The 144,179-nt window shown below is 38.6% G+C and overlaps 1 protein-coding gene and 1 pseudogene across 4 annotated transcripts; one reads left to right on the forward strand and one right to left on the reverse strand.

Moving 5' to 3' along the window:
* Window positions 1–2,191: 2,191 nt before the first annotated feature.
* On the forward strand, window positions 2,192–5,591 carry LOC141647374 (uncharacterized). 4 transcript variants are annotated; one of them, XM_074455519.1, is made up of 8 exons: window positions 2,192–2,461; window positions 2,789–2,851; window positions 3,859–3,930; window positions 4,390–4,524; window positions 4,616–4,736; window positions 4,845–5,018; window positions 5,103–5,183; window positions 5,258–5,591. In XM_074455519.1, the coding sequence occupies exons 4-8, from the start codon at window positions 4,421–4,423 to the stop codon at window positions 5,261–5,263; spliced, it is 486 nt and encodes a 161-aa protein (XP_074311620.1). In that variant the 5' UTR covers window positions 2,192–2,461; window positions 2,789–2,851; window positions 3,859–3,930; window positions 4,390–4,420; the 3' UTR covers window positions 5,264–5,591. The 4 variants fall into 4 exon arrangements, 3 of the variants coding, with proteins under 3 accessions (XP_074311620.1, XP_074311622.1, XP_074311621.1); XM_074455521.1 differs by lacking the exon at window positions 4,390–4,524; XM_074455520.1 differs by lacking the exon at window positions 3,859–3,930.
* Window positions 5,592–19,489: 13,898 nt separating this feature from the next.
* On the reverse strand, window positions 19,490–80,878 carry LOC141648819 (putative glucan 1,3-alpha-glucosidase; annotated as a pseudogene).
* Window positions 80,879–144,179: the final 63,301 nt, after the last annotated feature.

Genomic DNA, 144,179 nt, shown 5'->3' on the forward strand with positions numbered 1-144,179 from the left:
TTGTATATATCGATTTGCGATAATCTGTTTATATTAATTATCTTAGTGTATTATTTACATTTCATCCCAAAGCAACATAATACTAATGAGTAGAATATCTTTTTTACTTATAATTTTCAATGTGAGAATGGATGTTTTATCTATTTACCCACCTTATTTAAATTATTATCATTTAATTAAACGTTACAATAGTTAAGAGAAAATGAGTGAAGAATATTTTAAGTCTTAAATATCATCATTATTTTCAAATTAAAAAAAAAGGTATATAAACTACGTTTAATACTACTTATTATTTTTTAATTAATACGGAGTATCATCATTTTAATAAAGTTGACTAACAAAAATATCAAAGTTGACGTTGAACAAAAATGATATCATTTGGTTACAAAAGTAATTAATGAGAATGAGAATAACAAAATAATAGGTTATAATAAAAAACAATACTAAAGAATGACGTAAAATCGTAAATAACTAAATATCAAGCTACTACAAAAAATAGTAAAAAAAATTTACGCCAAAAAATTAATGAAAAGTTAGAGCTTAACTCTTACACTTTCACAATAGGTTATCTCCTATTAAATAAACCACCCCCCATCCTTTCAATTTCTCTATCATAATATTACAATAGTTAGAACCCTGCACAAATGCTTTGTGTGTCTTTCCATTTTTTATAACTTTTAACTCTTTCATTAATTTGCCATAAATTCAAATTCATCATCCTCTTTAAAAGCTCAATCTTGTACTTTTATAAAATATGAGTATATTAGTATGAGATATCGTGGAGGGTCTCATGTGTCAACTTTATTTTTGTTATCGATTCATAGAAACGACTCATTTTCTAGCTCAGTAAAACATACCTAAAATATGAACGACTAAAATAATTATAAAGATAGACCACGAATGAAAAATGGAAAAACCATCAAAAAATTAAAGAAGAAAATGCATGAACGATCCTTAAACCGAATCCGTGAATTTCACGGGTCACAAAACTAGTTAAATATAGAAAAGGAATAAAGGAGTTGATCTATTGTTTGGCTGCTTGATTGTTTCGTGCGTTCAATTTACAATTTTTAATTTTTTTTTATCAAGATTGTGCCCTTCTCATTATTGGACCCTTGTCACAAAACCCAACAAACAAGGCTATAGGTCGGCTTTGAGGAAGATCTACATTTAAAATATGCTATGTTAAAGACCAAAATATTTTGTTTCTACTCCCTGTACTCGCATTAATTTTGTGGTGTTTTTATAATGTTGTACATGTTCTATTTTGGATATTTGCCTTCTCAATGATTAGAGGGTACACGAACCCGAACCCGACACGACATAACCTATTTGCCAAGTCTAGCTTACGGATCCATATATTACTATATTCTAATCTAGCCTAAATATTGTTTAGTATGTATTTATTCAGTTATTATCAAATGTAATACACACTTTGTCAAAGTGTATAAATTTGATAGGACAAATTTATTTGTTGGTTATATGCATTATAATTGTTCATCCGAAGTTGATATACTATGTATGTGTGAAGTGTGACTCTATTTTGCTAAACTAACATAGTGGTGTGCCCCGAATTAGGTATTCTCAATTTCAATTTGAAATTTCCCGAGTATAAAAAGAAACTATGTCGAGAACATAAATTATCGGTTTAAAGATACCATTCTATCTATAAGTTACTAATTTGCTAACTCTTTTAGCATAAGAGTACGCGAATGTTAAGCTTACAAAGTTCTTAATAATTGTCTCTTTGGTCATTTTGCGATGGTATTAATTAGTTGATGTGTTTTTGATTTAGTGTTGCTAATCTCATAGTTTTTTATAACTGCCGAGATACAAACTCCGACTAGATATAAAAAGTGAGGTCTAGAATTCACTCTTTACGCCATTATGTTGATGTTTTATAGCAATGACTCTTTCTCTTCATTTGCATTTTTTTGGAGAAGGTAATTTAGTAAACGTATTAAAGTTGTATGTGTTCCGTATAAACTAAAATAATCAAATTACGATCCACCCACACCAGATAAATTTCTCATCTATAAATAATATAAAAAGGTTAGTTGAGTGGTGAATTAAAAAGTATACGTGGCACACCTGGATGACATTTGAACAACAAAAACACACAATTTGGAGGATTACAGGTAATAAGCGGCAAAAAAGGATTAAAAAACAAAACAGACAACTCTTCACATTCATTGTTTATGGTTCATTTACCTCTCCTAATCAAAAAAATTCATCCAACTCTTAAAATTCCTTATTAATTGTTCATTAATCTCCCCTGATCAAAAAAATTCTTCTGCTCCAAATTCAATTGCCCAAATCAATATTTATGCCTAATCAATACTATATCAGTTACTATATCACATATTGATTCACTTAATTTATCAATTTATTGTTTTCATATTTAACTCGGGCTTTCAAACCTGCGTTTGTATTTGGTTTTGGGTTGCTATTGACGTTGCTGGTATGTATATGTCATAAATTTACATATAGTTGTCCTTTTTTATTCAGGTTTAAATCATTGTTAATTTATCTTTCGGTTGCGGTAAATTAGCTTATTGTGTTGTTTAATCATGTATAACTATGACTTTAGAACTCTGTTTTAAAATTACTGTTAGTTGTTTATACTTGTTGTTCAGTGATTTTGCCAAGCGTTATTTTGTTTTAGTGTAATCTCCTATTGATCATAATTTGGTGCATTCTTTAGCAGATTACGGTGCTAGCTAACAAATTCTTCAATTGGTTTATGTCTATTCCAATTTACGATTTAATCCTAATCCGGATTTTGCAGGTTTGGGCTTGATTGATTCAATTGTATGCTTTGCGGTCTACAAATTGTTCCCGTATAATCATGGTAAGTGTCCGAACAAAATGACGATCTACAAACTGAGTTATATAATGAAAACTTCATTTTTGCTTTTTACTCATTTTTGCTTTTTGGTGTAAATGTGTAATGTTTTAGAGATCGGAAAAAGTGAGATATAAAATGGTAGCTTCTATTTAGCGTTTTGTGGAGTGTATAACGGACCGAAAAAACTGAGGTATTGTTGAAAGCTCGAACTTTGAGTTTCGTGGAGCTTATTAGGGATCGTAAGAATTGAGGTATATGATGAAAACTTTGGATGTTGAGTTTTGTGGAGTGTATTAGGGATCAGAAGTACAAAGACATACTCCCTCCAATTTCATTTATTGTTCCCCTTTCTTTTTGGCATAAGAAATAAGGGAATCAATTTGGACCACACAATATACATGACCCCACATTAAAATGATTTTGGACCACACAAAGTTTTCCAAAAAAGGAAAGAGGGAACAATAAGGAAAATGGATGGAAAAGGAAAGAGGAACAATAAATGAAATTGGAGGGAGTACATTGGAAGCTTGAATTTAGCATTTTATGGACAGTATTAGGGATTAGACAATGTAAGATGTATAATTAAAGCTAGAATGTAAAGTTTTGTGCTGTATATTAGCGAACAGAACACCTGGATATATGTCAAAGACCGAGTTTAACTTTTTATGGAGTGTATTAAGGACCATAACTAAGAACTGAGATTTATGTTAAAAGTTCAAATTTACCATCTTTGGGAATGTGTGACAGACAAGAAGAACTGAGTCATATGGAGTATATTAAAAGGTCGAGTTTTGTGTGTTGTGGAGTTCATCAGGTTTCAGAGGAAGGAGGTTTCAGAGGAAGGACTGAGACATATATTGAATGCTCTTAGATTCGGTGGTGTATGTCGCCATTATGGAGTTTGACATGTGGTTTTTGTATTCCAATTTATCGAATGCTTTGAGCTTCGATGGTGTATGTCACCAATTTATACTCAACCCGTCTAACATACTTTTTTCTCAAAAAATCAGCTATCAATATCTACAAATTTCTGACGAAATTCGACTTCTGTCCTGATATTGAGTTAGGAGGTTAACTAGCAAGTATGCTTTTCTTCATTTGTTTTGATTCATCCCATATTTTTGCTTATTTTAATATCCATTTGATTTCGTTTTTTTGCATAATTAAACACTTTGGGTTGATTTACCCGACGTCCGTGGTCGTCTTACAATACATTCTTTTTTGCTGCTTTTTGAGTTCTTTGGGTTTATTTTCTTTCTGAGCAGATTACAAATTTTGTTCTTAAGCTTGAGAAATTATGTTCATGTCAGTTTCTATTTGGGGTTTTGATGGTCTATTTTACCACTTGGGTTGGTTTCCCAAAAAAATTGAAGGCCATTTGTTTGGTTGTGAGAAATTTGAAAGATAATTGTGCACATAATTTCTCATAATCCACAGGTGTTTTTTTAGGACCGCGTCTATGTGAGTAATGTTTAGTAAACACTTGCAACATATATATTAATTAAACCACTCCTACACAGAGAATTGTTCATTTGTTTAAGGGACCATAACAGAAATCCAATCTGATGTTGAATGGAGGTACATGTCTTGCACGACATGCAAAATCGGGCTTCGAGACGACAAAACTTGTACACAATGCAACAAGTTTATAAGTTTATAGAATACCCAATGCAAACGTATGTAAAAAACAGCCTTCTAGGATATATAAATAAAAATTAATCTTATCAAAGCATTGCAAACCAGCCCTGACCATCAACCCAAAAACAGGTACAGGCTAATGACAACATTATCCGACGGAGTGAGCTCAGCCAAATTAGTGCTCTTCGACAAGGAAGCAGATAAGGTCATTGGCAAGTCAATAAACAAACTGCTTTACCTATACGAAAAGGTTGGTCACTTCCAACAAACAATTTTAACAGCCAAACAACCCTTTCAATACCAAATAACACAACCTTAAAAATGGAAACTAACTACCGAAGTATCAATGCCTTTACAGGAAGATGAAAAAGGAAGAGTGTTAAACATTTTACAAGAATGTATTGGAAAACAATACACATTCAAGGTCAAAGTCGGGATGAGCAAATTTGTGAACGAGCGAGAACTTACAGAGACAATGGCAACAAATTTGGAAATCAAAGCACCAAACAACGCCAATCATATAAAAGAAAAGGTAACCTACCCTACCATGTTGCACTACAAAATATATGCACCTCATAAATGATTAAAAGCCGGTACAATTACAAAAAAACAACAGGTACGTGATTCCAATACACATTACGGGAGGCCGCAAACAACCACAACACAAGACAACAGAGAAAAGAAAACAGACGTAAATGTAGGTATATTTCATTCACCAACATATGATAAAGCAAGAAGCATGGTTTAAACGGTAAATAATAAAACTCGCAGGGCTGAAGAACCAAAACAAGAGTTCGACATGGCGGGGGTGCAACATAAACAAAAAGCGGCCAAAAGCATCTGAGATAACAACTTCACAAAACAATGACAACAACTGAAGATCCGATGGATAATATAATGAGTAGAAACAAAACGACATTAATTAGAAATAAGGATTAGGATAATGTATTACTCCCATGTGAATTCCCAAATTCTTCACAAGCATACCCCTTAACAGTAGTTTGCTTCCAATTTAAAAGTTTCCACGATTCATTGCTGAATCCCCTACATAGATTACTCCAATAGTTTGCTTTCAATTTAAAAGTTGTCATTATTCATTGTCAAATCCCCTACATAGATTACTGAGTAATTTACTATTTCGCATTTAGTATAGAAAAGGGTTCCCTCTTCAAAGTTACAACAAAGCGGTGTACACACACAACATTGCTAATGCTACTTGTGTCTAAAAAGATGTCCAAAAAGCAAAAAAAAAAAAAAAAACAGTAACCAACACCGCCCCGTGAGTTTCACGGGCATTAGAACTAGTTCAAACAATTCTATAGCACTATCAAACATACAGTGAAACATTAACAGCCCGTGAAATTCACGGGTAAAAGAACTATTTATGGCAATATATGTACTGATTAATAGAAACAAAAATTTCTTGCGAGGCTCTTTTCTCCGCAAGGGCCAATGCGATCGCAAATCCGGACTTATGGTATATTTGGTAGTAGAGGACTAAAGGTGGGTCGGTTTAATTTGGGTCAAGTGATACATTTCAAGCTTGGTCGGGTCAGGTCATTTTGTGGTTCAGGACAATTTTGGATGGCAAGTTGTTGGGTCATTTTGAATTTGGGTCATCTCACATCATTTCAGATTGGTCAATTACGCATCGAGTGGTTTTGGATCGGATCACATCAAATCGGGTCAATATTGGGTCAATCAAGGTTTGGGGTCAGGTCAATTCAGGTCTTGTCATATTCGGGTGGACAATTTCGAATTTCGGATCAACAATATCGAGTCGCTTTCACTTGGGTCTGGCCAGCTTTGCCAGGTCTACTTGGTAGGCATGAGAAACGAGTCATTCATATTTGATATGGCTAGGTTGAGTTGAGTTAGTTTTTTATTTATTGTACCGTTGTAGGTAAAAGTACCGAGGGGCGAGGCCATTAACAATAACTAGTTTTAAACCCGTGTAAAATTGTACGGGTATATATTTGGGCCGGTATTAATGTTTTTGGATGTATATTTATTTCTGCATTTCTATTGTACTTATCTAGTTGATCTAAATCAACGATCTACATAATTAATGTTTAAATTTGTTACAAACACGTCTTGACATGCACTGGTTTATGAGGAAATAACGTAATCTACTCTTGTAAATAAAAATTGCATACATAAAAAACTTTACATCCGGATAAAAGAAATATAATCAAGTTTAACATATGCAAGTTATTCTAAAAACTGAAAAATTTCATGATACACTACATTAGTAGTGCATAATGACTTGTAAATTAAATTAAATTTTTTTTTTAGATTAAAAAAAAAAAATTGAAATTTGTTTTAAATGCTAGTTGAAGACTAAATTAACTCGGTTGCCTATCATTGTCGTCTACCATTTTCGGTGTGCGCGGCTGATAGTTAAGTTGCCGAGTTTTATATTCCATGTACTCCGTCATGATTGATTTTTTAAACAAACATATTTTTGTACCATGTAGTTTTAAAAAATTATGTTGCGATGTTGTTGCTGCATGGTACAATAATATTAACCAAAATTCATGAATATTTTATACTCCAAGTAAATACTCCGTCAAGATTTATTTTTTAAACAAAAATTATTGTAGCATGTAGTTTTAAAAAATTATGTATGTAATTCATTTGCGTTTTATGTTCTATCCCGTATATAAATGTAATTCCTTCTCGTAATTGTGGACAGCGGGGGCCCACGGGAGCGCTTGGGAGGAAGAGAACAAGCGTTTGCATTTTGTTGGAGTCGCCACCAATTTTTATGGGAATTTGGAACCGTTCGAATACCTCGTGCCATGTCAAGACACAAAGTAGAGACATGAACACCAAGCAATCGTTACCCTTAGCATTCTATGTCTAGAATGACTCTCGTGGATGCCAATGAACACGGATGTTCACAGAGATCTGGAGTAAGGGGTGAGGGTACGTATTAGGAAGCTCTTTTGATCGAACACCTAATCCCGCCCGCCTCGATAGCGGCCTCTACTAATGATTAGGGACATCATATATACTCGATATATCGTCGATTATATGCATGCAATGCAACATCCAAGTTTTGATCCTAGCATATGAAGATTAGACTAAGTCGGTTAACACGAAATTTAGCATACAATTGGGTCAAAGTAGGATTTAGTGTTCAATTACATGTGAAGGCATGCAAATAAATCATACAAATGCGATAAATAATACAATAATAGAAAATTACAATAATTACATTGGATTAATTGATTTATGTCGAAAATACCTTTAAAACGGATAGTTTGAGAAAAAGAATAAAAGAAAGAATTAACGAATGAATCAGTAGGTGATAATACGATTAATAGTCAATTATACGTAAGCTAATTAAACTAGGTCAAGCAACAACGGAAGTTCAGAGACAGAACTCATCCTGGAACAGGCGCAACAGGACTGCGCCCTCTGGAAGAGGCGCAGCAGGCGCCGCGTCTGTTCCAAGGGTGAGTTCTGGCTGTGAAGCCGGAACTGCAAATTGTTAATATTAATTGGTGATTTTAAGGATTGATTAATATATTTAACTCGGATGAAAGTGATTATCAGGTTATTTACATGTGATTGATAGTCATAAAAGCAACAAAACATGGATGAGACGGATGCAAACGGATTATTTACATGGAAGAATGATTGATTAGTGACATGAGTGAATTAAATAGACTAAACATGATGAATTAATGACAAATTGATGACGAATATGATGAATAACAGGTGGAAAATATATCAAGGATCGAATTCCAGAAACCCGATATGAACAAATCGAATTCCTACAACCCGGATTGAATTTAACGACGAATTAAACATGTTAATGATGATGATTAATACATGTGAGATGATAAGCTATTATGTCAAAGAATTAACAGGAAACAAACGAAACAAATAAACACGAACGAATTACAGAGGACGAAGGAAGAAGAAAGGAAGCAGGAACTGCGACAGCCTCACGAAGAGGCGCAGCAGGCACTGCGCTCCTTCGAAGAGGCGCAGTAGTTGCTGCGTCCTTTCTCGACGGTTTGTCTTCTGGTAATCCGTAAAAAACAGATTTTAAAGTACGGTTTTAGAAATCAGTTTTAAGAGGTATTTTCGATATAAACCTTACATTAATGATGATACAAAAGTAAAGAACAATAAATAAAATAGAGATTTACACCCTTAGACTTACATGTTTGACGAAACGAGAAGGACTAAGTTATCGATTAGCGATGCTCGACTCGAACTATAATGCAAATATGAAAGTGCCCTCGTAATAGGAAAACGATTAGATTAATTAAGTTGATTGATTGTGAAGTTGGTCAAATTGGTCGGTCATGCAAACGAGGCTGGTACTCAGAAGGATCCGAGCTTACGTGGTCGAATGTTCAAGCACGTAGACGCCAAAAAGTAAGAACAAAGGTCTAGAATGCAAAGGGAGAAGAGAAGGGCGGACACTCGCGTGAGAAATATGAGGAGCGAAGTCTCCTATTTATACTAATCACGTGAAGGAATTAGGGTTTCGGAGAGTCTTTGGAAGTGAATCTCGGAAAGATATGAAAAAGATACGAAAATTACGCAGGAAAAGACCTGGGAAGAGGCGCAGCAGCCACTGCGTCTCTTGGAAGAGGCGCAGCACCTGCTGCGTCTGTTCCCAAGTGGTTTCCTCTTGAGGAAGAAAGATTTCCGTGTTTAAGTTATGGTAGGACGGAATATTTTGGTTTTCCTTAATATTTTGTATGAATATTACGGGAAATTGTTTACCAAAGGATAAAGATTGTGAAATATTTATAAAATATGGAATATAAATATCCGGAACATTCTAGAACATTCTGACTCGGGATTTAACGGTTATCAGAAAATGAAGACGGTTTTAGGCCCGGACTCCAAATGTACTCTAATTACTGTCAAAACGACCGTATCGGCACGTAGATGACAACTAAGAGGTAGACATTAATGTTTGAGCAATCGTTTGACGATAAACTTACGAACTGTCACAAATCGTTCCGCGTACCAAACATGTGGCCCAATCATCACCGGGTGGTTTGCGAGAGGTGCAGAAATGAGGTATCTACAGTAATTATGTAATTTTATTATTATTTAATTTGTTTTAAAAATTATGTAATTCAATTTTATTTACTCCCATTTGTAGTTCATTCTGCGTATACGTTATTAATTTTATTTATACAGAATGTATAAAATTATTCATAATATTAATTCATAGAATTTTTTCATAGAATTTGTTGCAAGACAGTATTTATCGCATGTTTGAAAAGACGGAAATCTGAAGAAATAAATACATTGCACACTAACAGGTCCCACCATAACATGAATTTCCAAAAAAAAAAGGTTGCATTAGCGACGTGGCGCGCTGAGGCTTGAGTATTGTCTTTTGTATTAATATAGATAAGATTGCTACACCAAATGCTGAAAATATTAAGAGAATTTATTTTCTTGCCACCATAAATGGCCATTAATTCATTACTTATTGACTCTTTATTTTCCTTAAAACACTCAACAATTCACGTTTCTCGGATTATTGTATTCAATATTCATTAATTAATGCTTATATCTTCCCAATTTACTAAATTCATAGTTTCACCTCTAATTAATGGCCATTAAACACTCTTTAAGAGCAAGTCCAATGGTAAGCTAGTTGCAACTAGCTTACCATTGTCATATCACTTTTTAAGCTAGTTTAATTTTAGGCTACAAATTTATTTCAATGGTTTAGCTTACATTTTAACTAACTTGACCCAAATTTTAATAAATCAATTAATTTCTATTGGTTGTATTTTAGTGGTAGGACCAATTAAGCTACTAGCTTAATGAAGCTAGTTGCTTGGTTTAAGCTATCCTACATGGAGTTGTCCAATGGTCTAGCCACTAGCTTGCATTTTTTTAAAATTGCAAGCAAGTCCCTAAGGCAAACCATTGGACTTGCTCTAATAAACCTCACTGACAATGAAAACTCTTCCAATCCCTTTTTCATGGTGTACAAAACTACTATTTTCATATCTTTAATATTAATGATTAATCTCTTTCTCTTTCAAAATTCGTGCGTCCTATATTCGATGACAATGTCACCAACTCAGCTAATGGTGACCGAAACACCGTTCAATGTTTCAGTATGTCTAATGCTAGAATTATCTCAGTGAAGTTAGATTATTGGTGAGCCGAAGTCGTATGCTCCCAAAGATAGTATTTATAACACTTAAAACCTCTAACTAAATGAGAGTATATGGTAATAAGGATCGATCCACAGAGAAGGCGATGTAATTTATGTGAATTATAGTATAGAAAATAAGTAACCAAAATGGGGGGAGTTTAAATGGTTGAGTACTAAACTAGAGATAAAGAGCAAGTGCAATGGGATTTTTGTCTTGGGTTTTGTCAACAAGAACTTTTAGAATAAAGTTCTTCCCATTACATGAGTCATTGGGTTTGTTAAAATAAGAACTTGTTCTTATTTAAGAACCAAGTTCTTGATATATATTACAGGTAAATAAAATAATGAGAACAAAACAATTAATTATAAATCCTAATTAAAAACAAGGAAACAAGTTTTTTTTCATTGGAGTATAAAGTTCTTAAACTTAGGAATTGGTGAATAATGACTTGGTAATGGAAGAACTTTATATATAGTTCCTCCATTGCACTTGCTCTAAATAAACAATTGAATGAAGAATAATAAATACTAGTTTTAAGATCCAATTTCCCTTCTAAATTAAACCTGCTACTCGTATTTGGCAAGTCAATAGGTCCAAAAATTCATTTAAACTCGACCCACGGACTTTGGGTCAAAACCTACAATGAGAGATTAGATCTCCCACTGAATTGGTTGACAACATGTATAGAAAATATTTATCGATGTGTCATTATTCGTTCATTACACCCATTATGACATGTGATCACTTCTATGGCTCTAACTCATGCATTCACGTCATATTTAGCTCATCATCATCAATTTTACCATTACAAATTCTCGTTTATTGTTAAAGTTGTCGAAGTCTTACCCACTTTCATAAATGGGATAAAAAAAATATTTAAAAAATAACAAAAGTTTGTAGCATCTATATAAAATAGTCTTGTATCCTTTTAAGTTATGTGTAAAAAGAGTACCTTCGTCTTAAAAGAAGAGTCAAGTATTCATAATGACAAAAGCTAAACGAAATAGTAAATTATGAAGTTAATTCTATATATTTTTTTGATGCAAAAGTTAATTATATATATATATATATATATATATATATTTTTGGCAGCAGTAAAGAAAGTTTAACAAAAAGAAACAAAACAACTAGTTGATCATGACACTTTTAGAAAGGTCATGAGCCACCACATTAGAACTTCTAGGAATATAAGAAAAACGTAAACAATGAAAAAATGGAAACATAAGCCGCATATCATCAAGGAGCCCCTTTGTAAGATGATGTTCCATCTCCACTCCCGCTAACTGATGAATTACTTGCAGACAATCGGTCATGATTTCCAGGTGAAGGTAGCCCATTCCGTGGCCATCCATAGGACCTCCCGAATACCCAAGGCTTCAGCTTGAAGTGCGAACTCCGCTCGTACCTTAACCCCCCTTGAACACACCGTCTCACCCAAATGACCATAAACCACCCAACTAACAACCGCATTCCTTGGAGTCTTCCAACCTGCATCTACCATAACCTTCATAGTAGCGCACAAAGTATGTCCCCCTCCCACCACGTAAAGAGGTTGGCCATCCCTAAAACCTTGAGAAACCAGGCTACTCCCATCATTCTGTACCATTTGTCGGGTCCCCACATCTTCATCCAAAGCCAGCAGAGCCATATCCACATTGTAAGACCACAATGAGATAAACCAATGGGGATTAAAGGGCTCACCTTTAAACAAAATTCCATTATGAACAGCCCACAAACACCACAACGTAGCCATGAACTTAACGATGTTCTCCGTCGCATTCTCCATTTTTTCCAACAAAGTCACCCAATTGATAATCCAGTCACCAATCCCAATAGATGAGCAACCAAAAGTACGAATACCCAGGTCACCACATGCCCAGACACGCTGTGCAATGCTGCAGTCACGGAAAAGATGCTCCCTAGTTTCAATACTTCCATCGGACAGGTTACAAAGCTTGCAATGTGAATCCGCAGGAATACTTCTTCTAGCAAACCCACACCCCAAGGACAATGAATTGGTCAAAATTCTCCACATAATAACCCTCCAAGTCGCTGGTCCCGGTAGCTTCCAAATTTTCCTCCTACAGAAAGCAATACCCTTAGAACTTATCCTAGATTTATCCTTCATAGTCCCATGAAGGTTCATGAAGGAACTGAAAGCCAACCCATAACCACTCTTAACTGAATATTTGCCACAAGAAGTATACTTCCAGTAGATGCTATCGTAGATTGTGGAATCGCAGTGTGGGATAGCTAAGATATTATCAGCTGCATCCTTCTCAAATAAGTACCGAATAAGGCCCGCATTCCACCTTCCATCATCCAATCGTAGATCACGTACTTTCAGATCCATGTAGCTCGCATTAGCCGGCGACATTGCCGCATTACTTGGGTCAGGCACCTCCCCCTTCACCCACTTTGTCGTCCAAACATTAAGATCAGAATCCACCCCTGGTTTCCACGCAACATGTTGAGAAAGAAGCACAAACCCATAGCGAAGACTCCGCTCACCCCACGACATATTACTCTTCCGCGAACAAACCAACTCATGCATCAACCCGCCTTCCCCAAACATCTTAGCCCGAAAAATATTACAGAAAGCAGTTTTATCATCCGACACAATGCGCCAAGCATGCTTGGCTAGCATGGCTTGGTTTAAACATTCAATATTACGCAGCCCAAGACCACCCGCACTCTTTGGCAAGCTTAAGAAATTCCTACTACACCAATGGACATTCTTACCTACCCTACATCCAGCCCACCAAAAATGTGACAATAAAGAGTTAATCTTAAGAGTCACACTTACCGGTATTTTAAACACCGATAGATAGAAATTTGAAATATTTGAAAGGACGGACGTAATCAAGGTAAGTCTTCCAGCTGGAGATAGAAAAATCCCATCCAAGAGGAGATACACTTGGTCACCATATCAATGAGACCTTTAAACAACTCGCGCTTCGACCCCGCAAAATCCGTGGGCAGGCTCAAGTACTTTCCAAAGCCCTTATTATTTCTAATATTTAGAACTTGCAAACAAACCTTTGCCTGGGACAAAGTAGTACCTGGACTAAAAACAATTCCTGATTTTGAGTCATTAATCCTTTGTCCCGAAGCCTTACAGTAAGCCTCCAGAATGACCTTCAACCCATGCACAGACTGTCCACTAGATTGAAGAAAGAAAACCGCATCATCCGCAAAGAACAGATGCGTTAGAGGCGGTACCTTATGACACAGTCTAATCCCTTGTAGTAAGCGTTGCTCATGCGCTTGAATAATCTTCCCGGAAAGGACTTCCATACATAAAATAAACAAGTATGGAGACAACGGATCCCCCTGACGAAGCCCACACTTCGGCTTGAAAGACGGAAGAGGAGACCCATTAAATAAAACTTCATACGACACCGAGGTCACACAGCTCATAATAAGTCGAATAATGCTTTCTGGGAACCCAAACTTACATAGGGTGGCCTCAAGAAAACGCCAACGGACCCTATCATAAGCTTTACTCATATCCGCCTTGAAAGCAAACTTACCATGTCTACCCCGTTTATGGGAGTTGATGTTATGGATGAGTTCATGAGCCAAGAGAATATTATCGCTGATAAGCCTTCCTGGAACAAAGGCATTTTGAAACTCTCCAACCAAAGACCCCATAATCTTAGCAAGCCGGTTCGCAATACATTTAGAGACAATTCTCATGAAAACATTACAGAGGCTAATAGGCCTATAGTCTTGAACCGCTTCCGGGTTTCCACATTTCGGCACTAGTGCAATAAAAGTCCGATTACTTTCCGTTAGGACCCGCCCAGAGTTTAAAATGGACAAAATAGTGGGTAATATCTATCCCGTTTTAACTTTCAACCATATCTCCGTCCTAAGGTGACCCTTAAAATAATTTTATAGATCTTTCCATATATTTTCGGGTAGGCAAACTGAAGAAGCAAACAAACGCCAAAGAACAGTTTAGTTATCCACTCTCTCTCCCCGGCGTTCGTCAGTTTGTGGTGTATCATATCTAGTATCATCCATTTTTCTCATTGAAATTAGGTGATTTATTACATGACGAGGCTGCTAGTTCGAATGATCGGCTATCAACAATCATTGAATATGCATAAAGGAATCATTCAAGATTGTTGTTTTGCCCTACCTACATGATTCTGACATCGATCGGAGCCTCGTTAAACACCAGCACCTGACTACCGTCGTGCTGTTTTTGATAGTTGGTCAGGTGCATCGGAGTGGTCTATCTCGTGCGATGCCGTGAGCCATTGAACAGTGTTTGAAAGTTGCGGCTGACAATGACCGACGTGAGAGGAGTCGTTGAAAACGTACCGTTTGTGGTTGATGTTGGATGGTGTTAAGGGTGGTGGCTGTGAATGATGAATCTGGGTCTGTGCTTAGAGACTAGTGTGTTAGACAGTGGGATTGGGTGATGGTGATGGAATGGTATTTACCCTATTTCAGTACATAAGTTTATTGATATACATAAGATTGTTACCAATATTACAAATATATGTATCTTAAATTCTGAATTGAGGAGAATTTGACATGTCATCAACTCTTAATTGTTACACTACCATGTAAGTAGCTACTTAGGAGATTAATTGTCTCGGGGTAAGAATTTCCACAAACTGATTATCAAATTGATCATAGACAAACAATTTCCAATTGACTCTTGAGCAAAACTATCGTGGGAACAATTTCCCAATTCCTTTGTAATATTATTTAACTCGAAACGCGATAATCAAACAACCTAATACACGCGATTAAGTTTAATTCAATAATAACATGAACGAATAAGGAACGATAGAAATGACGACCAATAAAACACGCGATTATTAGTTCGAATCACAAGTTAATTCTCTCTTTAACCAAGATATGATGAAACACACGCAATACAAAGGCTAATGATCGTCACTTTATCTAGCAAGGTTGAACAATTACGGATTCATTCACTAGAATAACAATATATTGATAATTGTGGAGATTAATTAGCTACTTTAATCTAACATTCAACAATCGTAAAATTAGAACAAAGAATTAACAATACTCAAGATAAAAGGAAGATGAATAATAGTCTCACAATTTGAATAAATCAGATGCTTCAAATCTTAATTCGAGATGAAAAGATTAGTTGCTCATGTCTTTCTTGCTAAGAAAATACCCAGGGTTCTTCGTCCAAAAATAATACGTAGTCCTCAAATAAATGAGTCTAACCAAGTACTTAACCTAAACATAATTATTCCTAATTAATAATGATGATGATGATGATGATGATGATGATGATGATGATGATGATGATGATGATGATGATGATGATGATGATGATAACAATAATAATAATAATAATAGCTGAGAGTTGGAAACTAAGGAAATAAAACACAAGTAGAGCTGAGACACGGGCGACCCACACCTGAACCCGCGATCTGCGCATGAACCCGTGACCCGCGCGAAATCCTGTAAAAAGGCGTGCTTGCTTTTCCTTTTCCGTCTTTCTTTGCTTGACAATGAGATCTTCTCCTTACTTTATTTCTTCACAAGTTGGGCCTTAGGGCACAAGGCCATATGATCCAAGCCAAAGTTGTTGGCTTCATTCCCGCATCCTAACCCAAAGTCGATAAAAACACAAACCCAAAACACACTACTCACTAATTCACCCAATAAATCCCTAAATAAGATCATCATTGACAAAAGGGAATTTCATGTAATTATACTCCAAACAACGCACTTATACCATGAATACTAACATAACTCATGGCTCTTAAACCCGTCCTAAATACGGCATATCAATTACAATATACTATGGAATGGTATCACATTCAAAGTTTTAGTTTAATCTTAAAAAAAATGGACAAAAACCTCCTCTATTAAATACTACTCCCTTCATTCCAGTGATATGTTTACACTACTTTTTTTTTTCCCCTCACAAAATAAAGGAAGTGTAAATATATCATTGGAACAAAGGGAATAGTAAGTATTGTAAGCTAGTTGATTGGTTTTTGTTTTGATGGACTTCTTGAAGTAGTGCATTAAAGTGGCGGAATGCAAACTAATTTAAGGGGTTTTATAAATTTCCTTTTATCATAAAACCGGATCACATGATCTTAAAATCGTATTAATATCTTTCCTCTAAAAAAATTCAAACGAATAAGATCGTAAGATTCTACAACCATGGTAGAATCGTAAAATCTGGGATCGCCTAACCGATCAAGTGTTTTTGGATCTTAAATTTTAGGAGTGTTAACGAGCCGAGTCGAGCTCGAGTTTGGGCTTGCTCGGCTTGTGCTCAAGAAACAAAACTCGAGCTCTAGCCAATCTCAAGCTTACTCGAGCCTATATAAAATTGCTTATTTTTTTTTATTTTTTTCTTCCGATATTTTTAATAACAAAACTCGAAGGTTATTTCTCTTTTTTTTTCTCATTTCCTTAGTCTTTGTAACCGGGACGGAGGGAGTAACTATTATATTTGTCATTGTATAAAGTATAAACATGTTAACTTTACAGTGTCATTATAAAACATATATTTATCCTTTTATCATAAAACTGGATCACATGATCTTAAAATCGTATTAATATCTTTCCTCTAAAAAATTTTAAACGAATAAGATCGTAAGATTCTACAACCATGGTAGAATCGTAAGATCTGGGATCGCCTAATCGATCAAGCATTTTTGGATCGTAAATTCATAGGATTAAATCGGAATTTTGATAACAATGATTATGCCCATAAACATATGACATCAACAAATCTTGTTTGTAATGGTTACATCAAGGTTGTGGTTATAATGTCTCACAACCCTCTTTTCGTTTTAACATTATTTAAATGAGATGTGAGATATCACAAGCTTATGACTGTAACAAGTAAGAATTTGTGATATATGACATTGAGCCAAACTCTCTGAACTCTCAACTATGTTTGTTTGAAACAAGTCAAGTTTTTTTTGGTGCTGATCAGGAGTATCCCCTACCGACAGCTGGAACAATCTCCTTCGGAGTACCGTAGGCAATTTAATGGATTAACCATTCGGTTTTTTCATTCGCAAGAGTCAAGAATTGAACTTCTGACCACTGGTTTAAGAGATGAGAGTCCTTACAACTCACACCAGCCAACTTTGGTACAAGTCTTTTCTTGATATCTAGGCGTTTGATTTTTGTCTTATCTATAAAAGTGATAGTTATTTGACCCGTCTTTAAGCTTAAGACAGATAGTGTCCGTCGTAAATGAGAGTTTGTGATTTGTGAAATAGGTGGGAGTTGCATAACTCAAACACGTAGTGGGCGAGGAACAAAATATTTCTAAGAGATGGAACTCGTTATACAAGAGGGTAAACTAAAAAAATAATCAGAAAACCATCTTGCTTAAGTGTAACACCCCCATACTCCAAGTGCCTTACCAGGACCACTTAAGGCATGGAAGTGCTACCATCTCGGTTACCCGAGGCAATGATAATCATAAGACAATAAAGAAACGTACTTTAAAAGTAAATGTAGTTTAAATGATTACATGATCAAAACCAAAACTGATAAACTGAAATGCAACATCCTCAGACGGTCTACTACTAAAACTATCAAAGCTTTAAAACATCGTCTGACACAGCGGAAGACTTCTAATTTCCACGTGATGACTCATCCTAGCTACCCCATGCGCGTCATATAATACCTGCTCAATAACTGCTCACCACCCCCGAATGGATCACCACAGTTTTTAAAACATTAAACGAGGTCAATACTGATTACATAAAAACAAATGCCACGAAGAAACAACGTCACAAACAGCTCAAGCAGTTCACACAAATCCCCAGTCTCCATCTCCAAACTCCACACAACTGAATACACACTAAAGTGTGTAGCCCTGCCAGAGTACCCATCGCAACAAGTACTCCACGCCGCCAGTGGGGGACCGCAGCCGTACCCACCAAATCCCCGCTCATCTCCATCGAGCGATAAACCCAAATTCCTTAATGTGCACACCCCTTCTGTGGGTTCCACAGAAGGCGAATAATGGGCGTGAAGCCACTCCCGCAAGTGACTCCACTCAGCCAGGGACGTGCCCCGAAGAACACAGACAGTTACACAATCAATCAACAATATACAGCCAACAACCGTCAAAATCAACCAACAATATAATTAACCAATAATCACAACAACAATCACCACACATTATGTAGCCAATACTGAGTAGGGAAACCCTACCTGGAATGCAACACAAACATCAGATGATCTAGCAGCTGTCTCAAAACCTTTCATCTACGAACCCTTCTCCTATACACATAATCATACAATCACTACCACATCAACATAAACATAGAAAACCCCCAATCCCAAAATTAGGGTTTAAACACCCTTAACCAAATGCTATAAAAAAGGTATGTAGGACTTACCCTTGACGTAAGGATCACAATGATACAAAGAACGATGAAATTCGACCTCTCAAGCTCCGAGATTTGTCAGTAACACGGATGAATGCGAAGAACGTAACTTGAATCTCTTTTCAATGTGATTAGGTTTTTAAAATTGTATTGTAAAGATGACGGAAAGATTTATATATATTAATCCGTGTTATTAACAAAACCCGACAAAACATCACCCGTAAACCGGGCTACTCGATCGAGTAACTGACCTACTCGATTGAGTGCCAGCTACTTTATCGAGTACCTAAGGCTACTCGATAGAGTACCCTACAGGCCAGAAACTATTTTAAAATGCAAAACACCCTTACTCGACAGAGTAAGGCCTACTCGATAGAGTACCCAGAGACTCATAAAACCGTAGTATTACATTAAGCTTGCGACCTCTTACGCGAGGCATGGTTTGACCACAATACATGAAGGTCAAGCCCCACTGGAGCTCACAAGATTTGTATTGTCTAATCGTCTGATATCCGAACATTAGGTTTACGAATTGTCAAAACTGGTGCTGTTTGAGGACGGTGAACCAGGAGAAGGCCCATTTCAATTCCTGCTTCACGGCTAGCGGGCTCAATGACAGCGCTTTTGGGTCGAGATGACAGGCCAATAATTATAATTCTTTCGATCACATAATCGGATGAAAAGAGCCTTTCATTATTGCCCAAGGGAGCCAAGTTCAAGGAAGTAAGCTTGCCAATGGAGAAGATGAATCGGCGATGAATGTAGGCATCATGCTGAAATTCGAAGGTCTTGCCATCGTCTACATATAGCTCTGTAATACCCACCCTTTTAGAGACCCGTTGACCAGCTTTGACCGACCTTGGGAGCAGTAATAGTTCTTAGAAGTGCGTACCAAAGTTATCCTGTGTTTTGAGTTGTGGGAGTACTCGATAGAGTAAAGGCTACTCGATCGAGTAGCTTGGATACTCGATCAAGTAGGGGCCACTCGATCGAGTAGGTGGGCCACTCGATCGAGTAGCGTCTTTTCAGCGAGGGTTTATAATCGTGTTTTGTTAAAACCGCAAATCATTTCCACCTCATTTCTTCAGATCTCTAGGTCGCCTCTTTCCCTTCCCTTCACCATATACCTTCCATGGGAGCCTTTGAAGGTCCTTGGGCCTTAGGAGTGCATAGCTTGAGTCGGGTAGCGGTCTTTTGCGAGGTTTCCTCATGTAGGTATGTCGTCATCATCATCTGTATCCTTGTCTTTACAGTTAAGGTTAGTTTGGTAGTGATAGATGATTGTGTTTTGTATATAGGTGTTGCTTGGTTGCTGGATATTGCGTGTGTGGGCATGGAATCATTGCAGTCGCTTAAAGGTAGGTTCGCCTACTCAGTTTCTGTGGATGGTCTAGTGTGTCGGTTGTTGCGTCGTGGTTGTTGTGTTGTTGTTGTGTTTGTGTGGCAGAGTATAAGCAGTAGTTGGTTGGTGTGTATAGTTTGTTGGTTGTTGTTGTATTGCAGCTGTCTGTGATTGATTGTCTCTGGTTCTCGAGGTGCGTCCTCGGTTGAGTGGAGTCACTTGCGGGAGTGGCTTCACGCCCTAGTTTCGTCCTCCGTGGAACTCGCCACGGGAGGGGATGTGCACATTAATGGGACAGGGTTATCGCTCGGTATGATGAGCGGGGCTTAGGTGGGAACGGCTGCGGTCCCCCACTGGCAGGGCTGGTCCAGTGGACAGTCGGTGACGAAGATTGATTGGAGTGGGTATGATTGTATATGACTGGTTGTGTTTTGTTTTGTGTTGACGGTTGATGTGGGTTAATGTTGTGTCTTCTTCTCAGTACTGACCTTGTGTGGTTGTTTTGTTTGTTTATGTGTCTGCCATGATCCCTTATGGTGAGCAATCAGTCTTAGCAGGTGTTGATGTGGTTGATAGCGGGAGTCCTGGCGGGATGAGTCGTCATGAGTTCTGATAGAGACTGTGCGTAGCTGACGAGTTGTATCTTTATTTTGTTAGTTGGTTGTAACACTTGTAAATTTAACTATAACCGTTCTTTTATCGACTTTTGATGATTACTTATCTCGGACAACCGGGATGGTAACGCCCTTATATGCTAAGAAAGGTCTAGTTAAGGCTCCTCGGTATATGGGGGTGTTACAAAGTGGTATCAGAGCGACGATTTTGGAACCTGTAACCAATGAGCCTAATGAACGTAGCTTGTCTAATAAAATGAACCTGGTGTATGTGTAATGGGAGCCCCAGCTGATGCTAGATTTTGGGTGAGTATGCGCCCTCATTTCAAAATCTTGGCCCCATTGTGCTTAAGCCACTCACCGGGTATGGGAATGTGGAGTCCGTAAATATGTGCTTACTGTGTATGATGGTTATGTTGGAATTGTTTGTGGTTGAGTCTTTGTTGAAATTGATATTGGTACAGTAGTTACGTTAGAATCGTGTATGGTGAATTGGTGATGAAGTGGAGGAGCGTATGTGATGATAATGAGGAACGTATAAGGTTTTATATGATAGACGTGCGTGAAAAGTGTAGAAGTGTATGCTGTAGTAGGAAATGTGGTCATTTTGGTGTGTGTTTTAGGTTGTTAGTGATGGTGATCCTATACGAGTTTATAAGTCTTACCGTACCTATAATGATGATAGCTAAAGGAGTGTTGAGATATAGTATGAGAAACATCAAGATAGTAGTGGATATATGCAATGTTTAATGATTGAAAGTTTCTGCCGTGTGGTGATTAATTTGTGTATGTTGAAACTTGAACATGATAGTAATGCACTTGGATGACGTATGGAAAAATTTATCGTTAATTATGTGTTTTGATTAACGTAAATATAAGTTGCTAGTAATGTGGTAAGACGAGTTTAGACATGATACAATGACATAATTGCGTATACGGATGACTCGGTAGCAGGTAAACCATGTTGTGTGAAGTTTGTTGTAACGTAATGAGATATGAATCCTATTTGATGAGACAGTATGATATATTTGAGTAGTAATGATAATATATGAGTAAGTACGATAACCAGTGACGATTTCCGAACTTGGTTTGGAATCGACACGTAATGTTGTTTTGCAGGAATCTTCAGTTAATTTTGTAACTCTGACTGTGTACTCAACCTTACTTGACCAAGTGCGAGTGTTTACTAGACCGAGTAGACCTCACTCAATCTAGTTAGGAAGCTATGACGTCGAGATGTAGGAATTTTCTGCGGATACTCGACGAAATAGCACCTACTCGATCGAGTAGAGGGCACTCGATCGAGTACCCTAGGCACTCGATCGAGTAGGCTACAGTACAGTGGCTTTTATGGGTTTCATAAAACCCTTGTTTTTCCTCATTCTTCTTATTCTTTCCTCTTCTTTTGAAACCCTAACCTCTCAAATCTCTCAAAAACTCTTATAATTTGTGTTTATGGTGATTAATTCGGGTAGTTTTCTTTGCTTTGATTCATTCTTTCACTTCTTATTTGATAAAGGTATGAATTTCTCTCCTAATTTCATGTTTTCATCACTTAGAATCTATTGGAATGATAGAATAATCTGAAATTTCGATTCATATGGACGAAAAATTGCTTGTAATATGATCCACATGTTTCCCTTTCATGATTATTGATGTTTATTGTGCTAAAAATAGAATAGAAATTGCAAATTTGGGGACGAATTTTCTAGGGTTTGTGAAACCGAATTGGTTTTTGGGTGATTTCTACATGTTGGATGATGAAATTGAGTAGTATATGTTGCATATGTCATGTTGAAAGTTGAATTTTGTGATTTTCACCTTAAAATTTGCCTTAAAACTCCGTCTTAAAAGTGCCCCAAATTGAAATTCGTTTTCTATAATTGAGGTTTTGTGTTGAATATGAATGAATGTGTAAGAGCTAAACCTTTGAGATGGTTGTAGTGATGATTAATTCTTGTCAAATATGCCAAATTGTTACAGCTGTAGAGACCGTCTGACTGTCTAATTGAGAAGTTGCTCATAATGTTGAATGTCGATGATGGAGTGTACTAAGTTTCCTTTCTATGAACATATATGAATGTTTCACATGTTATCAAGTATATATATGGAGTAGCGTTTGAGCCATGTCATGACAGTTGAAGTAGTCGAGTAAATCATATTTTCATCCATGCTAAAATTTTCACAGCTATAGAGATCGTCTGAATTGCTATGAACTGTATTTATATATATATAATCTGGGAATTGGTTGGTGAAATTGTGTGCATAGATGATGATTCAACGTTCAATGTGCGTAAATTACATGCTTTAAGTGCCTATGCAAGTATGTGTAAATTGTATGCTGAAACAGATGCCGAGACTAAACCTGGGGACCCGTCAAAGCAAGAGGGGGAGGACTTCTCAGCCCGAAATTGGGGAGGGTTGCGGACCGGTCGTACTATCTGTACCCGAGTATCCTTCGGTAGTCTTTGTGGACTTCAAACAGAGAGAGAGATTTGTAACGTTACAGAAACGCAAGATGAGACCCACCCGTTGTGTGGACACCACACTTCTTGATGACCTGGGGATTGAGACGGATGTCCGTCATATCTTTGAGACCTTGGGGTTCACGGGGTTGTATCGTTTGATAAAGCATACCTATCCTTTTCTGACTTTGGAATTCATGAGCTCGTTTAAATACGAGCCAGCTGCCCAGTTTGTTGAGTTCCGTCTTATGAACACGAGTTTTGTGTTGACCATTGACCTCTTTGCTTCTCACCTTGGTTTGGCTGAGCCTCCCAAGGATTCCATCAGCGAGATTCCATCTGAGTACGGGGTTTGCCGCCTTATGCCTTGTTTGTCTGGAAAGTCAGCTCCCACCTCCAGTAACTTGTTGATTAACGATGTTCAACATGTCACTTTGAGGATCTTCTTTCGTTCTATATCGAATCTTCTTTATGAGAGGCCAGATATGATTAAGCTGAACAATCACGAGTTGTTGTTTTTGATGTCTTATCTTAACCCGGAGCGGACCGAGAGGGTGGTCTTCAATGCTCCTGCCATGGTCTGTGCTAGCCTTGCTTTGATGGCTACTTCTACCACTCGGTACTTGAGTTGTGGTGCTCTTGCCACCCGGTCAGCTGAAAAGCTAGCCTCCTTTGAGGCTTCTTCTGAGTACGTTCCCCTATCCACACCGGTGCCTACCATGGACAGAGACTACTACCTCGACCTGAAATAGTTGAGAACCTTGGAGGATGGTAGCCTAGGATGGAGGGTGTAGGGTATGAGCTGGATGAGGATACCGGCTCCTGAGCACCTTCCACCGACTGAGCCCTTGGATGCGGTTGATTCTGATGAGGAGGATGAGGATGCACCTCGACTGTTACAGACATACCTCATTGACGACACGATCCTTTGGGTGATGCCTGAGCCGAAGAAGGGGGAGAACGTGAGAGCGGCGGAGGATAGGCCTAGGTTGGGGAGAAGAACTTGTCGTGTGAGGGAGAGGACAGCTGAGACCAGACCACAACCAGCAGCACCACAACAGCACCCTTTTCCTTGTTACCCCTACCTCGATACCCCGGAGACGCGTTCGAGCTACTTGGCAGAGAGAGTGTCATCTACTTTGACACTCCGGAACATGCATGAGATGGCGTATGCTCAGGGTATTGGGACCGAGGGACCACATCTAGTGTGGTGGAGCGAAGTTGGGGACTATAGTGGGGTTTTCCGCTCCTATGGAGTGGACATGGTGGCATGGGGGACACCTCAGTCCTTTGCCTTTGGTGGTCTGACCCCATGGTATGAGAGTCCAGGCGCTGGAGCAGGGGTTGATGCGGGTCTTGGGTCATCAGGAGCAGGCACCTCGGGAAGGGATGATGGTGGAGATGAGATGATGAATGAGCAGCAGCAGGAGTGATACTCCTTTTTCTTCTCTTTGTTTATGGTTTGGTTATGTGGGATGATAGTGGTCGTTGTTAGTTAGTACTTTTTACTTTGGTTTGTATGGATGGCCATAAGGCCGAATTTGCTTGGTTTAAACTTGGTTGCAGGATTTTGAGGGGTGGGGTTATCATCCCGACTCATGTTTATGAGACATCTTACTCACACACACACACACACACACACACACACACACACACACACACACACACACACACACACACACACACACACACACACACACACACACACACACACACACATATATATATATATGTTTTGTGTTTTTACGGGAAGACTTCGAGGGCTTTGACCTGTGGCTACTCGACAGAGTGCCCCTCACTCGGTCGAGTAGCTGCAGATGTGATGAAGAGGGAGTATTCTGATCTCGGGCTACTCGATCGAGTAGCCAAGACACTCGATCGAGTAGCGGGCACTCGATCGAGTACCCTACATACTCGAACGAGTACCCTACATACTCGATCGAGTAGTACTATTACAGGAACTTTTCGTTATTTAAAATTGTTTTAACGGTCATATCATTACAAGTTTTGAGGTTTAATATGGTTGTTTATGATTAGTAACCTGTTTGAACCGTTAATTTCATATGTTGGGAGTCGTGTTTGTGTTTTGGATGCTTATTCGTAACGAACAGTACAAGTAGTAGTTGGTTCTTATTGCATTCATTTTACATCCGTAATGTCTACTAATTATATTTCACTGGAGTTGTGTCTTTCCATATACATATACAAATGATATATACATGCATCCGTGACTATGGCTAGTTATTCGAATATAGTTGTATATGCTTTTATTAATTCATGGTGGTATGAGTAATGAGTAATGTCAATAACGAATCATATGGGTTAGGTACATGTCAAGAGGTAAGTTTTAAGTTATACGTGTAGTAATTCGGTGGTGAAATTCGGGGACGAAGTTCCTTTTTAGAGGGGAAGAGTAATGTCGCAAAATAAAAAGGCCGATATTGCAATCTTTCGTTGTTCGTTTATGATGTTTTCTATTATTGCAGTTACATTTCTTGTATGAAACTATAACTGTATCACGTGTTCGTTGAGTAATTGTATGTTGAAGTTAAAGTTGAATAGTGTGTTATGAAGAGACGGTCATAGAAAGATAGTTATGATGTCATGCGTTGAGAATAGAATCGTATCGTGGGATAACATAGTTGTATTAATGTGACATGTTTCGTGTTAATGGTTGTTATATATTAGTGAAAGTGTTATCTCATAGTGCGTGGCTAAGAGTTGTGAGCAACAGTGTAGTCGTTGGTTGTGTTGGTCCATGTTGTGAGGTTGGTATTTCAAGTGGTAGCTTGTAGAAGTCGATCTATATGGAGTGTTAGACAGTTGATGATGATGACATGGGGGATAGTATTTTCGGGGAGTAGTGACCTATGTAGGAAGAGTAGTGGTGTCGTTTTGTTTCCGTATCTTGTGCTTTGGGATAGGCGAGTTGAACTTCGGGGACAAAGTTCTTTTTAAGGGGGGAAGACTGTAATACCCGCCCTTTTAGAGACCCGTTGACCAGCTTTGACCGACCTTGGGAGCAGTAATAGTCCTTAGAAGTGCGTACCAAAGTTATCCTGTGTTTTGAGTTGTGGGGGTACTCGATAGAGTAGAGGCTACTCGATTGAGTAGCTTAGGGCCACTCGATCGAGTAGGTGGGCCACTTGATCGAGTAGCATCTTTTCAGCGAGGGTTTATAATCGTGTTTTTATAAAACAACAAATCATTTCCGCCTCATTTTTTCAGATCTCTAGGTCGCCTCTTTCCCTTCTCTTCACCATATACCTTCCATGGGAGCCTTTGAAGGTCCTTGGGCCTTAGGAGTGCATAGCTTGAGTCAGGTAGCGGTCCTTTACGAGGTTTCCTCATGTAGGTATGTCGTCATCATCATCCGTATCCTTGTCTTTGCAGTTAGGGTTAGTTTGGTAGTGATAGATGATTGTGTTGTGTATATAGGTGTTGCTTGGTTGCTGGATATTGCGTGTGTGGGCATGGAATCGTTGCAGTCGCTTAAAGGTAGGTTCGCCTACTCAGTTTCTGTGGATGGTCTAGTGTGTCTGTTGTTGCGTCGTGGTTGTTGTGTTTGTGTGGCAGAGTATAAGCGGTAGTTGGTTGGTGTGTACACTTTGTTGGTTGTTGTTGTATTGCAGCTATCTGTGATTGATTGTCTCTGGTTCTCGAGGTGCGTCCTCGGCTGAGTGGAGTCACTTGCGGGAGTGGCTTCACACCCTAGTTTCGCCCTCCGTGGAACCCGCTACAGGAGGGGATGTGCACATTAATGAGACAGGGTTATCGCTCGGTATGATGAGCGGGGCTTAGGTGGGAACGGCTGCGGTCCCCCACTGGCAGGGCTGGTCCAGTGGACAGTCGGTGACGGATATTAATTGGAGTGGGTATGATTGTGTGTGACTGGTTTTGTTTTGTTTTGTGTTGACGGTTGATATGGGTTAATGTTGCGTCTTATTCTCAGTACTGACCTTGTGTGGTTGTTTTGTTTGTTTATGTGTCTGCTGTGATCTCTTATGGTGAGCAGTCAGTCTTAGCAGGTGTTGATGTGGTTGATAGCGGGAGTCCTGGCGAGAATGAGTCGTCATGAGTTCTGATAGAGACAGTGCGTAGCTGACGAGTTGTATCTTTATTTTGTTAGTTGGTTGTAACACTTGCAAATTTAACTATAACCATTCTTTTATCGACTTTTGATGATTACTTACCTCGGACAACCGGGATGGTAATGCCCTTATATGCTAAGGAAGGTCTAGTTAAGGCTCCTCGGTATATGGGGGTGTTACAAGCTCACCTTCGGCTTTTTGGGAACTGTTTAAAGCTATCACCTGAAACCAACAAGGGAAATATACACATCACAACACTCAAATAGATAAATTGGCTACCAATTTTCTTCATTGGAAGTGTCCTATAGAAATAGTTAGTCCCATTGATCCAAATCTAGTGACATATCATCAAATATTCAAATCCTCTGGTTGAAATGCACATGTAGACAAGCTCAGCATGTAAAGCCATTGCGCGGAAGGAACTCTAGACTAAACAGTCCCAAGCCCCACCCAAAAAAAGGAAAGAAAAATATACATACCAGGGTGTATGGATCATTAACTTTGGCGGAAGCGATCTTTACTGGGTATGATGGTACTAGCCCTTTGGAATGCAGGAACACTTTCATCGGAGACACCCAATTTATGAGTGATCCCTCCCTTGTATGTGCTTCCACTCCTCATATCATACCAGGACTGTTCTCCCAGGAGATATACTGATACATGCTTAATTTTCTGGATAAAGCATATACATGTTCCACTATTATGATTTTAACGAGAAAAACAGGCACATGGAATTGACGTTAACTGGAGAATATGTAAGATCTCTAAAATATGGAATTTTGGTAACAAACCTCAGAGTACACTCCTTGCACTAATATACCGTTTCCAACCATGAATGACTCGTCATTATTGAAAGTAGCTTCATCATTTGGAAACTCCATCCACAAAGGACACATCATTGTAACACCAGTTGTATTTGCCTCTCTAAATAATGTGTAGAATTAAGGAAGTAGCATGTACCGATTGTGAATGGCTTCTCTCATGAGTTCCGTGTTGCGTTCTCTGCGATTGAAAGAGAATTTATGAGTCAAGCATGTAAATCAGTTTCGAAAGTGTCTATCATTAGCCCTTTCTTCTCTTTTGTACACTTGCTTTCAAGAGTGACTTGTGACTTATGAGAGGTGTTAAGGGAGGTAAGAAATATATCCATGCACAATGTATTGACTCAAACATGTACCATAAATACTAAGATAAAATGCACAAGAATCAGAGTTACAATTCTTCATATGATCTCCCGTACAAGTGTCGGCTTTTGACACTCATAACGTGTTAATCAGTTAATGTACTTCAACTCCATATACTTATAAATGAACCCCTAGACATGAAACTAAAATAACTGGGCAGGTTTAACAGTAGAATAATTACCCAAACAACCATGGTTCCCTTCTTTTTGTGTCATGATGGGCATGCCCACTGAAGAAGGGATAGTAGGCACCCAATTGATACCAACGCACCAGTAACTCAGGTTCAGGGTTATCGAAGAATCCACCAACAGCAACACCTATACAAAAAGACAACCCTGAGCGAGCAAACACTTTTAAAATCTTTTTTTTTTTTTTTTTGTGGTGAAAAGAACAAATATACCTGAAAAGGTAATTCCAGTGAGTCCCATGGTCAAGACCATGGGTACTGAAACCCTTAGCTGTTCCCATTCTGCAGTATTATCACCAGTCCAAATAGCTCCATATCTTTGACTTCTAGCAAAGAACGCCCTTGATAAGACGAAGGGTCTATCCTTCCCTTCACCTCGTTTTACAAGTCCATAAGATGTGCCCATGTGAAAATAATAACCATAAGCATTATGAAGTTCCAGGTGTTCAACACCTCCAACGTGCAATTCATCTCTAGGCATTGTGACCTGGTGAAAGCAATAAGATCAGACCATGATAAAATAAAATACACTGACAATATATATCCCGCTTTGGTGCATTAAAGGTATATCAAGATAAAGACATATTTGTTCTTGAAAAGAAGTCAAATGATGACAATGCTAGTAGCATACACCCTGAAACACCACACAAAATTTCGTCAAATAGGAACAATACCAACTGGAGGCACTAGTAATTTGATAAAAACAATACGAAGTAAGTTTTTTTCTAATAATGAACTTAGAAGCCCAACTGAAATACAAAACAACTACCCTTCCCAGGCCAAGAGTCATATGGCTTAACGATGATCACTGCTACACCTTTGAGACTTGAGAGAGTGAGACACAGTTCCACATAGAGTAATAAGGAGCAAAGCATTAGCACAAAGTCTTATGTAAGATCGTCTTGCAAGACCTCTTTAACACATGTAAATTACCAGTAACCCTTACCGCCAATGACCTTTGGAATAGTGACTTTTTTCTATTATTAGTGACCATTTTATCATTGAGAGTGATAGTTTTAGTTAGGGACCCTTTTTGTAGCATATAAGAAGAGGAAAAAAAACAAGCAACGAAGTTTGAACAAAGGATAAGATGGGAAGGATAATGACACAATGCCATCAACACCAACAGCCATAAAAATCCAGAGTTCCAGACCCATTCAAGAAGCAAAAGTTAGAAAAAAAAAACAATTGTAATAATCATGAATTTATAAGCTCAATATCACAGATATGACCTTGAATAACAGTATCCATGCATAAGACGTAAATAGTATTCAGTGAATATACCATATATAAACATAAGTGCTAAGCCAGTAGAAATAGAGAAGAGACAACAAATGACAGAAGAATACCTCCGGTCCATTAAATACAGAAGGTTCATTCATATCGTTCCATATGTATAGTGAGGGTGTGGACCCAACATAATTCTTGTAGGAGAATTTTTCAGCCCACCATTCCCTGACTTCCGGGCTCAACATATCCAGGTACGAGGAGGAGCCAGGCTGAGGAGTCTATTGATCGAATACGAAAGAGGGGGGGGGGGGTGAATTGAGTATTAAAAACGATGCCCAATTTTTCGAAATATATGATGTAAAATTAATTATTTGATTTTATTGATTAAAATCAACTAATTAATTTACTAATAAGCGCAAAAACGAAATAACGAAAAAGAGAGAAAGAGAGACACACATGATTTTTGAAGTGGTTCAGTTTTGCAAGTCGAAATATACGTCCACTATTCTCGATTAACAATTTTTAGTACCTTTCTACGGATTACAAAAATTATCAATCCACTCGTATAATCAACTATATGATTATAACTCAGATTGAGTATCGCTAAATAATCTAGATTGCTCTTACGTTAATAAGAAAAGCACAACGATAAATATTAATCTCACGTTATGCGAGTGAGTATAATATCTTTGTGTACTTAGTATCCTATAACGATTTCTCTTTGAGTGATTGACAAAATTGATGCGCAACTTTTGTATAAGCAATTTGTAAAATAAGAATTAAAGCTCAAATAATTTTTGCTTAAAAATATTTTTCTCTTGAAAGTGTAGATGTGTGTCACTGTTAAATGATGAATGAAGAGAAGTATTTATAGTTGTAGGGAATTAGGGTTTTAGAATATTCTGGAAGGTGTGAAACCCTAAATGACTTGACGAACAAGTAGGAGGCAAGGGTGTGGAGATTTCGGCCTCTAGGGTTTCGTTCGGTCTATTCGGCCTCCATAGCCCACAACAAATTGAGATAGAATTTTAGTTGAAACCCTAGGTTGCATGACGACATAAATATCGTGTTACAAACCAATAGTACATCAAACTTAAATTCTAATTAAATAATTCCAATTTTATAAATCCTCTCTTATTCTTATAAAACATTAAAAATATATTTTCCAAAAATTAACGCATCATTTTTGTCTAGCAGTGAAGTTATGGCTATGAGGTCATAACTTCACTAACCTTTAAATCAAACAAAGTAAAACCATTACCGGATGACGACCTATACTATCTAATCTTCAGTAGATCTTCAGTAAACGAATCCTCTCTTCACAAGTCTCTCATCTTGAGTCTCGTGGTTGTTATTTGATCTTGATCTTTCTTGAATACAACGATCAAGTGTCTTTGAAGTTGTACCTCCTTGGTCAAAACTTCAAGCTTGCGTCACTGTAATTGTTCCTTTCTATATTAAGACTTCAGCACACAATTACACGCATATGTTTATAATATTAAGTCCACATACAAATCATTACTGTCATTATCAAAACAAATAATTAGGACTAAAGGTCCAACAAATTCCCCCTTTTTGATGATGACGAGTCTCCTATGATTTATGTCTAAGTCTAGTTCCCCCTCAACATAATACTTCCCAATTTATAGAACAGTTGAGCGCAGAAACTAATAATCTTTTCAAAGTTATAACTATAGAACGCCTTGAGAGAATTAACTTGAGACGGTCGCAAATCATAAAAACAATTCCCTCTCTTGGCATCATTGAAAAGATGAGAACAAACATAAAACAACTAGAATAATATATTATGAGACAAGAATTAATCATGAAAAACATATTATATTAAACGCAATCTAGTTCTTAATTGGCATAATAATATTATAAACATGCAATCACACAAGGAGTAAAATGCGGAATTGAAAAAGCTAATATCCATAAGAATGGATTTTTATTGTGAGCAAAGGAATTAAAAAGATAAGGCTAGGTTGGATGGGTATGGCGAGATGATCACGGGTAGTGGGGGCTCGGTGGTCGTGACCTAGGACGGGTCCAAAATTCCAAATCCTCGAGTCGCGCGTGACAATGGTCTAGGAGTGCAGCTTGAGCGGTCAATCGAGTATCGAAGTTACCAATCCTCAAAGTCATAGCTTTAACTGCTTCATATATCGTATGCATCTCAGACCTCATCTCCTTTCCAGATTGTAATAGCTCATCACCAAACTTAACCAAACTATCCAAACCTTCCCTCATATGAGTAGACTCGGAGTGTGTTCGCACGGATGTCTTTAGAGCGGTGTCGACTTGCGTGTCCAATCGTGACAACATGGTGTATACACGCGCCGGGCTAATACTACTCGGTCCACTAGTATCAACTCTCCTTTCCTTTTTAATAAGATCAAACAACTCACATAATTTCTTGTCTTGCTCATTAATCCTTCCAAGAATAGAAGTAAAATTTGATTCCATCTGAGAATCCAACATCTCAAAACTCACATTGCTTTTTCCTCCTTTTTCTCCTTTTTCTCCTTTTGTTTCAAAACATAATTCCGGGCCATTAATAACAAGCTTCATATAAGATAAATAAAGATCGTTCATCTCATTACTTGTTATAACTCCATAACTATGCATCCCAATAACTCCTTTCTTCTCTAAAATTCGAGAGATCCAATTTTCATAAGGCAAACTTAAAGTAGAAGCTAAATCGTCCATCTTAGCTGTTACACTAGCTTGTATAATTTTATGAAACACAAGCATAGGTAGACTAACCTTTTCTCCTTCAAGCCAAGCCTTCATAATAATCATCTCATGAACCCCAAATTTATCTCTCCCTTCTTTGCGAGGAACAATAGTAGTCCAAAGAAAGTTCAAAAAGAACCTCAAAGATGGCGACAATTTAGTTGTTAAAATAGTTTCAGACGAAGTCGCATCTTGTTTGAAATACCGTTTCACTACTAACCTCTCATCAGGCGACATACTTCCCCATTCTACGCTTGGATTAATTTCGATTCCCTCTCTAGGAACTCGAGCCAAGTCGCAAAAATCACCAATTGAGACACGTATAGACGTCTCATTAACCACAGCAAGTAAATTTCCTTCCTTAAATTGAACAATAGCACAAAATTGATATACCTCAATAGGAAAGACTGGACCACTTACAACAACAATATTCTCCCAACCTTGATCTTTGAGAAAATTCCTGAAGAACCCAAGTGCTTTATATTGCTTTAACCAATCAACCGAATATACTCGTCCTGCGTGAATGCGGTATTGAGCAACTTGATTGATATTCCTTCGTTCTACTTGAGTTAATCGAAGATTATTCAGTCCATTGTTAGTGTAATCATCCATATGCTGTGCGTAAAGAACACGTGAAGAACCATCTTGAAGTATATAGCTCTCAATTTTCGAGCTTACCTCAGTTTTCGAAACCAATTTTTCCTTACCCTTAACCAATTTTCCCCTCTTCTTGTGGGTGTCGGGTAGGTCGGCGGTGGACCGCGGTGACCGTGGGGTCTCGGGCGGCGTGACGGAGCGGGAGGTTCTCGGGGGTGATCGGGTTACCTTCTTTCCAACAACAACGAGTTTCCGAGATTGAAAACGGGTTGTAGGATGATTTGCCATTATTAATCTTGAAGGTTTTGAAAAAGTATTAGGGAAGAAGATGATTAAATTGATGAGAATTATGGAGAGGTTAAAAAGGTTTAAATAGTATTAAGGAGTTTGTGTTTTGGTAACCATAGAATTCTTAAGGAAAGAAAATAATACCAATTTCCTTTTTTTTTTTTTTTCGTGCTTTTTTTTTTCGGCACTTTCCTTTTTTTTTTCGGCACTTTTTTTTTTTTTATTATTATTTTTGGTATTATCTCCTATTTCTTATATAATAAGAATAAGAAAAGAATCCTATTTGATGTGAGATAAGGAAAGAATATTTTGTGTTGGTGTTTAGGCAGGATTTGTGTAGGAATATAATAAGATAAAAATATCTTTATTATATTTATTTTGTCGAATTTTTGTAAGAATATGTGATTATACAGAATATTAAATATTACCATACACATAAGCAAGATATAACACGTAAAATAAACATTATTTAACATAATTGATATACGGACACAATCGTACAATCTCATCTTCCTAGCCAGTCATTCAGGTTCCCAGACATAATTATGACGGATTTAATTATCGCTAATTAAACCAATCTCTAGTCTCAATAACTCAAAGCGTTTTCTAGCTAACGGCTTAGTCAAGATATCAGCCCATTGCCTTTCGGTACTACAAAATTCAAGTGAAATGTTGCCCTTCTCTACGTGATCTCGTAGAAAATGGTGTCTAATATCTATATGTTTGGTCCTCGAGTGCTGAGCAGGGTTCTTAGAAATTACTATAGTACTCGTATTGTCACACATAATAGGCATACGACCTGCATTTATACCATAATCACATAGTTGTTGCTTTCACCAAAGTAATTGAGAACATACCGATCCAATGAGATACATACATACTCGGCCCGATGAGACATTGCAACTGAATTTTGTTTCTTTGATCCCCATGTGATGATACAAGGTCCAACAAACGTTGCATACCCAGAAGTGCTTTTCCTTTCTAAAGAGCATCCTGCATAATATGCATCTGAATACCCTATTAGATCAAAATTACACTCAAGTGGATACCATAAGTACAAATTTGATGTACCAATTAAATATCTCAAGATACGTTTAACTGCAATCATATGTGACTCTTTAGGACACGATTGATATCGCGCACAGACACATACACTATACATTATATCAGGACGAATTGCAGTTAAATATAAAAGTGAATCAATCATACCTCGATATGTAGTCTCATCGACACACTTACTATGTTCATCTATAGTTATCTTCTTTTCAGGTACCATAGGTGTATCGTAAGATTTTGCATTTTCCATACCGAATTTTCGAATCAGTTCCTTGATATATTTCTGTTGGTGAATCTTTATACCATCTTTTGTTTGTTGAATTTGTAAACCTAGAAAGTACTTCAATTCTCCCATCATGCTCATTTCAAACTCAGAAGTCATTAGATCTGAAAAATACTTGCACAATTTTTCATTAGTAGAACCGAATATTATATCGTCTACATAAATTTGCACAACAAGTAAATTAGAACCCTCGGATTTTAGGAACAAGGTTTTATCGACAGATCCTCTTATAAAATTATTTTGTAATAAAAACTTGGATAATCTGTCATACCATGCCCTTGGAGCTTGTTTCAAACCATATAAAGCTTTGTCTAATTTGTAAACGTGGTTTTGAAACTTGTTATCTAAAAATCCGGGAGGTTGTTCTACATAAACTTCTTCTTCCAAATAGCCATTACACTACTACAAATACAGGCAACTACAACGGCCCTTTAACAACGCTTATTCACGAAAATCATCAAAAGACGTTGTAGAATGGATGGCGCGAATTTTACCAAACTTAATTACAACGGTTCTGTGTTGTTAACCGTTATTGGTTTTAACAACGGGTCATACTTTCAAAACCGTTGTTAATATAAAAACTAATAACAACGGTTGAATCTGTAATACATTTTAACCGTTGTTAATAATTTGGCGCAAAATTAGTGAAAAGTAATTACAACGGTTTGTTTAGAACCCGTTGTTATTAGGTTGTAACAACGGTTGTATACTGAGTAACCGTTGTTATTAATGTAATGCAAATCTTAAGAACAACAGATTGCTTTATTCTGCTATACGCTATAAAACACAAACACAAGCTAATACTGCTACTATATCATCCTCCATTCCTCCCTGATCGTCTCTCTGTCTTCATCTCTGTCACTGTTGTCACCGTCTTCTCTCCCTCATCGTGTTTATCAATCAGGTATATATGTTTCTTAGGAACGTTTATAGATATAGGATTTTTTGGGTTATTATCTAACTTGTTGATAATTTAGCTTAATTGCTTTCCTGAATTTCGTTTATTTGTTTGCCTATTATTAGATTTTCTGAATTAGTTGCCTATATATTACGAATGTAGAAAAATGACTCGAACTTGGATGATTGATGCAAATATGAGTGACCGCAACTATAAGGATGGTTTAGCTGAATTTTATGAAGTCGTTTCGAACAATTTGAAAGGTTCTTCTAGTATTGCATGTCCTTGTGAAAGATGTGGTAATATTAGCTATATGGCTTTTCCGGACGTTAAAATACACCTAGAAAAGTGGAGATTTAGTCGATCCTATACACGTTAGATTTTTCATGGGGAACCATTAGAGGACGAGAATAGCTCTGATGAAGATGATGTTGAGGTACACGAAAAGCTAACTGATGATCCTGAGTTTGCCGAGTTTTTTGAGTTGGAAGAGTTGGAAGCAGAGAAGTTGAATGTTCGGTCTATAGATAATGAAGAGAATGATGATGAGTCGAATGCTTTTGAAGATGTAGGTGATGACACTATTAATTGGGATGACCTTAAAAACATGTATGAGAAGTTGTGTGAGTCTGAAGCACCTCTGTATCCTGGTTGTAAGTTCACAAAAATGTCGGCTGTGGTGAAGTTGTATAATATCAAGGGGGCAAATGGGGTGAGTGACACGTGTTTCACTAGTTTTTTAGCCTTGATAAAGGAGTTGCTTCCCATAATCTATCTGTTAAGACATATGAGGCGAAAAAACTAATAAGAGGAGTGGGTATGAAATATGAGAAAATACATGCATGTCCAAATGATTGCATATTGTATCGGAAATTATATCAAAACTTAACCAATTGCCCTAAATGTTTGGAGTGGCGTTATAAGGATAAGGAAGGGATCCCGGCTAAGGTGTTGTGGTATTTTCCATTGATACCAAGAGTCATAAGGATTTATGCGAATCCTGATGATTCAAAAATGTTAACTTGGCATGAAAGAGGAAGAATAAATGATGGAAAGCTAAGACACCCGGCAAACGGTATGCAATGGAAATCGTTCAACGCTAAGTATCCCGAGTTCGACAATAAACCTAGAAACTTACGTCTAGCGCTGTCCACTGATGGAATGAACCCACACGGAAACATGAGTAGCCAACATAGTACTTGGCCAGTAGTGTTGGCTATTTATAACTTACCTCCATATGTGTGCATGAAAAGAAAGTATTTGATGTTGTCGTTGTTAATTTCCGGCCCTAAACAACCTGGAAATGATATAGATGTCTATTTAGAACCTCTTCTAGATGATTTGCAAATGTTGTGGGATAGTGGGATAGAAGTATTTGATGCATATAAGAACGAAACTTTCAATTTGAGAGCGATGTTATTGTGTACAATATCTGACTATCCGGTTTATGGCGACCTTTCTGGGCACACAGTTCATGGGAAAGAGGCTTGCCCATTGTGTGGGGAGGATATCGAGTCTGAATGTTTGAAGTCTTCTCGTAAGTATGTGTATATGGTAAATAGGAGGTTCTTGTATCATGACCATTGTTATCGCAAGATGCAGAAAGCATTCAATGGAAGACAAGAACTTCGTCTACCTCCTAGAATTTTGAGTGGCCATGAAGTTTATCATAAAGTAAAGCATATTGAGATAGATTATGGGAAGAAGAGCGGCTCTAAATTGTCTACTCGTGGGTATACAAAAAGATCCATATTTTTGATAAACTTCCATATTGGCCTGACCTGGAGGTCAGGCATTGCCTCGATTTCATGCACATTGAGAAAAATGTCTATGATAATATTATCAATACCCTTCTGAATGTTCCCGGTAAAACAAAGGATAACGCCGCAGCTAGGGAAGATATGAAAATGATGGGTATTAGGCTAGAGTTGGCACCACAGAAGAGAGGTAATCGTACATTTTTACCGCCCAGCAGACTTATACCCTTTCACGGAATGAGAAAAAGAGTTTCGTGCATGCTTGAATGGAATTAAAGTGCCACATGGTTATTCGTCGAACATCAAAAGCCTAGTGTCGATGCAAGACCTAAAACTCACCGGGTTAAAGTCACATGATTGTCACACTTTGATGCAACAATTACTACCTGTGGCTATTCGTTCCATTTTACCTGAAAAGGTACGATATGCTATAACTAGATTCTGTCTCTTCTTCCAGTCCATATGCGAGAAAGTCATCGATCTCGATGACGCGGATTCATTGCAGGACCTCGTTGTAACCCTCTTTGTCAGTTGGAAATGTATTTTCCACCCTCTTTCTTCACTATCATGATTCATCTGACCATTCACTTGGTTAGGGAGATTTTGTACCTTGGGCCCGTGTACTTGAGATACCAGTATCCTTTCGAAAGATTGATGAAAGTCTACAAGGACTATACATCTAATCGGTATCGTCCGGAAGGTTGTATTGCTGAACGCGCTATTTTAGACGAAGCTCTTTCATATTGTTACGCTCATCTCTCCCCTGAGGAGTTGATTGGCGTTCCTAAGAATCGTCATAGTGACTGGATGACTGGAAAAGGTATTAGGGGTCGGGTTGAAAAAATTGTGACACGTGAAATGTTGTATTTAGCACATACGTATGTGCTAAACAACGAAGATGAGGTGCAACCTTATATTCAACAACACAAAGATGAGCTCAAATACGATCACCCAAACAAGACCGAGAAGTGGATTGCAAACGAGCATACGAAGACGTTTGCAGAGTGGTTTAGGAATATTGTCTTAGAGTGTACGAATCAAACTGGTGATGACATCTCTCCTAGGTTACTACGTCTTGGTTTAGGTCCAAATGCCAGGGTCACCTTTTACAACAGTTTTGCCATTAATGGATATACTTTTTACACCCGCGAGCAAGATGAGTTGAGCACAATGCAAAATAGTGGTGTGAGTTCTGAATTTGAGGCAATGCACTTTGCTACTTCAAAAGATAAAAAGCCTATTTGGGGAAAATGCCTTTATTATGGTGTTATTCAAGAAATATTGGTACTAGATTACATTGATTTCACAATGCCTTTGTTTCGATGTAACTGGGTTGATAACAACCTCCATTGTGTCCGAAAGGATAAGATGGGATTTACGTTGGTCAATCTGGGTAAGGTTGGCAATAATAAGGATGATCCTTTCATAATGGCATCCCAAGCTAAACAAGTGTTCCATGTCACCGATCCTATGGATAAGAAGTGGTCTGTTGTACTGTCTATAAGGAGTAGAAGGAGTAGTCCATCCGATAATGATGATGATGATCAGGATGTCGTTTTTGAGGGAATGGATCACTCTACCACTGTATCTTATTTCGACGATGTTGACACTGATCATGAGGACACTGAAAGCATCTATATGCGTGATGACCATGGCGAAGGTATTTGGGTTAACAAAGAAACTATGACATCCAAGAAACGTCCCCGATCCTGAGATGGTTCATCAGGACACAGTGATATGGACGACCAACATTTTGAGTCATTTTCAGACCAGTAATTTGATGGTTTAATTTATTTGTGAGTTGTGGGGAGCTAATGGGATGCCTGAATTTGTAGCAAGTTTGAGAGTGTGTTGTATGTCTTTAGATTTTGGTAGCTTTAAAAAGCCAATAGAACCAATAATGGTCATTGTTAAATAAAGATTCCCAAATTTGCATGGCATGGTAAATCCTGTAGATATGCAGTATGCATGCATACTGGTGTTGTCTTATTTTATTGATCTTATTATTAGATGTAGATGCTGGTGTTGAAATTGCTGAATAATGTTGCAGTATATGGTGCTTCTGATGTTACAGTATGTATTGTTATAGGTTTGAACTGTAATAGAATTACAGTAATTTTTTTTAAAAAAAAGGTTCAACAATAACAACGATTATATTTAAATTACCCGTTGTTATTACTTTCAACAACGGTTATATTTATATCACCCGTTGTTATTACTATCAACAACGGTAATAGTTACATCACCCATTGTTATTACTTTCAACAACGGGTGTAGTACCCCTACCCGTTGTCATTGATTTTTTAGACATATTTCCTTTTGGCGCAAATTTGGTGAAAATATATTACAAGGGTATATTTTAACCGTTGTAATAAAGTTTTGACAACGGTTGACTTTTATTGACCGGTTGTTATTAACATATAACAACGGTTTTGTTTTGAGGACCCGTTGTTAATAGTTTATCTTAATAAAAAACTAATTTACAAACACATACAACATACCACACAAACACACACAACACCAGTTTAACCGTTGGTATCCTGAGTTTATTATTCTCTCTTCCTCGCTTTCTATATTCTCGTTGCCGGCCGTCGCCCGTTTCCAACACCCAGATTCCGTTGCCTTCCCTTATCATCCTGCTCGTTCTCTTTATCATCATCATCATGAGGTATGTTCACTTTAATTTTGTGTTTCGTCATTAGGGTTTTAAGACGACCATCTTTTTTCTTTTTCATGCATCTGTTTGTTTTCGTCTTCTTTGTTATCTTTATCATCCCGCATCATCTACTTCACTCCTCTTATTAGGGTTTAGGATTTTAGAAGCTCAATCTGTTGTTTTAAATTTTCATTCCTCTTTAGGCTTTTAGATAATACTCTGCATGACGTTGTTAAGTTGTTCATTTAGTATTTCATTCATATTTGGGTTTTAGGATTATCATGGGTGAAAAACGGAAAAGAAGTCAAAAGAATAGTAAGCGTGGGGATGATAATAAGCCTGGTGAGAGGGGTGCTACGAAGTGCCCGCAAGCCCTTGCAACTATAGCCGCTAAAGAGCCGCTTGAAATAACATGGAGCTCGAAGGGTTTCCCTACTGGTCCAAATGCGGGTTTTTTATCCAGTTGGATTGGATGTTGCACAAGACAGTTTGTGCCAATCCATTTAGATGACATTAGAAATTTTAATCCAAAATTGAGGAAGTTATACTTGACTCGTGTAAAGGAAGCCTTTGATATTGCCGATGGATGCCATGATAAGTATTTAATGCATAAAGCAGGGAATGCCCTAAGGCAGTGGAAGTGTGACGTTGCTAGGGATTGGTTGTATGTGGACAAGGCAATCGGGGAGATGCGTAAGAACCCACCGGGAGACAATAAGTGTCCCACCATCAGTCAGGAACAATGGGATCTTTTCAAAGAGATGAGAACTAGTGAGAAGTTTCAGGTTAAATATCCTCGCCTTTTAACGATTTACCTATCATTTTTTTAATTAATGAGTTCTTTATATAATCTTTTTATTATCTCATCTACTTGCGCTTTTATATAATTATTTGAAGGCCGTTAGCAGAAGAAATTGTGCTAACATTTCATGCAAGAAGGGGAAATGGTATGGTTCTCGAGGCGGTTACAGAAAGATAGAAGATAACCTCGTAAGTAGCATGCATTCCCCTGTGAGACTTGATTTTTTTAATCACACTTGGACTTGATACACATTTACATGTATAACTGTTACCATGTTAATGTGTAGGTGGCAAAGGGAGTGACCAACTTGGATCGGCATGTAACTTATAAAGAAGGGCACACGCCTAAAGGATCCCGGTCGCGTGACAAATATGATGAGGAAGTGTTGGCCAACATAGTAAGCATTATTTTATTAAGACGAGTTCATAACTAACTTTATTATTTTAGTCACAAATATAATTTGAAGTTTATTTAATATATTATAGGACAACGTATTGAAGGAGGTAGAAGAAGGGAAATTCACTTCCAATGGTCGTGATGACGTTCTTGCTAGAGCGATCGGCCGACCCGAACATCCAGGTTGATTAAGGGGCGTCCCGTTATAGGTTGGAGTAACGAAATATTATGGGACAACTGCCCCGATAAAGAAGAAAAGGAAGACTAAGCCTGAGAAGGCTGACATGGTACCATTTATTCTATTATTTTCATTTAAGTTCAATTCACATGTTATTGTTGGGATAAAAATTGCTGAAACATTACATTCTTGGCACGCAGCTTCAGTTAATGGCATCCGTATTACTAAAGTTGAATGCTAGAGGCAAACTTTCCAGAGAAGAAGTGAAGATGATGGAGGATGTCATTTATAAAGGAGGTAAGTACAACAGATTGGTCAAGAGGCCGAGAACACTACTACCTTGGCAATACATGAGAAGGAAGTATCAGTCAACGAGATTCAGAAAGATCCGGTACCTAATGCTTCTGAAGTTGTAACAACTAAAGCCGATCAGGTACCTAATACTTCCTTTTTTTTTTTTGGGTAAGATCAGGGGGTGTGTTCCCTGCTAGCTCTAATGCTATAACTTCTGACATCGTGCCATTGGTTAATTTTATTAGGTAAATAATGGGTCTGAAAAGGAGATGCAACTTGAGAAGACGGCTGATGGAAAACAGCATACATCCTTTTCAAGTCAGTTCACTGTTTTCAGTAAGGTATGCATGAAGTGTTTAATTAGTTAAATTTATATGAATTATATTAAATTTTGGGATATAATAATGTATGTGTATTCTTCAGGCCGTAAACAAGAGGCCAGTTATTCTTGCTGACCCTAAATTCGATAAACCATATGCGCGTGTTGGCCGGGCTCTCGTAAAAATGCCCACCAAATCAGCAGCGGAAACTGTAGTGGTTGTTCATGGCGAAAAACTTTTGCCGAATCATAGAAAAGTGGAGATAACTGAAGTCTTTCCAGGCCATGAAAACTTTCAACTGCCTGTCCCAGTTCGTGACGACATTACCATTCTGGGAGAAGCGGTTGGAAGTTTCATCCAATGGCCTGAATCTCACATCTTCTTGGCTCGTTCGTCTCCGCCTCAGCCGAAAGTAGTTGGGGTTAGAAGAAATACCTTTATATATATGTTAAATTTTTAATTGTTGAATGTTTTTATATGTTAAATTTATATGTTATTTTTTTTTGTAGGGAACAAAAAAGCCGGCTTTGGCGGATAAGCCTAAGTCCACAGACATGCCAACTACCTCGTTGAGACAACAACTTGATGAGTTATTTAATTAACTTCTCCATTTTTATGAAAACCTCCCTTTAATTTTTTTTGTTTATGTATTTCTAAAAGCATGAAATTTTTTTGTAGGGAACAAAAAAGCCGGCTAAGGCGGATAAGCCTAAGTCCCCGGACATGCCAACTACCTCGTCCAGACAACAATTTGATGAGGTATTTAATTAACTTCTCCATTTTTTTAAAAACCTCCCTTTATTTATATTTTGTCTGTATTTCTAAAAAGCATGGAAATTTTGTGTAGGAGACAAAAAAGACGGATAAGCCTAAGTCCCCAGTCATACATGCTACTACTACCTCATCATTGAAAGAGCAGGTTGATGAGGTATTTAGTTAAGCACGCTTTTATTTTTATTACTCCAACTAGCTAGCTAGGATATGTTACCTTTGGATTTTTTATTATTTTAATTATCTACATGTGTAGGCTGGTGGTAGTAGCACAAAATCAAAGAATCATTATTTCCCCGAACTGAAAGATGTTAGGAGTTTAAACTCCAAAAAATATTCTGGGAAAGATTACATGCAAAAAGTAAGAACGGTGACGATGAGGAAACTGCATGAGGAGGCTTGCGATCGCATAGGCAACGAGCAATTGATAATTATTCCGCTCGAGAAGCATATTCTAGGGGTTGAGCGCGAAGCACTTATGTCATGGGATATTCTAGCCATTTGGGCTGGCCTAGACGAGATTGATGTCCAACACCTATTTTTTTGGATGAAGTAAGTTTCTTAATAAATAATTTCATATTCTAATATTCTGACTACTAGATAGTGTTTTAAATACCGGAATTAATACCGTAATAATGTAGGATATTGAAATTGAGAGTGATCCCCGAGAAGAAGATTCCATCTGATCAATACGGATTCCTGTGCCCCTATACTCTATCTATGTTTATCCCGATTTTTTCGTTCGAAGATCGGGTAGATTATATTGCTCAGCAATTGGCGACAAACAAGAAGCTGGTTTTTGCCCCTTATAATGAAAAAGGGTAATAAACAAATTAATATTACGTTTCCCCCTACAATTGCATTTTCATAACTAATATATGTACTTGTTGATAATGATGATGTGTCTCTTGATGTAGGACTCATTGGGTGCTAGCAGCCATCATGCCGACGAAGAAGAAAGTATTTTGGTTGGACTCTATACATAATCCACCAAGCGAGACTTTTAAGTGCTTGATTATTAAGTAAGTTTATAATACTGATTTATTTATAATAACATTTTCAATTTTTATTTATAGCAAAAACCTCATTTTTGCCCCTAAAAAATGAGTTTCCGCCTCCTTTTTTTTTTTTTTTTTTTTTTTTTTTTTTTTAAAAAAAAGGGCCTTTGAGAAGAAAAGAGCTAACGAGCAGGATCAACCCATGAAAGATTCTGATGATACTTTTATTATGATAACAGAGGTACGTGCTCAAATACAATACCTTAAGTGCAAAAATCTGTGTTTAATACTAATACAATACCTAAAGTTCAAGATTCTGATGCGAGCCTTCTCTCGTCTGTTTGTTTTTATGTAATAATAGGTCCCTCGCCAGCCGGATAGCATACAATGTGGATACTACGTTCGTCGGTTCATGTTGGAGATTATTACGCGAAGATATATCCTTATTCCAGAAAAGGTTAGTAATTTAATAATGTGTTTATTACTTTTTTTAAATTAGAGCTGATGTTGTCTTGCTTGCTGCTATACCATGATGTTACTATGCAGTATTTGATGTTGTTACATTAATGTCTGGTCTTTATTTTTTCCGCAGTATGTAATCAACCCGTCACAAGAGTTTCAGCAGTACAAAAGTTTAGATATAGATGAGGTAAGGGACATGTTGGGCAAATACGTCTTAGAACATAACAATGCTGAAGGTTAAATGCATGATACTCAGAGCTTAGATCAGCTTATTAGTAAATTTTTTGTTGAAGTTTGGGAATGATTAGTTCATGTAAATTTAACTCCTTGTAAGTATATATATATATATATATATATATATATATATATATATATATATATATATGATGCTGCTGTTGTGGTTGAATTGAATCTATTGAGTTTTGATGAACCCAGCTGTGATTTATGCTGGTGCTGATATATGGTGCTGCTAATATATGCAGGTTTTTGAATGGCATAAAACAAATTTAATTTTTAAAAACATTATGAGCTCGTAATAAAAACGGTTACTAAAAAAAACCGTTGTGAATTCCCTTCACAAATACCCGCCATAATATTCAACAACAGGTTTTAAAATAGGAACCGTTGTAAATACCTTTCACAAATACCCGCGCATAATATTCAACAACAGGCTTTAAACGAAGAACCGTTGTTAAAAGTCTTCAGGGAAAGTTACAACAACAGGTTTTAAACGAAGAACCGTTGTTACTACAAATTTCATCAACGGGTATTTAGCATATACCTGTTGTTAAAAGTCTTCACAATTTTGGAGGGAAAGTTACAACAACGGTTATTCATATGACAACCATTGTTATATTATTCCCACCAAATTTTTGAAACACTTTCCACAACGGCTTACACGCAACAACAACGGCTTTTAACCATGGTGAATACTTTCGACAACGGTTTAAGTAAATAACCTAACCGTTGTAAATACCTTTTACAACGGCCGCTTTAACAACGTCCACTTTTTCTTTTTACAACGGTTTTTACCCGTTTTTATAGACTGTATCTGTAGTAGTGTTAAGAAATGCAGTCTTAATGTCCATTTGGAATAGTTTCATTCCTTTATGAGCAGCAAAGGGAATAATGAGACGAATAGCCTCAAGTCTTGCTACGGGTGCAAAGGTCTCGTCATAATCGATCCCTTCTTGTTGATTGTAGCCTTGGACAACTAGTCGTGCCTTGTTTCTTGTAATAAGTCCTGCATCGTCCAGTTTATTTCTGAACACCCATCTTGTACCAATAACAGTTCGATCACTAGGTCGTGGCACTAAGTGCCATACCTTATTGCGTTCGAATTGTTGAAGCTCATCTTGCATAGCAGTTATCCAATCCGGTTCAGCAAGAGCTTCTTTGATATTGGTAGGTTTAATGGTTGATAGAAAAAAAAAGAACGAGCAGAAATTATTCAAGGACCTTCTAGTTTTAATGCCTTGTTCTAGATCCCCTAGGATTTTGTCCAAAGGGTGGGAGCTTTGATGTTTCCACTTTTTGAGAACTCTAGGCTCATTATCATTTGATGGACTAGCATCATCTGCAGACGAAGAATCATGAATTGTTCCCCCTGAGTTGGACTCGGGATTTTCTTCAGAAGTATCACTAACTTCATTAGAAATATCATGATTTGGATCGGAAGTTACAACATCATTAGGTATAACTTCAAGATCTTTTTCCTTATCTAAGGAAGGGTCAATAGTATCATTAACTACGGACTCATCACTTCTCTTAGGATCGTTTGCAGAATTATCTAGTTCATCATTGATACCTTGAATATCTTCATCTTCATTTAAGGGCTCATTTCTTGCTAAGAAGAAATCGGGCTCATCTGGATCCTCTTCTTCCTGTTCAACTTTATCAAACACATTATCTTCGTCAAAGCGAACATGAACACTTTCTTCTATGCGCAAGGTTCTTTTATTGAACACTTTGTAAGCTTTACTATGATCCGAATATCCCAGAAAAACAGCTTCGTCACTTCGGGGGTCAAATTTTCCTAAATTGTCTTTTCCATTATTGTGAACAAAGCATTTGCTCCCAAAGCAACGGAGATGTGATATATTGGGTTTTCTCCCTCTTAAGAGTTCATAGGGAGTCTTTTTCAAAATAGGTCAAATCATAGCTATATTATGCACATAGCATGCGGTACTAACAACTTCTACCCAAAAATTCTAGGGAGGCCACTACACAACAACATAGTACGGGCCATATCCTCTAGGGTTCGATTCATACGTTCCACGCCACCATTTTGTTGTGGGGTTCGTGGTGCGGAGAAGTTATGCCCTACACCATTTTACCTACAAAATTCTATAAACAATTGATTATCAAATTCCGTGCTGTGATCCGTGCGAATCGAAATAAGCTTTTTATCATATCAATTTTGGGCAAGCTTCATTAATGCCACAAATTCATCGAAAGTTTCATCTTTAGAGGAAAGAAAGATTGGCCAGACATACGTCGAGTAATCGTCGACTAGAACAAATATATACTTTGATCCACCTCGGCTTCTAACTTTCATAGGTCCACATAAATCCATGTGTACCAACTCAAGTGGTCGTTTAGTGCTAACTACCCTTTTAGGTTTAAATGAGGATCTAACATGTTTGCAGCGGGCACATGAGTCACACATTGTCTCTTGCTCAAATTTAATTGAGGGCAAGCCTTCAACTAAATCCATGGACTTAAGTTTCTTTAAAATAGTTGGACTTATGTGTGCAAACCTCTTGTGCCACAAGGTTGAATCATCTGAGGTTACTTTCATACACGAGAAAGAATTTGTATTGACAACATTTAAGTCAATCATATACACAGTCCTCATACGGTGACCCTCAAGTAAAACATTACTAGTACCTTCAATTATGATACGACAAACATTGGCATGAAAAACAACTTTGTTACCTTTCTCACATAATTGAGAGATACTAAGTAAGTTATATTTAAGACCACTTACCAGATATACGTTATCGATTGAATGGGAGGTTGAAATTCCAATTTTTCCTACTCCAATAATCCTACCCTTCTTGTTATCTCCAAAAGTAACTTTACCACCAAAGAAGGGCTCTAGTAAAAGAAAAAGATTTCTGTCTCATGTCATGTGTCTCGAGCATCCACTGTCGAGATACCATAGATGATTTTCTTTCACTACTACCTGCAGATGAATCAAATACAACTTTTAGGTACCCAAGCTAAGTTGGGTCCTTTATTGTTAGTGATTCTGTAAATTTGATCCTTTCTAACCCATACTTGTCTGATTATTCTTTTGGCTTTAACATTGGGTTGTCTTGGTCTTTGTCTAACAATCGAAGCATAGGGTACTATAGGTTTTGTTCTAGCAAAAGTAGCTCTGGGTATTGTACCTTCATGAGACGCTCTAGGTTTAGTGTTATGAACTTTAGTTTTGAATGTATGCTTTTGATTCTCATTTATTTGATTTGATTTTGAAGGAACACATGAGTAATCAAAATCCATATCATAAGTCCATCTAAACTCATTATTACGTTCTTCGTTGTCGTTAGATTCATCTATAGTTGAGACATCATCTTCCACTATAAATTCATAAGTCTTAACAGATTCGACATTCTTTTGCTTATCCGAAGCAAGTTTGACACAATTGACTTGAATATGTCCAGTAGAGCCACAGTAATTGCAAATCAAGTATTCTGGAAGATTAACACATTTTCTTTTTCTGAAATCGTGATCAGAAGGATTAGTTTTGCTTTTATCATGGTCTCTACGGCTATAGCATTCATGACCAAGTCCCATCTTCATGTTATTATCAGATTGTTCAGTAAGGAAGTTTAAAACTTTTGTGCTTCCTTCCCATTTATCATGAACTTTTCGTGCATGTAAGAGTAATTCTTTCAAGGACTCAATTTCTTTTTCACATTTCGAATGATCTACACTTGAATCCTTGGAAGAGTTACCTTTCTCAAAATCTTCACGAAATTTATCAAAACGTTCATTCAAGACACGTTTCTCATTTTCATGTTGTTTCTTAAGTTCAGACATACTATCACTAGCTTCTTTCAATTGCTTAGAGAGAAATGTAATTTCTCTCTTGTGTTCGGAAACCACACTATCTTTGCCATTAAGTTCATCTTTTAAAATCTCATTGACTTTCTTCAACTCAGAAGTTATAACATCACTAGCTGTAACTTTAGCTTGAAGATGCTTAATGTTGAGTTTGAGCTCTGAAGTTATGGCATCACTAGCCTTAACTTTTGATTCAAGAGCATTTTTCTCAGCATTTGTCATGTCTGAAGTTATAGCCGGGGTAGCCATAACTTTAGATTTGAGCTTTTTGGCTTTGGCTTTTAGAAATTGGTTTTCCTCAGCAATGTCTAGAATTTGTTCCTTAAGGTCTCTTAACTCTAATTTCTGTTCATGATAAACATCAAGGGTTTCTTCAAAGGTCTTAATTAAAGCACTCTTAGAAAATTTCTTAACTTGCTTTTTAAGTTCAAGAAGACTTACCTCTTCATCCTCTGAATCTGAATCTGAATTTCCAACAAGACACATCTCAGCATTTGAAGCATTACTTTCATTGTCACTGTTGGAGAATAGGTCAAGACTGACGCTGCTTAAGCAAAGATTGACTTCTTCTTCTTCTTCTTCGGACTCGTCATTTTCAGCGTCCAGGTCTCCCCAACAATAAGCCACCAAGACTTGCTTGAACTCCTTCTTTGTTTTGTCACTTTGATTTTTGTCTTTAATTTTCTTCCATGTTGGGCAATGTTTGATCATGTGATCATTATCACCACACTTGAAGCATCCAGGGTTAGAGAAAGACCCTTTTGACTCAGAAGTTTTCTTGGAAGTTTGCTTTATTTTGTTATTTGTTTTATTTTGATTTTGATTGAACGACTTTTTCTTAAATCGTTTAACAAACAACACGGTTTCATCTTCAATATCTGAAGAATCATTAATCTTGCTAGACTCAGCTTGTAAGGCCATTTTCTTGCTTGTACCAGCATCCTCCTCATTCCTAATTCAGAGTAATCTCGTGAGCCATTAAGGTTCCGAGTAGCTCCTGATAGGATAACGAAGTTAGGTCCTTACATTCCTCTATAACAGACACTTTATGTCTCCATCTGCGAGACATATTTCTAAGAATTTTCCTAGCAATTTCCTCGGAGTCAACTGTTCTTCCTAAATTCTTTAGGTCATTAATGATACTAGAAAAGCGAGAGGACATGCTGTCAACTGACTCATTTTGCTCCATGGCAAACAACTCGTATTTTCGCATTAGTAATGCCATACGTTGCTTTTTGACAACAGCGGTTCCCTCATAGGCTAATTCTAGACCATCCCATATTTCCTTGTCAGATGAACTGGTTGAGAAACGATCGAATTCAGTTGCAATCATACCGTTTTGCAATAAGCTTATTGCTTTTGAATTCTTCTCGGCCTTTTTATAATCCGCCTCAATATAATCCTCTTCATTCTTTTTGACGGTAGTGCCATTAGTGGTTACAAGTAAGATCTTATTCGGACCATTCTTGATAATCAACCAGCACTCCCAATCGTTACCTTTAATGAAATGGGTCATCATATTCTTCCATAAACTATAGTTCTTCCCATTGAATATAGGACACTTAAGGTGTTTTGAATCCATTTGATAAAAAATAAATGCAGCGGAAAAACGATAAATAGACTCAAAAAAAAGATCAGACTCTAGCTGTTAGGCTATCAAGAGCACGAGGCTCTGATACCAATTGAGGAGTCTATTGATCGAATACGAAAGAGGAGGGGGGGGGGGGGGGGTTGAATTAAGTATTAAAAACGATGCCCACTTTTTCGAAATATATGATGTAAAATTAATTATTTGATTTTATTGATTAAAATCAACTAATTAATTTACTAATAAGCGCAAAAACGAAATAACGAAAATAAAGAAAGAGAGAAAGAGAGACACACATGATTTTTGAAGTGGTTCAGTTTCACAAGTCGAAACCTACGTCCACTATTCTCGATTAATAATTTTTAGTACCTTTCTACGGATTATAAAAATTATCAATCCACTCGTCTAATCAACTATATGATTATAACTCAGATTGAGTATCGCTAAATACTCTAGATTGATCTTACGTTAATAAGAAAAGCACAACGATAAATACTAATCTCACGTTATGCGAGTGAGTATAATATCTTTGTGTACTTAGTATCCTATAACGATTTCTCTTTGAGTGATTGACAAAATTGATGCGCAACTTTTGTATAAGCAATTTGTAAAATAAGAATTAAAGCTCAAATAATTTTTGCTTAAAAATATTTTTCTCTTGAAAGTGTAGATGTGTGTCACTGTTAAATGATGAATGAAGAGAAGTATTTATAGTTGTAGGGAATTAGGGTTTTAGAATATTCTGGAAGGTGTGAAACCCTAAATGACTTGACGAACAAGTAGGAGGCAAGGGTGTGGAGATTTCGGCCTCTAGGGTTTCGTTCGGTCTATTCGGCCTCCATAGCTGATGTGACCATAATTAGAGTATATTTAGTTCCAGAATTAGCCTTGTTCCCATGCTTTTTAGTGCATATTTGGGTCATTTATTGTCTTTAGTTCTTTGTTTTGCATATTCTTTGAGGTTTTGTGTCCTTGGTAGGAAAGGAGTGCAAACCTTGCATTTTCATGGCAAAACGAGACTAAATTGATTGAATTCAATGACCAAGCATCAAGGAGAGACAAGATTAGAAGGCCGTTGTACATACTATAGTAGATGGGCAATGATGAGGAAAGATCCTTGAATCCCCGAGGAAATCCCCAAGGATTTTATGAAGAAAAGGGAAGAAAAGAAGAAGAAAGCACGCTGCATGACAATCCGTGCGTCTTACCAAGAAGACGCCCGTCCACCAAGCCACGATCCGTGCGTCTTCCTTACAAGATGCCCGGGCAGCAGCAACCAGAAGACACCCGTCTTCTCCTAAAGACGCCCGCGCAGCAACTCACGAATCCGGCCGTCCCGAGCCTAAGACGCACGGATTCCAAGGTAGCACAACTTCGTTTCTTCAAGCTTCAAGAAAGATGCCCATCCTTCCAAAAATACCGGCGTTTCCCTAAGTAGGAATTTAATCGTCATTTAAGCCCTTAGGTAACCCTAATTCCTACACCTAATCCCCACTATAAATACCCCATTAGTCTAATTAGAAGAGCATGTTCTTCTTATCAATTCTTAGAGTAGTTAATATCAATCAAATCTCTCTTTAGTTTTGTAATCAACAATTAATCAAGTTTTAATACAAGTTTTATTTCCTTAATCTCTCTTTTGTTCATCCTTTATTTCGGGTAATTGAAGATTATTTGGGTTATTATTGGGAAATTGACAACCTCTCAATCAAGCATCAAGTACTTCTTTTATTCTTTGCTTTATTATTGGAATCATTAGTAGGTGTAATTCTCTTAATCCCTTTTTAATTATTGCTAATTACTTTCATTTGTTCATCATGTTTCACTTTGTTGGTATGATTGACAACCTTGCTAGCATGTTCAACATGATGATGAGTGAGTAGTTCCATAGCTAGGGTTAATGGGTAATTAGGGAAAACCAACATGAGGAATGATTCATGCTTAAATTAATATGCTTTCATGGTTTATTTGCTTGCTTGTTATGATCTCAACTCATGCACATGTTATGTTTGATGAAATGCGAGCCTATGAATCCTTGCATTTTTTACCCATCACCTATCTTTTCAATGAGACTTGTAAGACATAAACCAACTCGAGTCTCATTAGACCATGCATGTTGTTGAGTAGGAAAGACTAAGTCGACTTGTAAGTGTTGTACAATCTAATCGATTCGGCTCCGGGACTCAAACTTTCCTAGGATTGTAAGATATAACCCAACTCAATCCATCACAACAATAATTGCTTGCTTATAATTTGAGAACATGTTTGTATGATCAATTCCCACGAATCCCCTATGACCCCATGACACCCTAGTGCTTTTTATCAATTGTTTACAACCTTTTTAATTCATCTTGCTTATTTACTTTCATTGCTATTTAGTTTAGTGACCTTCTACATCAACCCAAATTGTGACACCCCTAAGACACCACTAGTTGCAATAGAAATATCATCTCAATTGTGGCACGCCTCCCAAGAACTCCGTCTTCGTCGGAACACCTTTCCAAATGGCACCGTCTTTGAAGATACTCCATAATTACAAATAATAATAAAAATACAAAGCTATTCCTATTATACATTTGTAAAATGGAAAAACTAGTAAAAATAAAAGTGATAAGAGATCACATTAAATTACAACCGAATCAATATTCTCTTTCATTACGGGTAATATCGATTAAACTAAGGGCATACTAAGATAAAATTACATAATTCAAAATTATATAAATAAAAGACATTCAACAATTGAAATATGCAGCATTATAATATGTATCTAACATGCCAAATTATGTGTCAAATCGCCATATTTAACTTATATCATATATATATAACCCGGTTTTATGGAAATGCGTGATAATAACTTCTTAAAATCACAAATTAACACTTAAATCACATTTAAGCTCAAGTTAATTATTCTAATGCTTTCGGCGCTCTTGATTAAGGGAAGATCTTGGAGGTAGACATCTTCCTCGCTATCTGTCCATATCCCATTGATCACCTCTTCTTTTGGGGAGATAAGATGTGAGCAATCTAAGGTAGATTCATCACTTGTAATCATTAGAACTCCAAGAGGATTTTGAGTGTTGTTAGGCTTACCTCCAGGTGGTATTAGTAGGCGACCGTCTTCAATCATATCTTGGAGTACATTTTTCAATTTGTAGCAATGGTTGTATCCTTCTTGTGTAAGAAAGGACTGCCTACGTATTCACCTGAAGAAGTGAAATCAAACCATGCTCGTGGTTCAGGGTGTTCTGTGAATTTGAATTGGGTTTTGTGGTTGTATCCCTCAGGCATAAGAGGGACTGCTTACGTATTCACCTGAAGAGGTGAAATCAAACCATGCTCGTAGTTCAGGGTTTTTTTTTGTTTTAGTGCAAATGGACGTTGCCTTTGACAGATCAAAGGACATTTGAAACGGGCAAGGTGCCGCAGCTTAGACTCGATAAAACATGCAATTTCAAATCAGAACACGTTTGAGGAACTTAACTTGAAAAGGGTTGAGGCCGTTGCTAGCTGTAAAACTAGGCTAGGCCGTTGGTTGCTATGGTTCAAGGGTAGTATTTCTTGAGTTGGTCTAGGTTGGTCGGGTTTGTAAAGTCCTCCCCATCTAGGTCACTCAGTCTCACTGCGCCCACCGAAAGTATTTTCTTGACCAGGTATGGCCCGGCCCAGTTGGGTTTGAATTTTCCCCTCGGATCGACGGGTAATGGTGCTCGAACTGACTTGAGGACCAAGTCGCCCTCCTGGATGTTTCTGGGTTTAACCTTCTTGTTGAATGCCCATTGTATACGTCGTTGGTATAGCTGGACGTTGTGTAAGGCGTTGAATCGCCGTTCGTCTAAAAGAGTGAGTTGTTCGTACCTTCGACGGGTCTATTCCGCCTCAGGGACTTGACTCTCCAGTAGGATGCGTAGAGATGGGACCTCTAATTATACCGGTTGAACCGCCTCCATACCGTATGCTAGGTAGAAGGGTGTGGCGTCTGTCGGTGTTCGAATGGAGGTTCGGTATCCCCAGAGTACGAATGGGAGTTTGCTCGGCCAATCACGGTAGTTGTCTTGCATTTTCTTGATAATGGTGACAAGAGTTTTGTTCGCTGTCTCCACCGCTCCGTTAGTTTGGGGACGGTAGAGGGATGATCGATGTCGTTTGATCTTGTATTTGTCCAGCAAAGCTTGAGTTTCCGCCCGGAAGTGAGAGCAAAGAACTCACTCATGCACAATCCGTATTGGTGCATAACATCCTAGTGGAAGCATATCAACCTATAGAAGATGAGCAATCCATCCAAGAAGACATCTTACAAGCTCAAGAGCAAGAGGAATCCATCATGGAATTCGAATATGATGAGGTTGACGAGAATGAAGAACAAGTTGAATATGCTATGAGAATGGAATGTCTAATGGAGATAGAGCAAATTCTCAATGAAACTCCAAAGGAGGAAAGTGAGGTACAAACTCCTACTTTAAAACCCCTTCCCCCAAATTTGAAATATGCTTACCTTGATGAATGAAATACCAAACCCGTGATTGTTAATGATAGACTTGATGAGAACCAATTGGGAAAATTGCTTGATGTGTTGAAACAACATGAGAAGGCTATAGGTTATAGTCTAGATTACCTTAAGGGGATACGTCCCAATTTTTGCAAGCATATAATTCATCTAGAGGAAGACCATAAACCTACAATTCAACCTCAAAGAAGATTGAACCCCCACATGTAAGAAGTTGTCAAAGGAGAAGTTATGAAATTACTTGATGCGGGAATCATATATCCCATATCGGATTCTTTGTGGGTTAGCCCCGTTCAAGTGGTACCTAAGAAAGGAGGTACCACGGTAGTGACAAATGAAAAGAATGAACTGATACCCACAAGGATGATCACCGGTTGGCGTATGTGTATTGACTATCGAAAATTAAACTCCGCAACAAGAAAGGATCATTTCCCCTACCATTCATTGACCAAATGCTTGAGAGGTTAGCCTCTAACAAATTCTTTTGTTATCTTGACGGGTACTCGGGATTCTTCCAAATCCCTATACACCCGGATGACCAACATAAGACCACCTTCACATGCCCTTATGGTACTTTTGCATATAGGAGGATGCCTTTTGGTTTATGTAATGCCCCCGCCACTTTCCAAAGATGCATGATGAGTGTCTTCTCCGATCATCTAGAGACCATAATGGAAGTTTTTATGGATGATTTTAGTGTTTATGGAAAGGACTTTGACTCATGTTTGCATAATCTCTCTCTCGTGTTGCAAAAATGTGAAGATGTTAGTCTTGTTTTAAATTGGGAAAAGTGTCACTTCATGGTCAATGAAAGAATTGTTTTGGGTCACTTAATTTCGGAAAAGGGCATTGAGGTCGATAAAGCTAAAGTTGAGGTGATAGAGAAACTCCCACCTCCCGTAAATGTTAGAGGGGTGAGAAGTTTTCTCGATCACGCGGATTTCTATCGCCGTTTCATAAAGGATTTTTCAAAAATAGCGAAACCCCTCACTCAACTCTTGCTTAAAGATGCCCAATTTCAATTCACTGATTAGTGTGTTGAAGCCTTTAATAGAATCAAGGAAGCACTAATCTCGGCACCGATCATTCAACCTCCAAATTGGGAACTACCGTTCAAGATTATGTGTGATGCTAGTAACTACGCCGTTGGAGCGGTTCTTGGCCAACGGGTAGGAAGAGCTCTTCATGCCATCTACTATATAAGCAAGACTCTTGACCCCTCCCAAGTGAATTATGATACCACCGAGAAGGAGCTTCTTGCCATTGTCTATGCTTTGGACAAATTCCGTTCCTACTTGCTTGGATCCAAGGTGATTGTCTTTTCGGATGACCGTGCTCTCCGACATCTCTTGATAAAGAAGGAGGCAAAACCAAGGTTGTTGAGATGGATTTTACTTCTTCAAGAATTTGACTTGGAAATAAGAGACAAGAAAGGAGCCGAGAATGTAGTGGCGGATCACTTGTCAAGGATCCGGTTTCATGATGAACATGGAGAAACCCCGATCAAGGACTCATTTCCCGACGATATTTTGATGGCCATTCAAACACAACTTGAAAGGCACATCACCCCATGGTTTTCCGATTATGCTAACTATATTGTTGGAAGAGTACTCCCTCCAAATTTGAACCACAACCAAAGAAAGAGGTTCCTATTCGAAGTGAAGAGGTACTTTTGGGATGACCCAAACCTCTACAAGGAGTGTAGTGATGGGCTCTACCGGAGATGCATCCCTCAATGGGAAGTCCAAGGAATCTTGGAAGGGTGTCACTCATCACCCTACGGTGGGCACCATGGAGCAAGAAGGACCATTGCAAAAATTCTTCAATCGGGCTTCTATTGGCCTACAATGTTTCAAGACACAAGAGAATTCATCATTCATTGCGATGCTTGTCAAAGAACGGGGAATATCTCTTGGAGGAACGAAATGCCACAAAGGGGCATTCTAGAGGTGGAGATCTTCGATGTTTGGGGGATCGATTACCAAGGTCCCTTTGTGACATCCAATGGGAATAAGTACATCCTTGTGGCCGTAGACTACGTCTCAAAGTGGGTGGAGGCAATTGCCACTCCAAATGATGATGCAAAAACGGTCACCAAGCTCTTCAAGAAAGTAATCTTCCCAAGATTTGGAGTTCCTAGAGCAATCATAAGTGATGGAGGAACGCATTTTCATGAGAAAAAACTTTCATCCCTTTTGACCAAGTATGGTGTTCAATATAGAACCGGCTTGGTATATCATCCTCAAACAAGCGGTCAAGTCGAAGTTTCAAATAGAGAGATCAAGCAAATCTTTGGGCTTATAGGATGGCCTATAAGACTCCCATAGGAGCCTCCCCTTACAAGCTTGTCTATGGAAAAGCATGTCACTTGCCAATCGAATTGGAGTACAAAGCTTTTTGGGCAATCCGAGCTCTTAATCTCGATCTCAAATTGAGTGGTCAAAAGAGGATGATTCAAATTCAAGAGTTGGAGGAATTCCGACTACAATCTGCAGCGTATACGGAGCGGAAGACTTTATTGTGGAATCAAGTGAAGCGAAAGATCCGAATGCACTAGGTGCAACCCGACCAGATCGTGTCACTTGGCGTGATATTGGCGAAGCGGAAGTCTTTTTGTTTGGTTTTTTGTGTTTAGGTTGTGCAAGAATAAAAGGATATTTGTTTCGATTCCTTATGAAGAGATCGAACCAATGGGATATTTGCTATCACTAGACCTATAGCGATAACAATGGGGAATTACTCGAAAACGCGTCAAGTAATTCAACTTAAACCGCGGAGCGCGTCCTTAGTTCAAGCAAGGTGCGAAATACTCGTTTCGACCTCTTAAGCCAAACTACTCGTGTAACAACACAAGAAGACAAGACAGGTTTTAGAGAATACTCTCAAGTTTTTACTTCAAAATTGGGTGATTACAAATGAGGGAGGCTAGGTCCTTATATAGGACAAAAAGCCTTGGCCTCCAAGTAAACATTAAATGCTAGTTTGCAAGTTCTAGGATGATTAGGTGCATAGAACTTACAACTTAGACTCTTTTGTCAACTATTTATTCAACCTAGTTTGAAAATACTAAAAACTAAGTAGGAATTCTTCCCCTTTCTTGATGCCGCCATTCTCCCCATTCCCACACGGTTCTCACGGTTCCCACGGGTCTCGGGTTTCGATTGCGCAGATTTCCATTTCTTTACTTGAGCCCATCCAATTTTCGTGCATAAATAATGTATTACTTGGGCTTGGTCTTGCTTGGTCTTCTAAGTTGAGCACAACCTCTTCTATTGGGTCTATATCCGCATCATCTTTGGGGCTTATTTGGACTGAATTTATTCGGGATTCCCGCTGAAATTTATTATAATTTTTACCCCCCTCTATACGCATCACAATCCTATGAGAATGCCAAGATCTACAAAGAAAAGACGAAGTTGCTCCATGACAAAAGGATTAGACAAAAGGCCTTGCACAAAGGGGACAAAGTCCTTCTATTCAATTCCCGCTACCGACTTTTTCCGGGAAAGTTGAACTCTAGATGGATGGGTCCCTATGTGATAACCGAAGTTGGAAAATATGGAGATTTTGAACTAAAGGCGGAAGATGGAAGCAAGTTCAAAGTCAATGGTCAAAGGTTGAAGCCATACTATGAAGGAGCGTTTATTGGAGAGGTCGAGGTCACCTACCTCGGGCCTCCTCATCCTTGAAAGAACCATCAAAGGGAGAGTTTGGTGTAGTCCTCCCTAAACCACCACTTGTAAATATACTAACCCTCTAACTTGTATTTATAATTTTATTGCATTTCTTTAATAATAAACATAAACTCTTTTCATGAGAGTAAGTGAGGGAGGGTCACTAACGAATTTTGAATGAAGGAAGGAACTAATCTTCAAGTGTGGGGAAGCATTTTTGAAAGGAAAAGAAGTCAAAGGAAGAATTCTGAACACGTGCGTGTTCCCTGGAATCAGGCCGTCTTGCTGGAATCCGGCCGTCTTGGTCCGAATCCGCCCGTCCTTCATGAGCTGAATTTTTGAAATTTTGGGACTGTTAGCAAATCCGGGCGACCTGCAAAGAATCCGCCCGTCCTCAGAAAGACGCCCGTCCTGCAATAGAAGACGCCCGTCTTTTTGGCTGAGAAAAACAAGAAAAATCCCTGGAAAGGAATCCGCCCGTCTTCACTGAAAGACGCCCGTCCCGCAGTTACAAATCCGTGCGTCTTTGCTAAAATCCGCCCGTCTTTAGGCGAGAATTTCCCAACCTGACAGACGAGAATCCGGGCGTCCCGAAGGAAATCCGCCCGTCTTCCCCCTGCATTTCAAAATTTTCGGGTCTTTTATAAACCCCCTCCCACATTCATTTCTTCATTCCTTCATTCAGAACACTACCCATAAACCCCAAAAACTCAAAAGTAACCCTCATCCTCTCCATCACAAAAACAAGATTTCCTCAAACACATTCATCAAAATTAAATCAAAACATCCTTCTAACAAAAATTAATCACTCCTCTTTCAACAAAAATCAAACCAAGCAACAAAATCTTCAACCTTTGAGTCGATTTTTGAATTTATAAAGGCAAAGCCTTTCATCTTTAAATCGATTGGGTATACTTAGAAATCGAAGATTTTTACTCTTTTCTTGGTTCAAGCATCAATGGCAAGGACAAAAGGAGCAACAAAGGCACCAAAGACAAAGGCACTCTCAACAAGACAAAGGAGTCTTCAAGCAAAGAAAGCCTCATTGGCTATGGTGGTAGCTAGCTCAAACTTGGAAGTACAACAAGAACAACCTCCCTTGGAAGCAACAACTTCAACTACTCCGGAAATTGCTCAACTTTCGAACTATCCGGAGGTAATTTTCATTTCCAAATCCCATAGGGACACTTTTGTCAAGTTTGCTAGAAAATCATTTCTATCCACCAAGTTTATTTGTGAAGATGCCTTAGATAAGTTGGGTGTCCTTGAGCAAACTAGAGCCTTCTTTAAAGCCATGGGGTTGGAAAAATTGTTTACAACAAAAGAATTGACTTACCCCTCCCTTACCTTAGAATTATTGAGTTCTTTGAAAGTTAATAAGGTAGAGACCATGGAAAACATCGAGTTCCACCTAGCTAATTGTAATACTCCGTATTTATAAGTCTTGGGGTACTCTATCGAGTAGGCCTTACTCTGTCGAGTAAGGGTAAGTTGCGAAATAAAATAGTTTCTGACCTGTTGGGTACTCGATCGAGTAGCTGGGGCACTCGATCGAGTAAGGGGGTACTCGATTGAGTACCTTGGGTACTCGATCGAGTGTCCGGTTTTACGGGGAGTTTTCTCGGGTTTTGTTAATTATGCGATTAAGGTATTTAAGCTTCGTCGTTGTTATTCTAAATCACTTTTACAAAACCTAAATTACTGTTTAAGAGAGAAAGCAAACAAGTTCATCTTCTTAATCGCATTCTTAGCAATTCCCGGAGTTCAGACGGTCAGTTCTTGTCGTTGATTATACCGTTGAGTTCCTTGCGTCGAGGGTAAGATCTATGTACCCTTTTTATTGCATTTCCTTTGATTTAGTTAAACCCTAATTTAGAGATTGGGGGTTTTATGTGTAGTATGTGATTTGGTAGCCTCTATGTGTTGTATGATAGGAGGAGGGTTCATAGAAGAGGCTTTTTGACTCAAAGGTAGAGACCGTCGATTGTGTGCATACGGTAGGATTTCTACTCGTATTAGTCCCATAATGGGATATTGGTTGATGTATTATATTTGGTTGTTTGCTATAATAATTGTATTGTGATTGTGGTTGTGATCGTTGTTGATGGTTCGTGAGGCGTGGCCTCGGCTGAGTGGGGTCACTTGCGGGAGTGACTTCACGCCCTAGTTTCGCTTCTCGTGGAACCCGCCACGAAGGGATGTGCACATTAATGGACAGGGTTATCGCTCACTATGTGAAGCGGGGATTTGGTGGGTACGGTGCGGTCCCCCATGGCGTGTGGTGGTCCGGTGGACGGTCGTATTGAGATGATGGGAATTGGTTGGTTGTGTGTGTGTGATTAAGGCATGTCATTTATCTTATCATTGTTGTTTATATTGATTGTGTGATTAGTACGACCCGGTGTTGTTTTTGTAAACTGCGGTGATCCATTCGGGGATGGTGAGCAGATATTGAGCAGGTATTGAGATGAGTCTTGGGATATTTGGGATGCCACGACATGATGATAGGAGTCTTCCGCTGTAGTTTATTAGTTATTTACATTTCAGTTAGAACAGTCATTTTGAGAACATGTATCTTACTTTTGGTTTGGTTTTGAGGATTGTAACTATTCGCTAAATTATTTATAATAAACGTTGTTTCTTCATTGTTGTTGTTTGATTATCATTGCCTCGGGTAACCGAGATGGTAATGTCTTCATACCTGAGTGGTCCTGGTAAGGCACTTGGAGTATGGGGGTGTTACAAATGGTATCAGAGCGACGATCCTGAAACCTGTAACCAATGAACCTAATGAACATAGGGAGTCAATTAAAATGAACCCGGGGTAAAAGTTGTAGGAGCTAATGCAAAGGCTTGGGAGACGTCCTAAAGTCGCGGGGTCGCCCTACAACTTTGAACCGGTCACGTGGGGGAAGTGTTTGTCGAGTCGTATGTGTGTTTGGTTAACTTGTGTAAGAATGTGATGAAATCTGTTAATTGTTGGGTGTTGAAGTAGAAAGTTGAGCATGTGAAAGAAAATGGTGATATGTGGGAACTTGTTGATGAGATGATAACATGTTGGATGATTTACAATGTGGCATTTAATAACATGATGAAATGATCTCGTAGATAGTAGAAAAGATGCGTAGCATGTTTATTATGATATAATGTGGTTTATAAGTTTAGCATGTTAGCATATGACGTAACATGCGGGTAGCTTTTATGTATTGGTATGACTCGATCGAGTGGGACTGACTCGATCGGGTGGGTTTTTGACGGTTTTGAGTCCAGAATCGTGTTTTTGGGTACTCGATCGAGTAACTAGGGGTACTCGATCAAGTAGGGGGTCACTCGATCGAGTAGCCTAGCTAGCTACTCGGTCGAGTAGGTATGAGATCAGAAGGTCTGTTAGGGGTCTGATGTTTGGGTACTCGATCGAGTATGTTGGGCACTCGATCGAGTATCCCGTTACTCGATCGAGTGTGTTTGGGAACTCGACCGAGTAGGTCCTGGGTGGCGTGTTTTCGTGTTTTGAAGTTTAGTACGTGTGTTCATATCTACCCTTTCATATATATGTATAGTTTCAAGATGCCGCCCAAGAAGACTGCTTTGTATGCGAGAGCTGAGCTTATGACCGTGGATGACATCGTTAAGATGTTAGAGCACCAGGATGCTCTTACTGAGACCCTAAAGAAAGTGAATGAGGATAAGAATAAGGATAAGGAGAAGGAGGTTGACCATTCAAAAATCAGCCTCTACATTGCGAGGTTTAACCCGAAAGAGTACAAGGGAGTTGGGGAGCCTAACCTTCTTGATAGTTGGCTGAGAGAGATGGAGAACATATTAGACTTGGTTCACTGCCCTGATGAGATGAGGGTGGAACAGGCTGCGTTCTATCTGAGGGAGGCAGCTGGCAAGTGGTGGGATTCAGTGAAAGTGAGTGCTAATTAGATATATACAAACAAAGGCTTACCTGCTATACCTTGGGAGGAGTTTCGTAGGGCTGTGAGGAAGGAGTTTGTACCGGAACATGTGAGCGGTAAGTTGAGAGAAGAGTTTGATGGTTTTAAGATGACCGTTGAGATGTACGTATTTGAGTACTACAGTTTGTTCAATGAGAAGTCTAGGTATCCGAGGATATGGGTTTGAGTGAGGAGAATCGGCATTGAGGTTTGAGAGGGGTTGACCCCTAAGATTATGGATAAGTTACCCGTGGGAGTCCTTACTGATGTTAAGGAAGCTTATGAGAGAGGGCCGGGAGAGCCGAGAGGTTGGTGGAGATGGCTCGGGAGAGGTTAGGTGGTGAGAAGAGGAAGTCTGAGAGCGAGGGTGGTGGCCAATCGAATCACAAGAAAGGCAACCACAATCCGTCTAAGGGATTTTCTTCTCGGATCCGGGTTCGATCTTTGGGGCTTCCTTTGGGCGTGGCCGTGGAAGTGTGAGTAATAGTTGGGGAGTGACTGCTATAGTTTGTGGTGGTGTAGGCCACAAGAGACATGAGTGCACAAGTGCACCAGGATCTTTCCAGAGACCTGCGCAGAGCTTCGTGAGCAACAGACCGGCTGGATCATGGCCAAACCGGGGAAGTCAGAGTTACCAGAGTGGAGGCAACCGCAACGACGGTAATTCTTATCAGAAACCACCAGCGAACACCAACAACAACAATCAAGGGTCGGGTGCTAAGCCGACCACCTCAGCCAGTACTGTCCAGGGAGGTGGGCAGAAGACCAGTGGCAAGTTATTCATGATGGAGAAGAAAGCAGCTGAGGAAGATGCGCACGTTATCACCGGTACATTCCTTGTTAATGGTATTCCTACCTTTGTTTTGTTTGATTCGGGGGCTTCTCAGTCGTTTGTGTCTTCGAGTCATGTTAGACAGTTGGGTTTGAGAGTATATGAGTCTGTTAGGGAGCAAGTTTTCATACCTTCGGGTGAGTCTGTATCTTGTGGGAGATTGTTCCTAGATGTATCTTTGATAGTTGGGCAAGTTGATTTCCCTGTAGACTTGCTGGAGTTTCCTTTTAACGGTTTTGAGATGATAGTCGGGATGGATTGGTTAGGAAAGTATAAAGCTAAGATAGACTGTCATCAAAAGAAAGTGTCTTTAAGAGGTCCTAACGGTGTTAGTGTGTCTTATTGTGGGTTTCTAGTCAAACCCAAAGTTAAGTTGATTGCAGCTGTTACCTTGAAGTCTTATCTGAGGAAGGGATGTCCTTTGATCTTGTGCCATGTGAGAGATGACCGGATAGAGAGTCCGACAGTTGATGAGATACCAGTGGTGGGAGAGTTTGCAGATGTTTTTCCAAAGGAGATTCAGGGGTTGCCACCGAAGAGGGAGATAGATTTCACCGTTGAGTTGAAGCCAGGGACGGGGCCGATCTCTAAGGCACCGTACCGTATGGGTCCTAAGGAGATGGAGGAGCTTAGGAAGCAGTTGGATGATCCGATAGAGAAGGGATACATTAGACCAAGTGTATCGCCGTGGGGAGCACCAGTTCTTTTCGTGATGAAGAAAGATGGGAGTTTGAGTTGTGCATAGATTACAGGGAGCTGAACCGAGTGACGATAAAGAACAAGTATCCTTTGCCAAGGATAGATGACTGATGTGGACGATGTCGTCACTCACCCAATCAAACACATTTATAATACTCAACAAACAACTAGTTAGCGGTAAGTCGAGGTCGATCCATGGGACGGTGGTTACTCAAATTATTCAATCTAATTATGGTTGTGCTTGGGGTTGTCACAATTATAATGGGATGATGATTCTAATCTAATAGATGCAATAAACAAGCAACAAAAGGAAATATGTAAACAATGGATTAAAAATGCTAGGATATCATGGGGTCATAGGGGATTCATGGGAATTGATCATACAAACATGTTCTCAAATTATAAGCAAGCAATTATTGTTGTGATGGATTGAGTTGGGTTATATCTTACAATCCTAGGAAAGTTTGGGTCCCGGAGCCGAATCGATTAGATTGTACAACACCTACAAGTCGACTTAATCTTCCCTACTCAACAACATGCATGGTCTAATGAGACTCGAGTTGGTTTATGTCTTACAAGTCTCATTGAAAAGATAAGAGATGGTAGTAAATGCAAGGATTCATAGGCTTAGCATTTCATCAAACATAACATGTGCATGAGTTGAGATCAAAACAAGCAAGCAAATAAATCATGGAAGCATATTAATTTAAGCATGAATCATTCCCCATGTTGGTTTCCCCTAATTACCCACTAATCCTAGCTAAGTAACTACTCACTCATGGTCAAGTTTAACATGTTAATAAGGTTGTCAATCATACTAACAAAGCCAAACATGATGAACAAGTAAGAAAGATTAACAATAATTAAAACAAGGATTAAGAGAATTATACCTATGGAGATTCCAAAATAATAATGCAAAGAATAATAGAAGAACTTGATGATTGATGGAAGGTTGTCAATCTCCCAATAAACCCAATAATCTTCTAATTACCCAATAATAAACTTGAATTCCTCAATAGTAAACTTGAACAATGATTAAAGGAAAGATTAATGTGTAATTTGTGGAAAGATTAAATGATAATCTATTCTAATCTACTCCTAATCTAATCTAAAGAAGGATTGAATTAACCTAATGAAAACTTGATGATTTGATTATTACAAATGGGGTATTTATAGTGGAAATTAGGTGGATGCATTAGGGTTAACTAAGGGCTAAACTAGTAATTACACTTTTTAGATTTGAGCAAGGAGACTCCGGTATTTTTCAGAGGAAGGGCGTCTTTCTCGGAGCTTGAAGAACACGAAAATCACTGGAAAGAAATCCGAGCGGATTGGAGTCGGGACGGCCGGATTCTTGCGGTGGAATCCGAGCGGATTCAAGAGCAAGACGCTCGGATTGTAGTGGGGGAATCCGAGCGGATTCAGAGCAATCCGAGCGGATTGTAGGGCAATCCGAGCGTCTTCAGCGCGGGGCGCGCGGATTCCTGTACAGCTTCTTTGTTTGAGCTCGGATTGTAAAACGGACGTCATTTTCTCATCCGGACTTCTATTGGAGTGATTCAAAAGCCTAGATCGCTTGTTTTTTCGACGCCGTTCCATCTAGCATATTTTCAGAGCCAAAGGAGCAACTCTTGGTTTGCGTTCCGAGCAATGTTCTTCATGAATGGCTTCCTTGCTTTTCCTCCTTGCTTTAAACCTTATGACCCATCTTTATACTCTTTATTCCTACATCATTAGTCATAATTCTTGCCTCCTCTTCATACTAGTCCATCTAATATCATCAATAAGCTTCCAAATATGCACGAAAAGACGGAAATTTCCGCCTTATTATCTCCTTTTCTACAAAACATATGAAATGCGATAGAAAAGCAAATAGGAAGGTTTTGACGGATAAAATGGCCATAGAATGTTATAATAGTATGCAAAATAGGCTCAATTAGGGGACTAAATGTGCGCAAATAATGTTCACATCAAATATCCCCAAACCGAACCTTTACTCGTCCCGAGTAAAGAGGTGACAAAAACTAGACCTTTATTTAAACTAACCTAATAACATAGCCGATATGAGACGATTAGCGGGTCTCACTCCGCCCCTTCAACTCACAACAAGACAACCATGAGGTAGGATGCCTCCTTGCAAGGCAAGGTGGGGCTTGCCAAAATGGCGACATATCCAATCATTAAGCACACAAAATCAAGTAATGGATGCATCTACAAAAGAATAGCCACTTTAATTTCCTCATCTAAGTGGCGGAAATTATCTACAAGGGAAGCAATTCAAGGGTACACAATCCTTCATAGATGCAATTTGTTCAAACTACTAAGCCTAGAAGGATACCAATAAATCACCTCCAAGTTGTGTCAAGCTAGGGTACCTTTGTCCTCAATCGTTAAATGTTTTTGTCAAGAGTAGACTCCCTATGGTGTTAGAAACACTGGAGGATCGCGGAATTCCCCCTCTTGCCTAGACAAGAAGAAGGGTCGTCCCCTCTCTACCATGCACAAAAATGGATAAGATGAAAAAGGGATCGATAGTATTTGAGTTTTATTTTGGGAGTTTGCTTTTGTTTTTGTTTTCCCCCCAAATTCGTTGGCATTTGACATTTGAGAACACTTTCTTTGCCATTTCTTTTTGACTTTTGGCATTTCAATACTTGACAACTTTTTGCATTTCTTTTGAACATTTTCAAAGTCACCCCAATTAGTAACGAGGGTGCCTTGTATGTGAAGCTTTAGGAGTTCTATTTTTGCTCCTCTTTTCATTTGATGCATTTTTGCAAACTTTCTTTCACTTTTCATTTCATTGAACTCAAATTGATTTCTTTTTGTGCCCATTCCCTTTGATGACAAAAATATATGGTAGAACATGGATGAATGATGGAAGTATGCATGGTTTCAAGGGTCACCTTGGAATAAACGGTAGCCAAGGAGTTATCACACCACAAGGTACTCTTGACTAGGCCTTAATCCATGGGTCAAAGGATACTAGCATGACACATCCTAGGGTGTTTTACAAGTATTCTAACAAGCAAAGTCTTAAGAACAAAAAGCATTTACTAGGGCCTATGTACACTTGTCAAGCTTCCCAAGTAGACGGTTTCACAAAATTTTTCTAACATGCAACTACATGCCATGATGCAACTAGCATATAAACATCCTAATGCAAATGATTCTACCAACTAATATGACATATAAACTAAATGCAAGTCCTAAGTTCACATTGTTTTTACCGCATCAATCAAAATAAAGCCACATAGTCATTAACATAAAGAGGAAAAAGGAGATTGGAAAGATCATACCATGCGGTCTTCAATATCCTCATGTCTCGGATGTGGCGTAGTCAATCAATGTGAAAAAGGATGAACAAACACAATATATACAAAACAATATATACAAGTCTACACTACAAAGGAAATGAACTTGTTTTTGGATTTTTCAATTTTTCAAATTTTTATGGTTTTTGTTTTTATGAAATTAAAAGACATATTTTTGGGATTTTTCAAAATTTTTCAATTTTTATGTATTTTGGAATATAAATTCTCATCCCCCACTTTATTTTGGACATTGTCCTCAATGTACATGTAGGAGTAGGGATAAAAAGGAAAACATGTTTTTGAATTTTTGATTTTATGGAAATTGAAGTACAAATGCAATGATATGGTATGAATGAATGCATGCTCTAACTAAATGCAATTCTATATGACATATATAACAAATGAATGCAATCTAAACTATAGTATATGATGCATGATAAATGCTTAAGTCGCTTATGATCAAACCTCCCCCAACCGATTTAAACACTATTTCTAGTGTAGAAATGAATAGGTTTGGCCATTAGTGACTATGCATGAATTCTAGTCTATATGCAAATAACTACATGAATCATGTGAGATATATTACAATGCAAACTATACTGAATGCAAATATACAAACTAACGGTTATTGAGGAACTCCATTAAACCAAAGATTATTAATTAACAATTTCATGGAAAATCATCACTAGCACTCAAAGCACGTAGAAGTCGGTCAAATTCTTGGGAGTGAGAAATAAATAGGCATGGATAACAACACAAGATTATGCAATGAAATAATGCCCAAGTAAAAGACCGAACAAGCATGTCAAGAACATTATGATAAAAATTATAAGAGAAATGATGGATGGAAGGAACATGAAATGGGTAGTTGGTTGGCAATTCACTCAACTCATCCTCCAAATAGTCAAAATCACCACATTCAATGCAAGTACTCTCATTATCATCCAAGGTGATTTTAAGGGTGTCTATTTGGGGTTCCCAAATGTCCTCATCATATTCCTCATCCCAACAAGGTTCATTATCAAAGGGGTTGTCGTAACAAGGCTCACCAAGTTCAACACAATTGTCTCCCTCAAATATATCATCCTCAAAGGGTGAGTTTTCACTCAAGCTCACATCCATATCATTCTCACTTTGCCCATTAACATCAAATTCCATGGAGATTGAGTTCATTGAAACACAAGAAGAGTAGGATGACGGCATCCAAGCATTAGTTTCACAATCAAGAATGTACTCCTCCTCATCATCACTCTCTTCATCTAGCACTCCATCTTCCCAAGGTGGGGTAATTTTATGGACAAAGTGGGTTGGCTCAAGGTTATAGGAAGGTTTATCATCCTCACAAATCTCATTTTCATCATAGTTTTCCTCAATGAATTTTTGAAATGTGATTTTTATCGCTTCCATACCTTCCTTGGCACTCTCAAACATGTCATGTATAGTTTGCTTAAGACAATGAATGGTCATGAACTCAACAAATTTCCAAAATTCCTCACAACTCATCTCACATATCCTACCACCACTCAAGTGAAATGCCAAGTTGTGGGTTTCAAGGTTCATGCCATCATAAACAACACAACATGCTTCATAATTTGAAAGAGTAAAACCATGATGCCAAGCATGAGTCATATAATCTTCAAATCTTGCAACATATTTATCAAATGATTCATTTTTATATTGCCAAAAAGTGAATGTAGACATGTTTGAGCATGTGAAATAGAACAAGTACAATAAAACTCAAGAAAAAGAAGCACAACTAAAACTAGACAAAAGAACAATTCAAATAAACAACACCGTCCCCAGCAACGGCGCCATTTTGATGTGAACGATGTCGTCACTCATCCAATCAAACACATTTATAATACTCAACAAACAACTAGTTAGCGGTAAGTCGAGGTCGATCCATGGGACGGTGGTTACTCAAATTATTCAATCTAATTATGGTTGTGCTTGGGGTTGTCACAATTATAATGGGATGATGATTCTAATCTAATAGATGCAATAAACAAGCAACAAAAGGAAAGATGTAAACAATGGATTAAAAATGCTAGGATATCATGGGGTCATAGGGGATTCATGGGAATTGATCATACAAACATGTTCTCAAATTATAAGCAAGCAATTATTGTTGTGATGGATTGAGTTGGGTTATATATTACAATCCTAGGAAAGTTTGGGTCCCGGAGCCAAATCGATTAGATTGTACAACACCTACAAGTCGACTTAATCTTCCCTACTCAACAACATGCATGGTCTAATGAGACTCGAGTTGGTTTATGTCTTACAAGTCTCATTGAAAAGATAAGAGATGGTAGTAAATGCAAGGATTCATAGGCTTAGCATTTCATCAAACATAACATGTGCATGAGTTGAGATCAAAACAAGCAAGCAAATAAATCATGGAAGCATATTAATTTAAGCATGAATCATTCCCCATGTTGGTTTCCCCTAATTACCCACTAATCCTAGCTAAGTAACTACTCACTCATGGTCAAGTTTAACATGTTAATAAGGTTGTCAATCATACTAACAAAGCCAAACATGATGAACAAGTAAGAAAGATTAACAATAATTAAAACAAGGATTAAGAGAATTATACCTATGGAGATTCCAAAATAATAATGCAAAGAATAATAGAAGAACTTGATGATTGATGGAAGGTTGTCAATCTCCCAATAAACCCAATAATCTTCTAATTACCCAATAATAAACTTGAATTCCTCAATAGTAAACTTGAACAATGATTAAAGGAAAGATTAATGTGTAATTTGTGGAAAGATTAAATGATAATCTATTCTAATCTACTCCTAATCTAATCTAAAGAAGGATTGAATTAACCTAATGAAAACTTGATGATTTGATTATTACAAATGGGGTATTTATAGTGGAAATTAGGTGGATGCATTAGGGTTAACTAAGGGCTAAACTAGTAATTACACTTTTTAGATTTGAGCAAGGAGACTCCGGTATTTTTCAGAGGAAGGGCGTCTTTCTCGGAGCTTGAAGAACACGAAAATCACTGGAAAGAAATCCGAGCGGATTGGAGTCGGGACGGCCGGATTCTTGCGGTGGAATCCGAGCGGATTCAAGAGCAAGACGCTCGGATTGTAGTGGGGGAATCCGAGCGGATTCAGAGCAATCCGAGCGGATTGTAGGGCAATCCGAGCGTCTTCAGCGCGGGGCGCGCGGATTCCTGTACAGCTTCTTTGTTTGAGCTCGGATTGTAAAACGGACGTCATTTTCTCATCCGGACTCCTATTGGAGTGATTCAAAAGCCTAGATCGCTTGTTTTTTCGACGCCGTTCCATCTAGCATATTTTCAGAGCCAAAGGAGCAACTCTTGGTTTGCGTTCCGAGCAATGTTCTTCATGAATGGCTTCCTTGCTTTTCCTCCTTGCTTTAAACCTTATGACCCATCTTTATACTCTTTATTCCTACATAATTGGTCATCATTCTTGCCTCCTCTTCATACTAGTCCATCTAATATCATCAATAAGCTTCCAAATATGCACGAAAAGACGGGAATTTCCGCCTTATTATCTCCTTTTCTACAAAACATATGAAATGCGATAGAAAAGCAAATAGGAAGGTTTTGACGAATAAAATGGCCATAGAATGTTATAATAGTATGCAAAATAGGCTCAATTAGGGGACTAAATGTGCGCAAATAATGTTCACATCAATGACCTGTTTGATCAGTTGAGTGGTGCAACAGTCTTTTCTAAGATTGATTTGAGGTCGGGGTACCATCAGGTGAAGATTAGAGAGGTGGACATACCAAAGACAGCTTTCACGTCGAGGTATGGCCATTATGAGTATGTGGTGATGCCGTTTGGGTTGTCTAATGCGCCGGCAGTGTTTATGGATTTGATGAATAGAATCTTCAGACAGTTCTTGGACCAGTTTGTAGTGGTGTTTATCGATGATATCTTAGTCTACTCTAAGACTAAGGAGGAGCATGAGGAGCATCTGAGGATCGTGTTGCAGACTTTGAGGGATCATGAGTTGTATGCTAAGCTGTCCAAGTGTGAGTTCTGGTTAGAGAAAGTTGCTTTTCTGGGGCATGTGATCTCTAAAGATGGGGTAGCTGTGGATCCGGCGAAGATTGAGGCAGTGACAAAGTGGGAGGCACCGAAGAATGTTGCCGAGGTTAGGAGTTTCTTGGGTTTAGCTGGATACTACAGACGGTTCGTGAAAGATTTCTCCAAGATAGCTAGACCTATGACAGCGTTGATGAGGAAAGAGAACAGGTTTCGTTGGGATGAGAGTTGTGAGACGGCGTTCCAAACATTAAAGGAGCGTTTGACCACAGCTCCTGTCTTAGCATTGTCTGAAGGGACCGAGAACTTTGAGGTTTATACAGATGCCTCAAAGAATGGGCTGGGATGTGTGTTGATGCAGAATGGTAAAGTGATTTCCTATGCTTCTAGGCAATTGAAGCCTTATGAGGAGATCTACCCTATTCATGATCTGGAGTTGGGTGCAGTGGTGTTTGCTCTCAAGATTTGGAGACATTACCTTTATGGAGCAATCTTTAAGGTATTTTCTGATCACAAGAGTCTCAAGTACATCTTCACGCAGAAGGAGTTGAACATGAGACAGCGGAGGTGGATGGAGCTGATTGGCGATTATGACATGGAAATCATCTACCATGAAGGGAAGGCCAATGTTGTTGCTGATGCTTTGAGTAGGAAGAGTGTACATTCTCTGTGTACATCTCTATCCTTGATGAGGCTGAGGGATGAGGTAGCGAGTTTTGGGATACATATGATGCGAAAGGAGATGCCATGGGTGATATGACAAAGACATCTTGAGTTTTATGCGATATTCGAGGTAAGCGGGCTTTGGATCCTAAGATAGTGGAGTGGAGAGCTGGAGTAGAGAAAGGGACAGTGTCCGGTTTTCTATTCATACGAGATGGTAGTTTGAGGTTTGATGGTAGGTGGTGTGTTCCTAATGATGAGGAGTTGAAAAAAACTATCATGACAGAGGCACATTGCACACCATATTCAGTTCATCCAGGTGGAGACAAGCTATACAAGGATTTGAAGAAAACGTTTTGGTGGCCTGGGATGAAGAAAGAGACAGTGAGTTTGTATCCCGTTGTTTGACATGCCGAGAGTTAAAGGGGAACAAGCGACGACCACAAGGTAAGATTCGGTCTTTAGAGGTACCGGAGTGGAAGTGGGAATCCATTTCCATGGATTTCATTGTGGGTTTGCCAAAGAGTCAGCAAGGTAACAACATGATTTGGGTGATAGTGGATCGTCGACCAAGTCATCTCACTTTGTTCCAATGAAAGATACATGGACTAAGGCACAATTGGCTATGGCCTATCGAAATAACGTGCTTAAGTTACATGGAGTCCCTAAGGACATAGTGTCTGACAGAGATGCGAGGTTTATATCGAGGTTTTGGAAGGAGTTGCAGGAATCGTTGGGAACAACTTTGAAGATGAGTACTGACATTTCATCCTGCGATAGACGGGCAGACGAGAGAACAATCAAGACTCTTGAGGATATGTTGCGAGCTTGTGTGATGGATTTTTCTTTGGTAGCCGGGAGCGAGAGGTTGGACTTGATAGAATTTTCTTACAATAATGACTATCACACCGGTATTGGTATGGCACCGTTTGAGGCTTTGTATGGGAGGAGATGTAGGAGTCCAATCTGTTGGGACGATAGTCTTTGAGGGTGGTTTTAGGACCAGAGATGGTACATGAAGATGGTGGAACAGATTAAGATGATCAGGGAACGGATGAGAGCAGCTCAGGATCGACAAAAGAGTTATGCAGATCTACATCGCCGGGACATAGAGTTTCAAGTTGGGGACAAGGTTCTTTTGAAAGTGTCTCCTATGCGTGGGGTTATGAGATTTGGGAAGAAAGGCAAGCTAAGTCAGAAGTTTATAGGGCCTTATGAGATCTTAGAGCGAGTTAGGGAAGTTGCTTATCGTCCGGCTTTACCATTTGTATTAGAGAGAGTGCATAATGTGTTTCATGTATCGCATCGCATTTGCGGAAGTATGTGAGTGACCCGTCACATGTGTTAGAGGCAGAGAGCTTAGAGCTAGATGAGTCTTTATCATACCTTGAGGTGCCGAAGCAGATTCTAGACCGAAAGGTTAGAAAGACTAGGAGTGGTGAGACAGTTTTGCTTAAGATCCTTTGGTCTAACCACGAGACCGAGGAAGCTACATGGGAGCCAGAGGAAGCTATGAAAGAGCGTTACCCTTTCCTTTTCGATCAGGTATGTATGGTTACGGGGACGTAACCTTGTTTCTTTTAGGGGGGTAGGAGATGATCGCGAACAGTTTTTAAGAGTTTTATACCCCTTTTATATGTTGTATCGGTATGTTTGTCGGGATGAGTTGGGTTAGTATCACGTTTTATGTTGAATTTTGTTTGATGGTTGAGTCGGGAATGTTGTGGGAGTACCTTTGTTTAGTAGTGGTTTGAACTTCGGGGACGAAGTTCCTTTTAAGGAGGGAAGACTGTAATACTCCGTATTTATAAGTCTTGGGGTACTATATCGAGTAGGCCTTACTCTGTCGAGTAAGGGTAAGTTGCGAAATAAAATAGTTTCTGACCTGTTGGGTACTCGATCGAGTAGCTGGGGCACTCGATCGAGTAAGGGGGTACTCGATCGAGTACCTTGGGTACTCGATCAAGTGTTCGGTTTTACGGGGAGTTTTCTCGGGTTTTGTTAATTATGCGATTAAGGTATTTAAGCTTCGTCGTCGTTATTCTAAATCACTTTTAAAAAACCTAAATTACTGTAAGAGAGAAAGCAAACAAGTTCATCTTCTTAATCGCATTCTTAGCAATTCCCGGAGTTCAGACGGTCAGTTCTTGTCGTTGATTATACCGTTGAGTTCCTTGCGTCGAGGGTAAGATCTATGTACCCTTTTTATTGCATTTCCTTTGATTTGGTTAAACCCTAATTTAGAGATTGGGGGTTTTATGTGTAGTATGTGATTTGGTAGCCTCTATGTGTTGTATGATAGGAGGAGGGTTCATAGAAGAGGCTTTTTGACTCAGCAGTAGAGACCGTCTGATTGTGTGCATACCAGGTAGGATTTCCTACTCAGTATTAGTCTCATAATGGGATATTGGTTGATGTATTGTATTTGGTTGTTTGCTATAATAATTGTATTGTGATTGTGGTTGTGATCGTTGTTGATGGTTCGCGAGGCGTGGCCTCGGCTGAGTGGGGTCACTTGCGGGAGTGACTTCACGCCCTAGTTTCGCCTTCTGTGGAACCCGCCACGGAAGGGGTGTGCACATTAATGGACAGGGTTATCGCTCACTATGTGGAGCGGGGATTTGGTGGGTACGGCTGCGGTCCCCCACTCGATGTGGCTGGTCCATGAGACGTCGTATTGAGATGATGGGAATTGGTTGGTTGTGTGTGTGACAGTTAAGCTGTCTGTTTATCTTATCATTGTTGTTTATATTGATTTGTGTGATTAGTACTGACCCCGGTGTTGTTTTTGTAAACCTGCGGTGATCCATTCGGGGATGGTGAGCAGATATTGAGCAGGTATTGAGATGAGTACTGGGATAGCTGGGATGCCACGACATGATGATAGGAGTCTTTCGCTGTAGTTTATTAGTTATTTACATTTCAGTTAGAACAGTCAGTTTGAGAACATGTATCGTACTTTTGGTTTGGTTTTGAGGATTGTAACTATTCGCTAAATTATTTATAATAAACGTTGTTTCTTCATTGTTGTTTGATTATCATTTCCTCGGGTAACCGAGATGGTAATGTCTTCATACCTGAGTGGTCCTGGTAAGGCACTTGGAGTATGGGGGTGTTACACTAATGTTAGTAGGCGCATCTCCTTTGAGGAAATGGGTAAAGCATTGGGTCTTGATGATTCACATAGTTATTTCAAGAATGTTGGCAAGTATGACCCCGCTCCTCTTTGTGAGGCGATTTCCGGATGGAAATTTGAGAACTATCATGCTAGTCGCGCTCTATTAGTCCACCATCCGGGCATTAGAGTGTGGCACAAGGTCATAGGAAACACCATCATTGCAAGAAAAGACACCAACCACTTTACCAAGCTCGATTTTGTTCTTCTTGAGTCGGCCTTGAACATTGGAAGGGAATTCACCAAGCCTTTCAACTCTCTAAGGCTTTTGGTGGATAGATGGCTAAATGTTGATTGTGGGAAACAAGGCACTACCGTTATTGTGAATGGAGGTCTAGTCACTCTTTTGGCTAAATACTTTGATCCGAACTTTAACAAGGATAGCAAGTATGTGGCGAAAAAGGGTGGTCATCTCATTGATATTGATACTATGATAAACAAATACAAGTGGGTCTCTCATTACCCTCTTAACACCAAGTATGGGTGGCTTACTAGTGAGGCTAGATCTTTTACTTTGCCTTCGAAGATTTGTCGTTTAAGTGTCCACCGGACAAACTCTCTCCTTCCCTTTTCAAAAGAGGCCGAGTACATCATCAAACAACATAAGGGTGAAATTGAAATGCCTTCCTCTTCCATTGTCACACCACCCTATCCTTTCAAGTACCAAGAGTTCAAACCGGAAGGTGTTGAAGCAAGCAAAGATTATATGACTCTTCTGATGCAAGAGATGCACAAACAAGCCTTCAAGGATCGGGAAGATGCTTACTTAGCCCAATATCCACCCCTCCTTCATTTAGCTAGGCAAGGACTACTTGATCCTTCATGTCCTTTGCCTAGTTGGGCGGATAGGGAAGTCTTCTTTCCGAGTGCATCTAGGGATGAGAGTCCGGATGACGATGAGGTTGTTGGTGATGCGGTTGATGAGGATGATGATGATGAAGAGGCTAGTGAAGAAGAAGAAGAGGATGATGAACAAAGTGAACAACAAAGTGAAGAAGGAAGTGGTGATGAGTCCACTTCTATTGAGGAAGATGATGATAGTGATGATATGATGGAGGATTAGCAAGCTTTGGAGGCTCCTACCCTCTTGAGGTTTGTCTATCTCTCTCTTTGTTTTATTTATTTAATATTGATCATGATTGGAGTAGTCCTAGCAACATAGAGGACTAACACCTCGGCCCCATTGAGGTGTTCTTATTTCATTGTTCCCACTTTTAAAAATCCAAAATGACAAATTTAGTTTCATGCATTGCATTGTGTGTGCATGAACTACACCCAACCTTAGGACATTAGAATTAATGTCTAACTCGGTTTGGGGAAGTACATACATACACAATGGGAGGTAATCTAAATTATCCTCTCCGTCATAAACAAAACCCATGCATCATGTAGTGTAGATTAGTGTAGCTTGCATTTAGGGTAGAATTCATGCATCATGCTTGCATGATTTCCCATCATTTTGGCCATTGAGGACAATGCCCATATTAGTGTGGGGATGGGGAATTCTAACTTAACTTCTATTCAAAAATCCAAAAAAATTGAAAATTTCAAAAAACCATAAAAATGTGAAAAATTGAAAAACCAAAAACAAGTTCATTTCCTTTGTAGTGTAGTCATGTATATATTGTTGTATATATTGTGTCTGTTTTACCCTTGTTCACATTGATCGACTACGCCACATCCGAGACATGAGGATATTGAAGACCGCATGGTATGATCTTTCCAATCCCCTTTTTCCTCTTTATGTTAATGACTATGTGGCTTTATTTTGATTGATGCGGTATAACAATGTGAACTTAGGACTTGCATTTAGTTTATATGGCATATTAGTTGGTAGAATCATTTGCATTAGGATGTTTATATGTTAGTTGCATCATGGCATGTAGTTGCATGTTAGAAAAATTTTGCGAAACCGTCTACTTGGGAAGCTTGACAAGTGTATATAGGCCCTAGTAGATGCTTTTTCTTCTTAAGACTTTGCTTGTTAGAATACTTGTAAAACACCCTAGGATGTGTCATGCTAGTATCCTTTGACCCATGGATTAAAGCCTAGTCAAGAGTACCTTGTGGTGTGATAACTCCTTGGCTACCGTTTATTCCAAGGTGACCCTTAAAAACATGCATCCATCCATCCATCATCCATGTTCTACCATATTTTTGTCATCAAAGGGAATGGGCATAAAAAGAAATCAATTTGAGTTCAATGAAATGAAAAGTGAAAGAAATTTTGCAAAAAAATGCATCAAATGAAAAGAGGAGCAAAAAATAGAACTCCTATGCTTCAAATATAAGCCACCCTCACTACATATGGGGTGACTTTGAAAATGTTCAAAAAGAAATGCAAAGAAAAGTTGAAAGTTGTCAAGTGTTGAATTGCCAAAAATCAAAAATAAATGGCAAGAAAGTGTTCTCAAATGTTATATGCCACGTGAAATTGGGGGGAAAACAACAACAAAGCAAACTCCCAAAGTGAAACTCAAATATCTATCGATCCCTTTATCCATCGTATCCACTTTTGTGCATGGTAGAGAGGGGACGACCCTTCTTCTTGTCTAGGCAAGAGGGGGAATTCCGCGATCCTCCAGTGTTTCTAACACCATAGGGAGTCTACTCTTGACAAAAGCATTTAACGATTGAGGACAAAGGTACCCTAGCTTGACACAACTTGGAGGTGATTTATTGGTATCCTTCTAGGCTTAGTAGTTTGAAGAAATTGCATCTATGAAGGAGTGTGTACCCTTGAATTGCTTCCCTTGTAGATAATTTCCGCCACTTAGATGAGGAAAGTGGCTATTCTTTTGTAGATGCATCCATTATTTGTTTTTGTGTGCCTAATATCTGGATGTGTCACCATTTTGGCAAGACCCACCTTGCCTTACAAGAAGGCATCCTACCTCATGGTTGTCTTGTTGTGAGTTGAAGGGGCGGAGTGAGACCCGCTAATTGTCTCATATCGGCTATGTTATTAGGTTAGTTTAAATAATGGTCCTAGTCTTTGTCACCTCTTTACTCGGGACGAGCAAAGGTTCGGTTTGGGGATATTTGATGTGACCATAATTAGAGCATATTTAGTCCCCGAATTAGCCTTGTTCCCATGCTTTTTAGTGCATATTTGGGTCATTTATTGTCTTTAGTTCTTTGTTTTGCATATTCTTTGAGGTTTTGTGTCCTTGGTAGGAAATGAGTGCAAACCTTGCATTTTTCATGGCAAAACGAGACTAAATTGATTGAATTCAATGACCAAGCATAAAGGAGAGACAAGATTATAAGGCCTTTGTACATACTATAGTATATGGGCAATGATGAGGAAAGATCCTTGCATCCCCGAGGAAATCCCCAAGGATTTTATGAAGAAAAGGGAAGAAAAGAAGAAGAAAGCACGCTGCATGACAATCCGTGCGTCTTCCCAAGAAGACGCCCATCCACCAAGCCACGATCCGTGCGTCTTCCTTACAAGACACCCGGGCAGCAGCAACCAGAAGACGCCCGTCTTCTCCCAAAGACGCCCGCGCAACAACTCACGAATCCGGCCGTCCCGAGCCTAAGACGCACGGATTCCAAGGTAGCACAACTTCGTTTCTTCAAGCTTCAAGAAAGATGCCCATCCTTCTAAAAATACCGGCGTTTCCCTAAGTAGGGACTTAATCATCATTTAAGCCCTTAGTTAACCCTAATTCCTACACCTAATCCCCACTATAAATACCCCATTAGTCTAATTAGAAGAGCATGCTCTTCTTATCAATTCTTAGAGTAGTTAATATCAATCAAATCTCTCTTTAGTTTTGTAATCAACAATTAATCAAGTTTTAATACAAGTTTTATTTCCTTAATCTCTCATTTGTTCATCCTTTATTTCGGGTAATTGAAGATTATTTGAGTTATTATTGGGAGATTGACAACCTCTCAATCAAGCATCAAGTACTTCTTTTATTCTTTGCTTTATTATTGGAATCATTAGTAGGTATAATTCTCTTAATCCCTTTTTAATTATTGCTAATTACTTTCATTTGTTCATCATGTTTCACTTTGTTGGTATGATTGACAACCTTGCTAGCATGTTCAACATGATGATGAGTGAGTAGTTCCATAGCTAGGGTTAATGTGTAATTAGGGGAAACCAACATGGGGAATGATTCATGCTTAAATTAATATGCTTTCATGGTTTATTTGCTTGCTTGTTATGATCTCAACTCATGCACATGTTATGTTTGATGAAATGCGAGCCTATGAATCCTTGCATTTTTTACCCATCACCTATCTTTTCAATGAGACTTGTAAGACATAAACCAACTCGATTCTCATTAGACCATGCATGTTGTTGAGTAGGAAAGACTAAGTCGACTTGTAGGTGTTGTACAATCTAATCGATTCGGCTCCGGGACCCAAACTTTCCTAGGATTGTAAGATATAACCCAACTCAATCCATCACAACAATAATTGCTTGCTTATAATTTGAGAACATGTTTGTATATGATCAATTCCCATGAATCCCTTATGACCCCATGACACCCTAGTGCTTTTTATCAATTGTTTACAACCCTTTTTAATTCATCTTGATTATTTACTTTCATTGCTATTTAGTTTAGTGACCTTCTACATCAACCCAAATTGTGACACCCCTAAGACACCACTAGTTGCAATAGAAATCTCATCTCAATTCCCGTCCCTTAGGATCCGACCTTTACTTGCCTCTTTACTAATTGTAGAGTTGTTTGTGAAGCTATAAATTGTGTTTTGGTCTAGGTGCTCCTAACGAGAAGTTAACGAAAAGATATAGTCCGACCAATAGCCCACAACAAATCGAGATAGAATTTTAGTTGAAACCCTAGGTTGCATGACGACATAAATATCGTGTTACAAACCAATAGTACATCAAACTTAAATTCTAATTAAATAATTCCAATTATATAAATCCTCTCTTATTCTTATAAAACATTAAAAATATATTTTCCAAAAATTAACGCATCATTTTTGTCTAGCAGTGAAGTTATGGCTATGAGGTCATAACTTCACTAACCTTTAAATCAAACAAAGTAAAACCATTACCGGATGACGACCTATACTATATAATCTTCAGTAGATCTTCAGTAAACGAATCGTCTCTTCAGAAGTCTCTCATCTTGAGTCTCGTGGTTGTTATTTGATCTTGATCTTTCTTGAATACAACGATCAAGTGTCTTTGAAGTTGTACCTCCTTGGTCCAAACTTCAAGCCCACGTCATTGTAATTGTTCCTTTCTATATTAAGACTTCAGCACACAATTACACGCATATGTTTATAATACTAAGTCCACATACAAATTATTACTGTCATTATCAAAACAACTAATTAGGACTAAAGGTCCAACACAGGCTAACACCATCCATCATAATCCTTCTTACTCCCATCCTTAACATAATGCCCCATGTCAGTAGCTTCTTTATGAATGTAGTACGATTCATCTCGCTTTATATGAGGGTCAACAATGGTAACCATACGTCTCCCCTTGGCGGCCAACTTGTTCTGCATCTCTTCCGGATGAGGGAAAAGCATACTATCCCAAGTAAATACCTCTTTCCATCAGTATGCTCAATATCAAGCCACAAAACATCAAACGGAATATCATGCTCATCAAACTTCGAGTCCATGTGATAATCATCCTCCTCATCCCTATAATTCCACCTACACGGATGATAACCAGTAGCAAACAACTGCAGCATTGCTGGAAACCCAGTCACAGTCACATACTGCTTAACAACATCCTTAGGCTCCGGCCCAACAAAGTATTATTGAGAGAAGTTATAGAGAGTGTGTAATTATGTTTTAGTTGATATGTTAACAAAAAAAATGTTTATAAAGGTTGTAATATTTACTAATCCGTGGCTTACTTTGTGATTGGTCACTCATAGGATGAACGGCCACGATTTAATGTGGAATATCATCTAATATTTTATGACAACTAAACGGCCACGATTAACTCTTAAGTACCATCACTTTTTATGTTGTTTTAACCCCAGATTATCCTTTTCCCGCCAAAAACAATATTTTCAACCGTTTATTATAAAAGAATTCTACAATCCTATTGATCGCACATTGCAATGATTAGTCGATAGCAACGTACGATCGATAACATCTTAAACCATACGTGGCATGAAATCTTAATCTTAAATCTTGCGTTCTGGTCATATATAAACTCATATTCATCAAACGTTGCTAAAATTAGTCCTACGCTGTTGATCTGAACAATTAACTAATTATAACAACATACGATTGATAACATCTTAAACTTAGGTCTTAAATTTATGTCTTACGTCCCGAGACATGGGTATCTAAACCCGTATTGATCGTACATTGCTATGATAAGTCAATAGCAACGTATGATCGATAGCATCTTAAACCATAAAACATAGGTGTCTAAACCCGTATTTATCGTACATTGTTATGATTAGTCAACAACAATGTACGATCGATAGCATCTTAAACCATAATACATAGGTATCTAAACCCATATTGATCGTGGATTGCTATGATTAGTCACTAGCAACGTACGATCGATGACATCTTAAACCATAACACATAGGTATCTAAGCCCGTATTGATCGTACATTGCAATGATTAGTCAATTGCAACGTACGATCGATAACATCTTAAACCATAAATGGTATGACATCTAAATCTTAAGTCTTGCGTTCCGATCATATATAAACTCATATTGATCAAACGTTGCTAAAATTAGTACTACAATGTTGATCGGGACAATTAACTAATTATAACAACATACGATTGCTAACATCTTAAGGCATAACTAGAATAACATCTTAACCTTAGAACTTAAATTTACGTACACATATGATCGTACATATTGCTAAAACCCTAAAACCCAGATAAACCCTATAAACCCCAAACTCCTAAACACCCTAGAACCCCAAATAAGCCCTAGAAACCTTAAACCCCTAGAAAGCCTTAAAACCCTAAAAATATATTTTAACCAATCCATGATGGACTAAAGTTTGGATGAACATACGATCAACGCAACGATCTATGTAGAACATTTGTATTTGAAAAATATAAATTTCTATTTTAATATTTACACTTAATAAACAAAATAATTTAATTAACTGTAACTATTCATTTCTTAACTCTTGTTTTTTATTTCTTAACAAATTAAAACTTATATTTTACTGTCAATTTAACTGTAGTTTATCATATTTACTAATATATTTACTATATTAATATGTTACTATATTAATTTAACTATATATTTATATTATGTTTTCACTAATATAATTTATATTTTAATATTTTAAATTAATAAAACTAACATTTTACCATCTAATTTGACTTATATAATTTGTGTATGGACAAAAATATGTTTCGGCAGTAATATTCTACGAAGTTACATAAATTATTTATTTTAATTAATTAAAAACATGTAAATAAATTAAGATATATTTTCTTTACTATTCTTTTTAATAATATAATTGATCATTAATAGTTTTTATCTACTAGTCTTTTCGAATAGTGTAAAATAAATTAAAGTGCACAGGGAAGTCAAACGTTAATAATTCAATTTTATGGAGAATAGTAAGAGTTACTCTATTTTTTTTTAATTCCATTTTATCGAGTATGATAAGAGTCACCCTTTTTGGTTTTTATTTTTTTATTTTAATTTATAAGGACAATTAAAAAAAGGTAATATGAGAAGAAAATTACTTTTATTAATATTAAAAAGGACGATACAAAGGAAAAAAACAACAAACGAAATTTTAAAACTAAACCTAATGACTACAACCAACACAAGAATCAAATCTAAGTTTCTTAGAATTGAGCCTTCTTGGATGAGTTCTCCCGAACCTCTTCTTGGACATCTTTGGAGGGGGGATGTCGGGGGGTTTTTGTGCATGGCGATTTCCCTGTAACTTTTCCGAAGTTCTTCGGCTTAGGAGGGGTTGCTATAAGCCTATAACCTCAGTCACCTCCACTACTTCGTCCTCCTCTTGCTCCTCTACCGTAACAATGGTGGAATCAATATTAGGGGTAGCTAACATCTCTATCCCATCGTCAATTTTCTTCCAATACATTTTGTCGAGTTCAAATTTATCCCAATTAAGCATATTAAATTCCTCCACAAATAAATCAACAAGGAAAGTATTTCCATGGTTACCGGGACTAGCTCTCGTTAAAGCATTTTGGACGTTGGTAGGACCAACTTCCTTGATTATTTCTCTCATGAACAACCTCGTGCACACAATGTCTCTTGCATGGACTTTCCTCTCTTCTGACATTTTTGTTATTTCACTTTAGGATAGTTAAGATTAATTTAGTAGGGAAGATGTATTTTGGATGAATTAAAATTTAGAGGGAATGACTATATTTATAATACAATATTTCCCTCCAAAAAAATAATCAACGCATGGTTTCTCGCCAAATACAAGTTAGGTGGGGAAAACCCTAACGACCTTTCATCTTCTTAACTACAACATAAAAATAACAAGTTCTCCCAAAATATTTATTTAGAGTGTAGATTATAAGCATACAATTGGTGTAGCATAGTTGGTAGGAGACATATTTTTCTTACCAGACGTCTAAGGTTCGAACCTTGTTGCAGTACTTTTTATTAACAAGTTTTTCGTATGTACTTTTTGTAAAAAAAAAAAGTATTTAAATAAAAATAGTTGTACAATAAATAATTATGTCCAAGAAAATTTTAAGAAAATTTTTTATTAATATTTTTTAAGAATTTTTTATATAATAATTATGTCCAATAAAATTTTTTAAGAAAATTTTTAAAAAAAATATTTTATTAACATTTTTTTTATTTAACTCACTAATTTCATACTTAATATTATGAAATTATACAAAAAAAAAAATATAATGTAAATAAAGTGCCTTATAAAATGCAAAAACAATTTATCAATAAAAAAATAAAACCTTGAATAAGAAAAAAAGTTGTTACCATAAATAATTATGTCAAAAAGATACAGAACGCAAATATATTCAATAATAAATTAAAAAGAAAAATAAATATAAAAAATAATCAGCGAAAATAATTATACAAAAAATATTACAAAGATAAATAATTAGTTAAAATGTATACAAGCTGAGATACAAAAATACGAAATATACAGTATAAAAAATGTATACAATTAATATCATACAAGCTCATGTACAAATATACCGTATTCATTATTGTATCCGCCTAAGTAAAAATATAAGGTAAACAATTGTATACATAAATATTGAAATACTGGTGTGAGGTTAAAACTCGTCGTCAAAAGTTACCTACCCAAAATGATATTTATAACTTCACAAACTACTCTTAGCAAAGAGGCAAGTAAAGGTCGGATCCCAAGGACGGGTATTGATGTAGGATTATCAATTGCAAATGGTTGTGTCTTAGGGTGTCACAATTTGGGTTGAGATAAGAGATCAACTAAACTAATCAACAAGGTAAAAATAAAGTAATGAAAACAAGCAAGATGATTAAAATGATATGTAAAAAATTGATTAAAGGCACTAGGGTGTCATGGGTTCATAGGGAATTCATGAGAGTTGATCATACAAACATGTTATCTACTAGATGCAAGCACTTATTTTTGTGATGGGATCGAGTTCATGTATAAGCTTACAATCCCTAAGAAGGTTTGGGTCCCGGAGCCGAATCGATTAGATTGTACAACACCTACGAGTCGATTTAGTCCTTCCTATCCAACTATATGCATGGTCTAATGAGACTTGAGTTGGTGTATAAGCTTACAAGTCTCATTTAAAAGATAAGTGATGGGAAAAAAAATGCAAGGATTCATAGGCTCGCATTTCATCAAATATAACATGTGCATAAGTTGAAATCACAACAAGTAAGCAAATTAATTATGAAACATATTAGATTAAGCATGAATCAATCCCCATGTTGGTTTCCCCTAATTCCCCATTAACCATAGTTAAGGAAACTACTCACTCATGATCAAGTTTAACATGCTAACAAGGTTGTCAATCACACTAGCAAAGCAAAACATGATAAATAAATAAAAGTGATTAACAATAATTAAACAAGGTTAAAAGAGAATTATACATATGAAGATGATTCCAAATAATAAAGCAAAGAATAATAGAAGTACTCGATGATTGTTGGAAGGTTGTCAATCCTCCAAATAAACCCAAATAATCTTCTAATTACCCAAAATAAATGAAGAACAATAGAGAAATTAAGGAAAGATTAATATTGAGATTTGTATTAAGACTAGATTAAAAAATGATTACAAGATTTAAGAGAGTATTTGATTGATTACAACTTGATGATGATCTAGGTAGTACAAAGGGTTATTTATACTAAAGATTAGGTACAAGGATTCGGGTTACTAAGGGCTTAAATGACTATTAAGTCCCTAATAAAAGTTGAGGAAATGCTCCTCTCGAAGGAAATGAGCATATCTGTCGTGCTAGACTTGCCACGATCCGTGCGTCTTGAGATGTGGCACGGGCTCACTAACCTATGATCCGAGCGGATCGCCTGGAAGACGCTCGGATCACACTATTGGGGGACGCTCGTCTTGGCCGAGAGACGCTCGGATGTTGGTGGTGGGAGACGCCCGGATCGTGTCTAACCCGCTCGGATTCCTTGGCAGACAACTTCTCTTCTTTTTCCTTCTTCACAATCCGCAAGGATCATTTCGGGGATGCAAGGATCCTTTTATCATTACCCATTTTACTTTATTATCTAGTAGGCCTTCTAGTATTGTCTCCTCTTTGATGCTTGGTCATTAGATGCCATCAATTTAGCTCCATTTTTCCTCATGAATGCAAGGTTAGCAATCCTCTCCTACCAAAGACACATATCCTCAAAGAATACGCAAAACGAGAACTAAAGAAAAAAAATGACCCAAATAAGTGCTATAAAGCATGGGACCGAGATTAATTCGGGGACTAAATGTGCTCAAATATGAGTCACATCAAACATCCCCAAACCGAACCTTTGCTCGTCCCGAGTAAATAGGTGACTAAAACTAGGACCTTTATTTAAACTAACCTATTAATATAGCCGATGTGAAACAATTAGCGGCTCTCACTCCGCCCCTTTAACTCACAACAAGACAACCATGAGGTAAGATGCCTTCTTTCAAGGCATGGCGGGGCTTACCAAAATGGCGACACATCCAAGCATTAAAGCACACAAAATCAAGTAATGGATGCATCTACAAAAGAATAGCCACTTTCCTCATCTAAGTGGCGGAAATTATCTACAAGGGAAACAATCTAAGGATAACCACTCCATCATAGATACGGTTTCTTCGAACTACTAAGCCTAGGAGGATGCTAACAAATCACTTCCAAGTTGTATCAAACTAGGGTACCTTTGTCCTCAATCGTTAAATGCTTTCATCAAGATTATACTCCCTATGGTGTTAGAAACACTGGAGGATTGCGGAATTACCCTTCTTGCCTAGACAAGAAGAAGGGTCGTCCCCTCTCTACCATGCACAAAAGTGGATTTGATGGAAAAAGGGATCAATTGTATTTTGAGTTTCATATGGGAGTTTGCTTTGTTGTTGTTATTCCCCCCAATTTCTTGTGGTATTTGACAATTGAGAAAACTTCTTTTTGCCATTTCTTTTGATGTTTGGCATTTCAATACTTGACAGTTTTCAACTTTTTGCACAATATATACAATATATATACAAGACTACACTATGAAGGAAATGAACATGTTTTTGTATTTTTCAAAAAAATTTCAATTTTTATGATTTTTGATTTACAAGTCATGTTAGAATTTCCCATCCCCACACTAGTATGGGTATTGTCATCAATGGCCAATACGATAGGAAATTATGCAAGCTATATGAGAATGCATTATTTTATAGTACTATGCAAGCTATGTGACATATATATACAAGTGATGCAAACTACATTATACTATACTATATGATGCATGAATTTGTTTGTTGGATAGCACAATTTGAATTGACTCCCAATGCGTATGCCTAAACTTCGCCAAACCAAATGGGACACTATTTCTAATGTCAAAGTGGGGGAGTTCATGCACAAAAATGCAATGCATGAATCTAGTTTGTCATTTTGGATTTTCACAAGGTGGGAATAATAAAAGAAACCTCAATGAGACCGAGGTGGGAGTCCTTTGAGTGTTGCTAGGACTCAAACAATTGATTAAGATAAAAATATTTAAAAACAAGAGAAATGAGCAAAGCTAAAGGAGGTGTAGGAGACTCACAATGGATTGTGGCATCCTCCAAAAATCTTGCTAGTCCTCAATTGTCGCTCATGGCGACATCTTCATCACTTCCATCGTCATCATCATCAACTTCCTCATTATCATCATCATCTACCTCCATGAACTCGGAGGCTTCACCATCATCACTTGAAATTTGAACCTCTTCTTCTTCACTTTCCTCTTCTTCTTCATTTTCTTCATCATCTTCATCTTATTCTTCACTCTCAACAACAATCTCCTTCCCTTTGGTAACCTCATCACCCATGCTAGCATCTCTAGGAGCATTAGGAAAGAACACTTCCCTATCCGCCCAACTAGGCAAAGGACATGATGGATCAAGGAGTCCTTGTCTAGCCAAGTGTAAGAGGGGCGGATATTGAGCCCGGTAGGCATTGACCCGGTCCTCATAAGCTTCCTTATGCATATGTTGCATCAATTTGGTCAAGTAATTGTTACCTACCTTAACATCTTTGGGTCGGAATTCTTGGTAGGTAAACGGGTAAGGTGGAGTCACAATAGAGGAGGAGGAGGAGGAGGAGGAGGAGGAGGAGGGCTCGACAATAGTTTTCCTATGTTGTTGCATAATCAACTCGGCTTCATCGGAGAGTGGAAGAAGATAGTTTGGACTTCGGACATTGAGGCGGCAAATCTTGTTGGGCAAAATAAAGGACTTGGCATCTTTGCTGAGCCACTCAAATTTGTTATCAAGGTTATCATTCTTGATCCAATGAAATTTGTTGATCATGGTGGCTAAATCAATAAGGTTGCCTCCCTTAACCGGATTGTAAGTGTCATCCTTGTTGAAATCCGGGTTAAAGTGTTTGGCTAATCATATTACCAATCCTCCATTCACTATAAAGGCCGCCCCATCTTTACCATGGTCAATTGAAAGCCACCTTTCAAGTAAAAGTTGAAGTGCATTGTATTCATTGGTGAACTTCTTGTCGATGTTCATGGTTGACTCAAGGTAGATGAAGTTGAGTTCGGTGAAATGATTAGTGCCCTTCCTTGCAATTAGAGTATTTCCACAACCTTATGCCATACCATTATACCCGGATGGTGGACATAAAGGGCACGACACTCATGGAAGGATTCAAACATTCTTCCGGTGATTGCTTTTCATAGAGGGGCGAGGTCATATTTTGAGGGCTTCTTCACATAAGGAGAATGGTCCTTAAGACCAAACACCTCGCCAAACTCATCCAAATACATATTTCTATCCACATTTTTAAGGCGGAATATGACATCCCTTTGAGCCTCAACCTTAATGGTTTTCAAAGAGCTTAAAAATTCCAAGGTAAGGGAGGGGTAAGTCAATTCTTGCATATAAAAAAGTGTAAGCAACCCCATAGACTCGAAGAAGTTCTTGGTCCTCTCAAGAACACCCAATTTGGCTAAAGCATCTTGACATATAAACTTGGTGGACAAAATTGTTTTCTTAGCAAGAGACACAAAATATTTTCTATGAGAATCGGTTGCAAAAGTTACCTCCGGATATTCTTGTAGTTGCTCAATAACCGGAATAGGAGGAGCTTCCACCATAGGAGTAGGAGCTTCTTGAATTTCCACTTTTGCTTGTTGCACCACCAAAGCCTTTGAGGCTTCAAGAGCTTGTTGCATCTTTGAAAGATTTTGTTTTGTGGGTGCCTTGTTTCCTCCTTTAGTCCTTGCCATTGTTCTTCTCCTTTCAAGATTGTATCAACAAACCAAAGTTTTGCTTGAATTCTTCTAGTATCCTCAAGCTTCAATCAATCCCAAATCGATTTAGGATTTTCGAAATTTGCCTTTAACCCTAGAAAATAGATTCAATTTTTGAGGATTTTGATGTTTGAATGGTCTTTTGTTGATAAAGGAGTAATTTGATTGTGTTTTGAGGAAGTTTGGATTTGATTTGGGTGAATTTGGTTGAGGAAATTGTGTTTTATGGATGAGGGTTTTGAGGGTTTTGGTTGTGTGTTTGTGTTTTGAAAGAATGAAATGAAATGGGGAAGAGGGTTTAAAATCTCGTGTTATAGCTTCTTATTAGTAGGAGACGAGCGGATTAGGCATTAGACGCTCGTATTTTAGGTCAGTCAGCATTGGGATATGAAACCCGTGTTGAGACGAACGTCTTCTGGAGGAGACGAGCGAATTCTGGCTTGAGATGAGCGGATTGCTCTGGGGACGCTCGGATTGTAAGAGAGTATGAAATCCCAATTTTGGAGGTAGTCAGGACGCACGGATTTTCAATGAGACGAGCGTCTTCTTGTCTGAGATGAGCGTCTTCTAGATGGGACGCTCGGATCTATAGTCAGTACGAAATTTTCCTTTCCAGCTCTCTCAAGACGAGCGTCTTACTGCCAGGACGCTCGGATCAGATCCAAGACCAGCAGATTCTCATGGGGACGCTCGGATTACTTCTGCACCTCACGGGTTCAGTTCCACCCATGGGGATCTTCATATCCCATGTCATTTCTTCTTCATTCCTTTGTTCTTCATGGTGGGTGCACTACGAAGGCTTGGATAGCCTAGACAATTGCTATCCCCACACTAAGTCAAACACTACACATCAAGAAATGCTAAAATACCTCCCTCACTTTCTCTCTTAATGAAAATCTTGATCAAAATGTAAATCCAAAATTGACAAAAAAATGCAATGCAAAAAGGTAAAATGCAAGTTAAGGGTTAGAGTATTTACAAATGGTGGTTTAGGGAGGACTCCACCAAACTCTCATTCATGGATGAGATGTCAAGGGGGCATAGCTAAGGTGTTGTTGATTTTGCTCAACACCTTGTAGAAGTAGTCGAAGGCTTGTTCATTTTCATTAAAAAGATCTTCAATAGAGCTTTTCACATGTTGTTCTTCATGGTGGTGACTTGAGTCAAGATTATCACCAAAGCCTTGGTATAGGGTCATAGCATTACCAATATAAGGATTGACTAATTATTCAATTTTATCATCCCATAGACCACATACTTCATCTACTTGCTCCCCAATATTGTCATGAGTTGACAATGACAACTCCTCTTTCTTGTTATCATGGCCAATGAGGCCTTCTTCATCACTTGTCATGATTAAGCTTTTGAAGCTCTCATTGTTGTTGAAATTTCCTTGCTCTCCGGATAGAGCATCTTTAGGTTTATCTACTTTCTTCTTCCATATGGGTGGTGATTATTTACTCATAGCTTGGTCTTTGCATTGAGATGCCAACTTCTTCTTGTCACTTTCTCGGCTATAATGATCGATCTTGAAACATGGCTCATGTAGTCGGGGAGCTCTCATTGTTTTGTCAAGGTTAAAAGTGATTGTCTCATCCCCTACTTCAAGTGTAAGTTCTCTATGTTTCACATCAATCACCGCTCCTGCGGTGTGTAAGAAAGGTCTTCCTAAGATGATAAGAATGCTGGAATCCTCCTCTATGTCTACAATGACAAAGTCTACCGGGATGAAGAATTTCCCAATTCTCACGGGTACATCTTCCCATATCCCTAAAGGTATCTTTGTTGATCGATCCGCCATTTGAAGAGTAATTTTAGTGAAATTGAGCTCTCCCATTCTTAGCCTCTTGCATACTGAGTATGGCATGACACTTACACTTGCTCCAAGGTCACATAAAGCTTTGTTGATTGTAGTGTCGGCAATGGTGCATGGAATAGAGAAGCTTCCTGGATCTTTGAGTTTTGGAGGTGAACTTCCTTGAACTATGGCACTACTCACTTTAGTGATAGAAATAGTCTCAAGTTTTCGGATGGATTTCTTCTTGGTAAGAATATCATTTAAGTATTTTGCATAGGCCGGAACATGATGGTTCAATTCCGTGAATGAATTGAGACTTCTAGGTTCTTCACAATCTACATGAACTTTTCAAGTTGTTCATCAAACTTAGGCTTAGCTTGACGACTTGGGAATGGAAGTCTAATCACAATAGGCTCTTTTTCTTTAGCCTTCTCTTCATTCTTCTTCTTTGAAGCCTCTTGAATGGTGGGTTCTTCTTCCTTAGAGTTCTCCACAACTCTTTGCTTGTTACTAGCATCCATAATATCTTCCTCAATTTGCTTCTTTGGCCCTTCATACCTTGTACCACTCCTCAAATGAATGGCACTCACCGACTCATGTCTTGGGGGATTACCTTGGGGAGGTAATTGCCCCTTTTGTCTTTGAGAGCTAGAAGATGCTAATTGAGTCATTTGGGTTTCCAACATTTTGGTGTGGGCTAGTATGTTGTTGATGGTGATGTCTTTTACTTGGCTATCTTTTTGCATTTGGGTGAAAAATTCTTGTTGATTCTTTTGCATTTGAAGGACTGCTTTTTTTAACATAAAAGCTTTGGTCATTAGATTGATTATATGGAGGTTGATTTTGATAACCTTGGATTTGGTTGTAAAAGGGTCTTTGAGATTGATTTCTCATTGGAGGTGGGTGACAGGGCAGTCGTATACCTATCAAAAATAACCAACTAGCTCTAACTAATATAGCTAGGGAAGTCGGGTCGAATCCACAGGGAGATGGGAAATTGTCAGCTTTGTCTAAGTCCGTCAAGGTAACCAAATTGGGGGGTTTTAATTGATTGTTCTAAACTAATGAGAGCAAGGAAGAGAAATAAGAATAAGAGAAATAAGATTAACCAAGTAGAGAAAACAGCTAAGATAAACGGTTCACCATAATTATTCGGTCAAGTAATCTAGGTCTCAGGTCAATGCAAGTACGGTCTGAGGAGCAGTGAATATCTCCTTTCGGTCTCAATTCGCCCTAAAGCACAAATAGCTTAGCTTTCACCCTAACTATAATGCCCTATTGTTCGCTACTAGTCTCACCGTTTCCAACCTTTCGGTCCAGGTCAAGGTTCACTATGATATAAGTGCCTAATCGCGTCGACTCAATTAGACAGATACAGATAAATGCAGCAGTTAACAACAAAGATTATACCAGCATTAACCTAATAAAACGATTACTATACCTTCATAATTATGGATCCCCTTTAGTCTTAGCAGAGGGGAATTAGCTACTCATCACCATTGAATTAACAACAATAACATATAGTTAATAAAGAGAATTAAACATGATAACAATACTAATGAAGATTGAATTAGGGTAGAGATAGAATAATAAGAGAAGAATAGCAACACAAATGCAATAATTATGATTAAAGGATGAAAGAAGAATAATAATACCAATCATAAAACCAAATCCGAGTAGTGAAGTGTAGAAAGAAAGCAAAATCCAATGACAGTCGAAAGTGATAGAGTAAAAGTCAGTGAGAGAGAATAGAGAGTAGCCGAGTTACGTTGTTCACTCCTCCAGTCTTATACGAAAAATCCACTCTAAACCTAATCTATGGAATAATTACAAAAGCCCATACGAAATTAGGCAGAAAAAAGTCTATAGAAAGATAAACCACTCGATCAAGTGGAAATAAACCACTCGATCGAGTAACTAGCCATCAAACCTCTCGATCGAGTGGAAATAAACCACTCGATCGAGCACTCCTTGCAATGTCTTCTCGATTGACTCCTCGAACTGCTCGATCGAGCAACCTTAAGCATATAAAGCATTCGATCGAGTAGAAAACTACTCGATCGAGCTATCTTGGCACGTAAGACATCAAAATACTTCCCGAAACTAGCTCACGCGTCTTCCAAGTGTTAGATTTCCAAGCTCCGGCTCTCGTTCTCCATAAAAGCATGCAAATGGGACGAATTAGGCTCGATTTAGCTCCTCTTTGGTTTATTCCTGCAAATTACGTAAAACGAACCAAAGTAGAATATTCGGGGGTATTTGTAGCTAGATGCTACATAAATAATACAAAAATGCGTATAAAAATGAGGTAAAAACCTTATATAAAATACACGCATCAAATCTCCCCAAACCAAACCTTTGCTTGTCCCCAAGCAAAATATGAATGCAACTAAGAATAAATAGTGGAACGGGACCAACGCATCAGCTACAAATCACCCACTAAAACCAGTTTAATGCAACAAACAACAAAGTGGAAAGTGAGAAGTGCAAACGAGTTAAATCAATGTTTCAAACCTACTGAACCGTCGACCTTTCAAGACTCAAAAGATATCGGACTCTCACGGGTCGCTCATCACTCAAAATTAGGCACAGGGTGAGTATATATGTGAAAGATAGAAAGAAGTAAAGACACTCACCTAACTCAACCTATAAGAACATGCATGCAGTTAACATGAATAAAGCTTCTACAACCGTACATACGCATTCCAACCATACTAATGACCAAGACACATGCCGAGGACTTACATCAAATAACTGGCGCGTCAAGCTCGTCGAAGTACAAGACTTCAACACGATTGTCTGCTTCATTCGCCTCGTGGTAATGCTTCACATATTGCCCGTTCACCTTGAACCTACTACCTTCAGAGCCTTCGAGCTCCACGGATCTAAATTTGGTAACAGCTGTCACCGTATAAGGACCACTCCACCTGGACTTGAGCTTGCCAGGAAATAATCTCAATCGGGCATTAAACAGCAGCACCTTTTGCCCAACATGAAACTCCCGAGGTAGAATTCTCTTGTCATGCCATCTCTTCATCTTTTCTTTGTAAATGCGCGAGCTATCATAGGCATTAAGCCTAAACTCTTCCAACTCATCTAGCTGCAAAAGACAATTCTGACCACACAACTTAGGATCAAAGTTAAGCTCACGAATTGCCCACCAAGCCTTACATTCCAATTCAACAGGTAAGTGACATGATTTCCCATAAACTAACCTATAAGGTGATGCACCAATTGGTGTCTTAAAGGCAGTTATGTAGGCCCATAATGTGTCCTCTAACTTAAGACTCCAGTCCTTCCGTGATTTAGAAACTACCTTAGACAAGATCTCTTTCAACTCGCGGTTAGAGACCTCAACCTGACCACTAGTTTGGGGATGATACCCCAAACCACGCCGGTGTTGGACACCAACTTTAGACAGAATAGAAGTTAGTTTCTTTTCCTTAAAGTGCATTCCCCCATCTCTAATGACGACCCTAGGGACACCAAATCGGGGAAATATGACCTTTTTGAACATTTTTATCACGGTCTTGGCATCACGATGAGGTGAGGCAATTGCCTCAACCCATTTCGACACATAATCTACATTCACTAAGATATACCTGTTACCTTTACTAGACGGGAACGGTCCTTGGAAATCAATGCCCCAGACATCGAAAACCTCAACCTCTAAGATGCCGTTTTGTGGCATCTCATGTCTCTTTGAAATGTTCCCTGATCGTTGGCAAGCATCACAAGCTGAAACAAAAGACTTAGCATCAGCTAACAAAGAAGGCCAGTAAAAACCAGACTGAAGTACCTTAGCCACGATGCGCGATGGACCGTGGTGACCACCATATGAAGAGGAGTGACAGCCTTCCAGGACTACTTTGGCCTCCCACTACGGAATACACCATCTGTAGAGACCGTCTGCACATTCCTTAAACAAATAAGGATCATCCCAGAAATACTGCTTAGCGTTATACAGGAAACGCTTCCTCTGCTGATAAGAAAGGTCAGGCGGCAGCTTGCCACTGACAACGAAGTTAGCTATATCTGCATACCAAGGCTCTTGGTTAACAATAGACGATATAACAGCAATTAAAGTATCGTCAGGGAAAGAGTCATCAATAGGTAGAGAATCTTCCCCTTCTTGTCGCATCAGCCGCGACAAGTGATCAGCTACAACGTTCTCAGCTCCTTTCTTATCCTTAATCGGAAAATCAAACTCCTGAAAAAGGAGTATCCATCTCAATAGTCGTGGTTTAGCCTCCTTCTTAGCAAGGAGATGCCTCAAAGCTGCATGGTCAGTAAAAACAGTAACTTCTGACCCAACTAAATAAGAACGAAACTTCTCTAAGGCATAAACTACAGCTAGCAGCTCCTTCTCAGTGGTAGTGTACTTCACTTGAGCCTCATCCAGAGTTAGGCTCGCATAGTAGATAGCATTCAGAGCTTTGTCTTTCCTTTGGCCTAGCACCGCTCCTAGTGCATAGTCACTGGCATCACACATTATCTCAAATGGCAAGTCCCAATCGGGAGGCTGTATGATCGGCGCAGAGACTAAGGCCTGCTTTAACCTGTGAAAAGCAGAAAGACACTCATCAGTAAACACAAAAGGGGCATCCTTAAGTAGCAACTGTGTAAGTGGTTTAACAATTTTTGAGAAATCCTTGATAAACCGGCGATAAAAGCCGGCGTGGCCAAGGAAACTCCTCACCCCCTTAACATTAACAGGAGGTGGTAATTGCTGAATCACTTCCACCTTTGCTTTATCAACCTCTATTCTCCTATCAGAAACTAAGTGCCCTAAGACAACTCCCTCGTTGACCATAAAGTGGCACTTCTCCTAGTTCAGCACAAGATTAACCTCAATACAGCGCTGCAACACTTTCTCAAGGTTAGACAGACAGTTAGAAAAATCACTTCCATAAACACTGAAATCATCCATGAAAACTTCCATAATAGACTCAATATACTCTGAAAATATCCCCATCATACACCTTTGGAAGGTGGCAGGGGCATTACATAAACCAAAAGGCATCCTGCGATAAGCAAAAACGCCCTGAGGACAAGTAAATGTAGTCTTAGCTTGATCGTCTGGGTGTATAGGGATCTGAAAGAACTCTGAATACCCGTCTAAATAGCAGAAAAATTTATGAGAAGCTAACCTTTCTACCATTTGATCAATAAAAGGAAGGGGAAAGTGATCTTTCTTGGTGGCGGCATTAAGCTGTCTGTAATCTATACACATTCGCCAACCAGTCACTACTCGAGTAGGTATTAACTCATTCTTATCATTCTTAACTACAGTTGTCCCTCCTTTCTTCGGGACCACCTGCACTGGGCTTACCCATTTGGAATGACCAACAGAATAATTAATACATGCGTCGAGCAGCTTCATTACCTCAGCCATCACAACATCCTGCATCTTCTGGTTCAGTCTGCGCTGACCCTGTCTGCAAGGTTTGTGATCTTCCTCCAGCTCTATCCTGTGCATGCAAATATCGGGACTAATCCCCTTTGATATCGTCCAATGAATAACCCACTGCTTTCCTGTTTTTCTTAAGTACAGCTAGCAAAGAAGTTAGCTGATCATTATCAAGCTTAGCACTAACAATGACTGGATATTGCTCAGTATCGTCTAAGAAAACATATTTTAGATGAGAAGGAAGAGGCTTACGTTCTGGTACCTTTACCTCAATGGAGCAAAGAGTGCTAATCATCTGTTCCACTTGCTCTCCCTCAGCGTTGGTGAGTTTGGGCTCATCTAAATCATCTATCAGCAAATCTAACATAGCGTCATCGTCATCTGGGCTATCTGCACACTCATCAAAAAGCATAAGAGCTTCTAGTGGGTCCTTCGTGAAAGAACCCGACCAGAAGTCATAAATAGACTCGTCAATAATATCAACTGAATATCAAGTATCCTCTATCATTGGCCGAGCCAAAGTATTAGGCAGACTGAAAGTGATCACGTCATCCCCTACTGCAAGGGTCAAACGCCCTTGTTTGACATCGATGACGGCCCCAGCTGTACAAAGGAATGGTCTTCCTAAGATAATTGGGGTCCGGGTGTCCTCAGCTATATCTAAAACAATGAAATCTACTGGGATAAAGAGCTTGCCTATTTTCACAGGCACGTCCTCTAAGGCACCTAAAGGCTTCCTAACAGATCTATCAGCCATCTGTAGGGTAATGTTAGTCACTTTAAGATGACTCATGTTCAGTTTCTTGCAGACAGATAGGGGCATGACATTAACGCTGGCTCCTAAGTCACAAAGAGCCTTATCAATAACCACATTGCCTATGATACAGGTAATAGAAAAGCTGCCCGGGTCTTTCATTTTGGGTGGAGCCTTGTTTAAAAGCAAATTACTAGACTCTTCCATAAATGAAACTGTCTCAAATTCACTTAAATCTCTCTTACGCGTCACAATATCTTTCATAAACTTAGTGTAAGTAGGTACCTAAGTAACAAGTTCGGTAAAAGGGACAGTTACCTGGAGGTTCTTCACAACGTCCACAAACTTACCGTACTGTCGCTCGATATTTTTGTCCTTAAGACAACCTGGGAAGGGCACTCTGGTAGCAATGAGTGGACCCGCAACTTTCTCTTTACCTTTATCAATGCGTGACGTCTCCACAGCAGGGGAAGATGACTCGATCGACCATTCTCCTTTTCTGCCTTATTCGATCGAGTATTTTTATCACTCGATCGAGTGATTTCTTCAGCAAACTTACTCGATCGAGTAAGAATATCACTCGATCGACCATCTTCTATTTGTGCACTTCTCGATCGAGCATAATTATCACTCGATCGAGTGACGGGATGAATTAAATCACTCAATCGAGTAGATTTTCCACTCGATCGAGTGTCTGGACCACACGCAGCAACAATTTCGTCCAGAAACTCATCTATATCATCCTCCAGGGTATCTTCAGCTATCAAAACCCCGTCTTCTGGTACTTTTGGCCCTTCATGAGTAAGGCCAACTTGGAGATTCGTTGCATTGGTTGGGTTCCATGTCGGTAGAAGCTTGGCTTGGTCTTTCGCTAGTGTTAACTGCGCGACTTGTTCCCTCAATTCTGCTATGACAGTTTCTTTCCTATTACACTTCTCAACAAATTGTTGTGATATGCTCAACATAAAATATTTCAGTTCGGCAATTTCCTCATTTGCAGAAGGAGGAACCGGTTGTGGCGCTGGCACAGAAAGAGTAGAGACATTCTTTATTTCTTCATACAGTTGAGAAAAAGGAACTCCTTGCTTGTATTTCTGATAAGCAAGGACGCGCTCTACACTTGCCAGGCATCCAATAGGGTCATGCCCTTCCATGCCGCATCTACCACACAGCTCCACATGCTCAGTAATAGAACAAACCTGTGCACTCTCGCCTGAAGCTTCTGTAATCTCCACATTACCTAGACTTTTGCTAGGACCTTCCACTGCAGCTGCTGCCAACTCATTAACTTGCTCACTACCTCGGAGATTTCCATATTCAGAGACATGAATAGCCATCTCCTCAATAAGACGCCACCCTTGGTCATCTTCAACATTCTTTTTGAATCTCCCTTTTGCTACACTGTCAAGAATAGCTCTTTCGCTCCGATATAGTCCGTTATAAAACTGAGTACAAAGGAACCAACGTTTGAACCCGTGATGAGGCTTAGAGCGGACAAGCTTCTTGATCCTAGTCCAAGCCCCATTTAAATCTTCAGTAGACAGCTGCTCAAAAGAACTAATCTGAGCTCTCAAGCCATTGGTGCGCTGCGGTGGGAAATATCGCCTGTAAAAGGCCAAAGCAAGGGAACTCCAGTCGGTTACACCGGCTGCCTCCCTATCTATATCTCTCAACCATTCCCGGGCATCATCAGTTAAAGAGAAAGGAAAAAGAGCTCCCTTCACTTTGTCCTGTGTCACCCCAGCAGAAAGAGGAATGGTAGAGCAATACTTTGTAAACAGCTCTATATGCCTGCACGGATATTCTTCAGGTACCCCTCTAAAGAGATTTCTCTCTACCAGTTGTATGTAAGATGGGTGGATTCCAAAGTTTCCCGGATCTGTAATGGGTAATAGGAAACCTTTAGGAAGCGAATCAACATTAGGCTCTGAATGGCTGGCTAATTTAGGCATTCTGGCAAATAGACTTTACAAAGCAACAAGTTACCTGCAAAACTAATCAAAGACTTTGCAGAAATGAGATCAGTCTCAAGGAATAAATTCCTTGAGACGAGAAACAAACTTAAATAAAGCAATAAAATTGCGCCACCTCCCTGGCAATGGCACCAAAATTTGACAGGACAGTCGTATACCTATCAAAAATAACCAACTGGCTCTAACTAATATAGCTAGGGAAGTCGGGTCGAATCCACAGGGAGATGGGAAATTGTCAGCTTTGTCTAAGTCCGTCAAGGTAACCAAATTGGGGGTTTTAATTGATTGTTCTAAACTAATGAGAGCAAGGAAGAGAAATAAGAATAAGAGAAATAAGATTAACCAAGTAGAGAAAACAGCTAAGACAGACGGTTCACCATAATTATTCGGTCAAGTAATCTAGGTCTCAGGTCAATGCAAGTATGGTCTGAGGAGCAGTGAATATCTCCTTTCGGTCTCAATTCGCCCTAAATCACAAATAGCTTAGCTTTCGCCCTAACTATAATGCCCTATTGTTCGCTACTAGTCTCGCCTTTTCCAACCTTTCGGTTCAGGTCAAGGTTCACTATGATATAAATGCCTAATCGCGTCGACTCAATTAGACAGATACAGATAAATGCAGCAGTTAACAACAAAGATTATACCAGCATTAACCTAATAAAACGATTACTATCCCTTCATAATTATGGATCCCCTTTAGTCTTAGCATATGGGAATTAGCTTCTCATCACCATTGAATTAACAACAATAACATATATTTAATAAAGAGAATTAAACATGATAACAATACTAATGAAGATTGAATTAGGGTAGAGATAGAATAATAAGAGAAGAATAGCAACACAAATGCAATAATTATGATTAAAGGATGAAAGAAGAATAATAATACCAATCATAAAACCAAATCCGAGTAGTGAAGTGTAGAAAGAAAGCAAAATCCAATGACAGTCGAAAGTGATAGAGTAAAAGTCAGTGAGAGAGAATAGAGAGTAGCCGAGTTACGTTGTTCACTCCTCAGTCTTATACGAAAAATCCACTCTAAACCTAATCTATGGACTAATTACAAAAGCCCATACGAAATTAGGCGGAAAAAAGTCTATAGAAAGATAAACCACTCGATCAAGTGGAAATAAACCACTCGATCGAGTAACTAGCCATCAAACCTCTCGATCGAGTGGAAATAAACCACTCGATCGAGCACTCCTTGCAATGTCTTCTCGATTGACTCCTCGAACTGCTCGATCGAGCAACCTTAAGCATATAAAGCATTCGATCGAGTAGAAAACTACTCGATCGAGCTATCTTGGCACGTAAGACATCAAAATACTTCCCGAAACTAGCTCACGCGTCTTCCAAGTGTTAGATTTCCAAGCTCTGGCTCTCGTTCTCTATAAATGCATGCAAATGGGACGAATTAGGCTCGATTTATCTCCTCTTTGGTTTATTCCTGCAAATTACGTAAAACGAACCAAAGTAGAATATTCGGGGGTATTTGTAGCTAGATGCTACATAAATAATACAGAAATGCGTGTAAAAATGAGGTAAAAATCTTATATAAAATACACGCATCAGTGGGGTGTATGTTGGTTGAGGGTTTTGGACATTTTGGCTTTTGTATGAATGATTTGGATGAAATTTGGTATTTTCATTGTAATAGTTGGAATAAGGGGTGCCACTTTTGTATACTTGGAAAGCATTCACTTGTTCCCCTACATTCACTTTGGTCATGTCCCAAAGTTCCACAACTCTCACATACTCTACTTGGAATTGAGGATGATGCTACCATAGCATTAACATGTTGTTTGGGTGATTTGGAGGCATCTTCAAGTTTAGCCATAGCCTTTTCAAACTTTAAATTGATGGTGTCAATGTGAGCACTTAGTTGAGTACCCAATTGTGTGATAGAATCTACCTCATGCCTTCCTCCTCTAGTGGCCTTTCGAGGCCTACTATATTGGGAATTATAAACCGTCATCTCTTCAATTTTAGCCCATGTTTGATTGTCATCAACTTCAGTAAACATACCATTGGATCCCATATTGAGAATGTTTCGAGAGTCTTCATATAAACCATTCCAAAATTGTTGCACAAGGAACCACTCGCTAAGTCCATGGTGTGGACAAGAAGGACAAGTGTCCTTAAATCTCTTCCATGCTTCATACAATGATTCCTCATCCCTTTGTTTGAACCGGTGATTTAGGCTCTCAACATGTTAGTCTTCTCTGGAGGATATAATTTCTTGTATAAAGCAAGTGCTAACTTATTCCATGAATCAATACCAAGGGTATCCTTGTCTAGGCTTTTCAACCATTGTTTCACGGTACCAATCAAAGAAAAATGAAATAATACCCATCGGATTTGGTCTTGAGTAACTCCGGTTTGAGAAATTGCATCATAATAGTCACAAAAAGTCTCCATATGAGAATGAGGGTCTTCACTAGTTGTATGAATGCGGATTTGGCAATGAAATTACCGGTTAGATGTTGTGGTTTAGGAGTACCATTTAGTAGGTTCTCCTCGGTTGGTACGGAATGTGATGAGAATTTAGGCATTGTGGGTTGATTTTGTGGTGGGTTTTGTATTGGGTTGTCCTCTACTTATCTTGAAAAAGGGTTGGTAAACTCAATGTTATTTGGTTGAATATCCACAATCTCTCCAATACCTACAACTCTTGAAGTACCTCTAGCAACTCTTCTATTGTTGGTTAAGGTCCTTTCAATTTCAAGATCAACGAGTAACAAGTTACCTTATGATCTTCTAGACATGCAAAATATCAAAAAACTTGAAAACAATTAGAACAACTCTTGAGGAGATTGACTTCCCCAAGGTGAAGAAAGACAACTAAAAACAATTAATGAAAATCAAATCAAGTTAACACCGTCCTCGGCAATGGCGCCATTTTTTGGTGTGAGGTTAAAACTCGTCGTCAAAAGTTACCTACCCAAAATAATATTTATAACTTCACAAACTACTTTTAGCAAAGAGGCAAATAAAGGTCGGATCCCAAGGGACGGGTATCGATGTAGGATTATCAATTGCAAATGGTTGTGTCTTAGAGTGTCACAATTTGGGTTGAGATAAGAGATCAACTAAACTAATCAACAAGGTAAAAGTAAAGTAATAAAAACAAGAAAGATGATTAAAATGATATGTAAACAATTGATTAAAGGCACTAGGGTCATGGGTTCATAGGGGATTCATGGAAGTTGATCATACATACATGTTCTCTACTAGATGCAAGCACTTATTGTTGTGATGGGATCGAGTTCGTATATAAGCTTACAATCCCTAAGAAGGTTTGGGTCCCGGAGCCGAATCGATTAGATTGTACAACACCTACAAGTCGACTTAGTCCGTCCTATCCAACTATATGCATGGTCTAATGAGACTCGAGTTGGTGTATAAGCCTACAAGTATCATTTAAAAGATAAGTGATGGGAAAAAAATGCAAGGATTCATAGGCTCGCATTTCATCAAACATAACATGTGCATAAGTTAAAATCATAACAAGCAAGCAAATTAATTATGAAAACATATTAGATTAAGCATGAATCAATCCCCATGTTGATTTCCCCTAATTCCCCATTAACCATAGTTAAGGAAACTATTCACTCATTATCAAGTTTAACATGCTAACAAGGTTGTCAATCACACTAGCAAAGCAAAACATGATAAATAAATGAAAGTGATTAACAATAATTAAACAAGGTTAAAAGAGAATTATACATATGAAGATGATTCCAAATAATAAAACAAAGAATAATAGAAGTACTTGATGATTGATGGAAGGTTGTCAATCCTCCAAATAAACCCAAATAATCTTCTAATTACCCAAAATAAATGAAGAACAATAGAGAAATTAAGGAAAGATTAATATTGAGATTTGTATTAAGACTAGATTAAAAGTTGATTACAAGATTTAAGAGAGTATTTGAATTGAATACAACTTGATGATAATCTAGGTAGTACAAAGGGGTATTTATAAAGATTAGGTACAAGGACTAAGATTACTAAGGGCTTAAATGACTATTAAGTCCCTAAGAAAAGTTGAGGAAATGCTTCTCTCGAAGGAAATGAGCATATCCGTCATGTTAGTCTTGCCACTATCCGTGCGTCTTGAGATGTGGCACGGGCTCACTGACCTATGATCCGAGCGGATCCCCTGGAAGACGCTCGGATCACACTGCTGGGGGACGCTCGTCTTGGCCGAGAGACGCTTGGATGTTGGTGGTGGGAGACGCCCGGATCATGTCTAATCTGCTCGGATTCCTTGGCAGACAGCTTCTCTTCTTTTTCCTCCACAATCTGCAAGGATCATTTCGGGGATACAAGGATCCTTTCATCATTTCCCATTTTACTTTATTATCTACATAGGCCTTCTAGTATTGTCTCCTCTTTGATGCTTGGTCATTAGATGCCATCAATTTAGCTCCATTTTGCCTCATGAATGCAAGGTTAGCAATCCTTTCCTACTAAGGATACATATCCTCAAAGAATACGCAAAATGAGAACTAAAGATAAGAAATGACCCAAATAAGTGCTATAAAGCATGGGAACGCGGTTAATTCGGGGACTAAATGTGCTCAATTATGAGTCACATCAAATACACAAAAATATAAATAATAAATAAGAGTTAATAAAAAATTCGAAGAGAAGTGTTTTTAATTAATAAAATATATGTGAATACCGAAAATATTAATTAGTGGGGTAATTAATTAAGGAATCAAGGGATTAATTAGATAAATCAGATTCTTTGAGTTTGACATGTGGCGTGTCCTAATTGGTGGTGTATGAGAGCCCTCATATACCTAGTGTAACTCTACCCTTTTCGCTTTTTTCAAGTCATGTGGTAGTCTCAAAAGTTTTCAAAATGTTTATTATAATCTAGATAATTATTTATTTTAATTTAATGTGTCATATAAGGCATGTGGTACTCTCAAATGTTTACTTCTTTTCGTTTTGCAGGATTCGCCGTTTCATCTTACCATTAATAATGTCATAATCATCCATAATAATCCATCGTATGTAATCACCCCTTCTCATGCAGTAACCTATCTTTGTATGTTGTGTACGCATTAATGCTTACTAATGCGTGCATTTTATATGCGCTATTTCTCTTATTTGGCACACATTTTCATGCTTTATTATGACCATTTTGCTATTATTTCCACCTTCTTCTCGCTACTGGGTGAGTTGTTTGACTTATGCAGATTCTAAGTCCGGATGAGCAATTATGAACCAAAACCCATTGATTAAGGAAGGAGATGAGTCTGTATTTCAACCTCGTGTTGGAAGTTGTAGACGGATGACAGATGATGCTATCAGGAGAGAAGAGGGTGTCGATTGACATAGGAAGGAAGTCCTTCGACGAACTTGTCATCGTCACAGGAGGTTGATATTATGGAACTATTAGTGGCTATCGATCGACTTAATGTTGGTGTCGATCGATAGGGTCCAACTGTATCGATCAATAGAGGTTGAGTGTCGATCGACCCCTGCTTCGTTGGCCGGATTTCAGTTCGAGCTTTGGGTTTATTAGTTACTTATTCATTCTATTTATTTGGACTGAGTATAAAAGGTTTGTAAATTTATTTTATTAGGGATCTTCCTCTACTCCAAAAACTTATTTACATAACTTTTTCTCAACTTTGGATCTAGCAATAATTCCTGTAGTTCTTCTTCTCTATTACTCTTTTGAATCTCTGGTAACTTAATTTATTTTCCTTGTTCATTTTAAATCTTCTTGTCTTTTTACTTCTTTCTCTCTTAATTGCTCTTGTTTTATGTTCAATTATTCCTATCATCCTTCTATTATAAATTCTCTTATTATTGCTATCTTTATTGCTATTATTGTTAATTACATCATGAGTAGCTAATTATATTGCTAGGATTTAGGGAATCCAGGATGATCAGGGGTTATTAAACGGGTTATTGGATCGGTCTATTTTGCTAGTCCTTATTGTTAATTGTAGCATTTAATTTGCGATTAGTGGCCATAATTGATTTTATTGATTTGGTAAACCCCGACCTAAGATCGAGAGCCTGGTGAGGGTTAGACCTGTTACAAATATTAGAGTGCCCTAATAAGTTGCGAGACACCATTAGAAGCATTCTAGGGCTTCTCTTCCTTTTTACTTTTAGTTTAGTTAAAACGAAATAAATCAACCTCATTTCTTACCTAGACGGACTTTAGTTAGCAAGTAGAACACAAGTCTCCATGTGGATACGATCCCGACTTCCCTAGCTATATTAGTTAGAGATCAGTTGGTTATTTTTGATAGGTTGCGACAGCCGTGTTAAATTTTGGCGCTGTTGCTGAGAACCCAGGTTCCTTGAGACCGTTTCTTACTTTTCAGTGCTAGTTTTGTTTATGCCCAGGTCCCCCAGGTCCGAGCTCGTACCATTCGATCCTGAACACATTCTGTGCTAGAAGAAACTTTTGGAAGAAAATCCATCAAGCTGAAGATTTGAGTATGCTTGAATCTGTCTACGCTGATTATACTGCAGAAAATCAATCTCCTGCTTTTAGTGTTGCTAAGATCATGACTAAATTAGCAAGTCATTCTGAGCCTACGACCGATTCCATTCCCAAGGGGTTTACACTCCCTTCTGCCACTGCTGGTACTTTTGAAATCCGCCCCTTACATCAATTTGGTGGAGCGGAATAATTTTAGGGGAGCTGCTAATGAAGATCCTGGGAAGCATATGGAAATTTTCATTGACTATTGCTGCTCTATTCCTCTAGCTGCTGGTGTTACGTAAGAGAAAGTGAAAGACGTTTTGTTTCTTTTTTCTTTACGAGATGTTGCTCGTGAATGGTACCGTGATCTAGACAAAGAAGTTGCTGGTGTAACTGACTGGAACGCGCTGGCACTTGCTTTTTATAAAAGGTACTACCCTCCTGCACGAAGGAATGCCTTGAGGAGCCAGATTACTAGCTTTAAGCAAGCATCCACATAAGATCTATATGAAGCATGGTTTTCTTTAAAAAGCTAGTTCGCTCTATTCTCCACCACGTATTTCAACAATGGTTCTTTTGCAACCAATTCTATAATGGGTTGTACGATGATCAAAGAGTTATACTAGATATCGCTGCTAATGACCGATTTCGGAACAATACCGATGATGATAAACTTGGAACACAATAGAGGTGATGGCCACTCATAGGGCCGAGTATGGGAATCCGAGGGGTAGTGTGCGCGGTAATGGTGGTGGCAATAATGTTGTTGCTGCACAATTAGAAGCTATGAATGCCGATTTGCTAGACTTGAGATGGGTCAAGCTTCAAGAGGACAACGAACAGGTAATGCTATGGTGCAACAAGCTATTTTCTGTGAGAGATGTGGAATTGAAGGACACTCAGCTGCCGAATGTATGACGAAGAAGGAATAAGTGCTTGCATTTCAGCACTACAAGCAAGCTAATCTGTTCTCCAATTTCTATAATAAGCGAACTAAAGAGCATCCTAACTTCTCCTGGACGATCCAGAATGTATTGAATTCTGCTCCACCTCCACAACAACAGTCCTATGTCATTATAGCAAATAGAAATCAGCAACAAGGATTCCAAAAACCCCCATCATTCCCTCCACCTCAGCAAGGTAGCAAATAGCTCAATTAGCATCCAAGCAAGCTATAAGGCAACCGGGTCAGTTGCCTTTCCAGCCAGATAAATCTCATGAGACGGTTAATGCTATACATCTTTGACGCGGTCTCACTTATGATGCACTACCAATGCCTAAAGAGAGTGACAATTTCATTATTAAAGAGATAGATGTTAATGCTGAAGCTGAGATAGACGACGAAGTGAAGGCTGGTTTGAGCAGTGGTGGTCGATCGAGGGGAATTGATGGTCAATCGACAGAAAAATCATGTCGATCGACAGACAAATAATGTCTATCGATGAATATATATGATGAATCGACATAAGTTGCTCGTAAGTCAACTGACGTTGCTGATGAGTCAGTTTCTACTACTGATAAGTCGACTGGTGAAGTCGTTAAATCGACTATTATAAATAAAGGGAAAGAGAAAGTTATTGAGACACCAATAGTTGTGAAGGTTACGTTTCCTAGCCGACAGTGGAATACCATGATTGAGCAGCAATTCAACAAATTTTTGAAGGTTGTCAAGAATCTCCAGGTAACTGTTCCTTTCACTAAATTAATTACTCAGGTGCCTGCTTATGTTAAGTTTATGAGTGAAATTTTGACTCGTAAACGTAGTTTTGATGAGGTGGAGACTATAGCTTTTACTGAGGAGTGTAGTGCACCCCCAACAAAACAAGTCTCCACCCAAGTTAACTGATCCGGGTAGTTTCTTCGTCCCCTGATCCACAGGCACCCATATTATAGATAATGCTTTATGTGATTTGGATGCCAGTGTCAGTGTCTTACCTTTGTCTTTAGCTAAAAAGATAGGTTTGACTGAGTTTAAATATACCAATATGACTCTCCAAATGGCAGACCGTTCCTTGTCACATCCTTTGGGGATCCTAAAAGATGTCCTTGTGCGGGTTGGGAAGTTCTTTATACCCGTTGATTTTATTGTTTTAGACTTTCCTGAGGATACCAGTCCCATACCCTTATTATCTTAGGGAGACCATTTTTGCACACTGTTAGTGCAATAATTGACGTAGAGCGAGGACATTGACATTTAAGGTGGGGGTGAGAAATTGACATACACCCAGTCTAGTGTTGGTAGGGCACCTATGCAAATTGTACCTTGCTATGTTGTTTCCCCCGTAGAATATGTTAAGGTAGTCGATGTGACCCCAATTGGTCATGTTTTGCTGTTACTACTGTCGTGACACCTCCACCCCATATTGGGAGCAAGATGGAGGACCATTATGTTGTTTCACTTTGTCCAGGACATGAGAGGCTCAGCTACCAAAAGGATTCAGGAGGTGAATTTGGTGCATTGGGTGTAGTTTCTAAAGCTGGCAATGTTGATTATGCCGGTAGGATAGAAGATTCTATGCCGCAAGCGAAGAAGGAGCACCCGAAGGCTAAGTGTAGTGAGTAAGCCTGTGCGACGGTATACCCTTCTATTTCTGAAGAAAACGTAAAGTGGTGGCCTATGGCCAAGATAAATAATGCTGAGAGTACTTCATTCAATCAGCAGCCGTGTTGTGGGCTATTCAGCCGTTTTGGTAGATGAGGTAACAAAGGTCGAGCGGGACCATATAAACCAGCGCTGACTGGAAGGCAACCCATATTGTAAGAGCTTTGTACAAGTGTGCTTTATTTCAGTTTTTAATTAGCATGTTAGTGTATTTTTAATGGATATAATTTTTTGGAAGAGACGTTATTTTCATTGAGTTTCACGCAGGTCTTTATGTGCGTGTTATTGTTTGATGCTGATGACCCGGATCTTATGGGTGTTGATTAGTGACATCTGGCCACGACCTCCATATGTTTGATGCTGGTTTGGGGAGTTTCGTTGTGCGCTTATTGTGAGTCTCTTTTCCTAATTTTTATTCATTTGCATTCATCTTGTTTGTATATCCCTTTTCCCCTATATTTTGATGTCGCTGCTGTTTGCTGAACACAATCAAGGCATTGTTTGATTTCGTTTGGGGAGGGTATACATATGTCTGTGTTACATCCATATGCATATTTCTTGTACTTCTGCATGCATTTATTTCAAAAAACCAAAAAAAAAAAAATTTGAAAAATTTCTAAAAAAGTACAAAAATATGTTTGCATTTAGGTAGAGTCATAAGTTGAGTCGGAGTGGTTATATGACAATGATGACATTGCTTTTATACTCTTGCTAACTCGCCCAAGCCTTGCATTTTTGACACCTTTATTTTGAGAAAATCATTTGCATAGTCTACGAGTTTTTGATAGATTCTACCGAACGAATAGACTTAACTTATATGTTGGCAAACTACATATGCATTATAAGGTTCAGAGCTTATAAACCGGTGATATTTGTGATTGGTTTCATCTAGGATGTGAGTAGTACCCCATACATAGCATGTAACATTAATTTGTATAAGCTTGAACTTTGTCTCTTATTGTTTGCATACACTCGGGTTTGTGGTGGTGACACATGTGGAGAGACGACCCTTCCTTTATGCTTTACCCCCATTAGCCTCACATTAGCCAAATTTGTCTGGTTTTGACCCGTTTATTCAACTACATTCTTATATGGCCTACCCTTGTCAAGCTAGTCTTATTGGTAAGTTCGGAAGTTTTATTGTGGTCAATTTTATTGTTGTTGTGATGGATATTGGAAGGAAGAATGAAAAAAAGTTATGAGAAATATGACGAAGAGAAAAAAAAAAGTGAAAAAATGGTATTGAAAAAGAAGAAAAAAGAAAAGAAAAAGAGATGAATGAAATTGAAAGATGGGAAAAAAAAGTGGAAATCTATTAATGATCCTATTTTTACCATTTCCATATTATTTGAGGAGTTTGGTTGTTGTTATTGTTGGTGAGTTTATGTCGCACTTGGAACTGTGCTTAATTCTTCATGTTGGGTTTATAAGTGGATACTGTTATTTTTTGTTGTGTTCGGTGCTAACTTTTCTTTTACCTCTACATATCCAAATTATTTTATCCCTTCTTACCCATTTACCTCACCTCACATTCATATGTAAGTCCTCGGCATTTGTTATGGACCTTGTTTGGTTGGAGTGTATGTGTACAGTAGCTAGAGATATCTATCATGTTAGATTGCATGCGTGCTTTTGTAGATTGTAGTTAGGTGAGTGTCTATATTCTTTCTATCTTACAAAATTTATACTCACCATGTGTGCTTTGAATAAGTAATGAGCGACCCGTGAGAGTCCGAAACAGATGGGTCTTACAAGGTCGACGGTTCAGTAGTTTTTGGTCATTTAATTTAACTCGTTTGCATTTTGTATTTTTGTGCTCTCTCGCTTTGGAGTTAATTCCTTAGCATTGGTGTCCATCGTTGCATTAAATTGGTTTGGGCGAGTGTAACCCCCGGATATTTTAGGACCTGCAAAGTAATATTGGTATGCGTGATAAGATCTTACGCTAGACGAGAGACCACTCGGGAGTGAATTATAACTATAAAGGGGACCGAGTATAACCTATACTAGACTTAGTGGAGTTGTTATGTCCGCCTATAGAAGCGTCGTCTTAAAACTGTCATAACTTGAGATCTAAACATGGTATTTATGTGATTTCAATTAGAGGTGATAGCTTGTTATATTACAATTCCAACGGTAGGTTACACGCCCAAAATGACCAAGAAACAAGTGAGATATGACTATTTTACGAAAATTGGTCATTGCTGAGAACTGTGTTGCACTCGACGGTGTGGACTTGGCACTCGATCGAGTGAGTGACACTCGACCGAATGGGCTCGGCACTCGATCGAGTGGCGCTGAATCAGAACACAGGATAAGGATTGTAATACCCGCCCCGATTAAGGACCCCTTGATCGACCGTTTAACTAAAGAAGACCCATAGGAGGATAGGAGAAAGGATAAAAGACCTACGTATCTGTTTAGTCGGCCTAGTGGGGAATACTCATCCAAGTACTGGTAACACTCGACCGAGTATCAAAGTACTCGACCGATTATCATTGCTCTTGACGTGTTATTATAAAAAGCAAGATTGTAAACCTTATTTCATTTTCGATGTTTCCCTATCTTTATAACCCTAAGATATCTCTCTCTCCTACCTATCACCCACTTCTATGTACTCTCTCATCTAGCCTAGACACTAACCCAAGAAGAGGGAATGACTCATGCTTGGAGTCTTCGAGTCGGGATGTCATCGTTGCCGACTTTGGTCCGCGTCTCAAGGGAAGGCGTTGTTTTGTTGTTGTCTTTCAGTAGGTTTTGGGGGTATTCTATTAATAGGACATGGTTACTACTTGTAGGATTCGCTTCGGAGTCTTACTTGGCTAGTTGTTGGATGCACTTTCATGAATTAGCGATAAGGTAGGATTTTCCTACTCGGTTTACTATTTAATTGATTTAAGATGGTGTTGTAATTGTTGTAAGATTGAGACAAACAAAGATTACATTCCCTTCCCCTCTCTTTCCTTTCCTCCTGCTCCCTCAAACTCCTTCAATCCAAACAAACCCTAACACGCAAAAAGTGAGCATATACACTCTTCCTGTAATGGAAAACAGACCATTTCACATCCTTGGAGTTGACATTGTTTTTTTTGTTAAACATGTTAAACAGTAACACTGACCAACATGTTAAACAGTAACATCCTTGAATGTTGATTAAATGATACCTCTGTCTTTGTTCCTGTTATGAGTATGCAGCAACACAGACCAACTCTCTATATAAAATCTCGAAGTTCAATCCTAATTGCTTTAAGAAAGACCTGCTCAAGATAAATGTGTACCATTCTTCAATCTATAATAATAAATATAGTGATTTGCATAAGTAATGGCTAATATCACATAAAAAACGAAAAAAAGGAAAAGAAAAAGCATTTTAACACATACCTTTACTTGCTCCCAAGCATATCAATCTCATCAATTCAGCATCAGTATTATCTGGTGATCCAGATTGAAGGATTATACGGTCAAGCAGTTTCATGATGGCATTTTCATCCCAAATAATGTGTTGCTTCCCTCTGTAAATTTGTCTAGGTAAATGATGTTTAAAATTTATTATACCTCACAAGTGTACGAGGATGTCGCAAGTACGTGAGGGTCGAACCCAAGAGACGGTTTCTATGGCACTAGGATTGATTGTTAGTCTACTAGTTTAGTTTAACTAAAGATGAAAGATGATTGATTTAATTAACTTAAAGAAGAATGCTAAACACAAAGATTAAACAATTATTATAGATGATGATTAACAATAATTGAAAGGCTAGGATATTGGGTTCACTCACATGGGTACATGGGTGAGGGGAGACATGCAAAGGGTGGTAAATTCAAGAGCAAAGGTAAAGACAAGAGACTATCTCTCGATACGAGACTAATCCTTAAGCTAAGATCGATTAAGTCCTCACCTAATCAACTCAACTACAATATTATCATGCTAATCCTACTCACAAGCCAAGTTCTCACTTAACAAGCAAAGATAAATAGTGAAAGTATTCAAATCCTCATTCAAGCATTAACACAAACACTTAGCATGCATAACAAGATTAAAAGCTTAAACTCAAGAATTATATCCATTCTATGCTACAATCTACCCTCATGAACCCATATGAGATCTCCCTCCATCCTATAAGAGTACTACTCACACATGGAGATGTAAACAAACACAAAAGGTGGAGAATTTAACATAGAACAATAAAGGGAAGACATGTTTGCAATTACTACTAATTATACTAGTCAAAATGTAAAGAAATGAATAATGAACAATAGTAGAGAATAATTATACCAAATATAAAGGCAAAGTTGCAATCTTTTAATAGATGGAAGAACAATCTTCAACAAATTCCAAGTTACAACACAATACTCAAATATAAGCAACCCAACTAAACTATTTCTAAACTATAATAACAAGTAATTGAAGAATTATTGAGGAAAGATTGAAGATTTGATTAAGGGTTTGCATATGATTAGGAGACTAATAATAGATCTAGGATATTGTGTACAATTGATTAAGGGTTGGGGTATTTATAGGTTGCACTCTGATTAGGGTAGAGTTACAAATGGGCTTTTAAAATGCGGAAATGCACTCCCAGCCGGGCAACCGGCTACTCGCCTTAAGGTCGGCTGGGAGTCTTCTGGAAGAAAATTGGACTTCTTATATCATCAGGTGGCCTCAGCTGGGTAGCCGGCTGCCGGTGCCTGACCGGCTGGGAATGCGCTGACTTCCTCAATTGTCCGTTGACTTCCAACCCTTTTGTGCTCTCCCATCCGGGCAACAGGATGTCGGGCTTATGACCGGCTGGGAAGTTCGTGTAAATTTAACTTCATTTCTTCACACTTGTTCTCCCAGCCGGGTAGCCGGATGCCGGGCTACCGGCTGGGAGTTCTCTTTGCCTAAGCTGAGCTGAATTGTATACATTTGGGGCTCCCAGCCGGCTGACCGGCTGCCGGCCTACCGGCTGCCGGCCTACCGGCTGGGAGTGCAGTTCAACTTCTTTTCCTCTTTCGCCCATGCTTAGTCTAGTCAACCTGTCTTCTTGCTTCAATTCTCCCGTTCCCGCCTCAATTCCTGCAAGGAGGGCACAATGTCATAGGCACGGGAACCGGGGCATGGATCGCAAGCAAGGACCTATAAAACCGACTCAAATGGAGTTGGAAAGCATGAAAATAGAGGGGGGAAAAGGGTGCAAATGAATCCTATATCAAACCTCTTCCCACACTTGAACATTACTCGTCCCCGAGTAAGTCCTCAATCAATGTACAAGACACTACTATAACAAGTATAAGGAGTGAATGCACAATATAAGCATCACTCAATCATTCTACTACATAAGCCGATCAAGTATTAGCGCACTCAACGCCCTTTCAACTCATGTAGTTGTGCTTATGAGGTAAAGCACGACTCATGAGGCAAGTGAGGTCTTGTAAGAAAAATGTGACGCACTCAAGCATGTAAGCACACAAACAAGAAGTAGAATGTGTCAACAAAAATGGCTCACTTTCTCATCAAAGTGGCCAAACTTTCAGCTTCAAAAACGGTTTCGGTTGGGAAATGTCGTCTCAGAACTCCAAAGGAGGTGCTAAATCCCTAAGGGTGGCGTCAAGTGACCAAGTGTGACCGCTAGAGCTCAAGAAACAAATTCAAGAGTGGGGAAAAGGGAAATAGAGCTGGTTCATCAAGTCTACGGACTAACACAAGATTCAATTCAAGGCCCATGACTAAGAGGACGTAGGTCAACGACATCCTCACGATTTCACTCGTCACTCATTTGTAGACCGGGTGTTTTTGTACAAAAAGGAACCAAAACACTCTCCTACTACGACTCGTGAGGACTTGTCCGCAATCTAATGTGTAAAACGATCCTATGATCGAATGGGTTGCAAAAAATGAGAAATGCACGTAGTATGAAATAAGGAATGCATCGGGGCTAGGGATAAGGACAAAACCGGGTTGTTGCAAGCAACATTTGGACATGAGAGGCTCAAATCAAGAACGGTCCAACTACCATCTTTCCTCCTCTTATTGCAACACATGAGACACGTCTATACCGTAACATAGCTCTGACAAAACCATGCAAAAATTGCATAAACCCAACTCAAACTGGAAAAATGTTAGAACCCTTTAACAAACCTTACATTCGGTCCTTATTTGAACACAATGGATAACGTCTACACCCTAACAAAGAATTTGAAACTCAAACTCATGCAAAAATTGTGTAAACCCGATCCAGTTGGAAAAACATCATAAGGCCAATTATTTTGCAACGGCTTTTTCTTCCCCACAATGATGAATAGGGGGTTGCAAGCTCTTTCTCTCTTTTTTTTTCCTAAAAAAGTATTTACAATCACAATTTCCCTTTTTTTTTATTTCTCAAAACTTTTCTAATTTTCTCTTTTGTTTTTCATTTCCTTTCTTCATTTCTTTTCCCAAAACCTCTTATTTATTTACAATTTCCGAAACACAAATACTCCATCCCAATAAAATTGAACCCAAGACACCGCCTAGCTCACCAACTACCAACAACGCCTCGTTCTTGATTAAGGAAGGTTGTTTATGGGATGTAGTTCATTTTGTGGTTATGCCAAATAGAAATAGGCTAAGGCTTGAAGGGGTGCATGCAAAAAGGGAACTAATTTAAAGGGTCAAAATAAGGCTTATTTAGGCAATGTGAGGCTCAATTATTTGAACAAATTCATTTCATAAAACGTGCATTAAAAAGAGAGCTACCCATGATCTAAGGACATGATGACACACTTATGCGTCTAGACAAAACACGTCTCGCGAGAAGACCTACTCACAGTCCTAAAATGGGGGCCGGTTATGGATGTACCGACCCTTTGAAGGCTCTAATCCTCACCTTTGAGTAGCTAAGTCGAGACTTAGGCCTAGTCTACGGCCTTTAATCTCACAGTGTAGTCAAGACTCAACAAACGGACTCCATTCCCTATGGCTAACCAAACGGTCACGGGCACGAGCCACGGGGATGGAGAAGGCACAATCGGAGCATAATCATCCTAGGGGCATTTGACTCCCTTCATAGACCATGTTATTTCTTTAAAACCTTTATTTACAAACTGATGCAAAACTCGAATTTGAAAACATGTATATACACGAACACATGCATGCGAAATTTGAACATGACAAGAATAGAAACATGCAACAAGTTGACTAAGCCTAACAGCACATCAACGCCAACAATCCAATAGTTCCCCAAAGGAACATCATGTTGGAATAAGTGTCCTCCGACAATAATGCGATCACAACTATCGATCATGATGATCACATGTTTAAATCTCATTTTAAGAATACATGTGGGATGTAATATTTTACAGTCAACTGGTCCACACATATCGGTAATGATTGGCTGACTAGAGTTTAACATTACTGTCGTGCAATGGTGGTGATCAGTTGATCCCCTTAGGTCATACCTATAGGGAAATACTCTTAATTGATTATTTAATTAATCGGATGTCGATACGAGTTAATTAAATTGCTTAAAATTGACGGGTGATTTTGTGAGTAAAGTTAACGTGTCTTATTGTAATTTGATTAAATGAGATACGGTCTAAGTAATCGAATTGTTTTATTACTTAGATAAAATTATTGTTTACGAAATAATTAAAATTGAATGAATAATTTATTATAAATACAAGACGTTGTAATTTATAATTTGATAAACCATTTTGGTACAAGTGATTACGAATTACTAGTGAATTTTGGATGTGACATATTTTATTAATATGTTGATTTTTAATATGTTAAAAATACATTATGGTGTAACATGTCATGTAACATGTGACACATGACAAAATTGACAAATGACAAAATAAAATGGATCTTCCATTTTATATGTGCCGAAAAATTAGAGGGAGTATTAGTGGATAAATTGTGTTGATTATTTTAATAAGAGAAAACACAATGATTAAGCCTAATGACTAGCCATGCATGCCTAGTCTTATCTTGAGAAGAACACAAGACCATGCATTGGTCTCTCCTTCCCCCTCCAACCGGTTTTCTACATAGAAAAGACATGGGCTTTTCTTTGATTATTCACATCTTTACTACCTAATTTTTCTAGTGTAAGAAAATTAATTCTCTCTACTATTTGTGAGAATCTTAGAGAAATAAAACCACAAAAATTACTCTCTCTTGGACCGATTTATTCAAGAGCAATTACAAATATTTTTGTGTCAATTTTTATAGCAAGACTTATATTTTTACTAGATCATAATAATATTAGTTATTAAGAGGTTTCCTTGGGTATATACTTTTGGGAGAGGTTCTAGTTTGGACCTTTGTTCATCCATAATAAGGAAGCTCAAGAACTAACAAATAGGTGAATTTGTTGGTGCCTTTTAATCCGAAATCCCAATGTAAGATAGACGATTTCTTCTCTTATCTTGTTTTAGTTTGCATGCATAAGATCTAGAATTTATTTTATGACTAAATAAATTGATTCATATATGAATATGTAAATTAATGAGATTAATAAATTCAAACAAGTGGTATCATGAGCCTTAGGTTGTTTGCATGCAAATCGGTTTATAGTTTTTCCGAGTTATAAGATTAACATACAAAACTAATTAATTTGGATTTATGAAGATAAACCTAAAAATAACTTTGCATGTTAAAAGTTTCTGGTCCTAAGTGATTTTTAGGACATTTTGGTTTATTTATGGATTTTATTGTTCATTTTATATTATATTGGCATTAAAATGTGATTTTTATGATAAAAATGTCATTTTTGGACGAAAAATCGCTAAAATTCGATTTTTTTAGTGGTTTTTGGATATGTTTTCACATATATTATCTACTGATGGCCTGTAAATTTTCATGTTAAAATGTGTTGCTTTGCTCGAAATATGAATTTTATAAGTTAAAATCGTATTTAAATGAGTATATAGGTTAATATTATTTCGAATCTGATCATGGAAATTTAGTATGTTGTTACATGCAATTTTACAAGATGTGTGTAAAATATTTGGCTATAATGAAGTCTTATGCATGATTTATGAATTTTTGATGAAAAATCACATAAATAGTGACTATAATTAGTAATAATGCTAAAACATACTTCATGACTAAAGGAAAAATGTCACATGTTGCATTTTATCATATATTTCAGATCTAAAAGTGAAAAGTTGATGAAAATAATTTTTCTCATTTTTTTTATGGTCATATTTGTTAAAACCGATAAACCGCAACATTGTTTTTCTCGATAAATTTTCGAACTTTTTAACCTAATTTTTTGAACATTATGAGTGTTATGGTATTTTTCCAGAATGTTCATGAGTTTAAATTTCAAATTTCGAAATTATTTGAAATTTTTATAATTTAATTTGAAGTTTATAGCATGATTTTGTTTTTTTGGGTCCATTTATGAACAATATTAAGAAATCAAGTTTAATTATTGTCAAAATGTTAGTGGAAACTAATTTTTGAGTCTTAAGATGGTTAGGGTAATTAACTTGTACATAAATATGAATTTATGTAATTATGGTGATTTTAACAAGTTAAATCACGCAAATCAGTAAAAACCGATTAATATATGATATTGGCTCTTAAAAGGCGATTTAGCATAAAACCTAGCATGTTCATACATATTATAATGCTTCATTTTATTTATGATTGTCATATTTCAATTTTATGTAATTTTTGAATTATGTAATTTTACTTAGTATGGCCTTAATTTTAATTGGTATTACCCGAAATGTATGGAAATATCGATTTAGTTGTAATTATTGTGATCTCGTATCACCGTTTTGTAATTTAATAGATTTATTTTATTTTAATTACAAATGTATAATAGGAGATTATGTAATTCATTTTGTAATTTAATTATTTCGGAGTTCATTGAAGACGGTGCCATTCGAGAAGGCGATCCATCAAAGAAAGTGTTGCCTTGAAGTGCGTGCCAAAAGCGAAGTTCAAGAGACCAAAGGAGTTGGTTTCCGAATTTGTAATAGTTTATTAGATTTACCTTTTTAGGAAGGTCATACTAGGATTTTATTTTTATGCTTTGTATTTTATTTATATGTTGCATGCATCGCTAAATCGCCATAACTAAACATGCATTTTAAATCGAGTTTATCGACCGTGTCAATTACAATTATCGTATTTCACCGCTTTAGTTCACTTAAAACGTGATAGATAATAAATTGACATGACCTCTCGCTAAAATAAACAATTGAGACTTAGCCTTACCAAAAAGTAGAAACCATGAAAACCTATTTCATGAGGGAGTGCGCTCGGCCACCCCGGGGTACAAACCTTGTTAAGTAGGGGAAGTGAGTGATAAATGTCTATCCACCGAATTCATGTTGATAAGGGATGAATCGGATACACTGTGCCCAAGTTGATGTGGATTTGGATTATGGACACATTTATTCGAAATTTGGGTTGAACTCAACAAAAGTATTCTCGACTATAGCCGGATGTGTTTTGGGCTAAAGATAAATATTAATGTAATTTTATCGACCAAGAGTTCTAAACGTAGAATCGATTAAATAGTTAATCCACCGAGTTATATTGATAAGGGATGAATCGGCCACACCGTGCCCAAGTTAATATGAATTTGGATCTTGGAATCATTTATCATAGTTGGGTAGAGGTCACTATGTAAATGTTTTACTTGTTTACAAGTATTATTATAACGATAAATGTTTTTGTTTTCATTATTCCGTTTATCATATTGTTCTAATTCCTTACCTCATATTATACGATATCATTTCGATTTTAATTCAAATCTCCATTAAAACATCGTAACTAAAGACAAATATGAATTTTCTTCTAAAATCTCATGTTATCCATTGGAAGGATCTCTTGTGAAGAGTATAGATAAAAGTTATTCATGATCACAAGGGTTTTTGATTCTTGACTAACATATCTACTTACAATGAATTGTTTCTCATATGCTTAATTGAGTTAAGTACTTTGAGACGTTAAATCATTTTGGTAACTAGATTTGTAGGAAATCAAAATTGACCAAAATACCGCAACCACTTCAATGAAAGTTTTAAGACTAAACGGATGAATTGAAGAGTAGTCTTCATGAAATTCAATTTTGCTTCTCTTAGCAAAGACTCATTGAAATGAGTGGGAGCATTCTCTTAAACCGTTAAGAAAAGGACGGGGTTCAAAGAAGTAAAATTAGAATGAAATTGATACAAGGTAATGTTAAAAGTAACGTTATTGAGAATAACAATACTAAACCTATCTATCCCGACCGATAAAGTTTCCATTGTCTTAATTGTTGGACGCTAGAAAGGAAACTATCCCAAATTATTGAAGAATCAACAAGTTAGTTGTGGGACATCTAATGGGACCTTCTTCTTTAAATGTTTATTTGATTGACATAAATTTTGCTAATACTACTTCGTCAATATTAGAAACCGATGGTGGTTTTCATCATTGTATTTGATACATTGGATGATTAGAATATGACGACTAGCAACAATGATGTTGACAGATAGAGTCATTGTGTACTCAATCTAGTTTTTTGGGTTTAAAGTTGTACTTAATTGTGACTATTAAGTGCATAAACTCTAAATAAGAATATAAACTTGTTAAGACACAAAAGAGGTTTCACTTTTGTGACCCTATACACCATGATTTGATGTATGGCTAGCCCATTATCAAGATGATTATATTCTAAACCAAACTAGAATGACATATCATGTAGATGATGCAAGACTCAAATTGGTAACCCAAGATTAAACCTTAAATTCTGGAATGATGAACGCAAAGAGTTATCGAGTACTCTTGGAACCATTAGATTGTTAATCTTATGGTATATGCGTATCTTGTATTCAAAGTAAGATGTCTCGTGCTTTTTGGTTGAAAAGGAGATCGAGGTTGTAAATCATTGATCCAAAATAGGTTGATCATTTTCTTTTACCAACGATTTAAGTTGACACTAATGTGTTAACTTAATAAGGTAACTAGAGAAATCTTTGAAGAAGTTCAAAGAGTTCCAGGAATCACGATTTAGTCGTGATGGGACTATCAAAGTGAAGACTTTGATATAAGCCAAAAGAAATGTGATATAGTATCACAAGTTAATCTCTCTTAGCACGCATTATGGGATAATGTATGGTTGGATAAGAAATCAAACGCTATTCGATATGGTTTGCACTTTAATCAAGTTACCTGAGTTACTTGATCCTTTTGGGGATTTTATCATTTTGTCTAAATTATTTTTCCACTAAATCTAAAACGAATCATATGAGATATGATATGGTAGGGTACCATGTTTGTAAGTTTTCACAAGAAACAAATGCTCATTTTTCCTTACAATAATCACGAGTACAACGGGTTTATGGCTCGTGAAGCTGTCTTTCTAGAATACAAGTTTATTCTAAAGACAGAATGGGAGAAAATATTCAAGAGCCACAAAAGAATTGTGTCAAAAATTGTATGAAATTGTATGTCCCAATAAACTGTATTTTCTTGGCTACATGACATTGTTTCTTCGAAACCTAGGAGGTTAAATTCATCACTTGTTAAAGATGATGAATTCATGTTACTTTTAAGAAAGTAAAGAGCTTACAACTTACAAATAAATTGTTTGATTCAAGTTACATCTGGAAAGTAATGAATATATGACTTACATGAGAATGTTTAAGTCACAACTCAATACAAGGCTTAGAGCCATGAAAATCCGAAATAAATTCCAAGTGAATTGTTAGATATCAAAGCTTGATTGGTGGTAAAGGGTTTTGCACTAGTTGAAATGCTTAAATCTATTTGGATCTTCTTAGGGATTGTGTTTCATTATGATGATATACATATAGCGAGTGAATCTAAAACCCACTTCTTCAATTAGAAGGAATGTATTCAATACATGTCTTGAGTTTTGTAGATTCTTGCAATCCTAAGATAATGTGAAACTTAAGAGAGGGTCTTAAGTAGGACATCAATGAGTTGGAGTCAACATTTTGATCATGTTATAAAACTTTTCTCGATAAGTTGAGAAGTTGTGTTTATACATGGAGTTTAGTGGGAGTTACGGTAATTTTAATTAGTCTTATATGTGGATGACATATTGATCATTGGGAATGATTTAAGACTTTTGGAGTATTATAATATATCTTTAATATTCGGATTTATGGAGATAAATCTACATGATATTAACGTCAATTAAGAAGTCTTACGTTGATAAGATTCATGATTAGTTCAATCGAGTTGAACATATTTGATTGATTTCATTTGCTTCCGCTGCCGGATAAATTAAATGAGTAATGATGTATAACACTTTATATACCTTGAGTATGATGAATTGTTTCAAAATTCAATTTAAGTAATAGTTACCAAATAGCCATATAGATTATCCTTAAGTGCTTGTAGAAGCATTAAGGGTGTAAAGTTAAGTGTTTTTTTGATGCAATTCACTAATTTGTGTAAGGGCTTACACTAATGACTGTTGAGATTGTATAAGGTTTCGGACAAAAACCGTATTCAAAACACCTAAAGATGGTTAAGGAACCATTGTAGCTATGTTATTTAAGAAATGGATTTGTTAGAATCGTTCTAGGCAATAAAGAATAATGAGAGATGCTTACAACAGAAATTGAGTACACTTGCAATCATGAGATGTGCAAGAGGATGGATCCCGCACACTGTGAAAACAGCGGAAGCTATTCTAAGGCTGGAGAGCTTATGTCTATATTGGATCTAGACACGTACTCAGAAAGTTTTGTAATGCAAATGTATACATTACAAAGGAAAACGAGTATGTAGTAAGGTTGAGTAAGGTACAAGAAGTTGATAAAACCTACTAACCAAAGCCTTCTCATAGGCTTAACATGATGAGTCATGTCATATGTCATTTCAATTGGATTAAGATGAACAGCTACATACAAGATCAAATTAGATTATAGAATATGAAATAGTAATCAGGTATTGACTATTCATATGTGATAATCGCATTTATCGTTCGAGTTTTTACTTTAAAAACTTTTTTTCTTGTACTTTGTTACATCTAAACGGGTTGTATGATAATGTTGAATCCCGTTAAAGTGAGCCCGGATTAACATAGTATTCGCCCATAATCACTTGTATGAGGTGACGTCTTGAAGTGAGTAGAGTGTGATGCGATTGATGGCAAGTTCAAGTGCCATAGAGTCATATGAGATGACTAGTCGATCACATAGGCAGACTGTTAGGAACACCTTGTCGGGCCTAATAACCGCTTATAGAGTTCTGGCAAATTTATATAGCCTGGCAAGAGCTACTATAGCATTCTAATGAGTCGATTATTTTGACTAAAGACTGTTCGCCTAAGGTGGCACAGTTTCAGATTAACTTTGATTTATGTTACTACGACCTTCGTAAATGGGGTCAAATGGGCATATTTTGGGTTATGATGGCTGTGGCTAGTCGAAGGGAATAGTGCGATAGGAATTGTCCACCCCCTTGTCAGGGTTATAACAATATCTCAGGGCCACTTGAGGAGTAATGAACTGGAAATGCGTGGCCACGCTCGGAAGGTATCTATGGTAGATAGTTCCGGTCAATCAGTTATTCTCCAGATCGAGGAAACCACTATCGATATGATCACTTGCAAGTACGACCTGAAAGACACCTTGCATTGAGTGGGAGTTAGTAATAGGACAAGAGAATTGGTGACGCACACTTGTCAAGGATAAGTGGGAGATTGTTGGAATAAGTGTCCTCCGACAATAATGCGATCACGATTGTCGATCATGATGATCACATGTTTAAATCTCATTTTAAGAATACATGTGGGATGTAATATTTTACAGTCAACTGGTCCACACATATCGGTAATGATTAGCTGACTAGAGTTTGACATTACTGTCGTGCGACGGTGGTGATCAGTTGATCCCCTTAAGTCCTACCTATAGGGAAATACTCTTAATTGATTATTTAATTAATCGTATGACGATACGAGTTAATTAAATTGCTTAAAATTGACGGGTGATTTTGTGAGTAAAGTTAACGTGTCTTATTGTAATTTGATTAAATGAGATACGTCTAAGTAATCGAATTGTTTTATTACTTAGATAAAATTATTGTTTACGAAACAATTGAAATTGAATGAATAATTTATTATAAATACAAGACGTTGTAATTTATAATTTGATAAACCATTTTGGTACAAGTGATTATGAATTACTAGTGAATTTTGTATGTGACATATTTTATTAATATGTTGATTTTTAATATGTTAAAAATACATTATGGTGTAACATGTCATGTAACATGTGACACATGACAAAATTGACAAATGACAAAATAAAATGGATCTTCCATTTTATATGTGCCGAAAAATTGAAGGGAGTATTAGTGGATAAATTGTGTTGATTATTTTAATAAGATAAAACACAATGATTAAGCCTAATGACTAGCCATGCATGCCTAGTCTTGTCTTGAGAAGAACACATGACCATGCATTGGCCTCTCCTTCCCCCTCCAACCGGTTTTCTACATAGAAAAGACAAGGGCTTTTCTTTGATTATTCACATCTTTACTACCTAATTTTTCTAGTGTAAGAAAATTAATTCTCTCTACTATTTGTGAGAATCTTAGAGAAATAAAACCACAAAAATTACTCCCTCTTGGACCGATTTATTCAAGAGCAATTACAAATATTTTTGTGTCAATTTTTATAGCAAGACTTATATTATTACTATATCATAATAATATTAGTTATTAAGAGGTTTCCTTGGGTATATACTTTTGGGAGAGGTTCTAGTTTGGACCTTTGTTCATCCATAATAAGGAAGCTCAAGAACTAACAAATAGGTGAATTTGTTGGTGCCCTTTAATCCGAAATCCCAATGTAAGATAGACGATTTCTTCTCTTATCTTGTTTTAGTTTACATGCATAAGATCTAGAATTTATTTTATGACTAAATAAATTGATTCATATATGAATATGTAAATTAATGAGATTTATAAATTCAAACACATCCAAGGCACAAAAATTCCGTCCTCCTCCATATTATACAACAATATAAAAAGAGAGAGAATGAAAAAAGGAGAAAGAGATAAGAACGTGTATAACAAGCGGTCTTCTAGTCTCCTTTTTGCCTCAAACGGTCAATGTCTATGCCAAAGGTTAGCCAACAAACAACATATATATACAATGCAATGTTTTTGTGATTTTTTTGATAGTTTTTCCTTTTTTTTTGAAATTTTTAAAATTTTGATAAATTTACAAGTTATTGACAATTTATTTACAAATATATACAAAGTAGATATTTCCCTTCACACATTTAAGACTTTCATCGTCCTCGATGCAACGAAATATAGGGAAGAAATAGGAAAAGTGAAAGACATTTTTTTGTATTTTTGCAAATTTTTCAAAATGAAATAACATGTTTTTTTTTTTTTTGGGCCTCCTCCCCACACTTGCTATTTACAATACCCGGGGACGGGGAAAGTGTGGGCGGGTGGCCAAGGGAATGAAAAAGAACATATTTTTGTGTTTTGTTGATTTTTTTGAAAATAAAGAACATGTTTCTTGAAGAGTTTTTGAATATATTGAATCGCCTCCCCACACTTATCTATGTACATAATGTATGGAAGAGATTCGGAAATTGGAATGCGTGTTTTTGTGAAATTTTCAATTTTTTTCAATTTTTTTTTTTTTTTTTTGTTTTTATTTGGGGATGCAGTGCATGAACTAAGCTAAATGCAATATTGAAATAACAATGCAACTATGCTAAATGAATGCAATTTCTATATGTGATAATATATTACAAAATTTAAATCTAATGCAAGCTTAAATGAATGCAACTACATGCTTCTATTCTACATATTATACAACTAACTAAATGCATACGAAATTGAAATATGAATGAGAAGTTTGGATTGTAGGGAAGCATACTTGACATTTGGATTGAAAGGGGGAGAGTAGAGCCCTCATTACTAGGCCTACTCACGGTCGGTGTATCACCTTCTTCATTATCATCTTCATCATCATTGCCGGCTCCAAACTCGGATTCACGAATAAAATTATCCGTGTTCATCGGCATGTCCGAGCCGAAGCCTCTCGTCTCCGTAGTCATGTCGATAAACACTCCCTGGTTCCCTCCAGCACCACTAGAACCCCCCTCTCCAAAGATAGAAGTGGCACCCCCAAACCACTGAGTATCATGTCACTCCCCTTGGGTGGAAGGCGGGGTAGGGAAGACCGGTGCACTATAATAGTCGGGCCGCAAGTTAATGTCACCATAAAGGATCCGGGACCCGTCTTCCGGATGTCCGCCATCCGGGAATAAGTAGTAAGAGGGGTGGAGTTTGGAGGGGTGCTTGTATTGCCGCCTCATCATGTCGTCATAGACCGGGAATTGACCAAGAGAGTGGTCGTAGTAAATCTGGTCCATGCGTTGTTGGAGACCAAGGCGCTCACTAGCGGCGGAGGCCATGCTAATCCTCATCTCATTCATGAAAGATATGAGGTCACTATGAAGGGGAAGATGTTGTTGTTGTTGGAACGGTTGGTGACTAGAATAGCCTTCCCCTTGTTGGAAGGGTCCGGCAACAAAAGGGGAAGAAGGTGTAGCATACCGCAAGGTGGGTCTTGCGGGGAGGATAGGCCGATCACAGGCGTTAAGGAGGTTGGGATTTTGTTGTTGGGGAATGTTGGGATCCTCGGGGTCTTCAATTTCAAGAAAGTAATGTGGTGAGTTGGGCACCACTTTCATTTTTTCGGGGTTGGGAAGGGCAATGGAATTCCGATCAACACCATCCACTCGGATTTGCCAATAGTCTTGATGGTCATTTGGGTTGGTTTTCATCCAACCGAGGTTGCGGTGGAGGTAGTTCTTGAACACCATGGTGTCCCAAATAATATACCACATCCCACTCAAATTCACCTTTCGGTTGAGTCGCTTGGCTAGGTGGGTGATGAGTCCACCTACCATAATAGAGGTCTTTTGGCCCGGGAAATTGCTAAGGCGATGTAAATGTAGGGCATAGTGATGAGCAATGTCAATTTTAAAGGTAGTAGGGTTGGAACAAAGATAAGACCCGAGAATTTCCAACTCCTCCGTGCGGAAGTTGTCATTCTCCCCTCGGTCAAAAACGGTCCACCCCATGTACCGACGCCAAACCCGAATTGCCGCATTGTGGACCGTATTAGCCGCTCTCTTATAGCGAGAGTTATCATCAAGGCCGGTAATAGCCTTCCATAAAGCCCCATGGTCAAATGTTTCGGGGGCCTTGTGAGAAGGGCTAGTGTCTAACCCAAAATGAGCGGCGAATGTGGGTAGGGTCAAGGCGTAGTCCTTGTTCATCAATTGAAAATTCAAGAAGGCAACCTTTTGGCTTTGGCGGTGTTTATCAATTCTAAGCAAGCTCAAGAATTTCCATGTGAGACGGGCATATGTTTTTTCATGAATTTCATACATGAACCTCATTCCTACTCCTTCAAACAAGTCTAAAGTTACTTGGTCTAGCCCTAATTCCCTCATGGATTGTCTATCAATGAAACGGGTCGGGGTAAGGGGACATTGTTTGAAAAGAACAAATTTACCTTTCATGGTTATGGATGAGAACTTGAGGTCCGGGAACGCCGGATCGGAACTCATTTCGTGAGCCGCGGCCGCCACCATCTCGTCTTGTTGTAAAGCCAAGTCTCTCTTCCTCACTCTCTTTTTTGGTGCCATTTGTGGTGTTTTGAAAGAGGGTTAATGGAGGGGAAGATTGTTGTGGTGGTTTGTTGGTGGTGGAATGGGTGTTGGAGGTGGTGGTTGGTGATTTTGGGGAAGGGAGTTAGGGTTTAGAGGGAGGAATGAGAGAAGAAGTTGTCGAAATTATGAAAGAATTGGGGTGTTTTTTGTGGTTTAATTCACGACAGAGGGCTCTCATCCGGTCAGAAAACCGGACGCCGGTCACCCGGCTAGGAGAACAAGTCTTTTTCGAAAAAAATTTGAAATTTACAGAACACTCCCAGCCGGTCATAAGACCGGCCGCCGGTTACCCGGCTGGGAGAACACCCAAAGCCTCATTTCCTTACATTTGTATTCCCAGCCGGTGGACCGGCTTCCAGCCTGCCGGCTGGGACTCCTCTTTTCCCTTTTTCGCCAATTCCTCGTATAAACGCATTCCCAGCCGGTGGACCGGCCGACCGGCTAGGACTCACCATCCCTTCAACTTTCAATTTTTTAACAAATTTTCCAGGAATTTCCCAGCCGGTCAGAAGACCAACCGTCGGTCACCCGGCTGGGAGTTCCCTCTTCTTTGAAACTTCAAGTTTTTACAACATTTGTCATAAACTTCCCAGCCGGTCAAAAGACCGGTGGCCGGGCACCCGGCTGGAAATACGCTCAAGCCCATTTTCTTCATTATATCCCTAGCTTCACATCCCATCATCAATTGGCCTTGGTTTGCGTGTTTTCGTCTTTCAAAGCCGATTCATCAAGTCGGGAAAAGGCCAATTGATGGTCATACACTTGTTCTTCATCCAAAATCCCAATTTCTTCAAGATGACAACTGTCATGACCCAAAATGTCAAGTATTGTCGATCCAAAAATTCTCATAAACTATCTAAATGCATGCTATTTACTAATGGTGGTTCTTGTGGGACTCCACCAAACCATTGCTTGTTCAATCTTGAAATTACTCATCCCCCAAGGATGGGGAATCTTCAAAATCAACTTCATTTCGGGTCTCGATGGGTTGACCCTCATAGAAGTACTTAACTCGATGCCCATTCACTTTGAAGCACTCTCCCTTGCTATTTTTCAGCTCAAATGAACCATAGGGGAACACGGTAACCACCTCAAAGGGCCTCGACCACCGAGACTTCAACTTTTCGGGAAACAATTGAAATCGGGAGTTGAAGAGTAGCACCTTGTCCCCTACAACAATGTCCTTCCTCGTGATATTCGAGTCATGCCATTGCTTGGTCCTCTCCTTATAAAGTTTGGCATTTTCATAGGCATCCATTCTCATCTCATCAAGTTCATTAAGTTGAAGGAACCGTTTGTGACACCCCATATACCAAGGAGCCTTACTAGGATCTTCCCCAGCATATAAGGACATCACCATCTCGGTTGCCCGAGGAAAGTAATCATCAAAGGTCAATAAAGAACATTTAATCTGTTTTACAAGTGTCACAATCAAACTGTTAAAACAAAGATACAACTCATCACTATAAACTACTTCCTGCCATAACTCGTGAGGACTCATCCCATCCCGGACTCCAGCAACCATCCAAGACGACACCTGCTAAGACTGACTGCTCACCATAAGGGATCACGGCAGACACAACAAATAAACAGACAACCACACAAGGTCAGTAACTGAGATAAGACATAATAAGTATAACCGACTTGTAACAACCACAACCAAACACACACACAATCTCAATCACTCCAACCAATCACCGTCACCGACTGTCCACTGGACCAGCTCTGCCAGTGGGGGGCCGCAGTCTTTCCCACCTAAGCCCCGCTCATCATACCGAGCGACAACCCTGTCCCATTAATGTGCACATCCCCTCCCGTGGCGGGTTCCACGGAGGGAGAAACTAGGGCATGAAGCCACTCCCGCAAGTGACTCCACTCAGCCGAGGACGCATCTCGAGAACCAGAGATAAACAATCACAGACAGCTGCAACACAACAACAATCGACATCCAACATACACCAACCAACTACCATGTATACTCAACTCTACGGCCACAACAACAATACAACAACGACACAGCAACCGACACACTAGACATTCAACAGAAACTGAGTAGGCGAACCTACCTTTAAGCGACTGCAACGATTCCATGTCCATACACGTAATACCCAGCAATCAAGCAACACCTATACACAACAATACAATCATCTATCACTACCATTCCAACCCTAACTGAAAATACAAAGACACGGATGATGATGACGACGTACCTACATGAGGAAATCTGGCAAAGGACCGCTACCCGACTCAAGCTATGCACTCCTATGGCACAAGGACCTTCAAAGGCTCCCATGGAAGGTATGTGGTGAAGGAAAGAGGAAGGGACGACATCTAGGTTTAGAATAAAGAGGCGGAAATGATTTGCGGTTTTAGGAAAACACGATTATAAACCCTCGCTGAAAAGACGCTACTCGATCGAGTGGCCCCTACTCGATCGAGTATCCAAAATACTCTATCGAGTATCACCCACAACTCAAGACACGAGGTAACTTTGGCACATATTCCTAAGGACTATTACTGCTCCCAAGGTCGGTCAATGCTGGTCAACGGGTCCCTAAAAGGGCGGGTATTACAGTCTTCCCCCCTAAAAAAAACTTCGTCCCTGAAGTTCAACTCACCCTTCCCCAAAACACCAGATACGGAAACAAGATCAACGTCACCACTCTTCCGACATAGGTCACTACTCCCCAGAAATACTAAACGTCATGTCATCATCATCAACTGTCTAACACACCATGTCCAACACACCATATTGATCGACTTCTACAACCTACCACTTGAAGTACCAACCTCACAACATGGACCAACACAACCAACAACTACACCGCTGCTTACAACTCTTAGCCACGCACTAAGAGACGATACCTTTACTAGTACGCGACTATCAAAACGAAACATGTCACATGACACAACTATGTCACCCAACGGTTCTATTCCAATGCGTGACATCATAACTTTCTCTCTATGACCGTCTTTTCATAGCACATTATTCAACTTTTACTTCAACATACAAATTACTCAACAAACAAATGAAAACAATTATAGCGTCGTATTAGGAATGAAACAGAAATAATAGAAAGTATTATAAACAAACAACAAATTATTGTAATATTGGCCTTTTTATTTTGCGACATTACTCTTCCCCTCTAAAAGGAACTTCGTCCCTGAAGTTCATCACCGAATTATTACCCACATTACTAGAACTTACCTCTTGTCATTTATCCAACACATATAATGCCTTATGGACGTTACTCATTAATCATACCAACACTAATTCATAAAATCATTTGCTACTTTATTCGAATAATTAGCCACAGTCACGAATGCATGTATGTATCAATTGTATATGGAGAATACGCAAATTCTGTGAAAAAATAACTAGTCTTTTCGATCATAAATAAGTTAGGCTACTAAGCTAGTAAACGTTGAGGATGTAAAATGAATGCAATAAGAACCCACTACTACTTGCACTATTCGTCACGAATCTGTATTCAAAATCCAAGCACGACTTCCAACTAATCATCAAAAACCATGTTAAACACCAAAACATGCAATGATATACACATTAAAACAATTTTAACTATCGACAGGTCCTTGAAACAATGCTACTCGGTCAAGTGTACAGGGTACTCGATCGAGTGCCTTCTACTCGATCGAGTGTCTTAGCTACTCGATCGAGTAGCTGGAGATCAGAATACTCTTCACCTGTTACACCTGCAGCTACTCGATCGAGTGAGGGGCACTCGGTCGAGTGGCCACAGGTCAAAACGACTCCAAAATATCCTGTTTCAACACAAAACGAATATATATACGCGAGTCGGGATGATAACCCGACCCCAAGTCCCACAAACAAGTCTCAACAAAGCAAGTACGGCCTTATGGCCAACATACAACCGAACATGATAAGTACGAAAAACGAAAGTTCCAAATAACGCAAACTAATATCCAACGCAACCATGAACAAGATAAGAAAAAGGAGTATCACTTCTGTTGCTGCTGCTCATCCATCATCACATCTCCATCACCACCCAAGGTACCTGCCCCTGAAGCCCCAAGACCCGCACCATCCCCTTCTCCAACCTATGGACTCTCATACCATGGGGTCAAACCGCCAAAAGCAAAGGACTGTGGTGTCCCCCACGCGGACATGTCCACCTCGTAAGAGTGGAAAACCCCAGTGTAGTCTCCAACTCTGCTTCACCACATAGGATGCGGTCCCTCGGTCCTAATACCCTGAGTATATGCCATCTCGTGCATGTTCTGGAGCGTCAAGGTAAAGAACACTCTCTCTGCCAAGTAGCTCGCGCGTATCTCTGGGGTATCAAGGTAGGGATAGCAAGGAAATGGGTACTGCGGTGGTGCTGCTGGCTGTGGTCGGGTCTCAGCCGTCCTCTCCCTCACTCGACGTGGTCCTCTCCTCAACTTGGGTCTATCCTCTGCCGCTCTCACATTTTCCCCTTCTTCGGCTCGGGCATAACATGAAGGATCATATCATCAATGAGGTATGTCTGTGTCGGCCGAGGTACATCCTCATCCTCCTCCTCATCAGAATCAACCAAATCCAAAGGCTCAGTCGCTGGGAGGTGCTCACGAGCCGGTATCCTCATCCAGCTCATACCTCACACCCTCCTTGCTAGGCTACCATCTGCCAAGGTTCTCAACCATTTCAGGTCGAGGTAGTAATCTCTGTCCATGGTAGGCACCAAGGTGGCTAAGGGAACGTACTCAGAGAGGAAGCCTCAAAGGAAGTTAGCTTTTCAGCTAACCGAGTGGCAAAAGCACCACAACTCAAGTACCGAGTGGTAGAAGAAGCCATCAAAGCAAGGCTGGCACAGACCATGGCAGGAGCGTTAAAGACCACCTTCTCGGTCCGCTCCGGGTTCAGATAAGCCATCAAAAGAAATAACTCGTGAGAGTTCAACTTACTCATATCAGGCCTCACATAAAGAAGATTCGATATGTAACGAAGAAAGATCCTCAAAGTAACATGTTGCACATCATTAATCAACATGTTGCTGGTGGTGGGAGCTGACTTCCCAGTAAGGCAAGGCATAAGGCGGCAAACCCCGCACTCAGCTGGAATGTCACGGAGAGATCCCTTGGGAGGCTTAGCCAACCCAAGGTGAGAAGCAAAGAGGTCCATGGTTAGAACAAAACTCGTGTTCATAAGACGGAACTGGACAGACTGCTCAGTTGGCTCGTATTTAAACGAGCTCATGAACTCCAAGGTCAGAAAAGCATAGGAATGTTTTCGCAAACGGTACAACCCAGTGAATCCTAAGGTCTCAAAAATATGACGGACATCCGTCTCAATCCCCATGTCCTCTAGAAGAGTGGTGTCCACACAGCAAGTGGGTCTCATCTTTCGTTTCTGTAAAGCTACAAACCTCTCCCTCTGTTTGTAGTCCACAAAGACTACCGAAGGATACTCTGGTACAGACGGTACTACTGGACCGCTACCCTCCCCAACTTCGGGCTGAGAAGCCCTTCTCCTCTTACTTTGTCGGGTTCCAAAGTTTAGTCTCGGCATCTGTTTCAGCATATAGTTTAAGTACACACACACATAGGCATCAAAACATGTAATTTACACAAATTAAACATTGAATAATCATCTATGTACACACTATCACCACTAATTTCCCAATTTATACATAGAATTCAATTTATTGCTTCTCAGTCGGTCTCTACAGCTGTGAAAATTTTAGCATAATTAACATGAATCACTCAACTACTACAACTTTCAATACATGGCTTACATACAACCACATATATACTTGGGAACATGTAAGACATTCATGTACGTTTATAGAAAAGAGCAACTAAGTACGCATTATCACACACAATTTCCCAAATCACAAGTAAGACTCAAATTTTCAAAGTTCAGACGATCTTCACAGCTATGAGAATTTTTTCAAAATCACCATGAATTAACCCATCTATTACACTCCCTATGACTCCTATATTCAAATTGCATCCATGTACAACACAAAATCCCAATCACATGAGACAATTTTCAATTTGAGGCACTTTTAAGACGGAGTTTTAAGGCAACTTTTAAGGTGAAAATCACAAAAATCAACCTCCCACATCATATACATAACATACATTACTCAAATTTCATCCTATAACATGTAAAAGACAACCAAAAATCAATTTAATTTCACAAACCCTAGAAAATTCGACCCCAATTTGTTGCAATTTCTATTCGATTTTTGGCATAATAAACAACATCAATCATAAAAGGGAAGCATGTGGATCATATTACAACAATTACAAGCAACTTTTCTTCCATATAAATCAAAATTTCAGATTGTTCTACCATCCCAATTGTTTCTAAGTGATGAAAACATTAAAATAGGAAAGAAATTTGCACCTTAATCAATTAGGAAGTGAAAGAATGAACCAAAGCAATGAAAACTACCCAAATAAATCACCACAACACAAGTATACAAGAGTTTTAGAGAGGTTTAGGAGGTTAGGGTTGTGAAAGATGAAGAATAAATAAGAAGAATGAGGAAAAACAAGGGTTTTATGAATCCCGCGGAAGCTCCTGTACTGTAGCCTACTCGATCGAGTGCCTCGGGTACTCGATCGAGTAGGCGCTGTTACATCGGGTAACCGTAGGAAATTCCTACATCTCGACGTCACAGCTTCCTAACTAGATCGAGTGAGGTCTACTCGGTCTAGTAAACACTTACACTCGGTCAAGTAAGGTTGAGTACATGGTCAGAATTACAAAGTTAACTGAAGATTCCTGCAAAACAATATCACGTGTCAATTCCGAACCAAGTTCGGAAGTCGTCACTGGTTATCGTACTCATTCATATAATTCCATTACTACTCAAATATATCGTACGGTCTCATCAAATAAGACTCATATCACATTATGCTACAACGAACTTCACACAACATGGTTTACCTGCTACCGAGTCATCCATGTATGCAATTATGTCATTATATCATGTCTAAACTTGTTTTACCACATTGCTAACAAACTTATATTCACGTTACTTGAAACACATAATTAACGATAAATTTCCATGCGTCATCCAAGTGTATTAGCAACATGTTCAAGCTTCAGCATAAACAAATCAATCTATTTAAGCTAATTACGTCACATACGAAAACTTTCAATCGTTCATATATTACATGGATCCATTATTATTTTTGTTAATTCTCATTATATCTTAACACTCCTTTAACTATCATTATTATGGCTACTGTAAGACTTATAAACTCGTATAGGACCACCATTACTAACCACCTGAAACAAACACGTACATTACCATATTCCATATCACAACACACACTTCTCCTCTTTTCACATACTTCTATTGTATAAAACCTTCCACGTTCCTCATTATCCTCACATACACACACTAACTCTATCAAAACTTCACCATACATGATTCTAACGCAACTATTATGCCTACATTAACTCCAACAAAGACTCAACCACATTCACTATTACATAACCACCATACACATCAAGCACGTATTTACCGACTCCACTTTTCCCATACCCAGTGACTGGCTTAAGCACAATGGGGCCAGGATTTTGAAATGAGGGCGCCTACTCACCCAAAATCTAGCATCAGCTGGGGCTCCCATTACACATACACCAGGTTCATTTTATTAGACTCACTACGTTCATTAGGTTCATTTGTTACAGGTTCCAAAATCGTCGCTCTGATACCACTTTGTGACACCCCCATATACCAAGGAGCCTTACTAGGATCTTCCCCAGCATATAAGGACATCACCATCTCGGTTGCCCGAGGAAAGTAATCATCAAAGGTCAATAAAGAACATTTAATCTGTTTTACAAGTGCCACATCCAAACTGTTAAAAGAAAGATACAACTCATCACTATAAACTACTTCCTGCCATAACTCGGGAGGACTCATCCCATCCCGGACTCCAGCAACCATCCAAGACGACACCTGCTAAGACTGACTGCTCATCATAAGGGATCACGGCAGACAAAACAAACAAACAGACAACCACACAAGGTCAGTAACTGAGATAAGACATAATAAGTATAACCGACTTGTAACAACCACAACCAAACACACACACAATCTCAATCACTCTAACCAATCACCGTCACCGACTGTCCAGTGGACCAGCTCTGCCAGTGGGGGGACCGCAGCCATTCCCACCTAAGCCCCGCTCATCATACCGAGCGATAACCCTGTCCCATTAATGTGCACATCCCCTCCCGTGGCGGGTTCCACGAAGGGCAAAACTAGGGCGTGAAGCCACTCCCGCAAGTGACTCCACTCAGCCGAGGACGCACCTCGAGAACCAGAGACAAACAATCACAGACAGCTGCAACACAACAACAACCGACATCCAGCATACACCAACCAACTACCATGTATACTCAACTCTACGGCCACAACAACAATACAACAACGACACAGCAACCAACACACTAGACATTCAACAGAAACTGAGTAGGTGAACCTACCTTTAAGCGACTGCAACAATTCCATGTCCATACACTTAATACCCAGCAATCAAGCAACACCTATACACAATAATACAATCATATATCACTACCATTCCAACCCTAACTGAAAACACAAAGACACGGATGATGATGACGACGTACCTACATGAGGAAATCTGGCAAAGGACCGCTACCCGACTCAAGATATCCACTCCTATGGCACAAGGACCTTCAAAGGCTGCCATGGAAGGTATGTGGTGAAGGAAAGAGGAAGGGACGACATCTAAGTTTAGAAGAAAGAGGCAGAAATTATTTGCGGTTTTAGGAAAACACGATTATAAACCCTCGCTGAAAAGACGCTACTCGATCGAGTAACTAACGTACTCGATTGAGTGGCCCCTACTCGATCGAGTATCCAAACTACTCAATCGAGTAGCCTCTACTCTATCGAGTATCACCCACAACTCAAGACACGAGGTAACTTTGGCACGTATCCCTAAGGACTATTACTGCTCCCAAGGTCGGTCAATGTTGGTCAACGGGTCCCTAAAAGGGCGGGTATTACACCGTTTGCTCCCCACGACATCCAAATTGTAGTTGAGCTCCTTAAGAGCCAATCTTGCTTTATGCTCTAGTTCAAGGGGCAAATGGCAAGACTTGCCATAGACCAAACGGTAAGGAGTAGTGCTAATTGGGGTCTTGTAGGCGGTTCTTAAAGCCCATAGCACGTCATTGAGTTTGACACTCCAATCCTTCATAGATTTGTTCACAACTCGCTCCAAGATGGCCTTAATTTGCCTATTTGAGACTTCCACTTGCGCATTAGTTTGGGGGTGGTAAGCCAAGGCTACCTTGTGATGGACACCATACTTTTTGAGTAGAGAGTACATGGTTCGATTAATGAAATGTGATCCTCCATCACTTATCACAGCCCGGGGTACACCGAAACGAGGAAAGATGTGGTCCTTGAATATCATAGTCACGACTCGTGAGTCATTGGTTGGGGAGGCTACTACTTTGATCCATTTGGATACATATTCCACCACGACCAAGATATATTGGTTGCCGAAGGATGATGGAAATGGCCCCATAAAATCAACGCCCAACACGTCAAAGATCTCTACTTCCAAGATATTGTTCAAGGGCATCTCATCTCTTCGTCCAATATTACCTCGTCTTTGACAAGAATTGCAAGAGTGAACCATGGCATAAGCATCCTTGAACAAGGAGGGCCAATAGAAGCCACAATGAGGGACCCGAGCTTGGGTTCTAGAAGTGGACAAATGCCCTCCATAAGTAGTAGCATGGCAAGCTTGAAGGATTGCTCGACCTTCCTCTTGAGTAACACATCTCCGGTAAATCCCATCATTGCATCTTGTATATAGGAAATGATCCTCTCATACATATCTCCTAGACTCATATCTCAACTTCTTCCTAGATTGGTTATCGAATTCTTCGGGGATAAAGCTAGAACTCAAGTAGTTAGCTATATCCGCATACCAAGGGTCGGAGTGTGTGATAGCTAATATAGAGTCATCAGGCAACCACTCATCCATGGGGATTCCATCATCTGAATCCCCTCGGGATTCCCTAGTCAACCTTGACAAATGATCCGCAACAAGATTTTTGGATCCCGGCTTATCCTTGATAACAATATCAAATTCTTGTAACAACAAAACCCAACAAATCAACCGTGGTTTAGCATCTTTCTTGATCATGAGTTGCTTAATGGCGGTATGATCCGTGTAAACAATGACTTGGGAACATAGTAGATAAGACCGGAATTTCTCAAAGGCATACACCACCGCCAACATTTCCTTTTCCGTGGTGGTGTAGTTGCATTGTGCATTATCAAGAGTCTTAGTTATGTAGGCTATCACACGGAGTTTCTTATCATGTCTTTGGCCCAAGACCGCCCCTAATGCAAAATCACTAGCGTCGCACATTAGTTCAAAGGGGAGATCCCAATTAGGAGGTTGCACGACCGGGGCCGAAACCAAAGCTTGTTTAAGCCTACAAAAAATTTCAAGGCAAGCATTGTCAAATACGAAGGGAGTGTCTTTAGCCAAAAAGGAGGTGAGGGGTTTAGCGATTTTTGCAGTCTTTGATAAAATGTCGATGAACCCCGCGTGGCCTAAGAAACTTCTCACACCCTTGACATTTGTGGGTGGGGAAGTTTCTCGATCACCTCCACTTTTGCTTTATCCACTTGGATCCCCTCTTTGGAAATTACATGACCCAAAACAACACCCTTTTGTACCATAAAATGGCACTTCTCCCAATTCAATTTCAAGTTATAGCGAATGCATGTTTGGAGAACAAGGGAAAGATTCTTTAGACAATCCTCAAGAGAGGTACCATGGACACTAAAATCATCCATGAATACCTCCATAGACTTCTCTATGAACTCGGAAAAGATAGACATCATCGCCCGTTGAAATGTCCCGGGAGCATTGCATAAGCCAAACGGCATTCTTCGATATGCGAAGACACCGTAAGTGCAAGTAAAAATAGTTTTTACTTGGTCATCCGGGTGAATGGATATTTCGAAAAACCCGGAATAACCGGCAAGAAAGCAAAAATACTCATGATTTGCAAGTCTCTCGAGCATTTGATCAATAAATGGCAAGGGGAAGTGATCTTTGATTGAGGCAGAATTTTGCTTTCTATAGTCAATACACATCCTCCATCCCGTGACCGGTCGGGTAGAAATGAGCTCAGCATCCTCATTCTCAACCACGGTCATACCACCCTTTTTGGGGACGATTTGAACCGGGCTAACCCACTCGCTCCCGGAGATAGAGTAGATAATTCCAGCTCAAGCAACTTATCAACTTCCTTCCTTACCACCTCCTTCAATTTCTCATTTAACCTTCTCATAGGTTGGGCAGAGGGTGTGAATCCATCCTCAAGCGTAATACGGGTGCATATACACTTGGGGATCGATTACCGTGAGATCAGCAAGGCTATACCCAATGGCTTTCTTGTTTTCCTTAAGAAATTTCAAGAGTTTTTTCTTTTTGAGAAGCTGTTAGGTCCGCATTGATGATCACGGGGAAGGAGTGTGCCTCATTAATATAGGCATACTCAAGGGATGGGGGCAATGGTTTAAGATCAACCTTAGGAGGGCTCGGGCCCTCAACTTCATCCAAGATAGGTGGCAAGACTTCATAATTTTCCTCCAAATGCTCCCCCGAGCACTTGTATTTAGCTTCTTCAATAGCTTCTTTCAATATGTCTATGGAGTAGACACTCTCAAACATTGGTTGTGACATGGCCCCGGTAAAAGAGAATTCAACAACATTCCCTCCAACCTTGAAGGTGAGTTTCCCCTCTTTGACACTAATATTAACATCTCCGGTTGCTAGGAAAGGCCTTCCTAGAATGATTGGTGTTTGTTGGTCCTCCGAAATATCAAGTACAACAAAATCTGCCGGGATATAGAAGTTACCAACCTTGACCGGTACATCCTCAATCACACCCATCGGTCTTTGTACCGATCTAACTGCGAGTTGTAGTGTCATTGAGGTGGGAATCATGTCATTTAATCCAATCTTCTTGGCAATAGGAAGAGGTAGAATGCTAACACTAGCACCAAGATCACAAAGTGCCTTTTTTATGCTCACATTACCCACCGTGCATGGGATGGAAAAACTAACCGGATATTGTAGTTTTTCCGGCATGGGGTTGAGCAAAACCGCAATACATTCCCCTCTAAGAGAAACTAGACCATCTCCTCCAATACTTCTCTTTTTGGTCAACACATCCTTCAAGAATTTCGTGTAGAGTGACATTTTTGTCACTACCTCGGTGAAAGGCAATGAAACTTCAAGTCTCTTCAACATGTCCAAGAATTTGGAGAATTTCCTCTCCTCATTCATTGCTCTACCTCTATTAGGAAATGGGATGGGAGGGTTGATGGTCTTCTTGGGAGATGAGACTTGCTTAGTGTTAGGTACCTCAATTGCTTCTTTACCTTTCCCTTGGTTTCTTTCAACCACTTCTTCTTGGTTTCTCTCAACCACTATCTATTCCAACACAAAGTTTTCATCATCTACAATATAGTAATTCACTCTCCCTTTCTTGTTATGATCAACCCGACTTGATGGTGAGGGAGGTGTACTTTCCTCACCATTTCTCATTATATCCCTCTTCCTCTTAGCTTCACCATCTTTGTAAGGATCCTCCAAATCTTTACCGCTCCTCAAAGTCACCACGTGAGCTTGTTGGTGTGGTGGTGGGCCATCTCTAGGATGGGAGCCTTGAGGAGGCAACGAGTGGGGGGCTCTTTGGGAAGAAGAGGGGTTTTGGCTAGACATGTAAGAGTCAAAAGTCCGTTGGTAAGCTTGGACATTTGACAACTCGGTTTTCAAGGTTTTGAATTGGTTGTCTACCTTAGCATCCATATCCCTCAACAATTTTTCAATAGATGCATTGGGGTTGGGTGGATCTATGCATAGTTGTTTTTGAGGAGCTTGGTTGAAATTTTGTTGTTGGTATCCTTGTTGGTTGTATGGTTGATGGGAATGTTGGTTTGATTGGTAGTTTTGATGGTGATATAGAGGGTTTTGATTTTGATTACGGAAGCTGTCTCGGTGATGTGGTGGAATGTAATTTGGGTTGTCGTATTGTCGTTGGGATCGGTAATTGGAACCTTGGCCTTGGTAGTTGGAACCTTGACCTTGGTATTAATGATGTTGCCTAGAGTGGTCGGGCTTAGGTGGAGGTATGTATTGGGGTTGTTGATACTTGGGATCTAAGGGTTGTCCCACGTATGAGAGCTTAGGATCTTGGTTAGGGAAGGCACGGTATAGGGTCTCATGACGTTGGTAAGAAACCCTAGGTGCGCCTTGCCCTTGAAGAGCAAAGCATTCTTGTTGGTCCTCTTGAGGGATAGACGAACAATAGTCAATAGTATGCCCCATACCGCCACAATAGTCACAAATCATTTGAGGAGAATAGTGCGAAGGTGGAGACCTTGGTTCTTGGATATAATAGACCTTGGAGTGGCTAGGTCCACCTTTAATAGCACGCCCTGATTCTCCTTGCTTCTTAGCCAACTTGAACTCTCCAAATAAATTCCTTTGTCAAGTTATCCAACTTTGCCTTGTACTCCAACTCTACCTTGGAAGGTCCTTCACTTTTGTAGTCCACATCTCTAGCATAATTACTCTCCATCTCGGAAATGTTTTGAATCATTTCTGTGATTTGAGCATTGCTCATTCCATCAAAATTTCCACCCGATGCCGCCACAATCATGTCCCGAAACCTTTGCTCAAGGGTTTGGATAAAGGTTTGGGTGGTCATCCATTTCGGGATGCCATGGTGTGGACAAGATGCTAGAAGGTCCCTAAAGCGCTCCCAAGATTCACTTAGAGTCTCCATTAGTCTTTGTTTGAAAGTTTGAATCTCGTGGCGAATTCTTGCGGTCTTAGAGGGTGGGTAGAATTTGTTGATGAAGGCCTTGGATAGAGCTTCCCAAGTAGTAAACATGCCCGGCTCATGAGAATTCAATCATTTCTTAGCATTGTCTTTCAATGTGATGGGGAAGAGCACCAAGTGCATTTGCTCCTCCGTCACACCGTTATGCTTGATGGATCCCGCTTTCTCTTTGAAGGTGGTAAGATGTAGGTGTGCATCCTCATTCTTCATGCCATGGAAAGTGTCTTATTGCATGTAGTTGATCACATGGTGCCGGAGTTCAAATGTGTTGGGAGCAAGGGCTCCATAATTAATAGTTGAACATGCTCGGTTGGGGTCCGGTCCATTGTAATATCCTATAGGTTGGTCCGCCATGTCTTCGTTTATGAGATTGATTCGTGGAGATTCGGGTTCGTTTGTGTGGATAGAGTGAGTTGGTGAATTTTGTGGTGAATCGATGGGAGAGTTATGAGGTGGAGAATTATGTGGTGGAGATTTATGTGGAATGTAAAGGGGTGTTAGGGTGGAATAAGAGGGTGGTTGGTCTACGTTATCAATTGTGGAAATTTGGGTAATCGGTGGGTTAAGAAGGGGTGGAGATCCTTGAATTGCTGCGAGAGTCAATCTTCTTAATCTTCTTCTTGCCCGTAATGTTTTATCGATCTCTTGATCAAGTGGGTAAAGAGGTCCAATGTAGCACCTATTCATGCACTTAACAAAAGATCAAATAGTCCTAATGCAAGAGTTTCACTAGGACAAGGGGAGAAAACAACAAGCAAATGACAAAATAAAAGAACTAAGCCTAAATGTAAACAACTAATCCTATCCAATGTTACCGTCCCCGGCAACGGCGCCAAAAACTTGATGTTTAAAAGTTATTATACCTCACAAGTGTACGAGGATGTCGCAAGTACGTGAGGGTCGAACCCAAGAGACCGTTTCTATGGCACTAGGATTGATTGTTAGTCTACTAGTTTAGTTCAACTAAAGATGAAAGATGATTGATTTAATTAACTTAAAGAAGAATGTTAAACACAAAGATTAAACAATTTCTATGGATGATGATTAACTATAATTGGAAGGTTAGGATGTTGAGTTCACTCACATGGGTACATGGGTGAGGGGAGACATGCAAAGGGTGGTAAATTCAAGAGCAAAGGTAAAGACAAGACTCTATCTCTCGATACGAGACTAATCCTTAAGCTAAGATCGATTAAGTCCTCACCTAATCAACTCAACTACAATCTTATCATGATAATCCTACTCACAAGCCAAGTTCTCAGTTAACAAGCAAAGATAAATAGTGAAAGTACGCAAATCCTCATTCAAGCATTAACACAAACACTTAGCATGCATTACAAGATTGAAAGCTTAAACTCAAGAATTATATCCATTGTATGCTACAATCTACCCTCATGAACCCATATGAGATCCCCTCCATCCTAGAAGAGTACTACTCACACATGGAGATATAAACAAACACAAAAGGGGGAGAATTTAACATAGAACAATAAAGGGAAGACATGTTTGCAATTACTACTAATTATACTAGTCAAAATGTAAAGAAATGAACAATGAACAATAGTAGAGAAGAATTATACCAAATATAAAGGCAAAGTTGCAATCTTTGAATAGATGGAAGAACAATCTTTAACAAATTCCAAGTTACAACCCAATACTCAAATGTAAGCAACCCAACTAAACTATTACTAAACTATAATAACAAGTAATTGAAGAATTATTGAGGAAAGATTGAAGATTTGATTAAGGGTTTGCATATGATTAGGAGACTAATAATAGATCTAGGGTATTGTGTACAATTGATTAAGGGTTGGGGTATTTATAGGTTGCACTCTGATTAGGGTAGAGTTACAAATGGGCTTTTAAAATGCGGAAATGCACTCCTAGCCGGGCAACCGGCTGCCCGCCTTAAGGCCGTCCGGGAGTCTTCTGGAAGAAAATTGGACTTTTTATATCATCAGGTGGCCTCAGCCGGGTAGCCGGCTGCCGGTGCCTGACCGACTAGGAATGCGTTGACTTCCTCATTTCTTCGTTGACTTCCAACCCTTGTGTGTTCTCCCAGCCGGGAAACCGGCTGCCGGGCTTAACCGGCTGGGAAGTTCCTGTAAACTTAACTTCATTTCTTCACACTTGTTCTCCCAGCCGGCTGCCGGGCTACCGGCTGAGAGTTCTCTTTGCCTAAGCTGAGCTGAATTGTATACATTTGGGGCACCCAGCCGGCTGAACGGCTGCCGGCCTACCGGCTGGGAGTGCAGTTCGGCTTCTATTCCTCCTTCTTCCATGCTTAGTCTAATCAACCCGTCTTCTTGCTTCAATTCTCCCGTTCCCGCCTCAATTCCTGCAAGGAGGGCACAATGTCATAGGCATGGGAATCGGGGCATGGATCGCAAGCAAGGACCTGTAAAACCGACTCAAATGGAGTCGGAAAGCATGAAAATAGAGGGGAAAAAGGGTGCAAATGAATCCTATATCAGTAAACATCTCCAAGGCGTCCGATTTTTCTCTTACTCATATTGTATATATCTCGAAATCTTTCACCCTTGCTCAAATCATTGTCACTTATACCCTTACCAGAAGAATCACTAAAGAGTTCTTCAGTACCCCACCACGGTATACCTTCCACCTCCCACCTCCTCCTAGGATTCAGATTTGTTTACAAAAAGCCGATCCCAACATCAGCTTTTTCTTTTCTAACTATAAAATACGTTCTTAGACACTCGCATTAACTACAGGCCTATAAACCACAAGCCTTTTCGGTTGCCCGATTTGATGCGCACGATTCATGGCTTGAAGCCTTGAATGTCCGCATGTAGGTTGAAATCCGAGTCGTATATTATCACAGTGTCAGCAGTAGCCAAATTGTTACCAAGGCCACAAGAACATGTTGAAAGTAGAAAAACAAATTGGCTCTTATCTTGATCCAAATTCAACTGACAAGTAATCTTAGAACAAGGGTTTACAAGTTTAAAAATCTTCTAACAGTCTTCTAAGTGGTTAGAATAATGTTAAACTTGTAAGCCCTTATTTTCTTATTCATGTTATTAGGATGGCTGGCATGTCATTCATATTGACGAATTAAAGTCATTTCTTTAACATTTCCACGATACTCTACCACATTCAAATCTGGATTATGAAGATCCAAGAATTAAACTCCGTCATCCAATTAGGCATAGTTGAAAGAGAAACTAAGACAATACAAGGAAGCTCAAAAGAAAGTTATATTTATAAAATGTCAATCATTTACTACAAAATGTATTACTCCCTCATATTTCATATGTTGTTCCCTTTTCAATAAAATACTACTCACATATATTAGAAAAAGTGGAACAACATATGAAATAGGAGAAGTACTATAGACTAATAAATAAAATGTATTACTATAGACTAATACGTAAAATGTTTTACTATAGACTAAACTCCATGTAGTCTACGACACTAGACTATCATACAAAGTAAACTGGAGTAGTAGTATCACACAAGGTAAGCTGTTGGGTTGGGCAGCTTATCAAACGAAAGTTTGTATCTTAAGCACACGATTACTTGAAGAAAAAATATGTGCGTTGCTGCACCTTCTTACAGTGAATGTCTACTTCTTTCCCCAATTCTGACGTAAACCGG

The sequence above is a fragment of the Silene latifolia genome, chromosome 3 (assembly GCF_048544455.1).
Source record: "Silene latifolia isolate original U9 population chromosome 3, ASM4854445v1, whole genome shotgun sequence".
NCBI lineage: Eukaryota > Viridiplantae > Streptophyta > Magnoliopsida > Caryophyllales > Caryophyllaceae > Silene > Silene latifolia.

Excerpts from the sequence above, each read along its gene's own strand:
- LOC141647374 (XM_074455519.1), top strand. The coding sequence starts at position 4,421 with ATGGAGGTACATGTCTTGCACGACATGCAAAATCGGGCTTCGAGACGA. Across the intron at positions 4,737-4,844 it reads TGCTTTACCTATACGAAAAG|GAAGATGAAAAAGGAAGAGT; the intron begins GTTGGTCACTTC and ends ATGCCTTTACAG. Across the intron at positions 5,019-5,102 it reads CCAATCATATAAAAGAAAAG|GTACGTGATTCCAATACACA; the intron begins GTAACCTACCCT and ends AAAAAACAACAG.